Below are 144179 nucleotides of genomic sequence, written 5' to 3'. Positions count from 1 at the left end.
AAGAAAAGAAAAGAAAAGAAAAGAAAAGAAAAGAAAAGAAAAGAAAAGAAAAACCCACTTCTAATTATCTTAAAAACTTAAGGCTAAGGTTACAACACATTCATACTCACAAAACTTTGGGAATTAGATACAACTCATTTGTCAATGAAGACAGGAACATAGGAAACTGGCTCTTATCCTTGTCCTACATTTACATTTTCACCAGGATTGTGTTTCTAACCTATGGGGCAATTTGACATTATCTGCTCAATATGAAGGCTACAGAAGCAACCTCACCAATATGGAGGAGGCCTTTAAGATTACCTTTGCCATGATGTGCAATGTTATGGAGGTTGTGGACTAAAGTTCAGGTAAGGGATAGAGATGAGACCAAGAGACCACCTGGGCATCTCCAAAGCTCATCTGAGTGGATCAAATATCCAACATGTTCCCAATTCGTTTTATCAGACTGAGGTATTAGCAGTCAATGCGCCCTAAGCTCCTTAAGTAGAGTTTCCAATTCTAAAGAAGGTTTGAGCAATGGGAAGTATGCAGGTAATCAAGGAAGTTTTTCTTGGGATGCAGTTGTTATAATAAATTTGTCACACAAGGAGTTTCCTTTCATTTTGAGGATGTGGCTACTATTGTGAACTTCAATTTTGAGAATATTTAGTTCTTGGGTAAAGCTTCCAATAGGCCAGTGATTTGGGTCCCAGTTTTGGTAGGTGACCCACTTTATTTCCATAACATAATACAATCATGGTGTTATGCACCAAAAGCACATTGGCTATAAGCATACAGGGTGAAGATCCCAAAGCATGTTCCTCTTTTTTGTTTATAGAAGGGGAAAAGGACAATGAGTCCAAAACAGGGAATCCAAAAGTGGAAGGAGAAGACAGAGAGGATGTGAAGCTTTGAAATGCAGTTATGGAAGGAAAGTAACTAAAGGCTTTGGGAATGGTCTCCTTAGCCATGAACATAAGGGAAAAACTACAGTGGAAAAATTAGGGGTCCAGTTTCTGCAACAGTCAACTAATTCTGGAAACCCTTGGAGTCACCCTTTGGTCTTAGGGAGAAGGAAATTGAAAGTAGTATGCCCTAAAATAATGCACTTGAGGACTGCATTATTGCATTCTGTTTTTAGAGAGCTTACAGCCTTTTTGAGCAAAAGCTTGGAATAAATAATGGGTGGTGATAAGTGAGTTGTCAAAATCAGGTGAGCAGAAAAAAAAATGTCATCTACATACTGGATAAGGAAAGAACTGCACGGGAGGGTTAAATCTCTCAGGTCTGTATTTAGGGCCTTAGCTGAATAAGTAGGGACCTCAGTAACTCCTAAAACAGGATGGACCATGTGTATTGTTGACTTTTCTGTATGAAGTCAAAAGATATTATGCGTCAGGGTTGAAAAATATACTCGAAAAAGCAGAATATAAGCTGATAACTATGAAGCAAGTGGTGTTGGGTGGAGAGAGGCTAGAATGGCTGAGCTCTTTCAGAACAACAAGAAATCTGAGAGTGATTATTTTGCTGATTGGCCTCAAGCCTTGGACTAGATGGTATCCCATTTGGCTTCTTTGAAGGGAAGATGGAGGTATTACAGGAACTGGATGTAGGAACTACATCTTTCTTGTTAAGGAAGTCTGGAATTATAGGCTGGAGACCTTAAAGGATTCTTGTTTTGGAAGGTATTATGGTAGAGGGTATTATGCTGAGAGTGGTACAGAAAGTTCTTTTCTACTCGGAGAAACTTCCTAGATTTGGTCTATGTCAGTGGAGTGAGCAGCCCAAAGAAAGTCAAGTACCTGAGTTGGTACCTGAGGGTTTAAATGGGGTTCAGGATTTTGACAGAAGAAAGAAAAATCTGATGGTCAATGAGTCATGAAAAGGAAAAGGTATGAGCAGGGAGCTGGGGACCTCAACAGTGAGGTTGTCTCAGGAGCCCCGAATATTGATACTCCAGTTGGAAACCTTTGAAGAAGGTTTACTGAGTAGTGAGGCTAAGCAGAAAGCTGTGCTGGGTAGCAAGGAATCCTAGTGAGACAGGAAGAGGTTCAGAGAAAGGAAATCATGTGGATACTTATCAAGTCCCTCCACAGTATGGCTTTTGTAAAGGGAGGGTGGTGGGAAATACGAGGTGTTAATGGTAGGATGTGTTGTACTTGGACCCCTAGGAAGGGGGGTGGGGTGCCCATTCATAGGAATGACTGTCTCCTTTTGCATGTTAGTGTAGATACAAGGGGACGGTCTCTCAGAGAAAGTCTTCAGGGAGATGAAATTTGGATTCTTGTTCCCTTTTACATTTTAAAGCCAGGCAATCCCCAGTCCAATATCTTTCTTATTGGCGTTATCTACAAATATCTATGGGGAGTTTTGGAGGAAGCAGACTGCCCTGACTTGCTTCTCCTAATTAGTTAAGTTGTAAGGGCTTCGGTTTGCACTGTGTCAATCTGACCTTCTCCGCAATGGTCTCTCCATGGTGTTGTGTGAGTGTACATTTTCAGAGAGAGGAGTATTTTGTTTATTTACAGTGCGCTTTTGGATACTATCTCTAATTTCTGGTTGTAAGCCATTTACAAAATTAGTAACAGAGAGTGGTTAGTTGTCAAGAGCAAGAATGAAGTAGTTCTTCCCAGCATTTTCAAATCTATGTCTGTAGAGGTGGGTTCATCTCTTTGTCTTCTGCAGTCTTGGATTTTTGGCAGACTTTGAGAAAAAACAGTCAGAATGGATTCTAGAGTTCCTCCCCAGTGGGTTTGACCTATAAACCTGGAGGGTGTTCTGACTCTTTCTGAAAGTCCTCATGAAGACTATTTGGCTTTTACAAATCATATAATGGCATCTTTAGGACCACCAGCAGCTGCACAAGTTGTTATAAATCAGGAATCACACGTGAATATCCGCTGGGGACCAGTCTGAATTGATTGTAAACTCTTCCCTACTCTTGTTGTCTAGAAATTCTTTACCAGTAGCATGTAAATCTGAGTAAGTCCTTATTCAGTCTCGAGCTTTCCATCACAGGTAGGAAGCAACAATAGTACAAGTTATGATGGGGAGTTGGGAAGCAGGGAAGACTAGTGGGGCAAGGAGGGATGAAGGGGAGGACTATAGGCCAAAGGAGGAAAAGGGAATCTGCAGACTAAAGGGCAATAGTGGGTGCAGGGAGGCACAAGAGTGGGGCATGTGGAGGGTGCTGGGTGAGGAAAACATTGTGAGGTTTTATGAGGAAAAAGGAGGAGCAGAGAGAGACATTGAGCTGCTCATGAGAGAGACATTGAGAGAGACATTCTTAAGAACAGTATGAGATAGACTGGAGACATTGGCTCATTTGTCAGCCTCTTTGTAAAGCAAAATGAGCTGACCATGGTGGAGGAGAGATCTTGAAGCCTGAGGTTTGAGGATGCCTCTTAGACAGACAAGTTTTGGGGAGAGTCTAGGGGCCCCAAAGGGACCATTGCAGTTCTAAGTTGTTCTCAGTAAAACCCTGCCACTTTTTGAGATAGGAACGGGATTGTTGCCATAGTGGTAAAGCATATAATCAGAGGGGATTTTCAGAAATGGCTGAGAAGTAGATTCAGAGTTTCCATACTACTTCTGTTGAACAGAAGCCAGCAAATGGACAAAACCAAAAGAGTACTCCAACTGAGAATCAAACTTAAATCTTTACCATGCTACCACAGATGAATGCCTGGAGCAGAGGACCAGGAGCTGGGATCATGTGGGATCCCTGGAAGGCTAGGTGAGAGAGGAACATGACAGGCTGGAGGGACTTCAGCAACTGGGTGGAGAAGCCCAGGTCCAGATGGGCTTCCAGCCCCATCCAATCACAGTACCAAATTGTCAAAGACAAAACACAAGCAGGTAAGGGCACTGATTTTATTCAGGCTGTTTCAGTAGGGAAATCACCCCAGATCCAAAGACCAGAGTGTCTCACCAGTGGTTTTGTCTAGACATTCTAGGGAGGAGTAGATAAGCCACAGGTGGGTCATTTTACAGTGGGGTGATTTTGTAATCAGAGTCTGTCAGCTGAACGATATGTCTACCTCTGTGTCTAGCAAGTTGTGGGGGACAAACAAGTCAGCTAATCAGTTGTGAAATGAAGACAGGAATTTGGAGGGTCTGAGTCTGGCCTTGTCACAGGCAAACAAGGGAGTCATCCATGAGTCTTGTGGGGTCACAGGAAAGATTGGACAGCGGGTGTCTGCTAGGGCTGCCATGACAGATACCGCAGGCTAGGTGTCTCAAATGACAGAAATTAATGATCTCACAGTTCTGGAGGCTGAAAGTCTGAGATCAAGGTGTTGTCAAAGTTAGTTCCTTCTGAGGCCTCTCTCCTTGGCATGTAGATGACTACCTTCTCCCCGTTCCTCTCATGATTGCCACTCTGTTTATGTCTGTGTCCTGGCCTGTTCTTATAAGGACACCAGTCGTAGTAGATTAGGGCCCCATTCATATGACCTCATTTTAAATTAATCACCTCTTTGGGATGCCTGGGTGGCTCAGTGATTGAGCATCTGCCTTCAGTTCAAGGTGTGATCCCAGAGTCCCGGGATCGAGTCCCACATCAGTCTTCTTACAGGGAATCTGCTTCTCCTCCCTCTGCCTGTGTCTCTGCCTCTCTCTGTGTGTCTCTCATGGATAAATAAATAAAATCTTAAAAAAAAATTACTCACCTTTTTAAAACCCTATCTCCAAATGCAGTCACTCTCTAAGGGACTGAAGATTAGGAACTCAAGACTTCAACATATGAATTTCAAGGGGATACATTCAATTCACAACAGTGGGTCTTAACTAGATCGTTTCCCAGAACACAGAAGGGTGGGAGATTTCAGTCACAAAGTTTGGGGAGGTTAAGCTTCTCTGTTCTTCAAGGAGTGCAAGACTCAGGTGACATTCAACTCTATCAGGAAGGAGCCCCTTCCTTTGCTCTGCCCCCCTAAAGCATCCACGGGCTGGCAGAGGAAGTGGGTGTAGAAATGGGGAGAGGCAGCCAACAGAATTCAGAGAAGGGAAACTGCATCAGTGGGGCTGGTAGTGGGGGACAATGTGATACAAGGTTGACAAAGGCGGGAAATGAGACAGCCGAGCAGAGCAGCGGGAGGGTTGACTCTAAGAGAGAAGATTTTCAGTCATCATCATGAGATGTGGAACCTGGGAGAGCAAGGGGATTTTTTTCCCCCATAAGTCTTCACTGTGATGTTCTATGTAATACCCAATCCTTCACTGCTTCAGAGCCCCCTCAAGAATTTTTTAGTAAATGTATTTATTACTCTTCAACAGCAATAGAGCCCGATCTGTGTTCCTTTGTGTTTATCCCCTGCTGAGAAAGGTCTAGAAGGGGAAGGTAGCAGGAAGGCTCTTCTCATTGTGTGTGTGGGTGGGGATCTCTCACCTACTGGCTATGTGGGCAGGTGTCTCATCTCCTTTCTAGACTGCGAACATTTTATTTATTTTTTTAAATTTTTTAATTTTTATTTATTTATGATAGTCACAGAGAGAGAGAGAGAGAGAGGCAGAGGGAGAAGCAGGCTCCATGCACCGGGAGCCCGACGTGGGATTCGATCCCGGGTCTCCAGGATCGCGCCCTGGGCCAAAGGCAGGCGCTAAACTGCTGCGCCACCCAGGGATCCCGACTGCGAACATTTTAAACGCAAGGACATTTGCTTCATCCTTTTGTAAAAGCAGAGGTGATCGTTAGTTCCCTTTGAAAATTCTAGAAATTGGTCGCTTATGAGTCAATTTAAACCTTTTTCTGCAATTAATTATGATTTCAATCTGTACCACCCTTTGGGGGCATGGACGTTCTAATTTGTCCATTCTCCACAGTGTCCTATGCCTGACGATCTGAACTCTTCTGGATTTCTGACCAGTGGCACTGGGAAGGAGAAAGGCAAAGGCTTGCTTTCCCCTCTTCTGGAGATGGGGAAGTAATGGAGAGGGGAGAGGCGAGAAGGGGAGGCACTCTCTGGTGCATCTCAGGCCCTGGCCGGAGCAGGGAAGGGCGTCACCCTAGGAGATCAGCAGGATGAGGCTCCAGATCCTGGGCCCAACCTCCTTAGCATAGGCCTTCCCAAAGCAATGCTCTTGGATGATCTGAATGTAGCCCCATGTTTGGAAATATGTTCAGAAATAAGACGAGTACCAAGAAGAGAGACCTGGGGGGTGACAAAGCCATCTTCCCACACTGGCTTCCTCCCTCAGACGCCCACTGGTGATTAGCCCTCTGGGTACCCCACTTCCTGCTGCCTCCCCACACTCTAGGGGCCAATGGACATGACAGCAAAGCAGAGGCCTGGAAACCACAAGAGAGAAAGGCCAGACCCAGCATCTGAGTGTGTTTTCTTTTCGGGAGATGCTGCGAAAGTGAGCGGTAATGACTTGCAGTAACCTCTGCCAGCCCCAGGATTCAACAAACGCCCTTCCAAAGGGGGGCCGCTGGCGGCTGCGGCGTGAGGCAGAGCTGCTGGACTGCACAGAGCAGTTTTTATAGCTCTGTTTGGCCTGACAGTTCTCCAACATAGACAAGCTAGGGGACGGATGGTTTTAAGATCCATTTGTGTACCATTAAATCAAACTGCCTGTCTTTCTAAGGGTTTCTGAATTTCCAAACTTTTTAAGCCATAATAGAAAAAAAATCCCAGAAAAATAAATGCAGTTAGAACATAAGGTTTTTCTTGTGCCAATGTCCTCATATCCTCCCCCTGAAAATGACTCCCCTGGGTACTCACCCTCCACCAAAACATCGTGTTGTCTTATAAAATAAAAATGCAGCCAGCAGAGCAAGCAGATGGAGCAGAAAAAGTGAAATGCGGCATTTCTTTGACACTGGCCACTCCACGGCCACCGGAGGAAATATCGTGTCCCACTGAGAACCTAGGTCAACGGTGCTCCGAAATCACTCCAACGAAAGCACCTATGGCACTCGCTCCTGTCCAAAACTGTTTTCATTCAGAGTCAGCTAACGTGATGTGCTGGGTCAGCAAAGATGACCGTGAAACCAGGACCTGGTTGCAAAACACACTTTCTCCTGTTCGTTTCAGTGTTTGCAGCGTGGCGTTTACACCGGCCCTGGCATCGCTCTGCAGCGCAGAACCATGCTCCGTAAAGCGTGCAACGCAGTCCAGCTGCAGAAGTCGCCTGCATGGGGAGGTGGTTTGCAGGCAGCTACCCAGCATCAGGGAAGCATCCTGTCTGCCACTTCCTGCCCTAGCCCAGCTGCCCCAGAGATGCCGAGGCATCTCTGAATAGCCACCCCCGCCACAAGCAGGGCCCGCGCTCCCGCTGATGAGAGCCGGGGACACGGTCAAGACGGTCAAGACGTGGCCCAGTTCCTGAGAGTGGTGGGGTGAAATCCACCGTGCTTGCAACAGATCCCTGGATTCTGGGCTTCATCTCATTTAAGAAAGACATTGTGTATATTGTTCAAAGTAAATAAAATAATGAGATGAGAAAGAGGAAGAGTCATGGTTTAATTCTCTGAAGAGAGCGGCTCCCTGTGTCTGGAAAGGGCTTAGTTTGTACTTGCTCAGCAGACAGAAGAGTCCCTTCTCTGCCGATGGCCCAGCCACGTGAACCCGCTGGCAGCTGCACAGAACCAGAAGCCGGGCGGCGGCGGCGCCCTTGAAACCAGCCCACTCTGTGTGACCGGGGATTTGTCCCCGCAGACTGATCCATATCCAAGAAAAACCTCTCCCCCTGGTCAGAGACAAGCTTCTCGTTCTCAGCACGAGGCGTCACATTTTCCACGTCCCAGAGCTGGACCTGTTGTCCTAAGGACCCCACACCCAGCACACCCAGTGGAGTTAGGGACCTCTCCATCTCCTGCTGATGGCACGAGGGAAAAACGGACCATGGAGGGAGAAGGGCCGGGACACAACCTTGGGTCAGAAGGCCGGGGATTCCCCTGTGCTATTCTGCCCCTTGACGTCTACGCATCTGGGGGTCAGCCTGTGATGAAACAGCCCGGGCTGGGAGGGAGCCACATGTGACCGCCACACGTGTCTCTGGCGATCTCATTTTCAAACCACTGCGTGCTCCTTTCTAACCACGAAATGGCTGGAGCCAGTCTGGATGCTGTTTATTCATCCTCTACTAAGGTGATGAGCAGCAAAAGGCAGAAAGGTGGGCAAAACCCAACAAGAGTCTTGGAAGAAGATGTGAACCACTGGAACAGACGGCTGCCTAGGGCCTGTCAAGCAGCAGTCTATCCGCAGGCCCCAAGATGCTGTGCTGTAGGCTCAGGGGCTCCTGGGGGTTAGAATCCGGCAGTAAGAGTGCCTTCTCCCCGCCGAGTGTGCACAGGCTCCAGGAGGGCCCAGAGGCCCTGGTGCAGGAAGCAAGGTCTGACTGTCTCCAGGAGCATAGGGCATTGGGAAAGGGCACTTCTTACGGGCCCCCTAACCAGGCCCAGGGGCATCTCCCGTCCCACGTCACTTCCCAATGTGGAATTGGGCCAGCCACAAACAAACGTGGGAGCGCAGGGCATGGCTGGGCACACACAGAAGGCCAGGAGCCGCAACACTGGCCAAGGGCCGGGAGAGAAGCACCATAAAAGGTTAACATTACTTAACAGGTTACTTAACATTGACAAACAGGGAGAAAGGTTCGTTTAGATCCAAAGCTGTTCTCTGCAGCTCATTCACTCCCTCACCCATTCTCCTATGGGTTTCTACAAGTTTCATACCTGTGCACCTGCACACGGCTAGGGCCCCCAAAGAGACAAAAGGAAACACGCCCAGTCGTTTCCCTTCCAGGCTGTGGCTTCCAGTCACTGAAGAGTACTTTGTGTTGCCTGATGAGACTAAACATTCACATGGACGTTCAGAACACGGTCCTCTTGCAGAGAAGTAAGAAACCCGGTCTTATTGGAAGATGCTCCCCTCTGACACCCATGCTTCCAGGGCCTCATCCAGAGCTGGCCCCATGGCAGCTGCGGAATTCTTGCCGAGCTCGGTGTTTCCTTTGTCTCTTCTAGTCTTCAGGTTCTGACAAGTGTATACATTTTCCCCAAATTTTCATGGAAAACTTTGTGCTGTGGAACTTGGTGGGGGGTTTGGTTTCTTGCCTGTAGCTTGTGACCTGCCACTTTGTATTCATCTCCTGAGCTGCGCTGAGAAAAGGGTTCGGGACACCTACTGCCATCCCATGTCTAGAGGAGGCCACAGGGGATGTAGGGGAATGCCCCAGGGGTTGAACTCGAGAGACCTGAGTGTCAGCACCTGTCCCGCCACCCCCTGGCTCTTCGCGCCTCATTTTCACTGCTGTGGGAAAAAAGCCGGGAGTGGGGTTGGTTCAGACTAGGGTTTCTTGGCCTTGGCAGTATTGATTGATGTCTTGGGACAGATCATTCTTGGCTGTGGGGACTGTCCTGCGCATTGTAGGGTGTCTGGCAACATCCTTGGTCTCTACCCAGTAGGTACCAGTAGCACTCGCTCCAGCCGCAACAATCAAATGTATCCGCAGTCATCGATAAGTGGCCCCTGAGAAGGAGGATTATCCCCAGTTGAGAACCACTGGTATAGACCAACTCTGTCTAGGTCAGAAGCCGGACGTGATCACTGAGCGTGTGAAATGTGGTTAGTTCAACCTGAGATGCATTCTAAGTATAAAACGCATAGAATGGGATACAAACATTCTAATGAAGAACAACAACAACAACAAAAAAGTAAAATATTCCATAAACATTTTTATATTAATATATTTTTATATTTTTTATTCAGTCCATGTTGCAATGGGAATACTTTTAATACACTGAGTTACGTAAGATAAAAATCATAAGTGTGAATTTTACTTTTTTTTTTTTTTTTTTTTTTTTTTACTTTTTATACAGTGGCTACTAAAAAAAAACTGAAAATAATGGCTTGATCTGTGGGTCCTTGGATTTCCGTTGTTGAACACAAGCCTAGATGCTGCTGGCTAATCAGTAGCCCAAGTTCCCTGCAGATGACTTACTACCGCAGGAGCAAAGCAATCCTTTTCCAGCACTGTCTGCTGTCATGATGGACCAGATAGTTGAGGCATGACAGAGGATGGACACAAAAGCCCGTCAGCAAATCTCTGATGCTTGGCCTGAGATGCATTTGGGTCTCTCTCTCTCTTCCTTGATAAACTAAGCAAAATCTGCAACGTCAGCATTTAGAGGCAACGCCCTGCTTCATCCCACAAAGGAAGCAGCCCCAACTGTCAACATCCTGCTCTGGTCTGCTGATGGATGCAACAGACCCTGAACACCCACGCAGAAGCCCAGGGAAGCCTGCCTCCCCATGGTGATTTTCCACTTCCACCAACCCATAGAGCAGCCTGGGACCAGGAGAGCTGGATCCTAAAGGACCTGGTAGAGAGCTTAATTATTCTATAAGTCACCTCTCTTAGTTCCCACAATACTTAAGTTAGCTAGACTTTAGGATGTTTCCATTTTATGCATACCTGGCCAATAGGAATTTCTCTCCAGAAACGAAAAGTTGTAAGAAAAGTTAATCTCTTCGTTTCTATTATATCAAACAAATCCAACTTTAGCTTTTTCTTACTATCCCTTCTCATCCCCGTTCCTGCAGTGGTTCAAAAGGCAGAGAAGGGACATGCAGGGTGGCTCAGTGGTTGAGCGTCTGCCTTTGGCTCAGGTCTTGATCCCGGGATCCCGGGATCGAATCCTATATCAGGCTCCCTGTGGGAAGCCTGCTTCTCCCCCTGCCTGTGTCTCTGCCTCTCTCTGTGTCTCTCAAGGATAAATAAATAAAATCTTTTTTTTAAAGGAGGGGGCAGAGAAGTTTCCAGGGTCACAAGCAAAGGAGAACATTCAAGGTGGGGCCCCTCTAGTTTTCTGTCCCTGTCGTGACCCCACTGGCTGCCTTGGAGAGGTCTGCATGCTGCCTGTAGGGAGCCAAGCAGCCATTCCCTTCCCAGTTCTGGCCACCTTCCTGGGAGCAAGACTGGGACAGCTCAGGACTCAAATTCTTGGGGCTCCTTCTAGAATCCCCAACCCATCAACTCTTTCCTAGCTACTGGAAACCACTCTCTCTGCTCTGCAGTATTCTCCTCTCCCTGAAAAACAAACCAAAGAATGCCAGCCTCCATTCCCTCCACTGCCTGCCCCATGCCCTGCGCACACACCCCATCTTCTGGGCTCGAGCTAGCATTATCTGCTACGTGACTCCAAGCTTTCAAAATAAAACCTCAGAGGGGTGGGTTTGGATTCAGAAATACCCTACTTTCAGTACTATACCACAAAACTCCCAGCAGGATCAGGACCTCAAAGATCTGACCCTATGGGAATGGAGGCCTTAAGAAAAAGACAACAGACACAGTGCAATTAAAATCTATAAATTATGTCATTCCACAAGTGGAGAAAGCAAGGTTCGGCGAGGTCAAGGGACTTGCTCCATATCACGTTTCTGGTAGGTGTCAGAGGAGGGACTCAAACCCAGGACCCCTGACTCCACCTAAATATATCATATACCCTCCTCCCTCCTCCATGCTTTATCCCCAACATCCCAGGGAGCATGGAAGGAGATCTGCTAGCTCTTTGTAATCATATGTTGATGACCCTCTAGAAGAGCAGCTGGACCTCCAGGTCCCCATCTCTATTCCTAGAAGCACTGTCCTCTAAGGACATTCTTACAATTATGTGGTTACCACACTCCAGCTGACCAAATTAGCACACACACTTCCCTTACTCCCCTTATCATAGCTGGAATTCTCTGGAACACTTAAACCAGACTTTGTTAAGAGCTGATGGGGCGCCCAGCTGGCTCAGTCAGTGGAGCATGCAGCTCTTGATCTCGGGGTCGTGAGTTCAAGCCCCATGTTGGGTGTAGAGTTTATTTAAAATAAATAAATAAATAAAGGCAGATTTAACAAAAAAAGGTTGAGGTTAACACATAACTAATTAGATCATCTGATGTACAAGATTCTTCTCCCAGCTCTCTACAGAAATGATTTAAAAAAAAAAAAAAAAAGGAAAGTATTCCATGAAACCCTTAGGATCTTCACGAGTTCTACAAATATGTGATTCCAACTGCAGTTTGTTTGTTTGTTTGTTTTAATTGGGTCATTGTGGATGGAAAGGTTCATTAGAAAAGCCAGTTTAGAGGAAGTGTGGAAGTGCAGGGCTGTATTATCTCATGCAGTGGTTATCAGCCACAGTAATTGAATGGCCGATCAAAGTTCTCCACCATAAAATTACAGAATCAATCTTAAAATTGGAAAGGATGTTTGCCATGTGTGTACGCCCAACTCGCGGCTTGTGTAGGAATATTCACTTGGACATCTGCCTCTCCAGGCTGTGAAGTCTATTAAGGCAGCAAAAATAGAGAGTGGTGGTTCATGTCCCCACAAGGGACCAGACTCACAGAACCTAACACAACTTCTATAAGAGGGCTCAGCAAAGGTTTCTATTGAATTTTAAGGAAGAAATGTACTACTTCACTCAATTCTCTTACAAAATGCTGCATAAATAAAACAACTGAGAATCTACCTATTTAAAAAAAACATAGCTTAAAATATGAGAGAATCTGCGACACAAACAAATAAAAATCAAGTACACTGTCACTCCTTGCAACGCTGGGTGCCTGTTAAAAATTTTACCAGTAAAAAATTGACTTTCACAAACACAAGGTTGAATGAATAAAAAGCCAGACAAAAGAGTGCATATTGAATGATCCCATGTGTATAAAGTTAAAAACAGGCAAAACTAGCTGTGGAAAACAGTTGGGAGGTTCCCAACAAATTAGAAATGGAATCATCACATGACCCAGCAATCCCACTTTGGGATATGTATTCAAAAAATTGAAAGCAGGGTCCCGAGGAGGTACTTGTACACTCCTGCTTGGTGCAGCACTATTCACAATACTCAAAAGGTGGCAGCCACCTAAGTGTTCACCCATGTGGTCAATGCATACAGTTCAATATCGTTCAGCCTTAAAAAAGGAAGGAAGCGGGATGCCTGAGTGGCTCAGCGGTTGAGCATCTGCCTTTGGCTCAGGACATGATCCCAGGGTCCTGGGATCGAGTCCCACGTCGGGCTCCCTGCATGGATCCTGCTTCTCCCTCTGCCTGTGTCTCTGCCTCTCTCTCTCTGTGTGTGTCTCTCATGAATAAATAAATAAAACCTTTAAAAAAAAAAAATAAAAGGAAGGAAGCTCTGACCCAGGCCACAACATGGGTGCCCTTTGAGGAGATTATGCTGAGTGAAATAAGCCAGTCACAAAAGAACAAATACTGTATGATTCCACTCATATGAAGTTCCTAGAGTGGTCAAAATTATAGAGACCAAAAGTGGAAGGGCACTACCAGGGGCCAGGGGCAGGGAGGAGGGAAGGGGAATCAGAGTCTCATGGGTGCAGAGTTTCAATGTCACAAGATGAAGACAGTTCTGGAGATGGATGGTGGTAATGGTTGCACAACATGAATGGTCTTAATGCCACTGACCTGTACCCTTAGACAAGGTTAAGATGATAAATTTTATGTCTTGTGCCTTTTACCACAATTAACAATATTTTTTTAAGGGGGAAAAAAAAAAAAACACAGGCAAAACTAAACCGTGGTGTGGAGATGAGGGCTTGTGCTGGAAAAAGGACGCAGGGCAGGCCCCTGGATGCTGGTCCTGCTCTGTTTCCTTTTTTTTTTTTTTTTTTTTATAAATTTATTTTTTATTGGAGTTCAATTTGCCAACATATAGAATAACACCCAGTGCTCATCCTGTCAAGTGCCCACCTCAGTACCCATCACCCGGTCACCCCCACCCCCCGCCCACCTCCCCTCCTGCTCTGTTTCTTGATCTAAGTGCTGGTCATATGAGCGTTTTCAGTTTGTAAACTTTTAGCAAATGATACATTTAGGCTTTTTGGAATTTCTCTTAACCTTTCTTTGAACTTGTTACACGTAAGTTAAAAATTTAAAAAAATTATATTAACAAAATTATATTAATAAAAACCCAACTAGACAGGAAAGGCCACAAAATGCAAGGTAGTCCAACGTCTGTAATAATGTATGATGGGCTGACTATTAGCTTTTGCTCATGTTTTGTTCCATAGTAGCTTCTGGAGCTCCCAAGTTTATGAAGCAGCTTCTCTTTTTGTTCTCATTGCCACTTCTGTTAATGGCCAAGACCGTCCAATGAAAGTCAGATCTTTTTTTTTTTTTTTTTTTTTTTAACTTTCTTTCAGGAGTCCCTACCCTCAAAGGCTGCTGGGCAAAACCCAGGCTTAGTCAAGCAGTCAGAGTGAAAAATGACGAGGGTGTGTGGAGAGCTCATGGTGTGAGCTTTGTAGGGATTAGGTAAATCACAGGTGCACCCTTACCTGAACCAGCCAGCAGCTTACTCATTAATCAGCTGCTTACCAGGCGGGCGCTCCAAGTTCCCCTCTCAGCCTGGCAGGCTGGTGGCTTTGGATGGGTTCCCAGTTTGGGGCTCCCTTGCCACATCCCCTTTGCTACTTCAGCCAGAACTTCTCCCTGCAGGTAACCAGACCATAAACCCAGAGTACTGTCAGATTCTATTCACCACTAGATTCCCCAGACAGAGTTGACTTCTCAGGTTTCTCCTCCCTGGTTTGGTGGTGTTGGTTTTTTTTTTTTTTTTTTTGACACTTTCTCTACTCCACCCTCCCTTTCCCCCCCACACTGTTCTCACGGCTCAGGTTGTGATCCGAACTGGTTTCTCCATAAGAAGGCCCAGATCTCCTCTCTCTACTTCCTCGTCTTTCTCTCAAAGCTTTTATTCCTACTCTTATCCCAAATTCCTTCACTTAAACTAAACAGAAGTCCAGATAAGGCATAGAGGGCTCACAGAGAACCAGTTCTACATTTCATTTCCTTTTGGTCCTTTTAATCCTGTCTTTTAAAAAATAATAATGATGATGATGTTTTTCAATATGCTAAGCACCAAACTTGAAATAATGCTTGCGACATCTTCATTCATCCAGGAGGATGCTGGGGCTTGAAAAAGTCACTTGCCTCTGATCCTACAGAGCGACAAAGCCAAGAGGCAAGCTCTGCCTGGAGTTGGCTCTGCGACGCAATTACGTCGTGTGTCCTTGGAGCCTGGCCTACACTCTGATGAGTCGAGGCCCTCCTGTTGAGTGCTTGAGCCACCTTTCCCCAGGTGCCAAGACGTTTGGAGCGTGCCAGCTCTCCCCAAACACTGTTAGAGCATCAGCAGGGCACGGTGGGATGTCAGGGAGAGCTCTTAGAGGTCTTCCGGTCACACCCTTTTGTTTTAAACATCATCTATAAGCCTGGGGCCCTCTGTTGACCTTTGATTTTTACCCAAATAAAATCAGAAAGCAGATGTGTGCAGCTCAGCGGGAACCCAGCTTGGGGGAAACGCTTCTCCGGAGTTGGAACTGGCCTTGTAGAAGATGTTCTGAAAGCGGAAAGTGAGGAGCTGCTGAACAAGGCAGAGAAACATCTCCCCAGCCACACCAGGCCATCTTTGCAGGGGTGACGGTGGCAATTAAAAAAAATCAAATTTTGAGGTAGAAAAGCTTGAAGTTATCTCAGATGCAGCTCATTCCCCCAAGGAAGCCAGCAGCAAGAGCTAGCTTTACCCTTCACATTGCAGGCCCTACAGCTCTGGAGCAGGACCTGCTGTCTCTGTCCGGCTGGCATCGGATCACACGGGGGCTCTTCTACCTTTAGAAAGCTCCTGTCAACGTCTGGGGCCGAGTCAGCACCATCGGGCACCCGAAGACAGAAAAGGCCAGAATGTCAGGTCACTGCTTTCAAACGAGCGGAAACTTTATTTTCACGTTTCAGAATTTGCTCCAGATTTTCAGAAAGAAGAAGATATTCCATTCTTTAAAGTCGGGTGGGAGAAAGATTGGTTTCCGAATGACAGACATATCTTATTCTATTGTATTTTTTGCAATCAGAGTGCCAGATAAAATTAAAAAGGTTTTAAGTGCTTCTGTTCCATTTCTTCAAGGGGTGACCATGTTATACCTGCCTAATGCTTCCCATGAAAACCGTGTCCGGGAACTACCAACTCAATCCCGCATCCTCCACTCTCTGGTCTCCTGGCCCCAAGACCGGGCAGGAGAGAGCCAGGGCTGGCCGCCCACTAGCCAGCTGCGGTTGCCCAGGACCTGGTGCTTAATCTTTGTGACAACCGCCCCAGATTAAGAAAAGCCAAAGACCAGTGTTGCACTGTCTTTCACACTAAGTCTTTTTCCCCAAGAAGCTCCACGGAAGAAACCATTCTGAACTTGTGAACACCAGCTTTTGCACTGCTTCCTGCCCAGCAGCGGAGCTCATAGCATGATGCTTCACTCTGGCCAGATTTGGGCCTGTTGGAAGGAAATAACGAGTTCCTCTTTTAGCTGCTTTCCATCACTTCTGGAGACTAGCTTCCCAGCTACCAAAACAAAATGTTTCCCAGCTCTTTCCTCCCACATCTATGAACTTTGTTCCTTGATTAAGTCCCAGATTCCCCTTAAAACAGAACTGGATGAGGTCCAACCAAGTTCTTTAGGTTCTTCAAACATTAACTCCACAGATGTTATTTCAAGAGGCTTGTGTGTTCTCCCTCCCTCTATTTCTGGTTTTGAGTTGGTTCTTGAGGCTCCAGTTGGGAAGTCTGAGGAGCATATCAGCAGCATTTAGCCCGAACTCACCAGAAAAGCAGGAGAAGGAAGCTCCTTGGTGTATAAAGGCACTGGGCTCTCCTCTCTGGACACACTGGGGAGCGAGCTGCAAGGAAGCAGGTGGAAAGGACGGGCAATCCTCTCCAAAGCGAGTAGGTTAGGTCTGTCGGGGGAACACTCCTGGACTAGAAGAGTCCAGTTATTCCACATCTGACAGCGAAACGTTGGACCATTCACTCCCAGCCAGACACACTGAAGCTGCCTGACTTTTGACATTCCCACCATTCCCAACTCCAGCCAAGAGCAAAGGCTGGTTCTCTGAGTTGTCTGTGGGGAAGGAGCCAGCTTCCCTGGAGGGAGATTTGCTGGGGACCCTCCACGAAGGCCTGGGGCATCTGTTCCCCCATCCAGCCTGAAGACTTAAGAGGCTGGAGCCGTTAGGGGGCGGCATGAGCTAACTCATAACTCAGCGCAGCTCCTCTGCAATTACAGGGTGCCTCAAAGAGCACAAGCACTAGGGTTCTGGTGTCAGCAGAAAAACAAGTTAGAAAGACACGAGGGGAGGGGCAGGGTGGGGGACAGAGAAACATCCCTCTAAAGCCCAAAGCTGTGCCAGTGAAACATTGCTCTTGAAAGAGCCAGGCTGCATGTCCTGGCACATGCTGGGAATATAAAACCACAGAGATACAGGCTTCTGAGAGAAGCCGACGACTCCTGCCCCATTAGACCGCACTGGATGGGCTCCTGGGCCTGGGGCAGAGAAGCCAGGGGCAGTGCCCAGAGCTGAGGACAGAGCAGGGTGTGGGGGGACTCGGCGACATGCCCCCTGTGCCACTTCGCTCTTCAGCCTTCTGGAATGAGAGGACAAAGGAGCGCCTTGATGCTGGCAGGCACTGGGGGTGCGGCTGGGTTTTACAAGGAAGGATGAAATCCGATCTCCCCAATCGGGATATATCATCTCTGCCTGTCTATGAGGTGACCCAGTTCTGCGACCAGCGCTTGGCTCTCAGCGACGTGTATCACGCTCCCAGCTCACAAGCCGCCGGCCTTGCCAGAGAGGTGAAAACGTGGCATCCTTCCACGAGGCAAACTCGAGCTGGCACCTGGGCCGACGCCTCCTGTAAGAGCAGCTCTACATCTCAAAGGGCTCCGGGCAACAAGGATTGGCCTTTGTCCCTCCTCCCACTGCACACCTTTCTGATTCACCAACGGTCCCCACCCAAGGGGAGAGCTCAGGCATGCCGGAAAGGAAAAATCTAGAGCCGTGGAGTGGACCTTGCCTCAGTCTAGGTCGCCAGGGGCAGGGAGCCAAGGAGGGGTCTGGGGAGGTCTCCCCCATTTCTTCCCACTAGCTCCTCAGGACAGTCTTGATTCGTGATGGCTCTGAATGACTGTGCCCCCAAAGGAGGGCAGATTGGACTGTCAAGCTGAAGGGGACAGATGACCAACCCCCCAGCACTGAGCTCTCACTACATGCACAGGCCCCAGCGTCCTCACGCCCTTCTCCTCGCTACATCCCTCCACCCCACCCCCAGCATACTCCCTTTCATTTCCTCTCCCCACTGAGATCCATCCACCTTGGCCACAGAACACAACAGGTGTGTCCCCCATTAGTCTCTGCTCTGCTTGGCTCTGTAGTACCATCTGATGCTATGCTTGACATTTCCCTATAGAGTGATTACTGTTTACTGAGCATCACTCACAAATATTTTGTTCTCAAATCCTGCCCACCAAAAGCCAGGCTCAGGACCAGAGCAGGTAGGCTAGCAAGACTGACAGCACCAGGACCTCCGAGCTCCCCCAATTCTGCATGTTTGGCCACTGGGGTCTACCTCTGGGCCTCCCTCCTCCCTCCTCATTCCATCCAGTGGTTTCAAGTGAAAAGGACTAGGGCGCCTCTAAACTGGGGACATGCTAATTATAGAAGTAACACTCAGAATCTAGAATAGAATGCACTTGGAACTGAATGGGGAACTTCACGTTGCTGGGAGGGCTTCCAATTTCCAACAGTGTCAGGCTAGGCATTCAGACTAACTTCCCCACTAAAAACAACGTTAATAGCTGGACAAAGGAGAAAAGAACTCCAAGTCTCTCTGTTTTGTTTCTTCAATATTGAGAAGTAGAATATTGGCTGTTGGTGCAGGCAATGGTGACTGTCAACCATTCCTCTCTTATCATCTCAGAATCAGAAACAAACTTACCGGTGGTCTAATTCCAAAATTAAACAGGCACTTGTAGTTTCATGAAATTGCTTCTACAGTCTGTCAAAAAAAAAAAAAAAAAAAAAAAACCAGTAAGCCAGACAAAAATTATGTTGTTTGAATACTGGTGTTATTTGTTTGTTTGAGACTAATTGCACCTACCTAAAGAAGACAGCGCTGTCCTGTTCCTCCAGGGCTCCTCTTGTCCACCTCACCACTTACCGTTCCTGTACAGGGACTACTACAGAAACCACCTGCCCTTATTTGCAACCAATGGAGAAAACCATTCAACTCCACCCAATCCCCATCCCATGTCTGTATTAAACTAGTGTTAGATATTCTCTTGACCTTAAGTATTAGATTTTTAGTCCCACTTGCCAATGAAGCCTTATTCTAAACTGTCTAGATTTGGGACACATTCTTCACCTCCCTGAGCCTGTTTCCTTCTCTAAAATGGTAGTAATAATAGTACATCCCTCATACTGCTGTAAGGATTAAATAAGATAATGCAGATAGCTAATTGGGCACCATATACCCAGTCAATTAGAGTTAGTTATTACTATTGTTGTTAGTATTCGTATCAACCATAAAAGGTTATCACTGGCATGTTGTTCAACCAAACATCCAGTGTCTGAATCTCTCCTGAAACATTCCACCAAGCACTCAAACTATTCCAAGGAGAGGGACTTACCTCCCCATGAAGAGATCCAGTCCATCTTTGGACCTGATCCAAAGTTCCTTCCTCATATGTTGAAAATGAAGTCTGACTCCAGGGACTTAGTCCTCCTCCTTGGAACCAAAGTCTAATCTCTCTTCCTCAATATTTGAAAACAATTATCACATCTTTTATTTACCTCCCTATCCTTCTCTAGCTCTTTCAACTTTTCTGGCATAGTGTAGTCTCATGTCCCTCACCATCCCAGTTGCGCTTAGCAAATGTAGATGGTGGCTATTTCCCTCTGAAGTGTGATGCTTGACCAGCACGGTTCACTCCAGACCCTGATCTTCCCTGATGCAACCTGACACCCAATAAGCATTGGTGAGGGAGGGATCACACCTACCAGCAGCTCCTTCTTGGCTAAAACCCTTCTAATTCTTCTTCACTGCTCCAGCCACATCTTCCCATCCTGGTCTAAGACCATTCATCTTCTCACCCAAGTGAAAAAAGTGACATATCTTCTTCTTAGATTCAGCCCATCGCCTTCCAAGACATGTCTAGATCTTGTTGAGCAGCCAATGAATTTGGTAAAGTGATCTTCATGACATATGATGAAAGTGTTGGACAAGATGCAGCTGGGGAGCCCTCTCTTCTGGGCAGCTCTGATTTTGCAAACCTTCTCCCATTAGTTATCTTCCCCAGGCCATTGTCCCCTACCTTCTGTCTCTGAACCATCTTCTGCCCTTTCTAGGCCTTCTAAGTGAGTGGTAAGGAGGACATCAAAAGCCTTTGGGAGAAGGAGGAGGGAACCATTCACAAGAGGAAGGAAGGAAAAGGATAAAAACGAAGCATGAAAGTGTAGTAGAACAACAACAACAAAAGAGTGAGCAAAACAGGGACAATAAAGGAAGAAAAAGCAAAGTAAGACAAATAATTGGCTCAGTTAAAAAGAGAAGAGGGAGAAAATGTTGGGGGAAGTAGATTTAGACTAATAAAGAATTTTAAGTGCAGCCACTATGGAAAACAATATGAAGCTTCCTTAAAAAATTAAAAATAGAACTAACATATGACCCAGCAATCCCACTTCTGGGTATATACCCAAAGGAAATAAATCGGGTTCACGAAGAGTTATCTGCATTCTCATGGTTTATTCACAATAGACAAGACATGGAAACAACCTAAGTGTCCTTTGACAAATGAATGGATGAAAAAAGGGTGATATAGACAGGTGATGAAATATGACACGGCCTTTAAAAAGAAGGCGATCCTGCCATTTGTGACAACACAGATGGACCTGGAGGACCCTGTGCTATATGAAGTAAGCCAGACATAGAGACCATGTGATCTCACTTATATGTGAAATCTAAAATTGTCAAATTCATAGAAGCAGAGAGTAGAATAGTGGTTGTCAGGAGCAGAGGGAAAGCGGAAATGGGATGATGTTGGTCAAAGGGTTTCAGTGATGCAAGATGAGTAAGTTCTAGAGATCTAATGCACAGAATAGTGACTACAGTTAACAACACTGTATCATATACTTGAAACCTGTGAAGAAGATAGGTCTAAGATGAAATCTTCGCACTACATGCTTGCTCACACACATACACACACACAACGGTGATGATGAGAGGTGGTAAATATGCTAATTAGCTTGATTGTGGTGATCTTTTCACAATATATACATATATCAAAACATCAAGTTGTATACCTTAAATACACACAATTTTTATATGTCAAAGATACCTCCATAACGCTGTTTAAAAAAAATAATTTTAGAAGTGAAAAGCAGAAACCGTAGTGAAAGAAGAACAGCAAGATGGAGAGAAGGAAGGACAGCAGAAAAGACAGAACAATGATGCTAGTCATAGGGCCACTGAAGAGGGCTAGGCTGCCAGACTGAGAAGTCCTCTAGGCCGGCCCACCGGCCCATGGTGGAACCTGAACGTCAGATTTCCATACATGCTGCCAGCGTGGCTGATGGTGACCCTAGTCAGACAGAGGCAAGAGCTTCCCAACCACGACACACTTTGACCTAAACACACTGGTTTTGCAGAAGGAGGTTTGCACTTCCTGAAGGTCTTTAGGCATAGGAAGTATACACATCAGTCTTTGCTGAAAATAGGCTCCTGGAGAGGAGGGCCTGGACCGAAAACAAGCCCCGAAAACAAACTTCAATCATACTATATTGTGTAACTCAGCCCAAGCCCTGCACCTCGTCTTGTCTGAGGCCCTCCAAACATTTTCAGAATGCAGCTTTCTGCCAGTTGCTTACTGAATGGACAGGTTAGCTCTAGAAGCAGAGCTCCACACATTCTGTGAACCAGGCCTAACCATCTTAGCCACACTCCACATACAGTGTCCAAGAATTAGCTCAGGCCTATCTGCCTGCCGCCTTATGCGAGCATTACGTGTATTTCTGGATCAGTTTCTTCCTCTGGAAAACAGAAATGAATAGGATGATAATGGTAACACATTTATCCTCATGAGAGTTTGGTTGCTCTGTGGGAGAGCGAGGAGGTTTCCTTAGACATATACTTCATACGTATGCGTACACCACTTGTTATGTCCTATCTATACATACTACTCGTTAGGCTACACCATACCTACACCACTCATTATGTCATACCCACCGAAGTTTGATACACTTGCTACATCTGCCTCATAGATCTATAAAACCAACCCAAATAAGATAGTATTATAGAACACCAAATGTTCAGGAGGCATTTCTTTAAAGCAATACCTCTGAAATATTTTTGTGTGCAACATAGAGCAACAAACACATTTTACATCTTTATCCAGTTCAGAGGCACACACATGCATGTGTAGCTGAAACAAACATTTTGAGGAACAATATTCAATATGACTATATGTGGGACACAAGCTCTGGCATTTTCCATTCGGTTTCTTTTTTTAAGTACTAGACATAACTTACAGGTTACAATTCACAGCTTGAAAAAACATTGGCCAGGGGGGTTCCAAATAGAGAAGACAGGTTGAACATAAACATGGATCACCCCTCCCTTCAGAGATCCTGTTAAAATGGTAAAAAAGGGACAAAGGGGCATGAACCCACAAGAACAAAGAGCAGAGACAAGAATATTAGCAGGTAGGAGACTTAAGTAAGTTTTTAGAAGGTAGATCATTAGGTTTCCACCCCAGTGAATGTCAGAAAAACCCACACTGCTACAATGGACGTTTTGGTTGCCTACCAACAGCGCTTGCCTTAGTGTTTCTTATAATCGGATTCAGATTTTATTTAAAATCCCCACGTTCTACTGCAAAGCCTTATTGTCAGAGAAGACCAACCTCATCCTCAGTTCCAGGGAGCACATCTCAGTTAGTGTAGGGAAATTATATTAACTTTATTCTCTTTGTCTAGTGATTTGTTTCGGAAGGGACATAATACAGAATATGGGACATAGGGCCGTGAAGGCAAGTCTGCCAAGGAAGGGGCTAGTTCTGGGAAACATTCCACAATTTAAAACAGAGTCAGAGAAAGAAACAGTCCGAATTTCTGCCTCTATAAACACTTTTGCCATGTTTTTCCTACAAAGGGAGTTACCCAATGTTCTCTGGCAGAATATTGCGGGGGAGTGGGCTTAAATCCTGGGTCCCAATGAAGTAATTCATCCATTAAGTTAATCAACCCCAGAACCACCTTACTTCAGGACTTCTTATAATGCAAGATAATAAATTCACTTGTAGTGTGAGCCACTTTTAGTTGGGCTTTCTTTAGTATCAGCAAAGCATCCTAACTAACACTCCAAGGCACGTCATTGTAAAATGCCACAACACTAGGGACAAACTGAAGAGCTTCGAATTTCCAAGGAGGGGGAAGCCAGGTAATACACAAAGAAATTAGAATGACAATGGTTTTGAACAGCGAGTACAACATTGGATGCTAAAAGAATAATCAATGACTTCAAGATTATAAGAGAAAACAATTTTCTACCTTGAATTCTGTAACCGACCAAACTACTAGTCAAGAATGAAAGCAGGTAGGAGCAATTTTAGACATTCAAGGATTAAGAAAATTATCCCCCTTGCACCTTCCCTTAAGACTAAATAGTTGATAAGTTTCAAGGAAAGAAAAAGAAAAAGAGGAAGAGGAAGATAGGGTAGGGATCTAGGAAGCAGTGACCACAATCAATAGGGTGGGAAAGATGCCAAGTATGCTGTAGGTCTCAGAATAACCAGTCCAGTGGGAACAGAAAGACGGAGAGATCCAGGAGAAAAACAATTAGGATTGATAGAGTAGATAATGTGGCAGATCTAGTGACAAAGCAATAATCAGAAAGAAGTTAAAGATATAATATTAATGATTTATTGCTGCATGACAAATTACCCCAAGACTTACAGATAATAAACATTTATTATCTCACAGATTCTGAGGGTCAGGAATCTGGGAGCAGCTTAGCTAGAGATTCTGGCTCAGATTCTCTGCTGAGGTTGCAGGCAAGATGTCAACTGAGACTCCAGTCCCCCGCAAGCATGACTGGGACGATGGGCTTGGCTTTCAGCATGGCTCACCACACAGCTGTTGGAGGACGCCTCTGTTCTTGCTGGCTGTGGGCGATAGGCCATAGTCTCTTTCCACACAGACCTGTCAATAAGGTTGATCATGTGACCTCACAACAAGGCGGCTAGTTTTCCCCTAGAGAAGCAATCCATGAGAAAGACCAAGGGAGAGGTTGGAATGCCTTTTATGGCCAGAAGTCACAGGCTATCATTTCCACCATATTCTGTTTGTTAGAAGCAGTTCACTAAGTACAGCCCACACACAATCCATACTGAAGGGAAGAGGGTCAAAGGTATATGGACATATTTTTATACTGCCATAGATGTGTAAAAGACCATGTAAGTAATGAATGAGACAAATGGATAACTAAAAGGAAGACAAAAGGCCACAGAAAAATATAATCATAACACACTACTCAGATTTGCTATAAACAATATCAACAGCTTTGGTTGCATAAACAGTGATTACCCATTTAATTAAAAACAGTGATGTATGAGAAGAATGGGGAGCGATAAATCAGAGAGAGTAAGAGAGCTGACTTCTCATTAAGCCCAACAGAAGTCAATAGACCTTACCTATAATTGATAAATCAAAAATAGCACTGAAGTCAAGACAGTGTGGTATCAGAGAAAGAATGAACAAATACGTCAGTGGAACTGATGCCTTAGGATCTTGATCCCTCTTTGAATCCCCATACACCCTTCTTTCCTACACCCGAATGGCACTGATGGAGGCAACCCTGGACCATTGGTGCCAGAGACACCTCAGTCTGCCATTCACCCGGGCCCAGCAAGCAGTGCCAAGGAGGTGCCCTCCTGGACCCGGCTCATCTCCCTCTGTCCCAATAGCTGACTTCAGATGTTGTCATCAAGCCCACCCTTGTCATCCCCTACAACAGGTGGCCTTGCTGCCTATTCAACAGTGAAAGTAAGGCTCACCAGGCATGAATTCCCAGGATATTGGCTCACCCCTACTCTTATCTCCTCCCCAGGCTCAACAGTCGAGTCCTACCCCACCTGCCCTCCAGGTGGCTCACCTGCAGGCAGACCTCATCTGCCCTCCCTCCTAGAGAACCCCTCCCTGTTTTCTCATCCTCCACCTCCCTTTATCCCTCTTCATCCAGATTCTTCCCAATTAAAACTGAAATGGTAATCAACACAAACACCAAACCATTCCCCTGGCCATAGCAGGAATCACACAAACAGTCCCCCAAGTGGGGCCATGACGCCCAGCTGACTTTCACTGTGGGGCAGGGGTGAGTTGTGAAGCCAAAGGGGTGAGGCTAAATTTGAAGAGTCCACCCTCTCTTGGTGTGTTATTGCCTGGTCTTTTCCCGACACTCCTAACCTCCCTCCAGACACACCTCTAGAGAAACAAGTCATCTTCTTGAAGTGAATCCTGTGTCAATCCCTCACCCCAACCTCCGGTAAACCAAGCAAACTGAGGCAAGCTGAGCAAACTCCTCCTCCACCCCATGTCTGCCCTCTGTCTCTGTCTTTGCCAAACTCTCTCAGAGTAGCTTCACTTAGTGTCTTTGTTGTCTTCACTTCCTAGCCCCTGTAGGCTGGCTTCTCCCACTCCTACCCACCACCAACCCCACCTCAGCTCTTATTAAAGTCACCAGTTAGGGCTGGGTTTCCAAATCCAAAAGACACTTTTCTTCTCAACGTAATAACTGTCTGCACCGTGTTGACCCATCACTCTTCTTTTGTGGAATTTGCTTCTCCCTAACTTCCATAACCCCCTCACCCCTCATTCTTGCCCCCTACCCCTCAACAATGACCTTGCCTTCTCAGTGAGCTTCAAGAGCTTGTTTACTGCTTCCACCTGTTGCATTGTCCCCAGGGCTCCCTGCTGGTTGTCACCATGTCTCACTGAACACGCTCCTATGAACACTCTGACCTTCTACACGTTTTCATATTCCCCACACACCCTCATGGCCCCCCAGTTTGTATTTTGTCCCAGTTATCTGCAACAAGGCTCCCAAAAGGGGATGAAATCTGAGGCTCCCATCCAAGGAGTGATCTGGGTGCCAGCAAAGGCCAAATACTCAGGGGGGAACAAGAGGGTTTTGGATAGCACTGCTGAACACAGGGCCTGGAGCTGTGGGCTCCCTTTGTTTCCTTCAGGAGACTTCTGTGAGCTTCACAGATTCAGATTGGGCCTCACAGGTATAGACAGAGGAGAGTTCCATTCTGGGCTCAGTGGAGTTCTAGTTTCGGGCTCTCCTAGATGATATCAAATTGCCCGGGACCTTCCTTCCTTGGCCCATGGGCTCCACATTAGACCACAATAAACACCCTCAGCTGTTCCAAACATATGTTCTGGCTTCAGTCACCCAAGTGCAGTTTAAAAGTCTACAGTACAAGTGTGTGTCTGTTTTCAGCCTTATTTGCGAATGGGGAAGGGGGGCTATTTGAGGCATTTTATGAAGAATCCACTGAACTGCACATTGTTACTCTTTAATTAGAACAAGTAAAAACCACAGTTGCTGTGTGGAACAGAAACTGCGTGAAACACAATAAGCATGAACAAAATGGTCGACTGTAACCTGCATCCTTGTAAAAGGGCATCACTGAGTGACACCCTGAACGTCTGCTGGTTAGACACATACCTAGAAGCATCATTTAAAGTCAGCTCTCAGAACTTAGTCATTTAGAATGTACCAGAAACTAATGTAACACTTGAGGCAACATGGATCAAATAAAAAAACAAATCATTCCAGTTTAGTGACTAATAATAAGATAATAAGGTTATACCTACTGTAAAAATGTCAACAAGCTAGGAAAACGTTTGCTGAGAGCAGAAAATTTGAGCCAGATGAAAAAATACAGTAGAGAACTTGGGAAGAATGCTGCTGGTCTAGGGTCAAGATGGTGGGTTTTTGTACCACGTGTGAACTCCCATCAATCGCAGGCAACAACCAGGGGAGCCCTGCATGGAAACCGTGGAGCGGCTCTGGGCTCAGATGGAAAGATGACAGGCAGATGTCAACCACAAGGAGCAGACAAAAGAACAATGCATCCACGACCTGAGGCCTCCTGGCACTCGTGGGCATCTACTCGGAGGTTGGAGAGTGACAACATGTTAGTTAGTGTCAATAGCACCGGGTAGCCGTGGTCTGAGTACCAATTCCACTTCTATTTTTTCAATTATTGTCTATAATATGACTCCCAGGCTGATAGCCCAGCCCTGGCATCCCTTCATTATCTCCAGATCCATTTATCCAACTCTTTAAAACATCACTATAGATGCCTGTGTTTCCAGTGCAATGCATCAAAAACTGAGGTCTGAATCTCCTCACCAAACTTGACCCTCCTCCACCCTCCCTGATCCAGTGGTACCACCAGGGCCACTCAGCTGCTCACACCAAACTCTGGGAGGCATCCTTGATTCTTCCCTCTATGTCACCACCAGACCTCCAAGCCCATTTGCTGTCCTCCATGTTCACAGCTTCCACCACGTCCAAGCCACCATCGTCTCTTGCCTGGATTTCTATAAAAGCCTCCTAAGTTGTCTCCTTGCTTCCATTCTTGCCCCAAACTCATAATTTATTCTTCATACAGCAGATGGAATCACCATTTTAAAGCCAAAGTGGGATCGTCTCCTATGACACTCAGTAAATTCTGACTTCCAGAGGATGGCCTTCTCAGACAGGTGGGGTCAGGCCCCGCCTTCCTCTCCTCTCTCCCTCCAGCACTTCACCTAGCAATGAAAACTCTCTATTTCTGTGTGTTTCATTCCCACTGAGTTCTCTTGCGTGTGCAAATACGTTTCAAAGAGAAATCAAGCTCCCTTTCAGACTAAAATGCAAAATAGAGTTTGGCTTATCTCCTAAGAAGGCCAAACTCCAAGCCAATCTTGTAAAAATCTTTTGACTTCTTTAAAATTCTTGAAAAGCAATCCCTGGTCCCCAGCCAGGCTCCCTGGCCTGGTGCTCCCCACCCGTGTCCCTCCCACACCATTGGCTGCCTCTGGTCAACGCCACAGCTGGGCTCTGCCCCTTCGGAAGCTGATGCTCCGGCGAGGGCAGTGGATTTATGGTGCAAGGTTACACGGTGCGTAAATCTGGGCCTCAGGAATCAAGGACTGTGACATTTTTACAACCTCCTCCTCCTCCAAGGCCTTGCATGGATATGAAGCAACTGGAGGGAAAGAACATCTGGTTTCACTTTTTTTATTCACTACCACAGTTTCAATCTGACAAAACCCTGAATCTTGCCAGGGTTCTGGTCAGTGGCTGAATGAATGAGCAGTGAGGTGGCATTCTGCTAGACATCTTGCTTCTCCTATCTCAACATGGTATAAAGAATGAAAAGATCATCACCACTGCATTGAAAGACAGCATTTGCTGGAATCAAGGCCGGGTGGCAACCTGCCAACTTGCAGGAAGATGAAGAGGGACATTTCTGGGAGAGGCGAGAGAGCCTCCAGGGCCTCTCTATGAAAGGGAACCACATGTGGCCAGGACTCGTGTGCAATGAATGCTGGGACTTGTAGTCTCTGAGGGCAAGACAGCCGTCAGTGAGGGTGATGACAGGCCATGGTGCAAGTTCCAGGGCTACTTTTCACCACCTATCACTATAATCAGGGACAGGGCCTACCCAAGTAATGATTACCATGGTGGCTCAAAGGTCACATTGGGAGAATGCAAACCAAAGACAAGAAGCCACTCTGATTGGGTGCATCTTTCTGGGCATGATTTATCTCATATTCAACATGGCTTGAGCAGCCCCCCACCTCATGACAATGGACTTTCTTTTCATCTGATGGAGAATGCCATACTGGATCCAGTTAAAAAAAAAATGTGCCCCTCTTTGCCTATGCAGTCAGTAGCAGTCAAGGTAATATGCCAGCAGAGATGATCAGAGCAACCAAAAATAAGCCCCCTTGAAGAAAAGCCTCCTGGTGACCAGAGCCTTGGGTCTCCTAGTCTCTAATCAGTACATATGGCTCAGCTTGATCAGACCCAGTGATGGCAGCAGTAATCATCATCCACTCCCCAAAATACACTGGCCCAAGTGGGGCAGGGCAGACGTCTTAGCGGGACACCACACTGTGTGGAGCACCAAAGCAGCAACATCCGCCCACAGGGCTCCAAGCCACTCTCTCCAGGATTCCTGAGACAGATGACAGGTCATCCCAGCTCAAAACCCTTGTGAAGTCCGCATGGCCTATTAAACAAACAAGCTCTTCTCTATAAATTTGCTTTTTTAATAGCTCTTACTACTCTCCCACTCACATGCAAAATTCTAACCAAGAGTATTCTCGGCTAATGCTGATAGTGACCTTTTATGGAGCACTTACTAGGTGCTATGAGTTCTCATTATCTCCATTAATCCTACATCAATCCCAGAAAGTAGGTAAGTACTCTCATGCCCATTTCTCAGATGATGTAGCAGAGGTACAAAAGTTAAGGTCTCGCCTAGGGTCAGCAAACCTGAAATCAAGAAAGTAGCTGTGCTGGAGGTAACCACATAGCTGGGTGGACAGTCACCGTGGGGGATGCATGGTCTCCTACCTCAAAGGGGCCTCACTCACATTGCCTGGCAGGACTGATGAGTTGCCTTCTAAACCAGTTGCACAGGTGAATCTCATGACTGCTCACCACCACCCCCCACCCCCAGGTTCACCTTCAGCAGTGACCTTCCTCCCCGAAGGCTGAACTCTGTTCTCACATGGGCTTTAAAAACTACTAAAGCTGGTCTCCAACCCTGAGGTTCTCATATCATGGGTCTGAGAGGTGAGCCTGGGCACGAAGGAGACTTAGCAACTCCCCCAGGTTATGTTAATATAACCTAGTACCCCTAACCTAGACTTATATGTCATCAGAAAAAAAGCAAAACAAAACAAAACAAAAAAACAGCATTAATTGGATGTCTTACTCAAGGGAAACCCCAACCTTCTAAGTCCTGGTCGTGGAAACCCAATCCCATCTTCCTGTGAGGAAGAAGAAAGTGTCCCCTCAAAGTTCAAAGGCAGTTAACTTCTCAAGGACTTAACTCTCCCTCTTCTTCATCCCCTCTGGGTCCGGTGTAGCCCTCCCAGAGGTATTCATAAGCAGTTTGTGTAACAACCACATACCACCCTCTTATACTAAGCCAACCTTCTCGAAAGGTGTCAACATGATTGGTCTACTTTTTCTTCTTCCAAACATTCATTCCTCAACCCAATCCAGTCTGACTCCTCTTACTTCACTAAGGTATGTAGGCCAAGGTCACTGACCAACAGCTCCCATATCATGATTTCAGCAATCCACCTGACCTGTTAGCTGTATTCAATGCAGGAACGCACTATCTCCTCTTGGCTCCCTGAGGCCACAGTTTCTAGGTTTTTCTCCCCACTCTCTGGTCACACCATTCTCCATCCCCTTTGCCAGACTGTCCTCTATACAAACCCCACATGCAGGAATTTCCTAGAGCTTTGCCTGGGCCCCTTGGTCCTCTGATTTTATGCCCTTTGCCAAAGTGATCTCATCGATAGCCACGGTTTTTATGCTTACAACCACCAGATTAATGCCACAGACCCACATGTGCAACTGCCTGTTTGAAATGCCCATCTCACCATCCCAAAGGCATCTCACATTTAGCATATCCTGAGTCTGCTCTTCCTCCTCCACATCACACATGTCTTCATTGTACCAGCTCAGCCTAATTGCAATACATTTCCAAATCTGTTAGTTCTCCTAACTTATTGTCTCTCAATCTGTGCCCTACTCTCTCTGCTTTAGAGCTTGATTACGACCCACTTTTCTTTCTCATCTGGGTCACAAAATAACCTCTTATGTTAAAACCTTCATAAAGGGATATCAAGAGTACATCCACATGTTCTTTGACATGCCTTCCTTTAAAAGGTGGTGTCTAACTCCTTTACTCTTGAATGTAGGCTATACTTAGTGACTTTCTCCTAGAAAATGGAATGTGGCTGAAGTGATGGTTGAAGTCAGGTCATGGAAGGCATTGCACCATCTTCGCTGGCTCAGGATGCTATAACAAAATACCATACACTGGTGGCTTAAGTAATAAACCTTTATTTCTCACGGTTCCAGAGGCTACGAAGTCCAAGATCAAGGTACCAGTAGATTTGGCGTTTAGTGAGAGCTCTCTTCCTGGCTTATATAATGGCTGCCTTCTCCCCGTGTCCTCACATGGACTCTGGTCTCTTCTTATCAAAGAACCAGCCCTATCAGGTTAGGGCCTCACATTCATGATTTCACTTAACTTTAATGACCTTCCAATCCCATCTCCAAGTACCGTAACACCGGGAGTTGGGGTTTCAACACATAAACTTGAGGGGAACACAAATATGTAGTTCATAACCACCACTTTGGCCCCACTCCCCTGGATCACCCATTCTGGGGTAAGACCACAACCATGTCCCAAGGACACTCACACGGTCTGTGGCAAACTTGACATGAGGAGGAAATGACAATTTGCCAATGACAAGCACCCACTTGGCAGCCATGAAAGTTAGCCACCTCGACCTCCGGTACCTATACCCTCAGCCAGCACCACAACAGCTACCTCATGGAAGACCCTGAGCCAGAACGTCTCTGCTACGCGCTTCCAGAAATCCTGACCTAAAGGAAACGGGCTGTTGTCTTAAGCCACTGAAGTAATTCATAGTACAGCAATGATAACTAAACCCCTCATCCCATTTCCTCTTGATCACAACCAGAGCCATATTTTCAAAATGTGTGTTATGTCATTCTTTTACTTAAAATTCGTTTCTGGGTCTCAGAAACCTCCAGACTAACAGTGAAACTCCTGAAAACAGTGTCCAAGATTCTTCAGGACCTGGGCCTCTTGGCCTCAGTTCTCAAGAGCTCACATAAGGCCTCATTGCTCTGGCACACCAGAATGATTTCATATCGGATGCCCCGCTGTGAGAAACACTCCTTGAAGTGTTAGGTAACACTGCTGAGAGTTGTACAAGCCTTAATCAACATGCAAATAAACGTTTACCAGTCCATTGCCCGTTCTGGCCCAGGAAAGATTCTTTTGCATCTGTCTCCCCAGCACAGAACGGTACTGCGTCAGAGAGGCATTTGATAAGTAATTTTGATGGAAGAGAGGATAAAACGAATAGAAAAAATTATCTAAAATTACCGGACTTTAATAGCAACCACTGAGTGAATCAGAGAGTACAATTCCATCAGTTATTCTTAATCAACTCATCTAGAGAAAACCAACGTCTCGGAGGACACTCCCATTTCTGGGAGCTGGGACCCTTGGAAACAAACTGTGTTTTGCATCTCCCCTTTGGCCAGCTGGGGAGAACAGCCCAGCTTGACAGGGTGATGCTCCTTGCTCCTTGCCATGTCCCTTCAGGTAGACCTGACATCTGGACACCATATGAAACTGATGGTGAACTTGGAACACTAAGATTTCAGGTTCAGGGTCAGTTTCAGGGATGTGCCTTTGAGAGGCAAGGATGGGTGGGTCTGAGAGAGGCAGCCCTGCCACATTCACTTCAACCACAATGATTTGCTGGAATGTTACAATGTGCATGACTCTGAGATCATTTAGATGCATGAGCAGGTTGTAGGGGAGGGAAAAAAGCAGGTGGCATTTTGAACTGTTCATCCGAGAGATCCATTTTTCATACATGTTAGGAAATACCAGTTTTGGTTGCTCACATGAAGAAAAATACTTGTGAGTCAGGATGCCTAGAGGTCCTTAGATTGGTGGTTACCCATCAAGAGGAAGGACCTGAGGGTTTTTATACTCAGAAAAAGCCTAAACTGCTCACCCTGGCAGGCAAGGGTCCTCCAGGAGGGGAGGGGGGCCTAGATGTCTCTGGCCTCCTCTGACAGTCACCCATTGGCCCCCATCCCATCACCTGGGGCTGTCACCAGGGCTTCCTTCCATGCCTCCTGTGAACTGGGGAAACTTCTTCCCAGCCGTCAGTCCAAAGTCAATAACTTCCCCAAGAACTTACTCCCTGCATCACCTTTCCCGGGGAGCCCCTCATTTGATGCAAGTTGGGCAGAAGCACGGAATTCGAGTTGGGTAAAGGATTGCTGATAATAATAGCTAAGAAAGCCTGAAGAACTCTCACTTCCTCATACCAAGACTTGTCCTCTGGGCATTAGCAGCAGAGATGGGGAGATGCCTCTTCTTTGCTTTCAGCTCCTTTTCTGCAATGAGTGCTCTCTGGGTTCGCCCCAGTAAGAAACAGAAGGATAAACATCCAAAATGTCTGGTTTCACTATTAATGGTTTCTTTTATCCTCAAGTATTTTCCTGATTGTCTTTAATTGAGGAAAATCAAAAGAGGCTAATGTCTTCAGCACTGGCAGCTAATAGCTCTTATGCAGCTCCCTCACCTGGGGGTGAGGGGTGACTCTTGTGCCCTACATGGGAACCGGAGGAGAGGTGGCCAGGCAGGCCCACTTCAGTCAAGGGAAAATATCTGAAGAAGATCATAGGAGAAAGTTTTTAGCTCATAGCTCATAACAGCAGGGGATGGGTGCCCTTGGAGGGAGAATTTCAGCTGGGTGCCCCAAGACCATCTCCTGTAGTGCCTGGTAGCCATCTCCCATCATGAGGCTGATGCAGCTTTCACAGCTTATACCTTACTATGTACCTTACTATTCCTACATTCATTGTACGCCTCTCCTCTCCTTGTACTACAATTACTTGTGCCTTGATAAAATTCATAGCTAAAGAACAAAGAACTAAAAAAAGTGAGATGAAGCCATAACACTTGCCAGGATGCTCCATCCAGAGTCAGCTGGAGTGGGGTGCTAGTTAACTAGTTCTACAAGGGAAGGGAGAGAAAGCCCTGGTGTAGCATTTGCCCAATTCCTCTGGTAAAAATACTTCTGCCCCAGATGACCATCTAAAAACATTTCTGAATAATTAAAACTCCGCTCACAGGAATCCATGCGGCACACCACTGCCAAATGCCTCCCCATGGTGCCCATCTCAGGGATGTTACAATCTGAGCTCCTGCTACAGCCCCTGAGTAAAGAAAATAAACACTGGCAGACCCGTTTTCTAGAAGAAACCTGAAATAGTATACCAAAATCTGGATAAGGTGAATATTTGTGAAAAAGAGAGCCATGAAGAAACCAGTTCGTTATAGGAGAAGTACATTACACGGCCTGGCCTGCTTCTCAGCATGTTGCTGAGCTGGGGGGTTGGGGAAAGTTTCTCTCCTTTTTAATATTCTTTGTCCTCCCAGTGTTGTCAGAAGGAGCTCAATTCACAGGGAAGGTCAATCACTCTAATAGATGGATAGCTGCCTTTGGTAAGCAAATTAATCAGGTGAAGAACCACATCTTTACCAAAGAGTTAGGTCAAAGCCAGAGGTGACCCCCATAAGGCACCAGGACTGCATCCCATGCATCTGACAGATGCAAACAGCCTTCATCTAGACTGAGCTGGAAGGCAGAGGCCTGGGTAGCCTTATCTGGCACTGGCTCCGGCCTCAACTTGGACCTGCCCCAGATAAACTGGAAATTTCAAGGCTACGCCAGGCATGAGGTTATGCAGAAAGATAAGATATGTATTCCCTTCCTCACCCCACCACGACAAAGCTAACCATACCCCATCCCAGCCAAAGGGGCAGAAAAAAAGACAAAACCACCCCATCTAAGTGAGAATGTCAGCAAATGGTCCTTAAAACTAGATGCCCCACACATGCTGGGAGCGGCTCTCTGTAACATTCCTCCTTATCATGGGAAAAAGGGAAACGTGTGCAAGAAGTAGATGCTCTGTACCTACAGGTCATGTGTAGATAAAAACATTGAATCTTGTTGAAGTGGGTAAATATTTATTGAGCACTTACTATGCACCAGTACCTGTGCGGAGGTCTGAGACAGAAAAGTAAAAAGCACAGTCGGAGCACTCCTTCAGAACTCCTCCCCAGCTAGCAGCAGCCTCCATCCCTGCTCAACCAGGATCTGGGAGACCCATCTGGGTGCCCATGGGCATGAGTGTCTGCTGGGTGCAGAGCGTGGAGCCCAGAGCCAGCAGAGGACAGAGGATGAACATTCAGTTGGACAGACAGACCTCGCAGAGTTAAGTGGAAACCCAGGCAGGGAGCAGGCATCAGGAAGAGGAGAAGGACACAAGCCACAGCTGCCAAGACAGTCAAGTAAGTTCAGTGTAAAGTAGAAGCCAGCACTTGGAAGATTCCTAAAGTGAGAGCAGAGAAGCCTTTATTTTATTTTATTTTTTATAGGATGCCTGCAACCTCCACCTTTCTGAGATGAGAGTTATTAAAACTATTATAACTGATTCAGGATCTCTCAAGGCTCCCACATGCAATATTCCAACAAATCTAAAATACTGTCAGTAGTTCCATTAATTGGTATGCCAGGAAGGAAGGAAGAAGAGAAGGAAGGAAGGAAGGAAGGAAGGAAGGAAGGAAGGAAGGAAGGAAGGAAGGAAGGAAGGAAGAAAGGAAGGAAGGAAGGAAGAAGGAAGGAAGGAAGGAAGGAAGGAAGGAAGGAAGGAAGGAAGGAAGGAGGGGAGGGGAGGGGAGAGGGGGAGGGAGAGGGAAAAAAAGAAGGAATCGTAACAAGTTATGATACACCCCTGATTTTAAATGTATTCCAGTCTCAGAAATGTTAAAATAAGAAGCAAAACATATCATAGAATCAGTGGAATATAGTAGTTGGACATAGATATTTAAATAAAATAGATGAGGAGGGAAAGGACACTGACAGTGGATACAGTGAGAATCTCGAAAAGGAGTGTAAACAGGCAGAGTCCAGAAAAAAGGAAGGAATAATGGAGTGGCCCCTGGCTTAGCTATCTCTAAGATAATAACATCTATGGGGAGTCTTATTCAGCTGTTTAGTGACCTTTATAAACATGGTCTGTATTGTTCCATTCCTCTAAGCAGTATCTTTTCTCTTTTTTTTTTTTTTTCCAGCAGTATCTTTTCTCTCGTATCATATCCATCCATAGGGGAAGAAATTGCCATGAGCACCTGGAAACAACTGAGCAGTGTGTTATGTGAAGATAGATGAGAGACAGAGAGAGAGAGAGAGAGAGAGAGGGAGAGATGGGACAGATGTACTTACATGAAGGCTTAGAATCTGTGATCCTTTTCTTTCCATGCATATACGTTCTGTTTCCTATCCCTGGTAGGGTTGGCTACCACTGGGCAAAAAAGAAATTTTTTTACTGGTACAAAGGAGTAGTGATGTTATGCAATACCATAAACTTGGGCGTGGTGGATGAGTGACCCCAGGAGGGAGGCAGGCAGCAGAAAGTTAGCTCTTAATAAAAGCAAGGTGTAGGCAGGGCTCTAACACAAGTGGAAAACAGAAAGACCAAGTAAGACCACTTTGACGGCGAGCCTGGAAGACCAGAATGAAAGAGCCATGAGGAGGGGAAGGAAGGATGTCGTTGGCCCACAGCAGTGCGCTATGACAGGACAAAATACAAGAAGTCTAGCACAGAGAAGCTAATGGCTGGAAAGCTAATGAGAGCCCCTATCTGCCTCCTGGCTTCCCCTGGTACCAGCAACATCGGTGTAGACAAATTCTGCACATCTGCTCCCTTGGACTAGAGCAAGGAAGCGGTAGACAAGAAGCTGCTACAGAGGCTGTAGGTCCTCAAGGGCCAGGCCTGCCCTCCTGTTCCTCTGTGTTCCCACAGTGTGCCCTGTCTCCGGCAGGGGCTCAGGGAGCATTTCTGGTTTTTCCACGAAGGGCATTTCTTCATTACAATCCTCCTCAACACTTATAAACACTGGCCCTGAGAACTGAGGACATTCCAGCACAGATTATCTGGGCAGACAAGGCCTTTGTCCAGCTTGGACCACACAAGACCAACCCACGTGCTTGCCTGGGGCCTAGAAGGAAGGCCACCATGCTCTGCTGAACAATATAGGTCAGAGTTGGAGGCCCGGGGCTGCTCTAGTCCAAACCTTTGAGTCAGGGGAAGAAACTGTGACCCAGAGAGCTGAAGTGACCGTGAGTGGGGACCCAAGCCTCCAGGTCCCAGTTTCTGTCTATCACACATGTTCCCCATGATTGCTCCAATCCCACATGCCCTGCTTGAGCAGGCTCTGTGTATCAGCCTGGGAGTGATGATGGGAGCAAAGATCTGACCTCAGGGGGAAAAAAAAAAAATCTGACCTCAGCTCAAAACAAGATGCAGCCCCCAGTGTGCAGAATGGCGGGTCTCAGACACTGGCCAGTGTGGGAACAGGCTAACGCACACAAGTGTTTTGCCATACAAGATGCGAGTTCTCCTGGAAATGTCCAGAGGGAATCACAGAGAGCAGAGGAGAGAATATTTGTCAGGAGAAGTGGTGGTGGCGTGGAGGCTGGGGGTGGGCAGTGAGTACTGTGACCTAGCAGCTTTCCCATCCCCATCAGTCCTCCCCCGGAGACCCCCCTCTGCAGTTCTGCACAGTGTTGCCAGCAGATGAGGACGATGTGTCTGCATCCGTTTCTCCTCGCAGCTCTCTTCGGGGGGTCACTAGGCACCCGAAACGGAAACATAAATAACAGTTGGTGTAATGAAAGCAGGTGGCTGGCTCTGACCTGGAGGGGGAAGTGGCTTGAACAATTACTTATGTGGCCCAAGAAACGCGGAGTCCAAATCAGCGTGTAAGTGGAATGTGCGTGTGTGCCTGTGTGTCACCTCGTGAGCAGCAAAAGCTCTGAGGGTCTTTCTTTCTCACACACGCACACGCACACCGCGTTGGCAGTGTTCACAGGGCCCTCCCAAGAGTGGGCCACCAATAATTTTTTGTTGAATGACAATTTAATTCATTTAACGAAGGATTGAGTGACTGGATCAGTCAGTGGAGCAGACGCGTCGGCTTTTGAGAACGAGGTGTAAGACTCGACCAGTGGCACGGCGGAAATTTCACCAGCGGTGTTCAGGGAGATGATGGTTGAAAACATTGGGGAGGTCAATGCAGATGATGAAAGCACTTCAAGGAAGGAATTAGAATGCCCAGGAACAACATTCCAGCTCTCTTTATCTGTGAATGACTGATCCCAACAGGAATTAAAGAGTTATTAGAAAATAGAGTTAGAGTTAATAGAATTAACTCTGTTAACTCTAAAATAGAAAATAGGCTTAATTTAGAAAATAAAAGGAAGCCACCCTGTGCACTTATTATTATTAAACACTCTTGGTTACCTAGAGAGAGAGAGAAATCCAGCTCACCCCACATAGATACACCCCATGTACTATATATATATATACTGCATATATTCTTATGCACACACACCCCGTAAACCTTATACAGACCATGTATCCGTACAGTGTATGTCAACTTACACAATGAGAACGCAAACACTACTTCCAGGGTCCTGACTTAAAGTGATTTCAAACCCTGATGCCGCATTCAGTATCCCAATTTATAATCACTTAGATTCTGGAAAAAGTTCCCAGGAATGTGAAGAAAAACACTGAAAATCCCAGTGTCTGATAGTCCCTTCATGTCAGTTTAACCTTAATTGCCTACAGTAAGTCCAATTAGTGGCAAATCAGATTTCCCCTTCATTTCATCCGATGAAGTAAGCTTTGGCAGGAGCATCTGCCAGCACAGAGCAGGGTGAAGAGGGAGAGAAGGATGAGGCTCGGCGGCACAGTGGGCAGAGGGCGAGGGACCCAGCCAACCCCATGCTGCGGGCAGCTGGGGTCCCCAGCACTCCCCCTCCACGCTGTGCTTCCTTCCCATGCTTCCTGCGCTCTGGGGTCCCAGCCTTCCTCCCGCGGCCCAGTGTTCTTCTTAGAGCTTCCATGTCTTCACTGAAGAATAAACTGTCTCACATAGAGTGTAGGGTTTTTATAACTGATTCTTATAAGCATCGAATCCAACAGGGAAAATCCTAGAAGAAAAAAAAAAATAAACCTTGAAATCAACTTTTAAAGTAATTTTTTTAAAGATTCTATTTATTTATTTGAGAAAGAGAGAGAGAGAGAGAGTACAAGAAGGGGGAGGATCAGAGGGAGAAGCAGAGTCCCTGCTTGAGCGGGGAACCCAACGCAGGACTTGATCCCAGGACTGGATCCCCGGGCTCTGGGATCATGAATTGAGCCCAAGGCAGACACTTAACCAACTGAGCCACTCAGGGACTCCTGAAAGTAGATTTTTTTTTTTTTTTAATCCCTGTCTTAGTCCTGTCTCTGTCTTGTCTCTGTGTCTCTCTGTGCCTTCCTCTAAAACACATACTCACACGCCCTTCTCCCATGCTCTTTGCTGACCCAGCCCCACAAGAACACAGTTCTTCTCAGGGAACCTGACAGGAGTCCTTTCAGGCTCCAGGGTCCTGCAGCCCCTGACTTGGGTGCCAGGATGCAGGAGGACAGGCACAGCCATGTCCTCTGGGGAGCATGGGGCAGCCACAGCCACAGGCATGTGGGACCAGGGCACGGATGCCAACAGTGCTGCCTCCACGTGAAGCGCACCCTGCCAAAGCCTCCTCGCTGCATCTCAAGGTCACAATAATAGATTATGAAAGAGTGGAAAAGCACTGCACAGAAAATGGGCCATGGGGACTTTCCTCTGGGTAAGGAAGCAGAGAACAACGCAATGAGGCAGAGGATCATTTGAGCTCTGCAAGGCAAGAGAAGTGGACTGTGGGGTCGGTCCCTCCAAGCCTGCAACATCTCCCCTCTGTGGGCTTTGGAAAGACCCGATACAGAGACAACACGGAAGACGGGACGATTGGAAAAAGATTTCTAAGGTGTTTTTAGGTAGGAGAAATTCTATCACAAACATTAATGGGTTTCACAAGAACCAAATAGTTTCCTATTATGTTTCATGGCAGTGACTTTTTTTTTTAATCCCTTGCAAATTAAGGTGAGACAAATGTTCTCATAAAATAAACATTTCCCTGTCTTTGAAAACCACTGATAAATAGTCCAGGCTAATAAAGCTTTGCCTCTCCTAAAAAATATGGGAGGGCTGTTATTCTGGACTAGCAAACAGAACTAACTCCTCAAATGCCCTGATAGAACGGAAGACCCAACTGTTCAAGTTGTGACGCCCTAAATGATGACAATGGTTTCCAAGGGGCTGAAACAACTATGCTCGAAGAAGACGTCTTATGTAAGATGCTATAGTAACTATAATGCAAGTGTGGACTTAAAAAATAAATAACTCGACAGCAAAAGTCAAATTCCTCTATAAAAGGAACCTTTTTGTTTGTTTGTTTGTTTGTTTTGTTTTTGGAACCTTTTTTTTTTTAAGTGAGCTCCATGCCCGATGTGGGGCTTGAACTCATGACCCCGAGATCAAGAGTCGCAAGCTCCACCGACTGAGCCAGCCCCGGCACTATAAAAGGAACACTTTTAATTCAAACCACACTCACCGTTTAAAAATACTTCGCGGTCTTAACTTTTTCGGAGACGAAAGCAAGTGGTTTGGAGTAAAATCAGACCCCTGGTAATTCTCTAAGGAGATGTCGGATAAATTCCTACACAATTTATTCCCAGATGGTTTAACAAAGAGGTCACCGTCTTACAGGATCATATCCTAGGGGTTGAATGTCCAGGGGAGGTGGCCAGTAGACTGCGTTGTAGATTCCAGAAGCTTTTCTAGTCTCCTTTAAATTGGTAGCAGCAGCTCTGCCTTCTGCCCACCCGGAGCCAGCACTGGAAACCAGTCTTACCAGTTCCTGAGCTGCCAGCCACCTGGGCAAAGTGTCTGGGCTGTGGGCCCCTCTCCTAGGAGCTGGCCTGCAAGGGAACTACTGGCAGGGATTTGTGCCTAAGGGCAAGTCTGCAGGCCTGGCCAGAGGGAGACCACAGGGCCTGGAGAAGCTCCTGGATGCTCAGGGCTCCACTGAGTACCATGGTCACGTCACACAGGCCCTTCGCTGGGAGAGCCGAGCCCTTCCCAGAACAGCTCACGAGCCTCAGGCCTTCAACCTCAGTTTTTTCCTCCCAGTTATTCCTCTTCCTTCTGTGGCTTCAGGCAGGTCACCCTGCGGTGTTGCCAGTCCCCCCTCTTTGCGAAACAGAGGAGATGACTACTGACTTCCCGGTGAATCATCATCAGAGATGTTCCCAGCCAGCCCCAGAGGCCAACAAAGCCTCATGGTGCCTCCCTCCGCTGCATGCCTTGGGATCCGCTGAACTGTAAGGATGTGGTGATGCCAGGCCCAGGATCTCCCGGTGTGCCACCCGCAGGATGGAGCTGCTGCCCTGCTGGGGTGCTGTTGCGGGGGCGGGAGGTCTGGGGGAGGAGGGTGCCAAAGAGTCCAGCATTCCCGGCCCTGCCTAGAATCCTTAACAAAAGAGGTAAGAAAGGAGAGGCCATCACATCCCAGAACACTTTCTTCTCTATAAAATAAAGAATGCTCAGTTCTTTCATTTAAAATATATTTTTTCTTGGTTACAAAATAATTAAAATATATAGAAAGATATGAAGATAATACAGCTTGGGCCCCAGGTATCTACCAAGTAATTAGCTTTCACATTTTGCCATATTTGCTTCAGACTTTTTCTTTAAAAAAAAAGAAAAAAAAAAAAAAACTGGAGTCATTCAACCTAGCACAAGGCAGCTCCCCGAAGGGATTTTAAGGGCTGCAAGTGCTAGAGCAAATGCAACCCGAAATGAGCCCAGCGCGTTCCCGCAGGACAGCTCAGTTAATGAGCACTGTTTATCTGTCCTGGTCCCTGTGCTGTGAGCTGCTAGTAACCTAGTCCGGGCTCAGCTCTTGTGACGGACGGACGTGGGGGCATGAGTTCCCTGCTTGGTCTCACGTCCTGCCTGCCTGCCTGGCCAGGCTGACTTGCCACTTTGCAAATGCAGCCACTTCCAAATCCTTGAGCCCGCAGGCAGGCCCCTGGTGTCCGCCCCTTCTGAGCCCCTCGCAGTCCCCCACGTCCCCCCATCCCAGGCTGTCCACAGGCACCGTTTGGCTCCAGTTCTACGTTCTAAGTGTTTCTATGAATATAGGCTTTGTGGACTGTGTATTCATGTGACATTAATCCCAAGGGGAATCAAAGCAGCGTAGATGCCATTATCCTTATTTGCCTTGGATTGTCTGCTGTCAACACTCACTGCAGCCTGGGTGTTGAAAACCTGCCTGAATGAGGCCTGGGACTGGAGGGCAGAGCAGAGTCATCCCCGGCCGTCAGAGGGGGAGGAAGGCCTGGAAGCACGTTACCTCTGATTCCAAACCTCCGCCCAGCGTCAGGACGCCGCACAAAGCCTGGTCCCCAGAGCTGGGCCTGGGAGGGCGCACTGTGATCTGCACAGAGCTGGAGCCACCGCGCTCCTTCAGCTATTTTTCCGAATCACCAGGTCACTGATTTTCCTGAATTCTGGCGTCAAAACATCCCAGGGTTCCCTTTGGAGCCCGTGCAGCCGAACAAACCTGTGTTGTGGAAAATGAGAATAACACCGGCCAGCATCTCTCCTCCTGCCAGGGGGTGAGTGCAGACGGACCAAGGAGCCCAAGGCCTTACCAACAATGATGCCTTTTGCAATTCCAGGGAGGAGGGTAGAGGGGTGGCCCTCGTGCACCCCGCCACACCCCTTCCCCTCCTAGCAATTGGTTCCTTCTCAAGCTTGAGAAATCCAAGCCTTGCATCTGTGCTTACTGAGTGGCCTTCACCAGCCACCACTCAGGGGCGGCAGGGCGTGCATGGCTGGTGACAGCTGTTCCCTTGACTTTCCGGAGGAGGAAATTAACTCTGAGGTTATAAAACCATGATAGGAACTGAAACTGGCCCATCTCTGCCTGTGCCTCACACCCTGCTCGTTTACAAGCGTGCACAGATACACACTCCGCGGGGTCACTGGCCCAGGAGAGGATGGTCGGACAAAGGCCCGCTCATCCTCTTCGTTCGGCACGCATGGTGCTCCTCTGCAGTCTGGCTGGCTGGTGGGCAAGGGTATGTTTGAGAAAACCCACTTTTAATCCAAAGTGGTGCTTAACATCCCAAGAATTGGCAGGCACGCCTAACAGGAGCCTCCCTTCCTGGGCCACGTGGCAATGCTCCATTTTGTCCTCCCTGGGCAGCTGGCAAGTTGGAGTCTCTCGCAGGTGAGGGAGTGGTTTCTGGAAGCACAGGAATTACAGTAATGGATTAGGCCGCTGTGCAGACCGTCTGCATCCCCAGCAGAGAAGCCAGAAGGTCTGGGAGGAGGCTTAGCATTCTCAATGAGCACTCTTCCAGAAACCCGCCAGCTTCCGCACAGCCACCCTGCTGCTGTGAGGAGGACCGGGGCCCTCTGCTTTGGTTTGCTGCAGTGACGTGCCATGTTCTCTGCCTACCCAGCCTGAGAAACAAAAGGGAAGGGGCTGGGGGAAGGCAAGGGGGGCAGCTCTTCTCAGACTTCCAGAGAAACAGACACCTGTCAGGCCCAGACAAGAACACTCAGAAGCAAAGGAGGGAAGGAAGGACGGAGAGAGGGAAAGAGGGATGGAAGGGGGAAAAAAAAAAGAAAGAAACTGACTCATTAAACTATCCAAGAAGTATCCTATTAGAACTTCTTTTAACAGTGATAAGGATACCAGATTGCACGAGACTTTTCCCATCAAGCCTTAATTATCCCCAAATCAAAACTTTTGCTTTCTATATTGCCAATTCTTAAGGAATTTATTTATATGTTTGTTTGTTTCTGCTCAGCTGTCCGTAACCTCCAGTCACTAAACCATATCTGAGGGCGACTGCTCAGGAGCCAGCTCAGTCCCAGCTGAGCACCTGGCTATCGCCAACTCGGGGTTACGATGTTTCTCTCAGCCTCCTTCTTTTTTGGAGGAGAAAGACACCTAGTATGTGACTGTCATCAAGGTCCCAGCCCATTAGTTTCAGGGACCCTGGGGGTTTGGGAGCAATGAGGAGGGGTCCTTCCGGCCATATTCCCATCAAATACTGTCTAAGGCAATACATCCAGAGTGATAGCCGTTAGTCACACGTGGCTATTGAGCATTTGACATGTGGCCATTGTGATATGCTACAAGTGTCAAATATAAAATCATTTTCAAAGACTTCATAAAAAAAGATAGGGGTGCCTGGGTGGCTCAGCAGTTGAACATCTGCCTTCCGCTCAGGTCTTGATCCCAGGGTCCTGGGATCGAGTCCCACATCGGGCTCCCTGCAGGAAGCCTGCCTCTCCCTCTGCCTGTGTCTCTGCCTCTCTCTCTGTGCCTCTCATGAATAAATAAATAAAAATCTTTTTAAAAAAAAAAAGAATAAAAACTACCTTAATAATTGTTTAATATTGACTACATGTGAACTCATAATATTCTGGTTCTGTTGGGTAAAATATATTATTAGAATTAGTCTCAGCTGTTCTTATTGTTATAAGACACATATAACAGAAAATTTACCATCTCAACCCTTTTTAAGTGCAGGTCAGTGGCATTAAGTTCAGTCACACTGTTGTGCAACCACCACCATCGTCCATCTCCAGAATTTTTCAACATCCCAAGCTGAAACTCTATCCCCATTCAACACGAACTCTCCATTCCTCCCTCCCTCCCGGCCACTCCGGCAGCCATCCTCCTACTTTCTATCTCTATGAACTTGCCTACTCTAGGGACCTCATAGAAGCGGAATCATCCAGTAGTTGTCCTTTTGTGACCAGCTTATGTCACAGAGCACAATGTCCTCAACGTTCATCCACGCTGTAGCCTGTGTCAGAAGCTCCTTCCTTTCTAAGGCTGAGTCATATTCCATTGTATGTATAGACTATGTTTTGTTTGCTCATTCATCTGTCGTTGGGCACTTGGGTTTCTTCCAATTTTTGACTATTGTGAATAATGGCACTATGAACATGGGTGAACAAATATCTCTTCAAGATCCTGCTTTCGATTCCCACAAGTTTTCTTCTAGACAGCTTTAGTCCAGAATGAATAGAGGCACAACTACTATCACACAGGAATGTTTCGACAATGAAAGGAACCCTGACATTTAAAATGCGGAAAACCTAGTTCCAATTAAAGATCTCTTAAGTTTTTCCCAGCCATAGCACTTTATGCTTTTTCACTCTGCTTTAAGAACTTAAACTAGAGCTTTGTTGTCAAGGGAGGTACCAGGATTACACCCCTCACCCCAGGGTGAGGAAGGCCCCTACATGTGACCTGGAAGACCCAAAATTTCAGGGAATCCTTTTTGTCTGTAGAATGAGCTGGTTCCTGTGACTGGGGGGGCCTTGGCTCCAGAGCTTACTGATGTTTTGAACGTAGGGGAGGAGACATCCATGTCTGAAAATTCTGCTGGTAATACTTTGCACCATCAGAGGGAATAATGCCTAGAGCTGGGGATAGCAAATGTGGTCTCCTTGGAAACCTCGAAGCTACTGATACCTTCCAATGACAAAGGCACTAATCTTGTTCCAAGGGAGGGACAGGATGCCATCAGAATCTAGTCCCCGGGTCTTAAAGGAATGAATGTACTCTTTGATTCTCTAGCCATCCCACCCACAGAGGCTGCCCCTGACTTGTCTCTGGGAATCATAGATTATATCTAGTAGAAGACAGTCATTTCTTTCCACCATCGAACAGTAATAAGGAAAGGGTGGTCTCCACATACCACTACTTTTCATAAATTCCCCTTTTTTCCCTGAGGAAACAGCATGGCCAGCCCAGAGGTCCTTCCCTTTATCTCCCCTCAGATTTCACAAAAGCATGGCCCACCCACCAGGGAAGAGTATTCCCACGAACACTGTGGCTTATGACTCAAAAGGAGAAAAAGAAGAAGAAATTCTGTGGAAAAAGCAAGAATGGTGGGGAGGCCTGTTATTTGTTTCCTTCTAACTAAGAGGAATAAGCGTAACACCTCGCAGCCTTGGACAGTAGATGTTGTTAATATGGTTTGAAAGGAAAATGATGGTGGGCACCTGGATGACTCAGTGGTTGAGCATCTGCCTTTGGCTCAGGTTTTAATCCTGGGGTTCTGGGATCGAGTCCTGCATCAGGCTCCCTGCAGCAGGGAACATGGAGCCTGCTTCTCCCTCTGCCTATGTCTCTGCCTCTCTCTGTGTCTCTCACGAATAAATAAATAAAATATTAAAAATAAATACATAAAATAAAGGAAAATGATGGCAAAACTTTAATGGCAGTTGACAAAATGAAAACCAGGAAAGAATGAAGAACCAAATTAAAACAGGAGGAGCTGGTCACCCATTATAAGAAGATAATGTAAAGAATAATGTTAGGTAGAGTTATTTGAATGTATTGGAGGAAAATGCTGTATGAATCTAAGGTCTTATAGTTTATGTACAATATGAGGCTTGCATAAATTTTCTTTAATATCTAGACTCATAAATATAGGGAGATTTGATACCTTGGTCATAATAGCAACGCATACCTTGATAACTCCTTTTATGCCTAGTTTTAAGCCCCAATATCATCTTCAATATCACATGATCTCTCTTATGCTCATGCCCTCATCTGAAGCATTCATTAGAGATATAATCACCCCTATGTGATTCTGGGGGTCGGTGTAAGGATCTAATGAAATAATAGACATGGGAATACTCTAAAACATCAAGAGCACCATAAAAAGGATTATTGTAAAAGTAAATACAGTTCCTTATACCAGACTTCTTATCAGGGGGACTGAGAAAACATGGATTTTCATAGAAAGAAGAAAACCTATACTGACCACGTTAAAGACACAAAGTACAGTATTTCTTACCCAAGTCCACCAATGTGCATCATCTTTTTAGGAAGCTTATAGGGACATCGTGGTGTCATATGCTTCATAAAATTCACATTTAATGTAGAAAACCTTTCCTTTGCAGCTAGCTGGATGAGGGTGGGAGAGAGTTAACCAAGAGAACCGAAAATAATGCCGTGACCTCTGCTATTATATGCACAAAGTTTCCTGCAAGTAGCAGCCAAGTTCCTGGAGAAGAAAGAAGTGTGTGTGTGTGTGTGTGTGTGTGTGTGTGTGTGTGGGTGTGTGTTTAGCGTCATAATCATAAAACTCTTAGGTACTGTGTGCCTTCATCCTTCCCTCCTTCCAAAAAAGGCAAAGCATCAACATAAGCAGCGCGGGGCTCAGAAATCTTCCAGCTTCTGTCTCCAGTTCTGCTCAAGTTACTAAACCAAAGGGTCGCTGCTGCATATAGAACCCACTCCTCCTGCACAGTGGCAGCTTGGCCTGAAGCAGGTGTGGCAGTGACACAGGTGGCTTGTTTTTCAGGGTCAGGTTGGCACATTTCTAGCCCAGGGCTCTGGGTAAATGTTTAGATTTCATTTTTCAGTCGCATGGTGTTGGACTCCACAGCATCAAAGGCAGGCCCCTGCATGCTACCCTCCTACATCCTTTGTCTCCTCTCCTGGCCTGGTGGGAAGTCAAGAGGTGAGAGGAGAGGAGAGGAGGGGAGGGGAGGATGGGGTGGGGCGGAGCGGGGAGGTTTTGCAGTGCCTCCAACTCTCCCCGAGAACCACTTTTCAGGCTCATCAAATTCCTTCCCCTTCTCTCTCCTGTGGGCCTGCCCTGCCCCAGCACTGGGAAGCCGGCTTGTTTACACAGCTCATTATGCGCGCTTTGCAGTTGCTATAGCAACCACCAGGGGTCAGTTTATAGAAGGAGAGGAAGTTCACTTTTGGGGAGTTAGCTTTCCAGCTCCTGTGCAAAGCACAGCTGAAAACAAAAGACCCAGACACCCATGGAGGAAACACATTGAAAAGTTTCCTATGAGCAGCAGCATCATTCAGAGCGTAAAACTTCACTAGGCAATGCTTTCTTGCTGAACGAGCTGTTCTAGAACAGCGGATAGGAGAGGGAAGGTATCACTGCATCTCCAGATTTTCCTCTCCGCCTTCCTCTCACCCCTTCGCCTTGCCTTCATAGCCCGTAGGCAAGTCCTAGTGGTGGTTAGGATAGGCAAGGGCGACCGACTACCAGGGTTCATTTAAAGCAGTAAGTTTCATTACTATACTGCGTTGACTGGGAATCAGAAAGATCTTTAGAAACTGTTATTACTCCCCTCTTTCCCATGGGGAGGGAGGCAGCACACTGGAACAGAACACCTATCTCAAGGTCCAAGCCAAACAAAATGGAGCCCTTCCACCCATAGGGAGCGGGCTGGGAAAACTTTCCAGCTCACACCTGACTAGTTAAACCGATTTAGCAAATAAGAAATGCAGGATGCCCAATTAAATTTGATTTTCAAATAAAGAATGAATAGATTTTTGTATAAGTCTATTCCACACAATATTTGGGACATATATATAGTAAATCTAACTTAACCCAACCCTATCCTTACCCTCCTCCTCACTACCACTGGCCTCCAACAAAAGCACAATAGAGGAGTTCTCTCAAAAGCAAATCAAGTGCCAGGTTGCCATTTAGGTTGATCCCACCCTTGGATTATCTTGCTGATCATTGAAAGAAAAGTAAGAGGAAGAAAGAAAAGAAAAAAAAAAAGAAAGGAAGGAAGAAAGAAATTATTTACATATATGCAAATAGTAAACCAGAGGCAAGTCCATCTACCAACAGCAAGTAGATGAATTTACTATCATCCCTCAGAGCCACACACCAGCATAAATGACCTAACGGCTAAGTAGAAAAGAATTCAGTACTGGGGATCTACTTTTACTTTTTTTACTAATAGTCAAAGTCAGCTTTCTAAAGAATAATGATTTTTGTTTCCTGGACAGGAAAGACATGCTTTTTTTTTTTTTTTCCAGGAGTAAATAACATTTGTTTCTGAGTATTCTATTGGAAAGTTTGAGTGGATAAAAGCCCAATAGAGATGATATATTGTTACCCTCCGTTTGGCTATTCGTGGTCTTGATTGGTCTTGGTGCCCTATATATACGTCCACGGGGGAGAGAATGACATTTGCATTTATCAAACTCACACTCTTCCCAGCATGGCTTTTGCTGAGAAGGTTGTGTCGCTACATCACCGAGGGAAGGCTGGCTCAATGAAAGTTGTGCTGAGTTTTATAGAACTTCTGGAAAACCTAGACCACTAGTTATAAAGCTGTAACCTGTGGTACCTTTACATCTGTTTTGACCCGAAATTCACAAACCTAAAATTTAAGGCAAATAAATCATGAAACATAAGCTTGCGTGGAAACAAAGCAAATCAAAGCAATTAATATGTTCCATAAGGCCCCAGCCAACTCAGATTACAAGGGTTCCCACAACTCTAATCCAAAACAGGTAATTAAAGGAAAACTGTCAAGATAAGCATCGTGTACAATAAAAATGTTCTCACCTGTTGCTAACTCTAAAATTCTCAATACGGTTTTCACTAAGGGAAAAAAAAGTGTTATTTTAGAAGCTGATGCTTCAAGTCTGGAGCTTGAGTTCTAATCTTGTCTCTTCTACTTCTGAACATGACCCTGTGAAAGTCTGTGGGCCGTCTATGACTCAGTTTCCCCACAGGCAAAATGCAGATACTGGATCATTATTAAGTGCTCCTTGCCTAACTGAAGGGGTATTGTGAGAATATCTATAAATCACTCTGAGCTATTCAGACGGAAGGCAGGAAGTTATGAAATGTGATTATTTGCACTATTCATTTTTAAACAAGGAACTTGATTTAGGAGTTGGAATCAATCGAGTTTAGTTTTGTTTAAAGCACTGTGAAAGGACTTAATTTTTGAAATCCTATTTTCATTTATTTAAAAAAAAACAATAGTTCTTTACTTTTTTTTTCCTTAATCATTGTTAATAAATCCTACATTTGCAGCTCAAGCTGTCAGACAGTGTCTCTTTAACACCATTCAACAGCTGTTAAATGGGATAATCACCTGTTTATCCTCAGGTCATTAATTCAAATGCTAATTGCACTCTAGACCCTGGCTTATTCTTCCAGTCAAGCCAGACCAGGCACCCAGCCCTCTGAAAGGGTGCTACATACGGTAATCAAGGACCTCCATCAATTTACCTCCAAAGGCACAGATGAAACAGAGCAGTACAGACGCACGCATGCATGTGCATGCACGCACACACACGCACGTGCACATGAATGAGTATGTTGAAAACAGTGAAACATTAAAATCAACCAAAGTAGGGACACCTGGGTGACTCAATTGTCCCTTCAGCTCAGGTCATGATCTCAGGGTCCTGGGATGGAGGAACCCCCCCCCCTTAGGGCTCCCTGCTCAGCAGAGAGTCTGTTCTCCCTCTCCCTCTGCCCCTCCCCCTGCTCCTGCTCTGACTCTCTCTTTCTCCCTCAAATAATTTTAAAAATCTCTTAAAAATTTCAAAAATTTAAAAAATAAACCAAAGTAAACAACCATGGAATACAGTATTACACAATTATTAAAAGGATGCTTATGAACATAATCAAATAACATGTTAAAAATGCCTACTTATTTATGTCAACTGAAAAGAGGAGTAGGCAAAGCTGTTATATAATTACAAATATGGGGGGGAGGGAATTTTGCACATAAAAAGACAAAGAATATGTGATAGTCTTGGAACTAAAATCAATCGTTCTCTAGAGGACTAAGAACAAGGACAACTCTAGGGCTTAAGATACATAAGTTCCTATTTTCACTGAACTTCCAGAAAGATAAAATATCAGTTAAAAACAAACAATACCCAAAATGTATTTATAGAGTGATGTCCTAAGAAGATCTACAAAGAGTTATGGGGTTGAGGGATCAGACGGTCTGCTTTAATTTGAGCTGTGGAGGAGAAGACACCAGAGACAGTGAGAAGTCCCAGTGAAAGTGCCAGGACTGGCGTGAGGTTGGCAGCGTCAAGGAACAGGCGGCAGGTCAGAGGGTAGTAGGCAAAGAACAAGGTGATAGAAGGTGAGTTTCTAGAGACAGGCAGGAGCAGGGGCCTGCTGCGCAGAAGGCGCATGGGTGGGAACTGAGAGAGACCAGTAAGCAGTTACTGTGGGGGCCAAGAGATAAGAAGTGAAGACGTGGATTAGGGGGTGACAACTGTGGAGCTAGATTGGGTCAGGAAATATTTTGAAGGTAGACCTGGCATGTATTGCTGATAAAACAGTTTGGGAATGGGGGTCCAGGGATACTGAATAAAAAGAAGAATCTGAGAATTTTGGCGTTCACAGCTGAATCAATAGTAGGACCATTGTCTAAGTTGAGAAAAGCTAGTGAGGAACAGGCTCGTGGTATAACATGGAGAGTTGGGTTTTGGTCATTTTACGGTTGAAATGCCTATTAGCTCTCCCAAAGTGATGTCAGGTGAGTAGTCAGCTAGCTCTCAGGGAGGAGTCAGGGCAGGGATAGCCGTGTAGGAGTTACCGGAATGTTGATGGTATTTAAAGCAATAGTCAGGATGGAGTAAGGTAGAGAGATCATGTAGAGAGGGAAGACGTGCAAAGGCTGAGAGCTAAAGATTGGGCTCAAGAGAAAGAGCCAGAAAAGGGATGACTAGTGAGTGGGGAGGAAAGCTAGGGGAGTATGGTGTACCAAAACCAAGGGAAAAGAAAACTGTTTTAGGAAACAGGGAATCATCAGCTACATCCAATGTTGCTGAAAGCTTGGAATTAGTAGAGCAAAGTCAGCTCTGTTTCGGCAACAAGGTGACCCTGCCAAGATCAAGTGCAGTGGAGTGGTGAGAATGGGGTGAGGCAGTGGGTACAGTGGGACCACACATGTGAGTTTTCTTAGGAAGGGGGCAGAGCAATGGGGCAGAGCCCAAGTCGCGCTGCCAAGTCAAGAGAAGGCCATTTGGGGAGAAAGTTTTAGAGCTTAAATTCCTTCAGGTTGCAAAGTCCATTCCAGTCCATTCCAGTCACCATATTGAAATTTCAAGATAGGTATTTTATAACTATTTGGGGTTAAGTAACATTATGGGTCTATATGTTTTCTTTAAGTGAAAATGGTGAAGCAATAATAATTTTTGAATATTCTAATTTACCCTTAAATTAAGAAATAACAACTTAAATTATTTTTAAGTCCTGTGTGAGAGAGGATATGAACTTGGATTTTTTAAAAAGCTGTAGAAAGAAAGAAAAAAAAAAGCTGTAGAAAGTATCACTTGAAAAATAAGTAAATGAATATAGGTACACACTTGTAATAAGAGAACTAATAAAAGAGTTTCTTCTTAAAGAAAAAAAAGAAAGAAAATGGATTTAAACAAGTAGATGGAACTTAGAACTAGGAAAAAGTTCAGAAAGAGTAATCATGGAGAATGTAATTTACTTTATAAATAAAGGAGCAGGGGTGTCTGGATGGCTCAGTGGGTTAAGCATTTGCCTTTGGCTCAGGTCATGATCTCGGGGTCCTGGGATGGAGCCCACATTAGGCTCCCTGCTCAGAGGGGAGTCTGCTTCTTCCTCTCCCTCTGCCTGCCACTCCCTGCTTGTGCTCTCTCTCGCTGTGTCAAATAAGTAAGTAAAATCTTAAAAAAAGAAAAAAAAGAAAGAAAGAAAGAAAGAAAGAAAGAAAGAAAGAAAGAAAGAAAGAAAGAAAGAAAGAAAAAGAAAACAAAGAAAAGAGAAAAGGAACTGATGGGGCATCTAGGTGGCTGAGTCAGTTAAGTGGCTCACTCTTGGTTTTAGCTCAGGTGATGATCTCTAGTCCTGGGTGGAGCTGGAGGCAGGCTCCTCACTCAGCCAGGAGTCTGCTTGAGAGTCTCTCTCTCCCCCTCTCCCTGTGTCCCTCCTGCTCATGCTCTTGCTCTCTCTCTCTCTCAAATATATAAATAAAATCTTAAAAAAAAAATTAAAAGAATAAAGGAGCTAGTAATGATGATATATTTAATTATAAAACCAAAAGAAATTAACCATAATGTCCATCTATGGCCAGTTTGAAGAATTTTAAAAGAATGTTTAAAATAAATGATTTGATTTTTAAAACCATTGTAAATGCTAGTTTTTTCTGGAAATAGAATATGGTTTGTGTGGTTTTTTTCCAGGTTCATTTCCATGCTGTATTTTTTTTTCTAGCCACTAATGAGTCATAAATAAAATTGGATGTTTCAAAGATGTCTTAATAATTAGAATGGTACAGTATTTTTTAATTCATTTTATTTTTTATTTTTTATTTTAAAGATTTTATTTATTTATTCATGAGAAACTCACACAGAGAGAGAGGCAGAGACATAGGCAGAGGGAGAGGAGAAGCAGGCTCCATGTAGGAAGCACAATGTGAGACTCGATCCTGCTACTCTGGGATCATGCCCTGAGCCAAAGGCAGACGCTCAACCGCTGAACCATCCAGGCATCCCTTTAATTCATTTTAAAATTACACTTCTTTCTGGGAGTTAGAGATCTACCTACAAAGAATGTGTATCTCAATCAAGTATTCCTTGCATGCCTACCTGTATTCCTGGCTTTGCCAAGAACTGTGGAGTCCTGATTGGTGTAGAAATTAAGACCAGAAGAAATTTATGCTTCTATATGAAACAGTTTAAAGTAATGCTAAAAGCACAAACTTTGAAAAAGACCATGTGAGATGTCATTCTCGGTCACTCCACTTACTACTTGGATGATTTGGCCCAATTATTTACCTTCTTGAGCCTTGGTTTCATCCCTACATCAGGGAAATTATAATCCCTAATACTTCAGGTTGCATGGGGATTAAATGAGATAATATATGAAAAGTTCCTGGACAGTGTCCAGGAGATTAGAAAATTCTTCCCAAATGTTGGGACTCTTGCCTTATCCTTAAGCTAAATGTAGCCCAGACTCTCAGACCCTCTGTATATTGAGTGAAGAGACAAAACAGAGTGCTTGGCACATAGACAGCATTCAGTAAATATCTGAAGGGTGATGAGTCAATGAACTGGCTAATTAATTAACATAACCAATGACTTTCTGTAAAAGAAGAGCAAAATCACAACGGTTGACTTCGGTAGAGATTTTACAGTCTCTCCAATGAATGAGTCATGTCTAGAGGACCACATATTGCACAATGAGGGATGGAAGGTAAACAGGGCAAGGGTGATGAGCTGTGGGGAAAGATGTCTCTCTTCATTTCCAACCTATTTGTTCTTTCATCCAATTTCCTTTCAATCAGTGCTCTAGACCTGTTCTATTGGCTGTCTACTATGGCGTCTAAAAAGAGTAGCCTTAGAAACATAATATTTCCACCACCAGCATCCCCACCTTTCCTAGCTTATCCCCCATCACCACCCAGGGTACTGGACACCATGGATTAGGCAGTGACTCAAAAGCTTGTCAAACAGAGTCTTCCTCAAAATTCTCAATTGAGAGATGCAGAAACAATGAACAGATAATGATGAACTCTATGGCTTAGAGAGGTGATGCTAGAAAGTCAAAGTTGGTGAAATTATTGCACCACATCCACAAAGAGCAAACAAAGGAAGCAGGTGGAAAGAGAAATGAGAGCAGATGTGTCAAGGAAAAGATGAGGAGCCATGTAGCTCCTAACCCGGCCCAGGGTCAGAGTTAGTTCAGGTCCTGGAATTGGTTCCTGAGCTCTCTAGAGCCCTAAGCATTCACAATCTCTAAATGTCCTCTCCTTTTTGGCCAGGGACATTCATCTTTGACACTGCTGGTTTGGTCAATGAGACTGTCTGAGCTGTGAAATGGTGTATTCTCTGACACATCATCTGGCCCATATGAAGCCTTGCCATGAACCATCTGAGATATATTATTGTGCAATAAGATGGATGTGCACGGCCAAAGTTAACCCTTCAGATACTTATCCTCAGTTAATTCATATTGTCTTATCAGGAATTAAGAGTCTCAGCCCCAATAAAAGACAATCACTTCAATAAATGCTGTTGGGAAAACTGGACAACAACATGTAAAAGAATGAATGAAATTGAACAACTTTCTTGCACTGTATTCAAAAATAAACTCAGCATGTAGTACAGGCTTAACGCTAAGGCCAGAAACCATGAAATTCCTAGAAGAAAACATAGACAATGAACTCTTAGACATTGGTCTTAGGAATATTTTTTGGGATCTGTCTCCTCAGGCAAGGACAACAAAAGAAGAAATAAACATATGGGATTATGTCAAACTAAAACATTCTGCACAGCAAAGGAAACCATCAAGGAACAAAAACAGAACCTATTGAATAGGAGATGTTTGCAAATGATATAACCGAGGGGTTAATATCCAAAATATATAAAGAAGTCACAGAATTCAGTATCAAATAAACAAATAATGCAACTAAAAAATGGGCAGAGGATCTGAACAGGAATTTCTCCAAAGAAGACAACCAAACGGCCACCAGACACATAAAAAAGGTGCCCAACCTCACTCATCATCAGGGGAATGCAAATCAAGACCACAGGGAGATACCACTTCACACTTGTCAGAATGGCTATTATCAAAAAGACAAGAAATTACAAGTGTTGGTGAGGATGTGGATAAAAGGAAACCCTCATGTACCGTTGGTAGGAATGCAAAGTGGTGCAGCTGCTATGGAAAACAGCATGGAGTCTCCTCAAAAAATTAAAAATAGAACTGCCATACAATCCAGCAATCCCACTTCTGGATATTTGTACGAAGAGAGTGAAAACACTAATTTGAAAGGATATCTGCACCTCTATGTTTACTGCAGCATTATTTACAAGAGCCAAGATACGGAAGCAACCTAAATGTCCCTCAATAGACAGTGAACTATTATTCAGCCATGAAATTTTGCCACTTGCAACAACATACCTAGAGGGTATTTTGCTAAGTGAGATAAATCAAACGGACAAAGACAAATATACAAATACCATATGATTTCGCTTATATGTAGAATCTAAAAAACAAACAAAACACAACAGAAACAGACTCCTAGATACAGAGAATAACCTAGTAGTTGCCAGAGGGGATGGATAAAATAGAGCAAGAGGATTTAAAAGTACAAACTTCCAATTATAAAATAAATAAGACACAGGATGCAACACACAGCATAGGAAATACGGTTAATGACGTTGAGCCAACTTTGTCCAGTGGCAATAATAGCTAGATTTATGGCGGGTATTACTATGTAACATATATAGATGATGCATCACTATGCTGTACACTGGAAACTAACGTGATATTGTACGCCAATTACACTTCAATTAAAAATAAATAAAAAGTCTGAGCCCTGAGGTAGTCGAGAAAATGCAGCTGGAATTTTGGTCTTTTCTGACTTTCAGATAGTTCCTTACTTGGGTTTGCTTTTGCAATACTAGCTTATCTTTATTTGATTTCTTGTTTTCAGTACATGACAGCCCAAACATGTGTCACCATGGCCATGCCATCCTCTTCTCATGACTTATCCTCTCAGTACCTATTCATTTCTCACATCCATGAAAAGTCTCAAAGACGTAGAGCTATTTATTCGGAGAAGTAATGTAGCGTGCGCCAGAAACAAAATTGCTTTGTATGATATTTAGCCAAAGAAAAGGCCAAGTTTATTTGTTGCATATACATGTGTATATATAAACTTAAATCTATCTAGTCTAAAGAAGGAAAGTAAGCCCATGCACAAATTCTATCAATTTGCAATTTGCAGTTTATCAATTTGCAATTTCCCAGGTTTGCCTGGGAAAGTAAAAGCAAAACCACACTAGGGACTCGCACACCCACGTTCATAGCATAGTGTTCACAATTGCCCCAAGGTGGAAGCCACCCAACTGTCCACCGACAGATGAATGGATAAACCAAATGCGGCGTACACATACAATGGAATATCATTCGACCTTAAACAGGAGGGAAATTCTGGCACAAAAGGAGAAATGTTGTATGATTTTACTTACACGAGGTACCCAGAATAGTCAAATCCATAGAGACTGAATGTCAAATGGTGGTTGTCTGGGGCTGGGGGGAGGTGGAATGGGGAGTTAGAGCTTAATGGTTTCTGTTTGGGATGATTACAAATTTCTGTGGGGGCACCTGGCTGGCTCAGTCAGTTAAGTCTGACCCTTGATCCCAGCTCAGGTCTTGATCTCAGGGTTGTGAGTTCAAGCCCCACACCCAGAATAGAGCCTACTAAAAAATTTCTGTGGATGGATGGTGGTGAAAGTTCACACAACAATATGAAGGTAACTAATGCCCCAGTGTTGGACACTTAAAATGGTTAAGAAGGTAAATTTTATGTTGTGTATATTTTAACCCAATTTCTTTAAAAAGCTGCCCTGGTGTGGAAGCATTAGGGAGGTTGCCCTGCAAAACCTTTTCCATCTACCCATCTATATTTGTATGATATGAAATTTTCTTTTACGTTTACTTTTAAAAATAGAGCTCACATAGGAAGAGATCATTCAGGAAGGCACAGGACCTCTTGCTTTCTTCTCTGGGCATAGAATACCAGCCAAGTAAAACCATGGTTGACTTAGAATCTGAAGAGGATCAGTTCATTTCGTTCCTTAAACTCAATATTTCTCTTCCTCAAACTCCTCTCCATTTCATTACAGGCACAGGGTGATCAGATCTCCACCCCAGACCTGTGCTGATGTCTTTGGCAGGACTCAGGCTGGAGCTTCCTCCTCCCCCGTGGAGGATATTGCCCAACTGGCAGGTGTAATGAAAGGAGTTTTGTTTGAGATATATAGAGTAAAATCCGACTCACATGCACTAAAATTGTCATTAATAAAGAGCTTTCATCAGAATGAGTTTGAATGTTGAAATGAAAAGTTGAAAGTTTTCACGGTATTTCTCCACGTACCATTTAAATTCCACTTAAAGGTCTTATTCGTTGTCATTACTTTGAAAATATTTTTCTTTTACTCTCTATAATTACTAGAAATGTATCATCTCTCTCAATATATGACACTCCTAAATTCATCTGCTTCTTTTGTAGCCCAAATAAATATTCCCAGGCTTTCAGCCTGTGGTGTTTCTCTTTCAAATAAATACACTCAAGCCAGCATCTTGTGCAAACTGCATAGACAGCACCCTCCCAATTTAGGATCCTGGGAGGATTTGTGCTTCATGCGTGAGCACACAAGAAGAAACCTGACAGTGGATATCAGACCGCTTTGTCCTATTAATCATTGCCAATTTCCTGTTCCAAGGTCCTGGACTCCTTCAGGCTGCTGGAGTCTTCTCCGTCAGGTACCATTGTCCTATGCCTTCTCTCCCTGGGGGCCTCAAGCCCGTATCCCTAGGGCTGCCAGGGGCAAAACACAGAATTCTTATTCTACTGTTGTATTTCCATTCATCGGAAAATGCTCTTGTGACTTGAAGTTTTGCTCATCTGGCACCTTCCCAATGAGGTTTGGCTGTGCCGCTCATCACTACAGCCCATTGTTCTCCCAGTCCTGATCTTCTTACCCTACTATCTTAGACTGAGTTTCCTGGAGCAAGTCTCTGAGACTGGGTTCTTGGAGAGTGCTCATGGAACACAGAGCTATAAGGAAATGGGATGGCAGGGTCGGGCCGAGATGGATGCTGGCGTCCAACACGGACGCCACGGAGGCCTCAGCCAGCCCTCTAGGGAGCTCCCAAGTTGGGATGGCCCTCAGAGCATCCCAAAGTGAGGAAGGGGATGGGCCTTCGTAGCCTGCCCCGGGTCAGCCAGACTTTTCTCCTGAGCTGCACCCTGGGAGAAGCATAATCTTGAGTGAGGAAATCCCCAGAGGCTGAGAACAGTTCTGGGGAAGAGAATCAACTCTGACCCTTGGCAGCTGATACTCCCAGTGGCTGGGGGATGGGTGTACCTTGGCTCTGAGGAGGAATGGGGCTGAGCACCCACCATGCCTGTTCTACTTTTTCTTTTTCCCCTGGCACCCATCACCTCCTCTTATGCTCTATGATGTGCTGCAACATACTTATTACCACATCTGTTGATTACTGATTGACCTAGCTCCCTCTGCCACCACCCCTGCTAGACCCAAGCTACATAAGAGCAGGATTCTTCATCTGCTTTGCCGGGAAGGTAGCACACACCCCAGGAACAGTGTGTGGCACAGAGTAGGCACTCCATAAGTATTTGTTAGTAAATGAAAGGATTCACATGTCTCAAGTTAAATGCTCAGATAAGTCTCAGGGTCTTTCTTCTTACCAGCCATCACTATAGGGAAGGGAATGGGAGATTTTTGTCTCTCCCCTTCCAGGGTAAACCTGAGGGCTTTTTTTCTACTTCTTATTACATACCAGTGGTTTCTGTCCATTCCCAGCATGACCTTCAACTAGTCACCTGGTTTCCCGGGGGCTCCCCCTCCTTACTTGGAAATGAAGTGAATTCCAATTCCTCTTCCTGTTTACTTATTCTAAGAATTTGTTGAGCACCTGCTGTTTGCCTGGCACTTTCCCTATTATAATTCTTAAAATTCCAATTCTAGAATTCTGTGAAGAACATATAGCACCACATATCACATTCTTCTAATCCTTTGTGAATAGAGAACTGTAGATCCTTTCTGTGGAAGAACTTTAGGAAGCAAGTTCTGACAATGTCCAGGAGCACATTCTAGAACTTATAGAAACACACTGCTGAAAAATCTTCTTCTTTTTAAAACTCTCCCTCCCACAATTTAGCTGTGTGTTTCTTTATAAAGAATCATTTTTCATTAAGCTGTGAGTTCCCTTGAAAAAAAACAAAAGTTATCTTACTGGAGCCCATCAAAGCATCTGAAATACAGCAGGTTCTCAGTAAATGTTTGTGGAAAATAACTAGAGTCCATGTACTTCTAGTTTTGAAATCTCATCCTTCATCATTTTATTTTCCCCAATAAATTAATAATTAAAACAATGAGACTACAAGGGTACCTGAATAGCTAAGTTTGTTAAGTGTCCCAGTCTTGATTTTGGCTCAGGACACGATCTCGGGGTCCAGGGATCAAATCCGCATGGGGTCCTGTCCTGGGCAAGGAGCCTGCTGAAGATTCTCTCCCTCTCCCTCTCCATCTGCCCCTCCCCCACTTCACTCTTAATCTCTCTTTAAAAAATTAAATAAATAAAACAATTAGACTATACCTAATCACAGCCTTGGGCAGCAATATGCCAAAGACAGATGATTAGAATCTTACTTTGTTTCATGCAGGTGAAAAGAAATGGAAATATCTATTATCTGCTTATAGATATTCTATTAAACATAAAACTGCTTTAAGGATTATCGCTTTTAATAATGTAGCGGGCATTCAGTTTCACATGAACTATCATGTTTAACTTCTGTAAGAATCCTATAATCCATTTTGCTACCCAGGAGACTGACATACAGAGAAGAGGCTTGCCCAAGGTCACAGAACTTGATAGAATCTGGATTTGTAGCTGGTTCTTTCTCAGTGCGCAGATTGCCACTTTGCCATATTGTCTCTAGTTGATTGTGTAACATCCATCTTAAGAAAGAATAGAACACTAATGGAGACCCTAATACCTCAAACTCTCAACCAATTAAAACTCTGCATACTTTCAGACTATCAGGTATTATATTAACCTCCTCTTGAACTCTTCTGGAGGCTTCTGATAACAGGTCAAGACTGCTGGCATTCTATGCCTAGGGCGCAGCTATCTTCTCATGACCTCTTTCACATTATCATGAAAACTCCATCTTTTTCATGCACTTGTTCCTCCTTTTCCAGCAATCTAGGTCTTCTTCATTTTTGTTTTACTTCCTTGTTCTGGAGACACAAATCCTCCAGTAGCTTCTTCAGTAGCATAAGAGGTCAATGTTTTAAGTCTTACATGTCTAGAAAATATCTTTATTATTCTCCCACACATTTAATTAAGACTTTGAGCATAGAATTTTAGACTGGAATTCGTTTTCTTTCAGATATTTAAAGACATTGCTTCATTGTCCTCTATCTTCTAACAGAACTATCGAAAAGTCTTTTCTAACTATTTTTTTTTGTTTTATTTCACCTCTTTTCTCTCTCTCTCTCTCTCTCTCTCTCTCTCTCTTTCTCTCTGGTTCTCATAGAACAATGTTTTATTTTCATCTAGTAAATGTGGGGAATATATTATAAATGTGTGGGTTCACTCTGCCATTTTAACCTTGAAGTTCCAGTCATGCATTCCCCCCTCCCCCCCCCACCCCCGCTCCCGGAACACAGCAAGTTGGAAGCTGCACACGTTAAGCATGACAAAGGCCTCTGGACCAAAAACAGAAGAGCAGGACACACTCAAATGAGGTGAATACCACACTATCACAACAAAGAATGGGGGCGGTGGAATGAGCCAGTCACCAAAGTCTCACGACACGATGCTTTGGACTGACTTTCCCCTTGCTCTTTCATGCTCCTTCAGAGAAGACAGAGGCAGCCCCTTGACCTGTTTCACAAGATTCCTTAGTATCTGCCCAACTGCCTGCAGGTCATCCTCACTGGTGTGGGTAGACAATCAGGTATGCTGGAGGGACTCTGTCTCTTACCTGCTGAAGTTGCCAGTTTTGTGTTTGTTACATCAGGGAACTGAAGGATAATGCTGCCTCCCTAGTTGACATACAATGGATTACTGGATCAGACTACATTACCTTGATCCCAAGATCTGAACAAACTTGATCTTAATCTTAAATTACAGTCCTGCTGTGCAATAGTACGAGGCATCCAGGCTTACACACATGGTGTATGAACCCTGACTGCAAGATGGAGCAGTCAATACCTAACACTTACCAGAGATTCATTTCCTCAACAAACATTGACTTTAGATACAAAGACCCTTTGATACAAAGTGCACAAGGTGATAAATGGATGCCCTCCATCACTGTCACCATCATCCCCAAACACATATATCCACAATTGTTCATAACCCACTTAGCACCTCTTCTCTTGAAGACAGAAAATCCCCTCAGGTAGGGTTAATCAAAAAGCACATTCCCCTGAAAGTACTTCCAGGATGAGTAAGAAGGGGTTCCTGAGAAGAAAGAGAAGCGTGCATGAAGGACTGTGGCTCACAAGTCAAATGAAGAAAATGGTTTAGGTTGGGCCAAAAATGAAAAGAATCTTGGGAGGATGTGATGTTTTAAGGTTACAAGGGACCAAGTTAACCTAGCTAAAAAAAAGAGTATGGAGGAAGTTGACTAGTCAAACGCCTCATGGCTAGTTCAGGAAGATGTTCTGAGTGAGGAGAAAGGAATGGAAAATGCCAGCAAGCATCAGATAAGGAAAACAACAACTAACTTGGGAAGCAGAAAGTAGACAATGAGGAAAATCCCTTCCCACTCCTCCCCAAACCCTGGTTCTAAAAGTAATTGACCCAATTCTTTCTTCAGTGTTGGCTTCAATTTACACAGATTAGAAAAACATCTCCTCCCTCAGCCTCACCAAGCAGCCTATGGTTTCATTTTTATTTTTCCCCGACTTTCAAAAAAAAATTAAGGAGAGAAGTTAGAAGAATAGTTCCAAAAATATTCCCACTAGCTACCAAGACTCAACAATGGTTGCTACTCTATCACGTCCTCAGTCTCTTGAAGAACCCTTTGAATGGAAGGTAGGGGTCAGGCATTGTGATGCTTCATCCCTAAATGCTTCTGTGTCTTTCTAAAAATAGAAGTGTCCTTCCAAAGAGCCATGATGGAAACACTGCATCTAAGAAAATTCACAGTAATTACCTCCTATCATCCAATACCCAGGCCATATTCAAATTTCTCCAGTTGTTCCCAAAATGCCTCTTAGAATAGCCATGCCTTTTCTGCTCTTCATCATCAGGTTCTTTTTTTTGTTTTGTTTTGTTTTGGGTATCGTTTTGAGCTAGGATCTGATCAGGGTAAACACACCACATTTGATTGTTAAGTCTCTTTAGAGTCTTTTAATCCTTTACTTTAGGGCAGTTCTCCCACTTTTTACCCATAATATTGGTGTTTTGTTGTTTTGTTTCTGTTTTTGTTTTTGTTTTCTTCAAGAGTCCCGGACAGTTTTGTGACATTTCCTATTTTCTGGTCTGGCTGCTTGTTTAACCTATATCAAGTCAAGCCCCTCTATTTCCTGTGAGTTGAAGCATAGGTCTAGAAGCTTGATTAGGTTTGGGTCAAACATTTTTGGCAAGAACACCTCATTGATGATTTTGTGTAGTTCATGGCCCATCCTTTCAGGAGATCGCCTCACCAGGAGGGTGAGGTCTCCTGAGTAAAGTGGTGACCATCAGATCTCTTTGTTGTAAAAGGCAGCTTTCCTCCGTGCAATTAGCAGGTGACTCTGGAAAGCTCTGTTGGTATGTGTGACTATCTTGTCTCCCAACAGCCCTCCACCCAATGCTTTAGCATCTATCAATGATCCTTGCTGATAACAATTATTTCTTTAACAACCCATCAATTATTAAATGTCTAATGGATGAATGGGAAGGAGAAAAATGAGTATTGAGGGAAGAAACAGAGAACAAGACAAATGTAGCGAACGAGTGCAAAGTCTTTGCCAAGACCCACTTCAATATACATATAACTGTTTTCAGAGTCATGGGTCCTTTAAGGAAATGCTGGCCTGAAGCAATGAGCAAGGAAAGCCAGAAGCTCGACTCTGTCACTTTAGGAAGAAGTGAATGCATTTCAGCGAGTCTAGGCATCGACATTTTGTTCTGACCTTCATCCCCAGCTGTAGCCCAGAAAGAGCTAACAAGTCAGGGGGAGGTGTGACACCATGCCACAAACCGGGTATTTGGACTGTGGATTTCCTATATGACCAGGAGGAGGTAGCGCCAGGCCAGGCAATCTGGATCTCTTCCTACAGGGCTGGTCTACAGAACACACTCAACAATAGCCATTTATCCAGAACTCTCAGTTCCAAATCTTTACTTCTTTCCAAATAGTACTAGCCACACTGTCCAAAAACAGGTTTCTTTGAAAGAAACAAGTGGTCACTTTGTTGACAATGAATACATGCATTGTCTTAGGTAAATTGCTCTCTTTCAGAGTTTAGGAAATTAAGTCTGTCCCCATAAAGGGTTTACTGAATGCCCACATCAAAGAATATTTCACATCGACTCATATCTTTAAATCACTTCACGCGATCTCAAAGCACACGTCTTTTTAAAGACACCCAATACTGAAAACTTTGTTCCCGTTCTGAGGCCCTCAGATTCTAGTTATGACAAGCAAGAACCAAACCCCCCAAAAGGAACTTAAAGTTTACTTCAATAAACATAAGGAGCAAGCGTAGACCCTCTGGCAAAGAGCATAAAATCCCATAAGAGAGGTAAGTCCTACAGAAATTCTACAGCCCACAAGAGAGCGTGAGATGCAGTCAGAAATGGGTAAAAGGCTGTGAGGAAGACAGCCGTGCACATCACTTCTCTGAGTTGAGGAATCAGAGAAGGTGTCTCCCTGGGGGCTCCCCCAGGAATGGAAAATTATTCCCCACAGTAGGAACAGACTCCCGGGACGTCAGCCAGTGCTGACTCACCAGGTAATTATGAAAGTCTGAACGTATGCTGCTCTAGACAAGTTATGGTTTCATGACTCCCTGGAGAGCACTATAATTATTTCAAGGAGAAATTTTTTTTTAGGCCTTATAGTTTGTTTTGTTTTGTTTTGTTTTAATGTATTTGAAAAGGACAAAAATTCAGATTCACTTTAGTTTAATTTAATGTATGCATGATTTTTAAAAAGAGGGAGAGGAAGGAATTATGTTTTCAAGCAAACAGCAACAGGGTGCTCCAGCTCCTAATGGGTCGGGAATTTGGAATCACTGCTCCAGACAGCAGATGCTAGATAAATGATGAATAGACAAATTCTTCAGATGCTTTTTTTTTTTTTTTTTTTTTTAATAAAGGACTTTAGTGTCTCTTGTCAGTGATTTCACCCCACCCCTGCCTTCCAGCTTCCCGGGTCCCTAACCATCTTTTGTGTCATGTTCTGTACACTACCCATCACCAGCAAACTAATTTCACACAAGCCTTACATCTCTCTCCTTCAGAAGTAACTGCAAATTTGTCAGACTCTGACTTTACCGGGCTCAGAAAAACTCCACTAAACAAAACATTCCAACTACTCCAAAAGGAGCTGACAAGAAACTCATAATGTGAGAAATTTACTGCCAATTATACAATCTCATTATCCATATCAGCAGTGGAGACTTTAGATATTGGAAGCAAATTCTGACTTTAAAAATAAAATGCAGGGAGAAAGATGTCACCCCCATGATCCTGAAACATGGTAAAATTGTGTGTGCGATTTTTTTTTTCTAGCACATACCTAATAATACTGTTTCTGCTATTGAAAGAAGACAACATCATTCTCTTGTTTAAAAAGTTTAGGCCTAGAAAAACTTCCTTTATCTTAGGGATGGAAAATTCTGCTTGAAGGTCTATACCTGGGACGCCTGGGTGGCTCAGTGTTTGAGCGTCTGCCTTTAGCTCAGGTTGTGATCTCGGGGTCTGGGGATGGAGTCCCACTTCGGGCTCCCTGCAGGGAGCCTGCTTCTCCCTCTGCCTATGTCTCTGTGTCTCTCATGAATAAATAAGTAAAATGTTTTTAAAAAAGCAATTAGGAAGAGAATGGCCCAAGAGAGGGGCCAGATTGAAGACAACCAAACAGCAAGGCAGCGATGTTGGCCTTCATCTGATGGCTCTCTGTTAGTTCTACCCTAGTCCCATCCTTGTCATTAGAAGAAGCATGGACAGGTGTGATGTTGTGCAGGTTGGCCTTGTAAGATATTCTGACAAAAGAGAGGGCAAGTGCAACCAGACACCGTGCAACCACTATAAGAATTATAAATATTAGGGAAACTTGGGTGGCTCAGTTGTTGAGCATCTGCCTTCGGCTCAGGTCTTGATCCCGGGGTCCTGGGATCAAGTCCGACATCAAGCTCCCCACAAGGAGCCTGCTTCTCCCTCTGCCTGTGTCTCTGCCTCTCTCTCTCTCTCTCTCTGTGTGTGTGTGTGTACGTGTCTCTCATGAATAAACAAATAAATAAATAAGATCTTTTTAAAAATTATAAATATTAGCATAAATGATGTGAATGCTTAAAGTCTAATTACTAGAGGAGAGAATTTACAAGTCTTTTAAAGGAAGATAGAAAGAAATACAAAAACATACAATCTAATATCTTTCTAAACTTGAGTTATTGAATAATTACTGCTTGATCTAAATCTTTTTTTTTTTTTTACTTCTGCTTCTGCCTCTAACTTGCCTACTTTTTTTTGAAGGTTAAGAGAAAAAGGACTATCTGCATGTTCTTTTGTTTATACCTTTGCCACAAAGAAACCCCAAAGATCTTACAACTGATCAGTAAGAACTTTCAGGAGGAGGCAACATCACAAAGTTGGAGAGAACCAAGACCGCAGCTGGAGCCGCCAAGATTCGATGCTGGTGTTGACCCTGACAAGTGGTGTAATGTCACTCTACCTCAGTTTGCTCATCTATAAAATGGAGACAACTAAAACATCTATCTCAAGGTTGTTGTGTAGATGAAGTGAAACAATCCGGGTCAAGTGTTTGGCACAGTGCCTGAGAGCAAATCAACAGTGTGTCATTACTGCTGCTATTATGATCATCACCACATCCCTCCCCAGCGATCCCAGCTAATCTGTGAGCACTGAGATCTTTCTCTGCTTCTCCTGGAGAGCTCTGTAGGAAAGGCATTTCCTCTTCCAGGGAACTTTGGCTGCAAAACAAATACTGGATAATAAATAATTAAATAACAATTAAAAAAGGAATGTAGACATTTACACAATGGGCAACCACAGAGCAAGACTGGCTTCTTCTAATGGATGAATGTTTCCCCTGGCAGCTAGATTTTTAAGAGTTTTTCCCACCATTTTAACCAAACAGAAGAATGCAAAAATAAAGTTATCACATGGTTTCCTTAGTATCCAAATTTAACTCCGTTGAAGGAAGGGAACGAAGGAAAGAACGAAGGGACTTGATGGCTACTCAGAAAGCAGGGAGCATTCATATATTAAAAATAAATGCACTGAGCCAATTCTTACTTCAATTTGCCTGTTCCATGTACTAGATTGTTTGTATTTATTTGTTTTTTCAGGTGTTTGTTTTCTTAGGTAGTGTTCCAAGTTATAGTGGTGGGCTTGATATGCTTTTTCTCCATAGATGAAGCAAGTCGACTTCAAGATTTGATCCTTTTTCAAAGATTATTTATTTATTTATTCTGAGAGAGAGAGAGAGAGAGAGAATGTGTGTGAGCAGGGGGAGGGGCAAAGGGAGAGGGAGAGACAACCCTCAGGCAGTCTCCCGTCTGAGCATGGAGGAGGATGCTGTCCTCCCAGCACAAGGCTCCATCCCAGGACCATGAGATCATGACCTGAACCTTAATCAAGAGTCAGACGCTCAATCAACGCAGCCACCCAGGCAGCCCTGAATCTTTTTATCTCTATAAGTTCACCAAAAGACTAGTTGGCATCAAACAAAAGGATGAGGTTAATACAAATCCCCCCAAATAACTCCTATTCAGTAGCAAAATCGACTACTTTTAACTCTTGGTAGAGAGCCAAGCTAATTGTGAATCCTCATTTCTTCACCAGTCATAAAGCTTTGTCTCAGGGTTCCCAAAATTTCCCTAAGAGCTGCTAACTTTCCAGATAGGGCTCACCTGAACTTTGGGTGACCTACTTGTCATGTTTATGTCCTCCCACAGCTCTAGGTATCCTGTAGTTGCAGTCTCTCCCTACACAACAAAACTAAAGGGTCTGGGGTGTGGACGAGTTCAAGTCCCAACTACCAAAGGCACAGCAGAAATGAGCAGAAATGCTAGCCACAGAGCCTCCAGTGGTCTATCACTCTCCTGTAGGATCACCTGTAGAATTGGTTTTACTTATATTGTGATTCTAAGCATTAAATCTTGCCACTAATCCCTTACTGCACAATTCCTACCACCCACCAAGAGGTAACAGAAAGTTGAATCAGATACTCCTTCCTTAGGTTCCCAAGAGCTGATAATTGAAAATACAGATTATTCACAAAGGCTTAGTTTTACTCCAAACAGAAATGTGAGGGTCAGTTTGGGTGTTGCTTTTAATCTGTTTGATACTGATTCGGTGTGCTTTTCTGGCCATCTACTCATCACTTTCAGAGGGAAGTTCTTCTTATGTATCCTGGCTTCCTTAAGCAAAACAAAGTTAAGACAATGCTTTCACCAAAAGAGAATGCTAAAAAAAAGTTACAGTAAAAGACCAAGAAGTCAATACAGTAGCACTCGGTGGCTGAGAATTTACCTTACCAACTCCATCCCTACTAAGATAGAGGTGATAGTTAGTGTAGGTCTGACTGGCAGTGCTGTTCTTAGAAAAACAAAGCAAACAGCTCAAATCCAGTTCCTAGAACCAATGGCTTGCAGAGTTTACCAGTTTCTACAGTAAGAAATATATTTCCACCTTGACCCAGTACCCAGGCACGCGAACTGAAACAAAGGTTTCATGAGTCAACACCTCCCCCAACTGCAGGCAGCACTCAGTGGTGTTGGCCAACTCTGCTTGATTTCATTTTTGAAATGTTGGTGGTGACTTAGTAACTGATTTCACTATGCTAATGGGTTGCAGTTCACAGTTTGAAAAACCAAGCCCTAGAAAATCACCTCCTGTGCCACACAGGTCAAGAAAAGTGCTCATGAGACAAAGACCAATGTTTCAGTTCCCATTTCAGTCCCTGATTGAACACTGCTTCTCCATCGCCAGGGTTCGAGAAAAAACTTCTTATGGCATTTGTCAAAATGGTAAGGAAGACTTTATTGAAGACTGTTGAGTAGAGCAGAGAGATGGAACTCAACCCCAAGTACAAAAGAATGAGTGGGGATTTATAGCCAAGGAACGGAGTGAGGGGATCAGTGGATGGAAAACCAGCATGAGGAGCATGAAGAGGAGGGGATTCCTCTAACCTGACCTAACAGAATTCTTGCTCAGAGCTGGCCACGGAAGCTAAGGACAGCATGGGATCCAAGGTCAAAGCCCTGAAGAGAGCTCAGAGGAACCTGACTAAGGAGAGAGTCCTTTTCATCTGTTGACTATCGGTAGTCAACAGAAAGATGGACATTTTTTTTTATTACTAATGGAAAAGAAACCCTCAAAACAGACACTGAGATGATCTCCCAGCAGGCAGAACTACCAACAGCTCAAAGCATGGCCCGTGGGACTTTTACCCAAACCTCCGACATCCAGAGGCTTCCCTAAAATGACAGGAAAGGAATTAAGGATCAGAAGAGGAGACTTCAGCAAATAAAAGACTTTCTGGGAAACAGAAAAATGGTAAAGATTTAGTAATTAGCTGCAAGCCAGGGTACAAGGGCACGAGAGGTGGCCAGTCCTCTTGCAGAACCCGCAGTGCGGGGATCCCTGGGTGGCCCAGGGGTTTAGCGCCTGCCTTCAGCCCAGGGCATGTTCCTGGAGTCCCGGGATCGAGTCCCACGTTGGGCTCCCTGCAGGGAGCCTGCTTCTCCCTCTGCCTCCCTCTCTCTCTCTCGAATAAATAAATAAAATCTTGAAAAAAAAAAAAAAAAGAACCCACAGTGCTGTAAGCCTTTGAGGCACTGGACACCCAGAAAGACAGGTGTGAGTCCCAGGTCTGGACAGGAGAGCAGGTCAAAACCCTGAAGACGGGCTCCTTGTGGGCTCCATGTGCCCTTTCCTGCCCCTTTCTGCCAACAACTGCCCCTACCCCATACACACTACTGCATTCTCACCCACGCTTCAGTCAAGAATGGGAGATGGTGCTCTGGAGAAAATTAACCTGGGATTCTCCAGAATTTGGGGACATGAGGTATGGATAAATGAAAATGAGAGATTGGGGTCTTACCCAAATCTTTAATCCATTTGGAGTTAATTTGTGTGTATGGTGTAAGAAAGTGGTCCAGTGTCATTCGTTTCCATGTGTCTGTGGCTTTCCAGTCTTCCCAACACCATTTGCTGAAGACTGCCTCCTTTACCCATTGTATATTCCTGCCTCCTTTGCCATGAATTGACCATACATATGTAGGTTTATTTCTGGGCTCTCTATTCCACTGACCTTTGTGTCTGTTTTTGTGCCAATACCATATTGTTTTGATTACTATAGCTTTGTAAAATAGTTTGAAATCTGGCAGCGTGATACTTCCAGCTTTGTTCTTCTTTCTCAAGATTGCTTTCACTGTTGTAGATCTTTCGTGGTTCCAAAAAAATTTTAGAATTTCTTTTCTTTTTTTTAGAATTTCTTTTCTATTTTTGTGAAGAAAAGATCATTGAAATTATGCCTGGGATTGCATTGAATCTGTAAGTGCTTTGGGGAGTATGGATATTTTTCCTATTAAGGCTTCCAGTCCATGACCATGGAATATCTTTCTACTTTTTGTGTCATCTTCAATTTCTTTCATCTTATAGTTTTCAGTGTACAAGTCTTTCACTTCTTTGATTAAATTTATTCCTAGGTGGGGTGCCTGGGTGGCTCAGCCATTCAAGCATCTGCCTCTGGCTCAGGTCATGATCTCAGGGTCCTGGGATTGAGACCCTCATAGGGCTTTCTGTTCAGCAGGGAGCCTGCCTCTCCCTCTCCCTCTGCCTGCTTGTGGGCTCTATCTCTGTCTCTCTGCCAAACAAATAAGTAAGATCTTTATTTTTATTTTTTATGTATCTATTTTTTAAAAGATTTTATTTATTCATGAGAGACACAGAGAGAGAGGCAGAGACACAGGCAGAGGGAGAAGCAGGCTCCCTGAAGGGAGCCTGATATAGGACTCAACGCCAGGAACCCAGGATCACTATCTGAGCCAAAGGCAGGTGCTCAACCACTGAGCCACCCAGGAATCCCAATAAATAAAATATTCTTTAAAAAAATTTTTATTCCTAGATATTTTATTCTTTTTAATGTAATTTTAAATGGGATTGTTTTCTTAATTTCTCTTCTGATAATTCATTATTAGTGCATAAAAATGCAACAGATTTTTGTATACTGATTTTGCACCCCACAGCTTTACCAAATTTGTTTACTGGTTCTAAACACTTTCTGGTGGGGCCTTCAGGATTTTTTATATATAAAATCACGTTGCCTGCAAATAGTGATGGTTTTGCCTTTTACTTTCCAATTCGGATACCTTTTATTTCTTTTTGCTGTCTAATTGCTCTGAGTAGGACTTCCAATGCTATGTTGAATAAACATGGTGAGAGTAGGCACTCCCTTGTTTTGTTCTTGATCTTAGAAGAAAAGCTCTTCACCATTGAGCTTGATGTTAACTATAGGCTTGTCATAAAGGGACCTTACTATCCTGAGGTATGTTCTGTTTATACCCACTTTTTTGAGAGTTATCATAGGTGGATGTTAAATATTGTCAAATGCTTTTTCTGCATCTATTGAGGTGATCATATGATTTTTTTTTTCCTTTCTTTTGTTAATATGATCTATCACATCTCTGGAATAAATCCTTAACATCTAAAGTGAGTGCCTTGCGGGCAGTGTATACATTCACTGAGACCATCTCCATAAGCCCTAGATGTGTGACAAATCTGAAGCCTGCTGCTCAGGCTGGAGTCTAGGACAAGAAAATAGGCCTTTTCCACATGAAGCCTCAGGGTGTGTCTCATTCTACTATGTGTGGTGCTCTGGGTGTGGTAGTCTGCCAAGAACTGTCTCTCTGATTATTTCACACACATGGGGCCCAGAAACACAATCCCGCCTGGCCACCATAGGACACCATGGCATCCCCTGTGTGGGCTGCACATGCTCACTAGCTTCGACAGTATTACGGGAGTGGTGCAGAGGCAAGATGCTTGCCTGGTGGCTTTGGCAGGGCTGTGGGAGTAGCACAGGAGGGGGCACTCACCCAGTGGCTTTGGTGGGATCAAAGAAGCAGTACAGGGGGTGTGCATGTCCACCAGCACAAGCATATTAGAGGGAGAGTACAAAAATGGCACCCATCAATACCAGCACTAGGAAGGTAGAGGGATAGTGCATAAATGGTGCTTGTCAACACCTCTGTCCTCAGAAAAAGTCCCAACAGGCTCCTGCCCCTCTATATACTTTAAGACTAGCAAATAAATCTCCTTCACATATGGTGTAGGCATTTTTCAAACTGTTGTTATGAGCTGTGTCCTAGAGCAAGTGAGTTTGTGCATAAGCCCTTTATGAATGGAACCCATGTTTTCTATGAATCTCCTGAACATAAGCTTTGTTGGTTTTCAAAGCCAGACATTTTAGGGCCTTGTGGGATCTCCAGTGCAGATTCCAAAGGTTGAGGTGGCCGACATGGAGTGCAAACTGATAACTAATGAAGGAGAAGCTTCTTATTTGTGAGATCCATTTCAGTCGTGGGTTGTGGCACTAGAAGTAGGGTTTTTGCAGGATCACGTCTCTGCCTCTCCCACCCATAGTCATTTTATCTATTGTTGTGGAAGAGCTCTTCAGCTGGTTTTAATGTCTTTTCTGGAGGGAATTTTTCCATATGTAGCTGCAGATTTGTCATGTCCATGGAAGGAAGTAGATCCAGGATCTTCCCATGACACCATCTTAAACCTGAGGGAAAATCATTTTTAGCCTAAAATCTTATGCTTGTCTAACTAGAAATCAAGTAAAGAGTAGGACTCATTTTTAGACATGTAAGAACACAAGAAAATTTACCTTCCATGTATTCTTTCTTATGAAGCTACTAAAGGATGTGTTCCAGCAAAACAAGGGAGTAGGTCAAGAAATAGGAAAGTAGACACTCCAGGAAACAGGAAATCCAGCACAGGAGGGCAAAAGGGAAATACCAGATGATGTTAAATTCCCAGCATGTTGGCCAGCTAACAGAGGGCTCCAGGGAAGGGTCTCTATGAAAAGGTTGTGACAAATAAAATCATGGTTTCAGAATTTTAAATAGAGATCTTAAGTTTAAAAGAATTATAAGAAGATTTTCATCAGCCAGCAGCTGGAGCCTGTTGCACAACAATTCTTGAACAGATAAAATCTCCTAACTTTCGTTTATGGAAAAGTACATTTGAAAATCGCTTTGTGCTCAGCTAGGTCTTGAGATGATTGGGCAGCAGAGATGAAACCCAATGGTCCTCAGCAGATGAGGAGAGGACACATAACTAAAGGTTAGCAAACTTGAAATGCACTATTCAAAAAGGGTGATGATAAGACACACCTGAAAGAGGTCTCAGTTATTTGTTCAGTAAAATATTTACTACCTGTAAGTGATCACAATACTTGACAAGGAGAGTAAAACTTTTAAGATCAATGAAACAATCCTGAATTGCATTCATCACTTTGTCAGTAGGTTAGTAGCAATCTTGATTTCAGAATGCATGGATCAAGTTCTGTTTATTATGAAGGCCGGTTTACTCGATATACCCTTCCCCCCAAGAAAAACATTAAAAACTGATCATGTTTGAGCCTTTGGAAAACAACACTTAAGGACATTTAACAGACCCAATGAAGATGTGGAAAGAATTAAAGCCAGATATACAAAAGCTAAGGCATTTTTTAAGAGTATGCTTAAGTACAGTAAAAACAAAAATTTGTTCAGTAAAGAAATGTAATCCTAATTTATAACTCACTACTTGGCTGTGTAGAAAGCAATATTTACATAGTTTAAAAATGTAAACATTGTACTAATGAAGTAAACAACATACCATGGGAGGGTGGGGTAGGGGTACATGGCATCAACCTGTAATACAGAAACTATTTTCAAAGTGTGGACAGGTCTTAGGAAAACAAAGATAGGGAAGTACCCTGAGCTAACAATAGCAGGAGGTCATTGCCATTTCTAGGCCTGAATGTTCAAGCGCAAGGGGAGGGACAGTTATCAGAACCTCAGAGAGCAACTGTATAGATAAGGCTGGCTGCCAGAAGAGGAGAAGGAGTCTTATCCTTCATGCCCCCTCCAATCCAATCTCCTGCTGATGCCTCCATTAACCAGATGCAACCCAAAGCCTAAGGATTCGGGAGCCTGTGCACTTTATCCACAAAGGGCAGCCTCCCTGGGGATAGGCTGGATAAACGAATACACCTGGAAGAGGTAGACAATGACCAGCAGAGAGCTAAAACTTCACGACCACAAAAGAATAATGTCAAAAATTAACACGTCAAAAAATAATACCACTAACCTGTTATTTAGAATTGAACTGGCCAACCCTCAAAAGTAGTTGCCTCTGGAAAGTAGAAAGAGTTGAGAGAAGGTATGCAAGAAAACACTGTTTTTCATGGTAAAGCTTAGAACTATTAGAGTTTTTAAATATTTGCTTAAATCACTTGATTCGAAATAAAAATTAATAAAATGTTTAATTTTTTTTAAATGTTTAATTTTTAAAATTTTAAAATGTTTAATTTTTTTCACCATTTGGTGAAAAATGGTGAAAAAAAAAACAGAGAGAGAGAGAGAAGAGAAGAGGGGAGAGGAGAGGAGAGGAGGGGAGAGAAAGAGAGGAGAGGAGAAAGTAGACATAAGGGGAAGAAAATTGTACCAATTTTGTCTTTTGAATCTAGCTCTGGTAATCCTGTCACCTCCCTGGGCCTCAATTTTCTCACTTATAATGCAAAAATAATAGCCCCTATCTCAGAGAGTGGTGGAGAAATTTGAATGACATCATATATATAAAACATTTGACACAGGATAAGCCCTTAGCTAATGAGAAAGGGCTTCACAGAGCTCTAAAGAAAGGGAGCAAAAATCTTAAAGTCACTAAAAGACAATGCCTTTATAATTGATTGACTTCTTTTACAGCTTCTCTTGAAACCTCAGTATCTAAAAGAGTCTGGCTAATGTCAAATGTTCAGTAAAAATTTGTTGGTTGAAAGAGTGGAAGTGTTCCATCACAGCACTGCCAGTGCACTTTCTGCCTCTCTCCTTGATTTGATGTAATGGGACAAATTCAAGGGCCTTGTGATCTGATTCTGTAGGTTTCGCCTTGACTTTGACCTTGCAGTCAGTCTCATTTCTCTGATCTTTCCAGACTACTTCTCTGCAGCCCCCAGCCACCCCCTGTAGGCCCCCAGCCTAGCCCCCTGCAGCCCGCACCTACACTCCTGCAGCCCCCACCCATCTCCCTACAACCTCTCTGCAACCCCCACATCTCCTTACAGCCCTTATCTAACCCTCTACAGCTAGGCTCCTCTGCCATCTTAATCCTATTTTGTATGTGAAGCTTCTCAAACCCATACTCCATCCCTGAAGCCTCTCTCCAGCCTAAACACCAAGTTCTCTGCACTCTGTACTCTGGAGTCTCTTCTGTGAAGATTGTGAAGCAACTAACCCTTGAGTGCAGGAAGGTCCATTAGACTGACATCGCGGAGGATGCTCTATCAGTGGCTTCACAGCAGGGAACTGAGGCCCAGGGGTGCTCTCTAACACAGTTATGGAAGGATTGAAGCTCCACAAATGATGTGGAAAAGAGGCTCTTGTGGCTCTCTCAGTGTCAGGCAGTCCTGGCTTCATCTGTTCACACTTGGGGAAATGCTCCAAAGAAAGGTTCTAATTCCACCTTCGTCCTGTTCTCTGGCTTCTCCGTAAGATGCAACGTTCTGGTTAGAGAAAACTAAATCCTTTGAAATTAGTATGTGTTAATATTTGTTTAGGGAAACCTGGGTCAGTCAGTTAAGTGTCCGGTTCTTGATTTCAGCTTAGGTCATACTTCTGGGGTCATGCCAGTTCAGGCTAAGTGGGCAGTCTGCTTGAGATTCCCTCTCTCTGCCTCTGCCCCTCCACCCTCCTCTTTCACTCTCTCTCTCTCCAATAAATAAATAAATCTTAAAAAATTTTTGTTCACCATGTAGGACACATTTTTTTATGGCCTTTCAGTGAGCAGCCCTTTTTCACTGCTAACAAAGCCCTTAATATGGAAGCGACTGCTCCTTGTCAATAGCCGTCTCCTCTTTATAGTCATGGGCCCAGGGACGTACATGTGTCCAGGGCCTGCCTCCAAAAAAGATCTCTTTCCCTCATGAGAGGTGCAGGAGGAGGCCCTTTGTCAAGGCCCTCCTTGCTTCCTGCCTGGATTCCAAGGTGTGTGGGACAATCGATCCTCCAGCTGATACAGTCATCTCTGATTAGAAAGTGAGGTGTTGCTGACCCACTGACGATGTAAAGGAGCAAGAGCAAAAGGGTCAGACCCTCAGACATCACTGAGTCACATAACCATTCCTCGGCCCACCTTAATGGTCTAAGTAAGGTATTATTGGATTTTCTGCAGCTTGGAGTCAAAACAATCCTAAACGATGCAATGTGAATGCCATTAATAGCAATATGAGAGTCAGTTTTGTCTGTTTCATATTGTCTAAGAGGACATGGGTGTCCTTTTGTTCGAAACTCAACTCCAGGGGCACCTGGGTGGCTCAGTGGTTCAGCGTCTGCCTTCAACTCAGGTCATGATCCTGGGGTCCTGGAATCGAGTTCCCCATCAGCCTCCCTGCAGGGAGCCTGCTTCTCCCTCTGCCTGTGTCTCTGCCTCTCTCTGTGTCTCTCATGAATAAATAAAATCTTTAAAAAAAAAAAAACAACTCTACACTGGTACTTGGGACTTTCTTGCAATGACAACTATGATGTCTATGAGTGGTATCAAAATCTTTTACCATCAAGAAAGAACTGACATGGTCATACTTCTCATTCACAGTCCAGATACTGCCAATTTTGATAGACCACAGGATCAGTGCCACTTACCTTCCTTCTAGGGCCAACGGACGCAATACTACACAAAGTTGTACAATTGTGAGTCACATTGCTTCTTATGACACTGGGAAAAGTCTTCTAGAGAGGCTTTCTGAAGCTGTCTGGAAAAAGAGAGATAGGTCTCTTACCTGCCACAATGCCAACACAGCACACACACCGCAGATCCTACTGATGGGCCTCTTTTGGAGAAAAGCAGAAACCCTCCCAGATGCCATCTTGGCCCGTGTTTATAGAGAGATACTGTCTGGATTCCATCTTTGTAAGGAAGCATGAGTGGTGCCCTGGGAGGCTCTAGAAGATTTGCAGCATGCTTTGGAATTGTTGCTTTTCTTCATAATAGGTGGGTAATAGAACACACCTATGTCTTCCAGAAGAGGAGATAATGTGAAACAACACAGCCTATCCTCTAACGATAATGGAGACAAGTTCTCAAATGTCAATGGGCACAAAAGTGACTCAGAGAGTGTGTTCAAAATGCTGATTCTGAACCCCCACACACCACTTTTCTCCCTCACAATGAAGAAAATAAGGTTGATCACATTATTAACATTCAAAATGTAAATGTGCTAAAAAGAAAAAGAAAGACAATTAAAAACCTGAAATGCCCCTACTCTGAGAGAATTCACCATTATAATGTTGGTGCTTGTCCCTCCATCTGTTTTCCATGCATTTATACGCACCCAATGTTAGTTTACAAAAAGTTGGCAGAAGTGGCTATTATCCAAGATGCCTTTTTAAAAAATTTTTTCTGTGTTCATTTTGCCTTTCCTTCCCCAGAAAATCAATGTTAATATTCTGGTATATGACCTTCCATTCTTTTCACTTATTGATAGAATCCCACATGAAAACACTGGAAGATATACAAAATTATTTTTGCCATTATTTTTACATAAAAATGTGACCATGGGCACCTGGATGGCCTCCTTGGTTAAGTGGTGGACTCTTAGTTTCAGTTCAGGTTGTGATCTCAGGGTCATGAGATCGAGCCCTGTGTCAAGCTCCACGCTCAGTGGGGAGTCTGCTTCTCTCCCTCACTGTTTCCTTATGCCCTTCCCACCACTCATATGCTCAAATAAATAAATCTTTTTAAGAAATTAAAAATAAAAAGATGTGACCATGTTATTTATATATATATATACATATATATATATATATCTTGCTTATTGAACTTAACTTTTTTCACAACAATTAGTACAGCATTAATTCACCCTTTTCAATAGCTGTATATTTCACAGCATGAATGCTGAATGAATATTTATTTATTTATTTATTTATTCATTGCTCTAGTATAAAGCATTCTATCATACACACACACACAAAAAAAAAACTCAAATAAATTAAAGATCTAAATGTGAGACATGAAACCATAAAAATCCTAGAAGAGAGAGCACTGGCAGTAATTTCTCTGGCATCAGCTGCAGCAACATCTTTCTAGATATGTCTCTCAAGGAAAGGGAAACAAAAGCAAAAATAAACTACTGGGACTACATCAAAATAAAAAACTTCTGTGCAGCAAAGGAAACAACCAACAAAATTAAAAGTCTGTGGAATGGGAGAAAATATTTGCAAATGACATATCTGAAAAAAAATTAGTGTCCAAAATATAAAAAGAACTTATACAAATTGACACCCCAAAAACAAATAAACCAAGTTAAAAATGGACAGAAGACGTGAACAGACATTTCTCCAAAAAAGACATCCAGATGGCCAACAGATACATGAAAAGATGCTCAACATCGTCACTCATCATCAGGGAAATGCAAATCAAAACCACAAAGAGATATCACCTCACACCTGTCAGAATGACTAAATCAGCAACACAAGAAACAAGTGTCAGTGAGGATGTGGAACAAATGGAACCCACAAGCACTATAGGTGCAAATGCAAATTGGTGCAGCCACCATGGCAAACAGTATGGAAATTCCTCAAAAAGTTAAAAATAGAACTACCCTACAATCCAGTAATCACACTACTAGATATTTGCCCAAAGAATACAAAAACACTAATTCAAAGGGACACACGCACCCCTGTGTTTATAGCAACATTGCCTACAATAGCCAGGACATGGAAGCAGCCTCAGTGTCCACTGACAGATGAATGGATAAAGAAGATGCGGTGTGTATATACCAAAAGAACAAAATCTTGCCTTTTGCAATGACATGGATGGAGTTAGAGAGTATTATGCCAAATGAAATAAGTCAGTCAGAGAAAGACAAATGCATATGATTTTACTCATATATGGAATTTAAGAAACGAAACGTACAAACAAAGGGGGGAAAAGAGAGAGAGAGAAACCAAGAAACAGAGTCTTAATGATAGAGAACAAACTGATGGTTCCCAGCAGGGTGGGGTAGGGGGGGTGGGTGAAACAGGTGATGGGGATTAAGGTGTGCACATGTTGTGATAAGCGCTGGGTGATGTTCAGAAGTGTTGAACCACTGGGGTGCCTGAGTGGCTCAGTCAGTTAAGCATCCAACTCTTGGTTTCCACTCAGGTCATGATCTTGGAGTCCTGGAATCCAGTGCTGCATCTCACCCCTTGTTTAGAGCAGAGTCTGCTTGAGGTTATCTCCCCCTCCCTCCTCTCCTCCCTCCCCCTCTGTTCCTCCTCTCATTTGCTCACACGCACTCTCTCTCTCTCTCTCCCCCAAATAAATAAATAAATAAATAAATAAATAAAATCTCTACATTGTACACCTGAAACTAATATAACACTGTATGTTAACTATACTGGAATTAAAATTAAAAACTTAATAAAAGTATAAAATAAAATTTTTTTAATTTAATTTAATTTAAAAATTAAAAAATTTTAAAAATAAAATACTGATTCTAGTAGCCCTCCACTCTAGAGTTTTGATTCTGGAAGTCTGGGCCTGGGCCCTAGAATCTCCTTTCAAAATATACCCACGTGGCACTCAGTAGGAGATCATCAGACCCTTTGAAAAATTAATTACAAATAATTGAAATCCACAGATTATCCAAAAAGTTCCATTTTTGGCAATGATCTTTGCCTCATCCCTTCTCCTTCTTTCATTTTGTTTTTCATTTTTTTAAAAGATTGCATTTATTTATTCATGAGAGACATAGAGAGAGAGAGGGGCAGAGACACAGGCAGAGGGCGCAGCAGGCTCCATGCAGGGAGCCCAACATGACCCCAGAATCACGCCCTGGGCCGAAGGCAGGTGCCAAACCACTGAACCACCCAGAGGTCCACCTTCTCCTTCCTTCATGTCCTAATTTCGTCCATCAACCCTCGCCTTCCTCCCTCTCTCATATTCCTGCACCACTTCCATCTCCAAATGTGACCTCGCTCTGAGAGTCACTTTAGCATACCAGAATGTAGGCCTCCAAAAGTCTCTACGAAGTACACGTGCTCTTCCTCAGATAAGCTCGCAACATCTACTGAGCATTTTTCAGGGGCAAGGAAACCAGTGGTGGCTCAATCCTTTCTGTTCTCCCAGCCCCTCATCTGCTTCTCTTGACTCCATTCACCTTCACCATCTCATGCCCCACCTCAGGAGCATCCTACACCCTCATAGGCTTCTCATCAGGTATCCAACCCAAACCCAAGCCCCATGCTCATCTTTCTCCACTCCCTCTCCCTTCTTGTCCACATGCTTTACCTCTGTGGCCAATCTGATCCCACAGTTCCAGATATCTCCTTGCTGTGGCAGACTCCTAAGTCTCTCTGCTAGTCTGCTGGTCTGCCTCTACGCCAACCATCTGCTCACCGGTACTTCCAAACCCCACACACCAAAACTCAAGTCACCCCTCACCTATGTTCCTGTTTCCTGTTTCTAATACACTGACCTTCCCTGGTTCAAGACCTTGCATGATCTTTGACATTCCCTCTTGGCCCCGTATTCAATCCTTTACCATTTTTTTACTCACTTCTCCTTTCCTGTTTCTCTCTGTATGTCCCTTTCATTTACAATACAGGCTTTGTTTATGTCTTGACCTCAAACCTAGTCAAGGTTCCTTGGTTTCCAGAAAGAAATGACTGGTCAACCCAAGGAGATTATTAAAAGGCACAAGGGCATCTCAGGACACAGAATTGGAAATGTAGCTGGACCTCATGGGAAACAGGTTGGATCTGGAAGGCTTTGGGGATAAGGTTGCTGCTGCTTCCAGCTCCTTTTCCCCACTTGGCCCATCTGGTTCTTCTGCCTGGATCCCTTTCTGTAGATTTGTCTCATTGTCCTGCTTTTCTCCACCTAGACTGTTTATGTCCCCAAGTGATTGTCCCAATCTCTCATGTGCTCTTAGACTAAACTGTCTCTTTCATTTAGTCCAAATTTTGGAAAGAGAGGTTTGATGGACCACTGGCCAGCCTGCAGACAGCCAGATTTGCCATGAAGCCAGCTTTGATTCCAGCATCTGGATTAGTCCAGGTAGAATTATGGGTGTTAAGACAGATCAGCAGCATCTACTGATGAGGATTATTTCCTAGACAAAGAGGATGTTTAAAATGTACCCCACAAGGGCAGCCCAGGTGGCTCAGTGGTTTAGCGCCACCTTCAGCCCAGGGCATGATTCTGGAGTCCCGGGATCGAGTCCCATGTCAGGCTTCCTGCATGGATCCTGTTTCTCTCTCTCTCTCTCTCTCTCTCTCTCTCTCTCTATCGGATAGATAAATTAAAAAATCTTAAAAAAAAATAAAATGTACCCCACAAAATTCTACTATAGTGGCTCCGGGAAGCTGAGTTACAAACTAGTGGCATGTCCAGAACCAAGATTTTACCTTTCTGTTATGAAATGAGAAAAATAACAATTGTGTATGTGTGCATGTGCATGTGTTTATGTACGTGTGTGTGTATGCGTGTGTGTTAAAAAGAGGGACCATATGTTATATAAGATTTCAGATGTCCTTTTTGAGAAAGACTGTCCTTTATTCAGAGATAATGTCCTTTCTGCTTATGGAGGTCGACATGTCTTTGCACTTATGAAATGGTAGTGGCTTACATGGCTGTTTGTGCCTTTATTTAGCAAAATAAAATGTTGGGATGCCTCGGTCATTTACTTAAATTTGGGGGGAAACTTGGCTGGTCCATGAATGTCTTGGAGTGTCTTAGAAACATTATACTGGGATCCCTGGGTGGCACAGCGGTTTAGCGCCTGCCTTTGGCCCAGGGCCCGATCCTGGAGACCCGGGATTGAATCCCACGTCGGGCTCCCGGTGCATGGAGCCGGCTTCTCCCTCTGCCTGTGTGTGTGTATCTCTCTCTCTCTCTGTGACTATCATAAATAAATAAAAATTTAAAAAAAAAGAAAGAAACATTATACTATGCCTTGATTATTTGAATAGCTTTCTACACGGTCGCTCTGCTTTCAAGATCTCTTTCCCATCTACCTGAGACATCACTAGCAAGTTAATCTCTCTAAAAATTTTGTAAGTCTATTTCCTTGTTGAAGTCTTCAAGGGCTTTGCAATTATTATGAAATAAAATAGAAAGTCCTTGACCTCTAGAAACTAACTGCAACCCAAATCCCCAGCCCTTTCCCACTGCTCCCATCCACACCTGCCATGTGTTCCAGACAAGGCTCCTTCTTATCCTTCCTACCCCTGCCCTTTCCCACCACCCTGCTTTCCAAACTACCTCCAAGAAATCCTCTGATCCTCTCAGCTAAACTGAATCTTTCCTGACTCTGCATTCCTTTATTAAAATACTTCTACATTCTTAGAACACTTATTACAGTCTGTGTCATCGTGTGGTATTTGTGCATTTCCTATACATCCTCACTAATTGTAAACCCTTGGGGGCAGCTACCATGCCTATGGACCAAGTGTGGTGAAGGTGGTGAAGGTGGAGGCATAGAACACAGGATTCAGAGTATGGCTCTGTTCTGTGTGATTTTAAAAATGTCACTCAACTAGTATGAACCTCCACTCACTCATCTTAAACTGGAGAGGATAACTGCTCAGAGTCATCGTGTGGTGAGTGAGGTCACCCATAAAAAGGTGGTGGGTTGTAATCACAGATTTTTTTTAAAAAAGTGATTTTTTTTCTTGCTTGCATACAGTGGACAGTCATAAAATATTTGTCCAACTTAAGAACCTCATGAATGAATGAATACTGCAAAAAAGGAGGCTTACCTGGGGTCCAATAGGCGATCTCACTATAAAATTAATATTAATCTTTGTAGGTGATTACTGGGGAAGATTCCAGTAAAAGAGTTCAAAAACATTTGAGCAACACAACACATTGGAAGAAGTACCTCACTTCCCAAAGGGACCACCTCAAAGGATGATGCTCAGGTGCAAACACACATGTTGGCCTGTTTCTTTCTCTTTCTTCCTTCCTTCCTTCCTTCCTTCCTTCCTTCCTTCCTTCCTTCCTTCCTTCCTTCCTTCCTTCCTTTCTTTCTTTCTTTCTTTCTTTCTTTCTTTCTTTCTTTCTTTCTTTCTTTCTTTCTTTCTTTCTTTTCTTAAATGTGACTGCTCTCCTTGGTGACTGGCCATACCCCATAAATGGACCTATTTGCTTTTGATCATCTCTCTGTTCTCTGCTCAACCTTGGTAAACTGGCTAATGACCACCTAAATGACTCAAAATCAGACAAAAGATTGGGACATATGGAAACATCTGGATGGACCATCTACTGCTGAACTTCCTGTTAAGTAAAAATAAACATCTTTGTGAGAGAAGTCACTTTTTGTTCCTTGCTGCTAAAGACATCCTAGCAAACACAAAGTCGAGAAACCATCTTACCCTGTTCTTTCATATCCAGAAATCAGGCTGAGAGCCCAGAGGTGTTTCGGGATGTCTGTGGGCAGAAAGATTAGGGAGAGGAACCTCAGCGGACCTCACTGTTGTGTGTTGAGCCCTACGGTGCTGCATTAGGCATGACTCTAAATTCTGTAAGTGCCTACCTTCCCATGCACCTCACAGCATCCCTAGGAGAGAGGTGGCCTTACTTAGCCATTTATAAGCAAGAAAAGTGCTGAGAGGTTAAATCATTTGCTAATGTTACACAGCCATCAAATGGACTGGTGAGATTTTCTCCCAGGCAGGCAGGCTCTAGAGTCCACCTACTTTACCACCGGTAACAGAAGGAAGGTCCCTCCAGGTGCCATTATTTGGGGACCAATCTGGCCTGGAAAGGTCCACACAATCTTCCCTTTTGGGCTCACTTTTGGGAGGAGGCGGGTGATGAAGGCTAGCCTGAAACTCAAGGGTGTCTGGTCCATGACTCAAGTCCTCCCCACAGTATCCAGGCCACACCCCTCTGTGAACCCTGGCTTCCTCCCTGCTCAGGCCCCAGCTCCACCAGGCCCACGGCCTCCCCACTTCTGCTCCTTTGGAACCCAAGGCTTCACACATTCCTTCTCACCACCGTACATGGGCCTGAAGCCTCCTCCTCCCTCAAGCACACTCTTGTAGATGCTTGCTTCACTTGATGCATTCCACCCCTGGACATCCTCTGGAGATGACACAGAGAGGGAGAGAAGAAAGATCAAAATAACTGACAAGAGTTCGGGGGAAAAGTGCAAAACCCCATATCCCTCCTCAATAAACAGCCACTAAAATTGTAGTGACTGTGCCCAATTTCAAAAGATGTGTTCATGGTCCATACATTTAAGCCTCATAAACATTCTGGTGAAGAGGTCTCGAACACATCTTCATTTATTAGGGAAATAAAATCTCACAAACACAGTAGCAATAGATTTAGAGTATTCCATTCTAATTATTGTCAAGGTAACAGAATGTGTACTGTCCTACCTGATAAAATATAGCTGTGGGACCTGTGCCCCAGGATTCCATCTCTCTGCTTCCATGACAATAAACAGTGATTAGATTTCTAATGTGCTCTGGGTGCTGGGCTGAGGCTCCAGGGAAATGAGCTGACATGATGTTTGGTTGGATGCTGAGAGATTTCTCATGCAGAACTCTTTCTCCCCCAAAATGCTCACACAGCACTTCAAAAACAATCATCACTGCTGACTGGAAGCACCAGCAGTTGGGGTGACCCTTCGTGTTAGCAACACCCTGAGACTTGGGGCTTCTACTACTTGGCTATTTCGGACATTCTTCTCATCTGTGTCTAGGGGTAAACCACTTGTCCTCCACACCAAGCACAAAGAGAGCCTGTTCCACTCCCCAAGACACAGCCACTTCTCAAGGCATCTTGTAGTCGCCTCGTTCGTAGTCTAATTGTTCATTAGCAACTTTATAGGGAAGAGAATTTGCTTTATTCATCCTTGGAATCCTCACCCTTTCCCCATCCACTCCTTCAAAACTCAACCCTGCAGGTGGCTGGAGAACTTCCATCATTCCTGGAAGTTGAATGAACCCATGAGGGATGGAGGGATGGAGGGAGGGTGGAGGGTTCACCATTGGTGAAACGGTTTGTCCTCTCCAGGCTGAGGCTTCCCTCACAGACATCCTGTGTTCTTGTCTTCACCTCTTTCTCCCCATTTTGACTGTACAGGGACGGAGAGATGGAAGGAGTCTCGTCAATGATACACCAGCCTTCCTTGGGCAATCCTTTTCTGCTGTGTAAACCCTTTCAAAAACTGGCTTCTTGGTCTTTATGTGACCGGAAAATTTTGCAAGAATCAACTGTGGTTCTAAGAAAAGATTTTGCTAAGCGAAGTGAAAGCCCTCCCATGGCTGCCTGCAGACTGCTGGCAACTTCCCCTGTGCCACCTCGGGACAGACGAGGAAGCCCAGCTGAGCACCAGGATGCTGACTTGCCATGCCTCCTGCCCTTCGCAGGGGAGAAATGGGTGTGAAGATGGTCCGGGCCAGGAGCCCCAAGGCTTAGCGAGAGAGAGCTGCTAGCGGGCCTACCTCCACAGCTCTGGTTCCTCTGTTCAGATGCCCCCCAATAGTTTCTTCACCCCCCAGACATTCAGTTCACCCTTTTAAAAAAGGAAAATTCTGTGCAGATACCACTTCCTCCAGAAAGTCTTCCATGGGTCCTTCCAGCCAGAGCCAACCACCCTTTCCATCGCTTTGCCTAGGACCCTTTGTGTATAGCCCCATATGCTGTGTATGTTGTTGTATTTGCTGCTGTGTTAGGTCCTCCTGTTGACAGCAAACCCTTCAGGTCATTGACTGTAGCTTAATCATTTCATTCCCTCCACATACCTTCTTCCCCAATCTCTCTCTCTGTGCCCCTCTCTCTGCCTCTCCATCTCTGTTACTCTGTCTCCCTGTCTCTGTCTCTCTCACTCTCTCTCTCTCTCTCACACACACACACACACACACACACAGAGCAGTGCTCAAGACTTTTTGAAAGAGCCTTTTGAGCAGCGCAGAGAATCGCTCCTCCACTTCCACCGGGAAATCTGACTAATTCCCTCCACTGCTTAAATGGGAGAAGCGGGTTTCCAATTCTATCTGAAATACAAATACTGAGTTTCAGCCACACCAGTTCTGACCCCTTTTATGGCACAGGAAAATATTCCTCCTCTTTGGGACAGCTGCATTTTCCAAGTTACCTTTGAAAACAACACACATTAAAAAAATCCGAGTTGTTGGGCACCTGGGTGCCTCAGCGGTTGAGCATCTGCCTTCTGCTCAGGGCATGATCCTGGGGTCCTGGGATTGAGCCCTGCATCGGGGGCTCCCTGCATGGAGCCTGCTTCTCCCTCTGCCTATGTCTCTGCCTCTCTCTCACTGTGTCTCTCATGAATAAATAAATAAAATATTTAAAATATGCATCAATAAATTTTTTAAAATAATAAAGTAATAAAAAATCAGAGCTATACTTTTTCTTTTTGTAACTTTCTTTATGACCATATATTATTTGCTCACAGTAACGATCTGAGGACTCAGCTCCATAATATATTATATACCAAAAAAAAAAAAAAAAATATATATATATATATATATTATATACCAGAGAAGCCTTGGAGAACTATCAACCACCCTTGCCAATTTACCAGTGTGGAAACCGAGTCCATAAGGGATGACATGACCTGCCTGTGATCACTCAGCAAGCTGGTGGCCCGGCCAGACCTTGGGCCAGGCCCCTGGCTCCACGGAGTGCTCTGCTCTCTGATTGGTAGTTCATTGCATGGTTCTTGTTTGGGTTTCCATTTTCTTTTTCTTTTTTTTTTTTTAATTTAAATTCAATTTGCCAACATATAGCGTAACACCCAGTGCTCGTCACATCAGGTGGCCTCCCCAAAAGCAGAATTGAAGATGTCAAATTTGAGGGCATTGTCAGGCCTCAAGATGCAACTAATGAAATAGAGAAAAGAGGTTGGAAGGGAGGCACTGCTCTCCTTGCTAAGCCTGAGAGCCAGGGCCTGCTGCAGCCTGCTTGGGCGGCCTCTCCCCCACCCCGGGGCCTGCGGGGCGCCCGCTGCCAGCAGTCCTATCCTGCCGGGTGGGTGCTCGGCTGGACGTGAGAGTGAAAGCAGCAAGCCTGACGCACATCCGGCTGCATTGTGGGCGCCACGCTCACCTTCTGTGCAAGGTGCTCCCTGTGCTTCAGCTCCCACGGGGAGCCCGGTGCTGGGGATGCCATGGGAGGCAGGCCACTGTGCCCAGGCCGGCCTGCTGGCTGTCTCTAAGCAGGCCCTCCCGCACCGCCCTCTCCGAATGACACCTTAGTTAAAAGCTGCCCCCACGGCCTCATTCATTTCCACCTCCCTTCCCTCCCCACTCCGCCAGCATCCCTGGGCATCCCTCACACCTTTTCCCTTTAAACATTATATTGAAGGATGCTATCTTTTGATTTTTCTTCCACCCAACAGAGAACAGGTCATAGCTAAGTATTAAAAGGGCATCTTGAGCACCCAGGCTGTGACAAGCTCCAGGTGACCCCGAGGAACCCGAGGAGAAGTCCCTCCCCACCCCCAACCGTGCAGGTTCTGCATTGATCGCAGGAGCTGCCAGGAGGGTGGCATGTTCTGCAGGACAGGTGGCCTCCTGAGGGGCCCAGCACCCACACGGATGAAGGGATGACTCCTGGTGGAGAAGAAGGTGAAAGGTGGTGGGTTCCTGGGTTTTCCCCTGCGCGCACAGGCGGAGCTGAGCCACAGCAGGCCCACGCCGGGGGCTGGTCTGAGCACAGACGTGGTTACAGAAGGCAGTGATTTTGGTGAAGAGAGGTAGTGAGGTCATCGCCCTCCCAGGTATGTCTTGGGAGAAGCATGTCAGGTGGGAGTTGGAGGATTAGGCTGCAGTGAGTCAGTCTGCACGAGAAGAGCCGGCCGGCTGGGAGAAGGAGGGGCAGAGGGCTGACGTGGCCAGGAGGCCTTTGCCAGGCGGGCCTGGGCTCCGCAGCAGCAGCTCTGTCGGTGCAAGTGAGGCTGCCCACCTGAGAGGGTCCCCTCCCTCAGCTTCCTCAGCCTTCCCACCCTCTGGGCTGCAGCCTTGGCAGTTTTCACATGGAGAAACTGAGGCTGGAGCCCCTCCGAGTGGAAAGGAGAGGAAGGAAGCCAGGGCGCTGTAAGCACCTGCTTGGTCCTTCGTTCACACCCAGATCCAACTCTCCCTTGCCCTGTGGGTCCCTGATTCCTGGTGGCGCTTCTTTCTAGTTCTTTCTCGAGCCCTCTTCTCTTTCCTCCCTGGAGCTGGGGCCTTTGGTGCCCCCCTCCCCAGCACATCTTCTCCACACTGCCGGATGTTACCACTGGCAAACACTGGCAGGAAGAAAGGAAACTGCAGGCTGCCCCTCCCGCTGCCACCACCTCGGGCCTGCCGGGATGCACAAGCACGGCGCTGGACTGGAGCTCACGGAGGAAGCAAGCACTGGGCCTTGCAGGTGTTAAATAACGATGCAGGTGCCCACAGGTGCCAGTCTTCATACAGGAGGCGAGGTGAGCTGCTCTCTGTGCCCCCCAGGAGCTGGGGCCGAGGGGAGTGGGAAGAACCAAACACTGACTCAGGACATGCCAAGGCCTTTCACTGGTCCCCAGGCAGGTCTGTGTCATACCCTCATTTTACAGATGAGAAAGCTGAGGCTCTGAGCAGCTGTCACAGGCCAACTTTGCACAGTAGCCCGGGGGAGCTGGGATTTGAACCTCGTCTCTTGGCATTGCCCGTGCCGCCCTCCAGGGAGCTCAGCAGGCAGCCCTGCCATAATTATGGGAAGAAGGTGGGAAGGAAGGCCGAAGCCACCTTCCACGTAGAGCCCCTGCTGTGGTCTCACCCTGCCTTGGGCGAGGGAAACCCAGAGAGCACAGAATCCTGCCCTGGTGCTGCACACACCCAGGACACACCCAGGACACATCCCGGGGCCGAGTGGATGCTTCTGTTGTGACAGCACCGAGGCTAAGGCGAGACCCGAGTGTCTCACGGTGCCAAGACACACGGTGGAGCCAGGCTCCTCCTTCGGGGCAGAAGGCAGATGCAGCAAGATGACGCACATGGCTGGGCTGTCTGAGGAAACCTGGTGGTTTCAGTTCACACAGGTTTGGGGAGGCACCGACTAGTTTCAGTTCAGGACTAGTGAGGTGGGGAGGGAGCCTCTCTCCATGGTTTGGCTCAGCTATGAGGCACGTGGAGGAGGCCAGACCAGCCCATCCTGACCACATGTCTCTAAAGGGTCTGTCCCTGTGGGAGAGACCAAAATGCCCCAGGGGGAGGGCAGATTCTTGGTTTGTTTGGCCTTTAATATCCTGCAGACTGGATCCTATTTTTATTTCCCCAGAAGCATCTCAGACACAAGAGGGGCCATTTCAGGCTGGAGGGGAGCCACAGAAGGTCCCGAGTTCGATGCCAGAGTGATGGGGTGAATCTGGAGCGGGCAATCCTAGAAGGAATTCTTAATCTAACAATTGACTTATCTAAGAATGTGTGAGAGGAAGGAAGCAGAATGGGGCGGGGGTATCTAGCTGGCCAGGTTTTTAGGGCCAAGAGCAAGGGATGATGAGCTACAGGTCAAGGTCAGCATGAGGTCTGCGTGGCCCTGGCTGGATAGAAGGGCTGATGCCAAAAAGAACCCCTCCCCCTTCTTGCTCATCTTCATCTGCTGCCATTGAAGAGCCTGTGGCATCCATAGAAACTAAAAGAGCCCGGTCTGAAGGTTGGGGATCCTCTTGCCCCTCTTTCTCTTTCTGCATTCGTCCCCTCATCTCTCTCATCTCCCTGCTCCCTCCTTCCTTTCCTCCACATCTCTGTCTTCCGCTGGAACACCCACCTTTGCCTGCCCTCCCTGCTCATGCCTACTTAAAATGAGGACACGTGTCGGGGACACTCTGCTATGCTAACTCAGGGCCCTGCAACTTTGCCTGCTGTTGCACAAACTGCCAGTATTCTGTTCTTTCAGCCAATTTTTAACTGGGCATAAGACCACCAAGAATAAAGACCACATTTTATATCTAAGTGTGACGCTAGGACTAACTTCTGGCCAAAGTGAGGTCAGCAGCAAGTCTGCCATGTGCTAACTTTCCTTTCCATCTTCCTTGTTGGGAGGTATATGGACAGGATGGCTGGAGCTCATGCAGCCATTTGCCCTATGGAATATACCACAGGCAGTTTATACACCTCCCAGGATTTGTTCAAACAGCTTTCTCTGTCAAGGCCACTAATAATCTCCTCTCTGAGAGGACCACCTGACACCAACCTTAGTCTCGTCAGCCAGCGGAGGGTTTGGATTTTCTAAAGGGAGGCTGACTGAGTTCCATGCCATCTTGTTAGGGTGCCATGACATTTCACCTGGTTGGCCAGGCTGGGCCCATTGTGGTAGGTGTTCCTGATTGCTCACGTTGCTTGCAGGTCCAACCCAATAGCACATTGCTTCATGCCTCCCATCACATCCCTTTCACCTCCTGCCCTAGGGCTTCCCCAGGGATGCCGAGGAGCAAGACACTGGGGGACCTGCTCACCCGAACAGGTACACTGTCCTCCAGGCCAGGCCCGTGGGGCTGTGGATGAGCTGGGAGGTGGAGAGCCGCGCTGACTCACACACTCACCAGGCGGCTCCGTGTGCCCTGGTTCTGCTGCTCTTTGAGACCTGACTCTCCTTGCAGGAGAGGCCGGACAGCGCCGCCTGGAAGCGCAGGGATCCTGATGTCCTGTGAAGTCAACTTTGACCAATGGGAGATGTAACTGACTGACGGGCAAATCCTTCCCACAAGGCCCACAGGCCTTTCTGGAAACATCCCACGAGACTGAACACTGGCTGCATTTGCTAAAAGCTGTGAGCAGCTTCATGACACAACCCTTTGCATTACACCCTCTCTCCTTTGCCTGGCTTGCTTTCCTCCCGCCCCCCCCCCCCCTTGTTTTCTGGGGTTGTGCTCTCCAATAAAGATGCATTTGCTTTTGCATCACGCTCTGGTTTCTGGGGCTCCTGGGCTGAAATAGGGAGACACTTGGGGGAGGGCACAGAAGCCGTGCAGAGGGAGCCCAAGCCCAGGGGACTTCCTCACCCCCTTCCTGGCTGCATGCTCTTTGTTTGTTTTTTTTTAATCTGAGAAACAAATGTCTATCACATTTAAGCTACAACTATTTTGGCTTTTTTTTTTTTTTTTTTTTTTGTCACTTGCAACCTTGCCCTAATACATGCAGCTGCTCAGGAGAACCACTTCTGCGCTGCCCAGCCCATCATTAAAATATTTGTATCCCTTTCTCTTCATATTTCAGTGTCACTGGCATTGACTTATTCTGAGCCATACAACACTCCTATAAGGCAGGCCGAACAGGTGTAATTATTCCTCTCTATTCACCACGGTTCCCACCCAACTCCCTCCTAAAATGAAAAGGAAGTGAGATCTCTTGGAAATATATGGTTTGCCTGAGGGCAAGAACCAGTAAGAGAAAATCCCTGGCCTCTGGCTTCCAGGCCATTAAACCAGACTGCACCATCATTTCATCCCCACCCTTCAGAGGTCACACAGTTAGGGAGTCAGCAGATTTCCGGTTCTCCTTGCAGGCACACCATGGACCACCTTTCCTGCCTCCCTTGAAGTTAGAAGTGGCCTCGTGTCTGCCTGAGGCCAAAGCAATTCATACAGAGGTGGCGCGCTGCAGACAGAAGCTCTAGGAAGCAGTGGGGACCACTGGGCATTTTCTTACAACTGGCCTGGGGACCAGTAGAGCCGGGGATGGCCCTTGCCCTGACCACCCCCAGGTACGGAGAAGGGCCCCAGCCTCCTCCTAATGGCCATGTAATGAGAAAGAGAAGCAAACCTTTTGAGTTTTAAGCCACTGAGATTTGAGGGTGCTTGTTTACTGCACCGTAACCCAGCCCGACCTAATACATGCACGAAAGGGGCAGGTCCCGTCCAGAGATTCGAGCTTATTTTGATTTGTTTTTAGAGGGGACAAATCAAAGCCAGTACTATTAAAATATCAAAGATCTTCTCAAATTCCAACAACCCTGAGATCCTCAGGAAGGGTGTGTCTGTTAGTTGAAGCATTCACAGCAAGAGTTCTGGAAAACCCTGGAGATGAAAGCCAAGGATGTGCTTCCATTTCAGCACAGGCCCGGGCCAAACAGAGTGGTTTCCAGGCTCCTGCCATCAAACGCAACTGCTCCCCTGACATAACTGACAGTCAGATGAAACCTTCTGACCCACCCAAATTGGTTTTTTAACAAATATTTTTGTATCATGCAAGGACTTTATAGTTTTATTCTTGAGAAGAGACAAGAACAGCAAGGGCAATAAGCACGGCTCCATAATTCTCCTCCAACTCTGTAAAGAAACCCCTCTCCACTGAACCCCATCAGCTCCCTGGCCATTCTGCCCCTTGGTGGAGAGAGATGGTAAAGAGGGAAATAACTCTGTTCCTCCTGTCTGGAACCAGCACAGCTCCCAGGAAAAAGATCCACTGATTCCCTTTCCAGTGCCCATGGACGTATCTCAGGATGAGAAGAAGGAATTTGCCTCCATGGGGGGAGAGGGGCAAGACAACCCCAACAAAGCCTGCCCCTTCTTGGTGAAGCCTTGACAAGACCATGATTGCATTTTCTGTCCAAACCTTTGGCCCAGGAGAATTAAAACACAGTGAAAGGACATGGACTCATCATCATCCAAACAAGAAGATGGTTGCTTCTTTTGAGTTTGTGATCTTTGTGAAAGCTTTGTGACCACAGCTCTATTTGGAGCTAACCCCAGACCAGCCTAGAGTCCCCAGGTGGACGTCCTCATGTCCAGCCTCTGTGTGCCACTTTCTCATGGTCTGCACACCCCCTCCTATCTATCTCTGCAGCCCCTCAGGACTGCGCAAGCCCACCTCTTGCACGCAGCTCCCAGTCACTTAGCTCTCTCCTGGCCACAAAATCTCTTAACACTCAATTATATAACTAGTAGTCCCACATGTGTCATGCCATTGTCCAACCTCATTGTTAATCATGCAGGGCAGGAATCAAGCCTCGTTTTCTCTTATTTCCATGCTCTCTTCCCCACAAAGATTTTGCTGGAGGCATAATAGTCATTCAACAGGTACTCGTTCTGCTTCGTTTCCCACGGAGGCTGAACCCAAGGCTGCTTTCTATTCATAACCTTTTAGAATAAATGTTAAAGGGTCAAAGCACTGACAACCTACTCTTTGCAGAATTTTTTTTTTCGGGGTATTTTTCTCTGCCAAACATCAGTTCTCAAAAAAAAAAAAAAATTTTTTTTTTTTAAATCCTAAACCCATTTCTTTTGGGGAAATGACCCATATGCATCTGAGCCTTTGACAATGAGGCTGTTTTTTGCAAGCTCATCTGAATGTCTGATTAAAAATGGAAAGATCTTTCCAAGGCTAAAAGCATCAAAGCTGACCAAAATTTAGAAAATCTCTGAAAGAAAATCCCACACAGAGTTCCACTGCTTCTGTCCTGAGCCACTATTGTCTGTCATCTCTCAACTGGGTTATTGTGAGAGATCCTTGGTTTGTGACCTGCCTGACAGGGCTACCCCTGTTTCCTACTGAGGAGAGCTAGCTGCTGCAGTATCTGTTCTATAATACAAATATCAGTGACTAAGGCCCTTCCTTAAAATCTTTCAATGCTATCAAACTCCTTAGTGTGGTCTATGAGACCCTCATCACCTGCTCCAACCCCATCTCCCACCTTCCCCTCTCCGTAGGCCAAGACTTATTACAGCACTTTGGAAGATGCCCTGGGCTCTCTGACCTGGAGTCCTTATACTTCCTACTTTCCTCAGCCTGGAATGCAATTCTCAGGCTCTCTTCTCTTCCACTCTGTCTCCATTTAGAAATCAGCTGCCTCCCTTGAGCCTCCAAGACAGACCCCTCCTCACAGGTTAGCACGCTGCACCAGGGCGGCCTGCTTCCTCACCTACATTCCTCCCTACACAGCTCATAGCCCACATTCACCCGGCGTACACATCCAGTTGCCTGCGCCCTGCCCCACTTTCATCCTTGCCTCCTTCTTTGAGGAAAAGGAATATTGGAGGGATGAAGAGCCGAAGGCTCACAAGTAAAGTTAATTTTCAGCAAGTTAAAAACATGTGTCATGAGACACCACAATACAAAAAACAGGAAAAAGGGAAAAAGAATTATCATCAAATATATTCCGTGGATTTATGTCAATGCACAGTTGAGTTGTCTAACTGGGTTTGGCCATAAAAAGAGATGGACGTGACTTACACAGTGCCAGGAATTCTGGGCACTAGAGGAAAACGGGACATGCAAACTTCCTGTCCCCTCAGTTTGGGGGCAGGAGGGTGGGCACCCTGGTCTACAGACCATCATGGCTGCTGAAAGGCCGCCAAGAGCTCTTCCACTCTTGGGTTGCCTGTTAGTCTCAGACCTTCATACCCTGTTTGGAAAACTACTGCATCCAGATTTTATTTATTTTTATTTTAACTATATTAATCTTTTTTTTTTAATTATGTTCTGTGTCAAGCCAAATCGGTGGTTCTTTGTGGGTGAGGTACAGTGGATCATGGAAACTCACGTGCATTTAGTGGGGGAATATCAAGCACATGCCTTTCAAGGAAAAGATAGATGAAGACTTAGTGTGCCCCCTCTAAAGGACCCCTCACACCACCTACTAATTGCCTGTCTACTGGCCAGTGAAACACATCCAAAAGTAGGCTCATGAGGATGGCAAGTGTGTCCAGACAGCTCCCTGTGTTTCCGGATTCATACTGGGTATAGTAGATGCTCATGGTAGCGTCTGTTTATAGTAATAACTTTTTTTTTTAATGAGATGGTTAAATATGTAAGGATGAGTACAGTGGATGAACAAAGTTAAAATGAAATAAAGGATTGAAACTCAAATTATAAACCAAAAGGAGCCTTTTTTTTTTTTTTTTTTGAGAGAGAGCTCATGTGTGCCAACCGTTGCAGAGAGGCAGAGGGAAAGAATCTTAAGCAGGCCCCACGATCAGCATGGAGACCAATTCCGGGCTCGATCTCACAACCCTGAGCCAAAATCAAGAGTCAGATGTGCAACTGACTGGGCCACTCAGGTGCCACCGAAAGGAGGCTTTGAAGTGTGATGGAGGCTCTGCTCACATATAAGAAGGTAGAAAATGCTGCTGTGAGACCGGCTGGAAATAGGTACTTGGGTAACAATGGAAATAAAAAGCGCTTAATTGCATCAGCTGTCACAATGACAAGCAAAAACCAGAGATAAATACTGCAGACCTTCTCTCCAACCCCATTAAATCCTAACTGTCAGAAATAAGCACAAAAACAGGACAGTCCTCAACCAAGCCATCTTGCTCCATAGCTACAAACCATTTGGTGGCAAGACAAGAATTTTCCATCTATTCCTCAAAACCGGCAGGATCAGAAATGACCCCAGAAGTTTCAAACAGAAGGAATTTAGTATAGGGAATAGATTACAAAATACTGGAAGGGCTGGGACCATGCGGGGGAAAGATAAAGTTATCCAGAGATAAATAACATGAGGAATCTGCTACGAAGTCTAAGGCTGAAGTCAAAGAACAAAAAATAGAATCACCTTGAGCCCACAAGGGCATCCTCTAGGGCTGCTAGAGCACCTGCCCCTCACTGCCGCCACCCTGCAGCAGGCCAGGACCCCACATTCAGCTGATGCAGGGGGAGCCGGGACCCCATGCTCTCTTCCTGAGGCTGCACATTATTGAAAGAGCACTGTCAGTACAAGGACCACCCCCCGCCCTCCAAATTTGCAGCCACTGCCACCTTCAAAGGAAATATGACAAAAAGACATGCCTCCCTCCAATCGCCAGACAATGCCTGCCATTGGAAGACACCAACAGACACTGAAAAGAAAAGGGAGTCTGGACCATGTAGTTGGCACACTTCTAGTTCCTTCCACTACAGAAGAGAGCACGAAAGTGTGGGGACAGAGAGAGGTGGGATAGGTCCAGGGCACACCTGCAGTGTGGGGATATCCAGGTTCTATACAACCGATGTAAATGTGTGTGTGAAATGTGTATGCAGGTATAGGTAAAGGTGAGCACACACACCTGTGTCTGAGAAGCAAGGGATTATTATTAAATTAACACGCTCCCTGTTCAGTCTAGACATGTCTCAAAACAACTGCTTCAGTTATGTCGTTGGGCTAAATAATAGCATCCTAACCACCCAGGGAGAGATGTGTTGCCTCAGTCTAGTGATCACCACTCATTAGCACAACTCCCATGGGCAGGCTGGTCCCTCCGAGGCCTTTCGACAGCTCGTGGTGGAGCAAGCATGAGGCCTCCCTACGCTCACATGGAGTAAATACGCAATTCATCACTCCCAGTTCTCAGAGGATTTTCAATATTAAAAACAAACTGAATTATGGTGTGCTCAAGGGAATAAAATTCCCAAAACACTTTTGATCCTGGCATTATTCAAGAGAAATTTCTTCTCCGGAGACTTTACATTAAGATACATTTTTTAAAAGATTTTATTTATTTATTTGAGAGAGAGAGAAGGCACGAGCAGGGGGAGGGGCAGAGGGAGAGGGAGAAGCAGGCTCCCCACTGAGCAGGGAGCCCAATGCGGGACTCGATCCCAGGACCCCGAGACCACGACCAGAGCTGAAGACAGACAACTCAATCAACTGAGCCACCTAGGTGCCCCATGATACATTTTTAAATACTGAGAACTTTTAAGTAATATGAATAAGAAATATACTTTGAAAATAAGAAATAATAAGAACTTTGCACCTGAGAGGCTCAGCTGGTTCAGCATTTCGACTCCTGATTTCAGCTCAGGTCATGATCTCAGGGCTGTGACACTGATCCCCACGACCACCGATGGGCTCTGAGCTCTGCAGGGAGTCTGCTTGCGATTCTCTCCCCCCTCCTCCTCACCCCTACCCCTACTTGCACGCATGCTCTCTCTCAAATAAATAAATAAATCTTTAAAAACAAAAAAGGAAATAAAAAGAACTTTTAAAAAATCTCTCTGGAAAATTTTCTAAATGACTTCCTGAGAATTTCTTTTTCTTTTCTTTTCTTTTCTTTTTTTTCTTTTCTTTTCTTGGCTTGGTTTGGATTAGGGTATTGGGAGGGGACTCTGGTTTTTTTTTTTTTAATTTTGAAATAATTCCACATTTACAGAAAAGTTGCGAGAATAGTACAAAGAACTACTCTATGCCCTTCACCCAGATTTCTCCATTTGCTCCCTCTTTCTCTATCTTCCTCCCTCTCTCCTCCCCCATCTCCATTAGTTCCCCTTCTGAACTATTTGGAAGCAAGCTGTAAACCCGATGCCCCATCACACTCCTACATACTGCTGTGTATTTCCCAAAAACAAAGACAGTCTCCTATATAACCACAGTACGATCATCTCCAGCCAGAAATGGACTCTGGTACAGCACCACCACCCAGACGAGAAACCCCATCCCAATTTCACCATGGGCTCCAACCATGTCACCTTTTCCTTTCTGGTTCAAAGCCCAATCTAGGATCATGCCTTATATTTAGTCGTCATCAGTACGGAAGCCCCACAGCCTTTCCTTGCCTCCTCTGTCCTCAACAATCTTAAGAGCATGACCTTTCCTTCTGTGGTTGATTCCCAGTGGAGCCAGACCAATCTTTCTTCTTGGCCAACCTCAGGAGTGATGCCGGCTGTCCTGGAGCAGCACCTCTGGGGCACCCTGGGCCTCTACATCCTACTTGGGGTATTGTCCCTCTTGGTCCTCTGGTAGGGTGAGCCACCAGGTTTCTCCCACCCAAAATCTGCCCCCACTTTCAGTCTGTAGCTGATAGAGCTTTGTACAGAGATCCTCCCAGAGAATGCTTTGCTGTCCAATCACAAGATACTCGTACCTTTTCACCATGCTCAGTCCACACCTCCTGCAGATTCCCTTTGAATATTTCCAGCCCCATTTGACCTGCTGTGCACTTTAATTGATGCTGCAAGAACGTGAAGCCCAGGATTTCCAGGGACTTGCATGCCAGTCCTGCCTTAAGGACTGAGCCTCAGTTCCCAGATCCATAAACTGGCCCTAAATGGGCACTAAGGAGTTCTAAGTTTCCTTCCAGCTTTCACATTGCACAATTTAAGTTCTAATTCTGCCTGGAGGCCCCTGTGTCTGCACTATAATCAGCTTTCTGGCACCAGCCCTTCACATTATTAATGGAGTGGGGGTGGGTTGTTTGGGGAAAAGGTAGCTCCCAGATCCTTCAGTACAATGGGCAGAGGAAGGGAGCAGGAGATTTAGCCGTGGGTGGAGAATGGCCACATGAGCTCTGACCTCCTGTCTTGTCGAGTCCAATCTTTGGGGAGCGATTCTGACTCTTATACTATTGGCAGTTCACGATCGCATGAAAATGATCATACTTTTAACTGCAAGAGAGGAGGCCTTCAATTAGCTCCTCTCCTTGTCTGCTTGGTAAATTAAAACAGAATGAAAAAGAGAAAGTAAAAAAAAAAAAAAAAAAAAGAAAAAGAGAAAGTAGATTAGCAGTTGCCCATTGATGCCCAGGGACAGGAAGGGGACAGCTAAAGAGAATAATAATTGAATGATTTTCTTCTTAAATCATAAAAATGTTCTAAAATGGATTGTAATAATGGTTGAACAACTCCAAATATACTAAAAACTATTGATTTGTAGACTTTAAATAGGTGAATTCTGTGGCATGTTAATCATCTCAGTAAAGCTATTTCACACACATACACACACATACACTCTACACTCTGACAAACTCTCAGACACACACACACGCACGCGCGCGCGCGTGCAGGTTGACAAGGAGGTACCATCAGAGAACTCTGCTCTCTGTGCTGATGGAAGACCTTGGGAGAGATCATCCAGATGTGGCCCCAGGTGAGGTCAGGTGAGACCAGAGAAGGGTTGGGGACAGGGAGAGCACTCAGGTGGTGGTGGTGGGATGCAGGGAGAGCTGGTGTAAAGACTAGAGGATGGGGGGAGGCCCATGAGCAAAGTATGTCAGGTGCCCCGCTGGGTAGATATGACTGTATTGGTAGGACTTAGGGTCCTTAAGACTTAGGGTCTTAACTGGTAGATCAGGAAAGAGATAACCTCACCCCAGATTAAGTTATGTAGGGATTTCTGGCAAGAAGAGGACCCAGGCTGCCCACAACCCCTCTGCCCTACTGGCTCTGGAAGTAACCCCTGTATCTTCAGTCCCAGGTGACCTCAAGGCTTCAAAGAAGTAGAAAGTGGATCCTTCTCCAAAAAAAAAAAAAAAAAAGATAGATAGATGATAGATAGATAGATAGATAGATAGATAGATAGATAGATAGATAGACAGACCTTAGGTCAATTCTAAGGATAGAATAGTGAGGTTATTACAGAGAATCCAAAAACAATTTTATGTTTTGGGTGCAGCTGGATAGCTGAGTCAGTTGGTTGTCTACCATCGGCTCAGTTCATGATCTTGAGATCCTGGGATTGAGCCCCTCATCCGGCTCCTTGCTCAACGGGGAGTCTGCTTTTCCTTCTGCCTCTGACCCTCTACCTACTTGTGTTTCTCTCTCTCTCTCTCTCTCTCTCTCTCTCTTTCAAATAAATAATTTTTAAATGATGTTTTGGGTCTTAATCTGATAAATTCTCAGTTGTGTGAGGGTGACAAAGAACTTATGGCTATGCCTGACTTCTTCATCCATAATGGGCATAGAAGCTGTGCTTTCTTAGTGGGATTGTCATGGAGTTGAAAGAAGAAAATGAACATAAAACATTCAATCGAATGCCTGATGCATAGCAAGTGCTCGGTAAATGTTCACTGTTGTCAGTCTTCATCTGTCTATTAGGATTATGAACTCCCCATGCACATAAGGAAACCAAGAGCCTAAAAGTGGGGGCTGTGATCCGGGTCCGGACCCCGTTAGGTTGTGTTGTACAGGCTGTGCACTGGGAAAGCAAAATATTCACCCTGAGGCTAAGTCAGAATAAGCTCTTCCAAACTCAATGACCGAGATGCGGATGGGGGTTTGCTGGAATCCCGACACAACCTGGCGTGAGGGGAGTAAATCAGAGATATGAGGTCTCAAAGATTTTTCCAGGATTCTGCAAAAGAGGCACTTGGATGGTGGCTGAACGGGACCCTGGGGGCGGGGGTCCTTAATTAGGAACACGTGGGTGCCAGGCACAGAAGCCTTTCTTTGGATTTCCATCCTCTACCCAGAAGCTGCTGCTGACTGATGGGGAATCAATGAGAACCATGTCATTGCAATCTGGAGCCCTCGCCGGATACAGAAAGGCAGCGAATAGAAGAAACCAAGATGCTTTGGCTTAGAAACAGCAAGCGAAAGCACTCCCTACAGAAATTACCTGGGGCCAGGCAGGGGGACGAGGAAGGAGCTTGAGGGTGACTCGGGGGCTGGGCCGAGGAGCAGGGTGCGTTGATTTCAGTGGGCCCTTCGCAGGTAGAGGGACAGGTGAGGCCAGACTCTGACTCTGAAATCTTTTCTGGAAATGAGGCACCTCCCTCCCTCTGAACTCATTTCCTTTCAGGCCATATTCCAGCTAGTATTCCTGTTGGAATAGGAGCCACCCCAGCACCCAAGGTGCCTCTGGGGACTAAGTAGGACCAGTCCCTGGCTGGCAAGCTGCCAGGACCACTGAGGAGGTGGGTTCCCAGCCTCCAGGGAAACCTCTGTGCTGCCCTATCTCTAGGTGAGCCCAGGAATCCTGCGGAGGAGGAAAGAGGGGTGCGGGGGTTGGGGACAGGAAAGTAGCTCAGCTCTGGTTGCACCGGGCACGCCCTCATCACCCATCACCGGCGTCATATCTTCTCTGGAGCCAGAAATCCGCCCTCAGAGGTGCACACAAAGCTGGCATTTAGAGGAGCTGCGCACACACACCTCAGAAAGCAAAATCCAACCCTGTGGTCTCAAAAGAACCAGCCTTTCCTTTCAAAACAGCACAGCTCTGAACAGCTGTCTGGTACGTCTGTCTCTTTCAGCTCCGCCTTTCGCTGCTGCAAATGATGAGGCCTTTATGGGCAGCCCTGGGACCCCAGCAGAATGGTTCACAGGTGAGGGTTTAGAAAATCAACATCTCTGTCTTTCTGCAATCCCAGCCATTCTGATGCTCAGAAGTCAAAGGAGAAACACCCCAGACAGAAGACAAAAAGCTGCCTTTTCACACCAATATATATTTGGGGACTTTTGTAGCTTACTGACAAAGACCAGGCAAGGGACAGGCACCTCCCATCATGACGCCTGGGGCAGCTCTGCTGAATCAAGTAAACGCAGAAAACAACAGGGGAGGTTACCTGAGACCTGTGTTCATCGTTTCCACATCCTAAAAGCTGGGCTTGGGGGAGAGCAGCGGTTTGGAGTCCTTAGCCTGGGGGCAAATCCGCCCCAGAAGTCACTTACTGAAGGGAGACCCTGCAGTCAGTACTCCAAGCAGCACAGAGCCTGGCTGTGAATGGGTCAGAGCCTCAGTTTCTTATTTCATAAAATGGGCATTGCAAATTGTAGCTGCGTACAGTTATCACACAGGAAGTATTAAAGACAGTGCTTAGGTGGGGAAGGCCTCTGCGTCAAAGAGGACTACGTGGTCCATCTTTTGGAGTTTACAGATGGGGAAAGTGAAATGCAGAGAACTGGAGCTGACATCGTTCAGAGTCTAGCCCAGAACTTAGAACAGCAGGCTTAGAGTTATTACTATTATTAATTATGATTACTAATCAATCAAAAGAATCCTAGGTAGTGATTTTTTTTTCTCAATTAATGCAGGGGTTGTGGCCAACTATGTGGGTCCTCGCCAGCTCGGGGACACATCCTCAGCCCCAGCAGGTGGGGAGCTGCTGGAGGAGACTGGAGGACTCTGTGGCCACACTATAGATCTAGCCCTGCTTGTCCCTGTCCTGGGCTTCCCAGGGCATTCTATCAGGGAAAAGCAAAGCAAGCCACACCGAGCTCACTGCATTCCAGGACAGCCCTGTGGGTAATGGAAGCCTAGAAAAGCAGAGAGATTTTCCCAAGACTCCATGATGTTTGAATGAGTAGCTGGGTTGGGACCCAACCTCTTGTTTCCTGGCTCCAGGCCCAGAGTTCTTTCTCTTGGACCACGAATCCTTGACTTACATGCCACTGCCCCTAAAAGAGAAGGAAATGTGGGGGCAGGGTGAGCAGAAAGGTCCAGGAACAAAGTGGACTTGCCTGTCCTACAATTCAAGGAGAAAAATGTGTATTGGGCTGAGGGTCACTTGGGTGTACAAAGACTATTCTGAAAGGATTAAGTGATTTAAATATTAGAAGCATCCAGATTTAGCTAGCCGACACACAGTTGTGGGCTTACCCCACTACTAAGAGGCACAGGTTTGCTGGGACATAAAGAATAAAAATGGGAAATGTATATTCTTCTAGAATGTAGTGAACCATGCTTGTTCATCAGAAGTCCTGATCAATGAAATGATTCGCTCACCCACATAAGAGAAGGAATAGAAAACATTTAAGGAAATTTGGAATACTGAAAAATATTTATGTATTTGGAGAGAACTTTTTGAAGAAAAAGTTCTACACATCCCCTGAATTCCATGACAAGAACAAAAGTGACACTCTGTCACCTTTTAGCTCAGTAGATGGTTTCTGCTTTTGCTCCTTCCTTCCTCCCCTTTTTCCCTCCTTCCCTCCTTCCTCCCTTCCAAGGGTCATTAGTTAATCACTTATGGGCTCAACAAGTATTACAAATCTCCACTGACCACTGGGGGATTCAGTCGATGAGAAAGCAGAAGAGGTTGGCCCTCCTGGATCAGCCTTCTTACATTCTTGCCCCATTTTTGTTGAGTGCGCACAACACAGCAATCACTGGGAAGAAAAAAAAAAAAGTCATTTCATAATACCTACAATTTTCCCCTCCAGGAGTATTCCCAGTTTCACAGACCTTTCTTCATCAATACTCACAAATTCTGATTTCCCTCTGGGGGAAACTAAGGCACAACAAAATCAAATAGAAATTAAGTGATCGAAGTCCCATCAGAGAGCAAGTCGGTGGCAGAAGTAATTACAACAGCTACAACCGCAAACATGGTAAAAAGAACCCAAGTTCAATTCAGAAACGGAACTCAAATCACTATTTAAGAAAGGAAACACTAAAGAATCCAGTCTATTCCCATCCTACGAGACTAACCCTTATCTCCAGCAAAATGTTGTCTCACATATTAGTCATAAACTTTTGTGGAAACCCCATCAGTAAAACGAACATTCTAACTCCGGGGAAATGTTTTAAGACACTACAAGGATGTGTGTTTGTTGGTTTTCCTAGGTTAGATTCTAACTTAACTTGAAGACCAGTCATGAAAATGGGACTCCTCCCATCCTCCATGTAGTCTTGGATCATGAGAAACCTTGGTTCTTAAAACACTAACGGGTCAGAGGGCAATCATGTTTTTTGCACCATGTAGTATAGTACTGTGGAAGGCAAGCTGTCTAGGGAATAAGAAAAGTTCAAAGGGATTCAGTTGGAAGTTGCTCCCCAGGGACTATTACTTTCAAGATCATACCACCCTAGAAGGGCATTCGTTTGTGACACTAGCCCAGATCCCCACCTGCATTTTTGCTTCAGAGTAGTTGAGAGAGCCACAGCGGCCTACCTCCCCTGCAAACACAGAGACCGAGCGTAGTGGAAATTTTTCTCATTGCTTTATGGAGTCATTCGGCTGTCACCTACAGCCCTAATGGAATGCAAAAATAATGTGAGCGTGGAAAGACATAGAGGCCCATGGGCAAGCATTCCCCGGTCAGTACTAACATCCCTTTTGAGTTGTTTACCGTGCACGTTGCTTTATGGAAACCTGTTTAACTCTGCTTGATTCATCGCTTTCTAGACTTATTTGGTCATGGAAATCTTTTTCCTCTAAAATCACATTAACGTCTCTTGGACTCAGTGAAGCACTGTCTAGGAAAATCCTGACTGAGTCCAAGCTTCACACTCTCGCTCTCCCTCCCTCACTCTGTGCCAGGATCTCAAGAAAATATGCCTAGCTCCCCACACGTGCACGATGTTAACTGAGTGAACGAATGCATTGACAAATCATGAGCAAGTGGCTCCGTGGGTTTAACCGTATGGTCTCACACACTCCAGGGAACACCTTGGCAGCAGCCCACCTATTCTCTCTGCGTCCCTGCAGAGAAGCTGTATGAGGGGTCAGGAAAGGGCCCCCGGAAACAGGCCCACAGTGCCGCAGCCACCTCTGCACTAAGCCAGCCTAAAGGCAGAGCTGCCTGTACCTGAACTCTGGGCAGGGCGGAGGAAGTGCTGGGGCCCGGGCTTTAGACTTTGACAGCGACAGGGAGCTAAAGCCCTGACAAGCTTGACCGTCTGGTTGGGTCCCATCACCTATCCAAAAAATGGATCTGATGTTTGTTTAGCATGAAAAAAAAAAAATGGTTGTGCTCCATATCCACAATCCGTATTCAAAACCTCTGGGGCAGCTGTGTTACAGAATTAAGAATTTTTCAGATTTTTAGAAAAATAATAGGATACAGATACCATATTTCATATTAACACCACTCACGAGGACATAGAGCACTGTCCCATAGGCAATGTTACTATGTCTCCAATGAAACATGGAGATTCATAATAGGCAAGATAAATATAACTTATTAATAGTTTCAAGTCCGTTCAAGGTCAGATTTTGCTGGCAGATGGTATCAGGGATAACAAAATGCTTTGGGTTCTCATAGCCTTCTGGATTTTAGGATAGTAGATAAGAGATGGGAGCCTTTAACATGCTTCTTACCAGAAGGACACTTGCCACAAAGTGCAAAGGGTGGACAGTGAGTCTGTGCAATGAATCCAAGGACTTCCCTTTGTGGAAAAATCAGACCTCTAGTGCATCACAAAATACTCCCCAGCATTCCATTTCTGATCAACATGCTTTGGACTTTGCTTTAATGTTGCTTGCTTTGATTTGGAATCTACTCTAGAGGGAATCTATCTATGTTTGCCCTTAAAGGATTCACAAGGACTTTAGGCTATGTCAACTATAATAAGCAGGGGCCTGAGAAAGAGGGAGTTTCCAAGGCAAAGGATTGAAGACCAATAGTTTAATGAATCATCAGTAAATGTCTAAAGTCACCACAGCACCCACCATTTGGCGTGAAAGTAATCACGTGGCTTTTAATGTGCCTGGTGGCAGTAACTCAGTGATGGGTTTTTCTCCTCCTGTGAGTGGCGAATTCAGAGATCAGTCTTTGTGACTTCTGGCTTTATGGCCCCAGATTCTGACCTAGAACTAATGGTTAAATGCAGACTATCTCTTGTTGTGATTTTTAAAGGGCTTCCAATTTTCCTAAGGGTTCCAACAAAATCATCACAACACAATCGATTATTATTTGCCTTAATAAATAAAAGATGCATGCTAGCCAACATGAGGTCCTTATCCATGTTCCTAATCAGTGACAAGTGTCCCAGCTTCAAAATGGTTGTAAATATCCAATATAGTGTTCCAATCTCCTTTGGAATATAATACCAGAGGAGCCTGCCTATAGGGTGGCTATAATATATTCACTGCTGTTCAGGCAACGCACAAGGAGGCTATAATATAGTTCAGGCAAAGTTGAAACACCAAGATTGTATTTTCTCTGCCTCAGGCTATAGGTCCACGTACAAAGAGAAGAGATTTTGCAAAGTCGAAGTGCAATAAAGGCTCTCAAATAATATTTACTTTATGCCTTGACTTCAGACAAGATGACACCCAACCGCTCAGACCTATCACGTTTAGTTCTGTTTTGTTTTCAGAGATCTCCTAACAGAAGAACTCACCCTGGCCAATAATCCATCCTGGGTTTAAAGTTTGTGCCAATTCAGCCCAAAGTTCCCAGACAATAGGCTAATTATGGTATGTCACCCGAGGCCTAGCCTCACTGAGCCTCTGAGCCTTAATAACCTCAAGAAGGGACTTTCCTAAATCTCATATCCAGTGGGGGATTTAGGACATTGAGTTCCTCTTGATTAATCTAATTCCTGGAAACGCTGAGGGTGTCAATAATGGTTGTGCGTGTTTCTCTACAGGTCTTCAGAGGTGAGAACCTTTGAGGCAGCCAAGTGGCTACAGGACTTGATGCCAATAGTGAAGGCCACCTGCCTCCAGCTGTCCTAGCAGCAGAGAGGTGGCAGCAAGGGCTATCCAAGGACGATAAGCAGACAAATGACATGCCGCCCCCTGGGCAGCCAGAGCTTGCTCAGAACCCAAGGAGAAGGGAAATTAAAGCGGAACAACTTAATGGCCAGAGACCCTATGGTTGATGCCTAGCTCTCTGAGTAGGGAGAGACATCCCTACTCTGGTGGGGGGGGGCGGGGGGGGGCGGTGACACAATGGGAAGTGCATAGCAAAGGACATAGGAATGTATGTTGCATGAGCCTGGGGCAAGAGCCCCAAAGAGAAGGCAACCCTTCCGGTCATTCTATAGGCAGCCTACACAAAACCTTAGAATACTGCCTGGCACACAGTTACGTGCCCAATAATAAAAGTGCTCTCTTGGTTTCCAGGCCTGTACCTTCCCTGTCTTGACTTCTCTCTCAGTTCATCCCCTTAGTTCATCTACTTTTCCTTAGGAATCCTTAAGTCAGGATTTTGTTGCAAAAGAATTAGTTTTAAAATAATTGACAATTAAAAAAAATATCAAATCCCTATTTATTTATTTATTATTTATTTATTTATTTTTAAAGATTTTATTTATTTATTCATGAGAGACACAGAGAGAGGGGCAGAGACACGGCAGAGGGAGAAGCAGGCTCCATCCAGGGAGCCCGATGTGGGACTCGATCGTGGGACTCCAGGACCAACACCCTGGGCCAAAGGCAGATGCTCAACCACTGAGCCACCCAGGGATCCCCGAATCCCCATTTAAATACCATTCTCAAAATAACAAAATTAGAGAGCCAGAGAACAGATTAGTGGTTGCCAGGGGCTAGGGATGATGGGAACATCCTTGTGGATGGGTCAGTTCTGTATCTTAATTGTGGTGGTGGTTATGGAATCTGCCACTGGTTTAAAGTGATAAGACTACATTCAGGTACACACACACATACACACACACATACCCATGACTGTATGTAAAACTGGGGAGATCTGAGGAGCTGGGTGGGTTGCACCAATGTCAGTGTCCTGGTTTTGTACCATATCTAGTTCTGCAAGATATTACCATTGGGCAAAACTGGAGGTACATGGGACCTCCTTGTACGTTGTTTTTGCAACTTTCTGTAAATCCACAATTATTTCATAATCAAGAAATTTTTAGGGGATCCCTGGGTGGCGCAGCGGTTTGGCACCTGCCTTTGGCCCAGGGCGCAATCCTGGAGTCCCGGGATGGAGTTCCACGTCGGGCTCCCTGCATGGAGCCTGCCTCTCCCTCTGCCTGTGTCTCTGCCTCTCTCTCTCTCTCTCTCTCTCTCTCTCTATGTCTATCATGAATAAATAAATAAATAAATAAATAAATAAATAAATAAATAATCAATTCTTAATAAAAAAAGAAATTTTTATAAATAACTGAATCCACATGAATGAATTATATGCAATCTGCTAAAGTGTTAGGGCAAGCATAAGTAGATAGATGATGTATAGACAAACTCCAAATAACGTGCGCTGTCTTGTTCTGATATTAGCTTTCTAAATATCTCTCGCTAAGAGATTGGGAAAACCCTTATCCAGAGCCATCCCTTTGCTAAACACTCTGCATATTGCAGTCCCCGTGAACTGCATTGAACCACATTCTGAAGTTGCGCAGCGTACAACCTGCGCGGTAATACGCAGCACCTACTTTTAGCCAACTACTGCCACGGGATGTCTCTCAGTGGCTGATTCTTTTCTTTCATCATCCTGGTTCCACAATCTCTTTTTTTTATTTATTTATTTATTTATTTATTTATGATAGTCACAGAGAGAGAGAGAGGCAGGGACCCAGGCAGAGGGAGAAGCAGGCTCCATGCACCGGGAGCCCGATGTGGGATTCGATCCCGGGTCTCCAGGATCGTGCCCTGGGCCAAAGGCAGGCGCCAAACCGCTGCGTCACCCAGGGATCCCCACAATCTCTTTCTGTATCTTAAACTGCTCCACCTTCCAAGCCTGTCTAGATCGGGAAAATCACATTTCTGTATCAGCATTGATATTCCGATTACTCAGGCCTCTCAGTTTCTCAGTCTGCTTGCTCAAACTTCAGGCGTGAAAGCAGAGTTTTTACTCATTTGTTCAGAGCTCTCTGTTGGGTACTTGCTATGAACCATAAAGATTAATTTCTGTGTCGTTATTCCAACCGTGGCGGAGCATAAGCACTAGATACCCATGCGATGCTCTAGTTTTAGGCACTTCATGCTCTTTTACTGGTCGCTCTGCAAAGTGCTTTCTACCTAGAAATGGCTCCTCTCTGTAGCGCTGGCATAGATCTAATTACCTAACTTGTTGGCAGAAAGCGAGCTTCCAGTGTGAAAGCTCCTTGAAACAAGACTCCCCATTATGTAGAAGGGGATTTTGTATTTCTTTACGAGGTGGCCGATCAACTGTGGCTGGTCCTGGGCTTTTATTGTTCATCCATTTCAACCTATCGATGTGTGATTCATTCGTGATTACGCTGTTCACAGCCAGGCCGGTTCCAGGACCAGCCCGGTGCTCAGGGAGGGGGAACAGGTGGAGACAGGGAGTAATGCGCCAGGGTGAAGGGGCGGTTGCAGGGGTGAGGTGGGGCTCCCCTTTGTCCAGAGGGGTGGGGCAGAGAGAGAGCTCCCCCTCCCAGGGCATGGAACCCACACCCAGCACAGGCCCTTTCCTGATGTGCTCCTCCCACCCTGCTTCCCATCAGGCACAGGTGCAAGGGATCCACAAAGGCTGCTGCTTCCTGAGCAGCGAGTTGGGACAAAGCCAACAGGTGATCTCAGGGGTTGGCACCTTCCCTGTGGCTCCTGAAAGGAGACTAGCCACGAAGGCTTGATAAAGGCTCAGAGATGAGCTAAGAAGGAGCCAGGTGGGGCTGACCGTCCAGCTCCAGGATCCCAAACATTTGCCTGGAGCAACTTTCATCTAAATGCACACCCATTCACTCATGCACGCACGCAGCACACTCACAGCCACACACTTGGGATTACCGATCACCACCTCCCGCCCCCACACACCAGCCCTAATCCATGGGGGGCCTGAGCCAGGAAAGAGGCAGCATCGCAGAGGAGCTAAAATAATCACCTTTTCTAGGCCTTTAGGGAAGAACCTAAAAGGGGAAGGGAGAACTGAAAAATATTTTGCCTAGGGGCGCTTGGGTGGCTCAGTCGGTTAAGGCTCAGCCTTCAGCTCCGGTCAGGATCCCGGGGTCCTGGGGTGGAGCTCCCCAGCGGGCTCCCTGCTCAGGGGGAAGCCTGCTTCTCCCTCTCCCTCTGCTGCTCCCCTGGCTTGTGCTCTTTCTGTCAAATAAATAAATAAATACATTCTTAAAAAAAAAAAAAAAAGATTTTGCCTAAACTCCACTGACCTTGCCAGTAAGTAAAAAGTTGCATCATCTTTAAAGAAGAAGGCGAGGAGGAGGAGGAGAACTCTGATCCTTCACCATCAGACAAGTTTGAATCCCAGCTACGTCACTTCCTAGCTGTGTGACCGTGGGCAAGTGTCTTCACTCTTCTGCGCCTCACCCTACTGGTTTGTAACTGGAGGTGATGATGATGATGATGATGATGATGATGATACAACCTCATAGGAACTGGGGAGGCTTGAACGGAGTCACATGTGGGAAATCACAGAGCAATGCCTGGGCTCCCACAGAGATTCCGTTTTCTCTGCTTGTGCCTGCCCCCCGCCCTTGTGTTTCTTCAAGGTTCCTCTCCGGGCACCTTCCTCTGCATCCTTTTCTTTCCCTTAAGAGGCAGCCCCATCCCATGACCTAGAGCACGGCTCTGGATTTAACTCCTCGCTCCCGAGATCCTTGCTTGGCCAATCGCTGGTCTTCCCAAACCTGGGTTTCCTGTGACCATGAGTCCTACCGCCTGCCTCCCAGACCTCCAGGACTCCGGGATGGAGGGACTGCCCCGCATTTCCTGAGGACGGACCCGCCAACGGAGGCGGCCCACTCAGCGCCCTCTTGCCCTGCAGCAGAGTCCCCAGTTTTGCTGCCACTCTTCTGCTGTCCACCCCACATTAGGCTAATGACAGAAGAGGCCACGCGAGGGGCACTCGCTGCCTGCCTGGCAGTGTCACCTTCAAGACCCCGCAGCCTTGCCCCTGCCCTCCCCCTCCAGAGTCCCCTCTGCCTTTCCCAAGAAAACAGGTGTCGCCGCGAAGAGCAAAAACAAGAGATGCACCGTGGGGAAGAACGAGGAAGAGACAAGAGCTCTCAGTGGGGCGACCACCTGGTCCAGCTGCCCGACGCTATGGGGTTTCCCAGGACAGAGCACTTTCCCCCGCTGAGACTGGGGAGTGTTCTGGGCACACCGACAGCCGAGCCATCCACAGTGCCCAGGATTCCCAGAAAATGATCCTCACACCTGTCACAGTGGCTCAGAAGCCGAAGTGACAATGTGAGGAAGGTACTTAACTTCTCCGAGCCTCAGTTTACCCATCTGTGAAATGGGAGCTAGCGACGGCCACCTCTTCTGATGCTGTTATTGGGAAGGAAAGGGAGTGAGCGAGTCCAGCTCCTTGGGCACTGCGTGTGGCAGGATGAGCCCCCACACAGCCTTGTCCCCCCGCCAGCTGCTGCCCCAGGCTGCTGACTTACTCTCCCCAAACCTCAACGGCCTCGCCCGTCAAGTGGATGGAGTTCAGTGGCATCAGTTCACATAAACTACGTAAACCAGCCTTCCAGTTCCAGGCCTTCGGGAGACTCAGATCCCTCCCTCTGTGACAGTCACCTTTTCCCAGTCTTTAGGGAAGAAGAAAAAGAGGAAGGGAGAGAGGCTGGCTGAAAAAGAAGACCTTGCCTGGACTCCGTTGCCCAGGCCTTGCGGGTAAAGAAAAGGCTGCCTAATTCTTTTAAAAAAGGAAGAAATTAAAACTTGACTCAGACTAGCTGGAAAACCCCAGTCCCTCCTGTCCTTTACCACCAGACGAGGAAGTCTCGGCCAAACAATGGGGGAAAGGATTTTTGGAGGGAGGGGCAGGCGAAGGAGAGGGGGCAACAGAGGTGCCCCAGCTCCCCGGCACTCGTGACACCCCCTGGCCTGGAGGAACAGAAGGGTCTGGGGCGGTAGGACGACCAGGAGGCAGCCAGGCCCTGCCTGGATCTGCAAAGGGCACGCGGCCCAGGCACTCTGTTAGAGTGTCTGGCCCCGGTCCACATGTTGCAACCTCTGAGCGCCAGCTGCGAACTCCACAGCAGGCCTGGATCCGGGGGTTCGGGGGTTCGGGGCCCGCGGCCGAGGGCGGCGCTCTCTTTGCCCCTTCAGGCCTGCGATGTCTGGCCCCGCGAAGGAGGGACCGCTCTGGCAATGGTCTCTAAGGTGAAGGTCAGCAGCTCCAATGTTGCTATTTTTTAACATTTATTAAATGCCAATGGCATGCGGAGCTCAGGAGAAAGCAGAGGTAGCCGGGCTGGGCGGGCACACACCCGGGGCGAGATAAACCCACGCACTGCATTCCAGAGCCCTGAGGAAAGATGCCCCTCGAGGCCCAAAGCCGGGGGCGGCTTGGCCGCACTGTCACCGTCCGGGGCCTCAGAGCCCAGGGACTTACCGGCTGCCACTGTAAGGCTCTTCGGCCACTTCCCAGTGCCCCCCACCCCCCACTCCAGGCGCTGAATCAGGGAAACACAGCTGGAGGCCAGGAGTTACCCTAACCTGGAGCTCGCCCTGGGCCAGGGCCAAGGGGGTGAGGATGCAGTTCGACCCAGAAGGAAGAACCCATCACTTCTGGAAGGGGTCAGCAGAGCTGGGGGTGCAGCAGAGCTGGGGGTGCAGGGACCGGGCCTGAGGCATGAAATCCATGGCCTCCATTGCCTTTAACCCTCCAGCTCACCCCTGCCCCCCACCCCCCGTTCCAGCGGCACTGGCCCTCCGGGGGCGGTAGGGAAGCACACAGGTGGGGGGCTGCGGCGGGCTGAGCCGGGCCCCTGAGCTCCCTGGTGTGCGCAGTAACAGCTCCCGGAGGCGGCTGGTTCAAACCCCAGCTCAACCCTGACTTGGGACAAGTCATTTCTCCCCTGGGCTTTAGTTCTTCTTCTGAAAAAGGAAGGGCGGGTGTGTGCTGGGTTTAGAGGGTCGGCGAGCTCTAGAATTCACTGGGTGCTGGTGGGGGGGGGGGGTCTTGGCACGCGTGGACACTCAAGGAGCGGTCGCCCCCTTTCTGGCAGGAGAGGCAGGTGGAAGATAAGGGTGTTGGGAGGACCGCCTAGAAGATTCCGCAGTGAGAAATGCTCTTCCAGGTCTCCCCGTCGCATCATTCCCTTGGGTGGCCTTGACGGATTCCCTGGGTCTGGCCCCCAAGATACCCAAGGAAGGTCCTTGCTCACCTTCCAGGGCATTGGGGCAGCCAGGGGCCGCGGTGCCCCCCGGTGCCTTCAAGGCAGCGCCCGGCGCCCCTTCCCCGGGTGGCACGGCCGCCAGCAGGCCGGCTCGCAGCTGCTCCTAAGCCCGGGAGCTCCTTGAGTTACAGCACGGAGGGGACATGGAAATTGAAACTGGAGAAGCCGCAAGCAGGGGCCAGAGGGCTCCCGGGACAGCTATGGAAAGACAACCCCGCCGGAGCGACCACATTATTTATTGGTTCTCTGGGGGAGACATATATGGTTAGGAAAAGAACGTCTTCACATCACAAGACACGGTCCCGCTGCTCCGAGGCCGCCAGGGCGCCCCCAACCTCCCTCCAGGACAACCCAGGACAAGCCCAGGCGCGGGAAGCGGAGACCCGGGGCGCGTGGGCATCGAAGTGATCCCCACCCAGCCACCCCCCAACTGGTGCCTCCCAGGGTGTGGGCTTCGGAGAAACCACCTTCCGTCTCCCGGCCACGGAGGGAGGTGCCCCATCACTGACGGGGAGGGTCTTCTGGGGGCCACCCAGCCCGCCTCCCCCACCCCAGTCACCCCCCAGCTGAGCCGGAGCCCAGGGGCAGCTAGGCCGCAGCGAGCATCCCCAGCATCCCGGGGGAGCCCCGAGCCGCTCCACGTCTGCCCAGGGAAGGGATTAGGGATATTTTGAGAAACAAAGGGAATCAGCCCCCCAAAAAAGCCCAAAGCATTCCCACTAGTCCGCAAAATAGCACCCTGGGCTGTGGGGAGGAGAAGGGCTGGGCGGGGTGGGGGGAGCCGTACCAGGCGGGGAGGAGGAGGCCGGCCAGTTGGAAATGATGTCATGTGGCCGCAGCTAAAAAAACCCCGGCTGTTGAGTGCTGGGGCGAGCGTGCCATGCCAGTAGCTGGGCTGGGGAGTGGGTTTCACCAGGTTGGATCAAGTGGCTGCTTTCCTGGAAACCGGGCTTCTGGTTGCTAGGGCTGATAAGGCGGGCGAAATGCTACCCCCGGCGTTCATGGGAAAACATTTTGACATTGAAGAAGAGCTGGGACATGTTCACCGTTGAGAAAAAACAGCAGCCCTGGCTTAGCGGCTGCAGCTTCCAGGCCCGCAGGGACTCGGATTACCGACTGGGGGGGGCAGCGGGCCGGGGAATCAGATGGTGGCGTCCCGGGCTGCGGGGGAACATCCCCAAAGGACAGGCTGCCTATCGCGGCTCTGCTGCACCCTGTCTCCTCCCAGCGTCCCCAGGGGGATCCGGCCTCCCCCCTGGGTGGCCATGGGCCCTTGCATCACACATGTGCAGCCAGCTACCCCGGGACGTGGCCAGGCCCTAGGCCGGGCATTTGCTGACGCAGCAGCACCTCAAGGCTGCTGCTGACGGGGGGAAGGACAGCGCAGGGCCATCGGGGGCGATCCACAGTGGGGGCACGGGAAGCCCCTAACCGGGGCACAGTCTGCTCCCGCAGGTATGGCCAGAAGGCCAGGGGCCCTGGGGCCTTGCTGTTGGCAGTGCCGTGCTGAGGGTAGGGGCCGTGCCCGCAAAGGAAAACAGCTTTGGTGATTCTGGAAATAAAATCCTTTGGCGAAGAGCCAGGGCCAGCCTGACTTACCCTGATTTCTGCCCTGTAACAGTGTTGTAACTAGGTGCCTTGAGGTTTCCATTTTAATCCACGTGGAGTACAACCCCTCTCACATGCAAAGCTCGGGCCCCTTGCTGGAAGATCCGGATGCCCACCATGTCTCTGCCTGCCCCCAAAACAGCTCTGAATCCCCCCGCACACAACTGATGATTTTAGTTTTTCTCTGATGCCACCTGTTGTGATCCGTGAGCTCCCAGCAGAGGATGAGAGAGAGCACGAACCAAGGTAGAACACCCAGAGGCCCCAGGTGTGGAGTGCCCACCCTTTCCTTCTACCTGGCACCCCAGGTCCCCACCATCCGGCCTTTCCTTATCCCAGGAAGCCCTGACGCCCAGCTCCTTCGCCCTCCGCACATACTTCTAACGTTGGAAGTGGAAGCTGGTGGGCCCCTACCACTTACTTCTCTGTGATTCTCTATCGCTGCCATACCGCCTCGTGTACTGAGTGGGTTCCAGAGAGGCATGGAATGATGGAGGGAGAAGAAAGGTGGCAAAAGGTGAGAGAGTCTGAAACCAGAAACCCAGGGTGAGACCAGACAGGAAAATGGGGACATGGAGGTGAGGCCAGAAGGAGCACACTATGCAAAATGCAAAGTCAGATCAATCCAGATCATAAAAAAGGATTTAAAAGAAAGCAAAAAAGGATTGGAAAAATGGAGGGGGGATCCCTGGGTGGCTCAGTGGTTTAGCGCCTGCCTTCGTCCCAGGGCCCGATCCTGAAGTCCTGGGATTGAGTCCTGTATCAGGCTTCCTGCAAGGAGCCTGCTTCTCCCTCTGCCTGTGTCTCTGCCTCTCTCTCTCTCTCTCTCCCTCTCTCATGAATAAATAAAATCTTTTAAAAAAGGGAGAGAAAAAAATTTGACCAGTTAGAAACAGGGCTATAGATTTATAATACACACAGATGACATACATACACATAGACACTGTATATATATAAGTACTGATGTATATAAAAATGAGCAAAGGAAGTAAAAAACAAGAACGAAACTTTTAGTTATAGCAGTAATTTTTATTACAGAAAACTGATATGAATAGACAACTTTATAAATTTAAAGTATTCTAAATGGCAGACAACAATCATAAACATGGTTGTGTTAACAGTATTGAGCAATAATCACACTTTTTGTCAAAATATTTTCTATAGCACTAAAATATTGATATTATTGTATTTATGAGTTTTGTACACTTGGCTCCGTATTAATTTGTTAGAAACATTACAATACTTAAAAACAGAACATTTTAAAGAAATTATTTTAATATTTCTCCTCTTTAATATTCATCTACCATAAAAAGTTTTGTAATTGATATAGCCCTTATGAGAGCAATGTGATTGAATAATCTTAATTATTTTTGAAACCGTGGTTTAACATTTTATGATATAATGATTTGAAGGTCTTTTTTTTAAGATTTATTTATTTATTTTAGCAAAGGGAGGGGCAGAGGGAGAGAGACACTCTAAAGCAGACTCCCCACTGAGCAAGAGCCTGACTGGGCTGGATCTCACAACACTGAGATCATGACCTGAGCCGAAATCAAGAGTCGGATGCTTAACCTACTGAGCCACCCACATGCCCCAAAGGTCTTATTTTGATACTTGATTTTAATGATTTTATGATTTCAATGTCATATACACACAAAAAAATATGCCTTACAAGGTATGTACATCCAAACGGGGTCCTGGTATTCATTTTTAAATCCTATCTATCACCTAGCAAAGCTTCTATTGAAATCTGGCTGGCCAGGATCAGTCTTCCCTAATGTTGATTGGCTGTTATTAGAAATTAGTCGGAAGTTGTTATACTTTTGTACTCTCATGAAATGGCTTCAAAGGCTATTGAAATTTCTCATTTGAAACAGGGACAGAATAGAAAGTCTTTCTCTGTATTTTTAAAAAATGCAGGTATGAGGTTTTTTATCTTAACACCTGCCATTTTCAGCTGATAGGAGGGAGGGCAGGAGGGAGAAAAAAAGAAAGAAGAAGAAAGAAAGAGAAAGAAAGAAGAAAGAAGAAAGAAAGAAAGAAAGAAAGAAAGAAAGAAAGAAAGAAAGAAAGAAAGGAAAAGAAAAGAAGAAAGAAGAAGAAGAAGAAGAAGAAGAAGAAGAAGAAGAAGAAGAAGAAGAAGAAGAAGAAGAAGAAGAAAGAAGAAGAAAGAAGAAGAAAAAGAAGAAAAAGGAAGGAAGGAAGGAAGGAAGGAAGGAAGGAAGGAAGGAAGGAAGGAAGGAAGGAAAGAAGAGAAGATAAAATTACAAGCACTGGAAATATTCCCAAAGATCTGTTTTTAACATGTTTTCTCCACAACATGGTTTTCTTGTGAAAATCAATGATTCTTTCACTCATTGTTAAAATATCCATTTTACTTCCAAGGTACCTATTAGGATGTTCTTAATGTCTCAAGATTATTTTCTAAGATTTATTTATTTATTGGAGGGGAAGGGGCAGAAAGAGAGAGACAAGCAGACTCCCCGCTGAGCATGGAGCCCAACTGGGGGCTCGATCTCATGACCTTGATATCAAGACATTACCCCAGACCAAGAGTCAGATGTTTCACTGACTGCACCATCCAGCAATCCCTCTCCTAATTATTTTCTAATAGCTTATAACTAATAACCACTTACCAGATGAGAAATGTCAGAAGTTTTGGAACACTCATGATTAGGTTTGACAATTCTTTGCCCTGAGTAAGCCTCTATTTGGGATGAATATTTCAGGTGCTCTTCTCATTTCATTGAAACTACCATAATAATGTACTTTTTAGGAGTCGGTTTTGTAAGCATGCGCCTGCATCAGTGACACCCTAATAGCATGTGAGCTACACGTAACAAGTCAATGGCAGCAAATCTGCTTGAAAATGTCACTGTCAACCTCTCAAATCATCAACTCCCCTCTTCCCTTAGAGGTTCTTTGGGTACTACGTGCAGCAAGGACCATCAGACAGGCGACGTGAGATTACCAATGTTAATCCATATATTTTATATTAATCAATCTTAAAGGATTTCATAATTTTAGTTTAAAATAAATCTAAGTAGAAGTTCTAACGTTTTTCACCCATGACTCTCCAGGGACTCCGTGCCTCTTTTGGAGACCACCTGCATAGGGGAGAATATTTGGTGAAATGCATGGCCAGAGTGTCTTTGTTCAAATCCTGCCTGGGCCATTAGGGCTGTATAACTCTGGGCAAGTCCCCTAAGTACTCAGTGCTTCATTTTCCTATTTACAAAAGTACCTCTTCATGTGGTAGATGTGATAATTAAATGAACTAACTAATTCATGTAAAGCTCTTTAAACACTTCCCAGCTAATAGTAGTATCTCAAAAATGTTAGGTATTCCTACTATCATCCTAGAGCATTATATGTCTTCATTTAACCTAAAAGCACCTGGAGGCTAAGAAACTAGTTAGAGAACTCCTTCAATCATCCAAGCAAGGGTTGACGGTGGCCCAAACCGAGACAGTGGTAGCAAGATTGCAGATAAGAAGGGTTTAAGAGCCATTTGAGAAGGTGACTCAATAGACTTTGGACTGGTATAATAAGGACATTCAAGAGAAAGGGGAAAAAAAAAGGAAGAGAAAGGGAAAAGCAGTCATGTGTGATCTAGAAGTTTCTAGCCTGTATCATTAAGGAGTATTAATTGAAAAAAGAAAATAAGGGGACGTCTAGTGTACTGGACAATAATAACTAGTTGAGGGATTTACTATGTATGTGGCAATATTCTAAAGTGTTTTTCATGTATTGAGTCATTTAATCATCTTTGAAATCCTATGAGATAGGTGTTATCCCCATTTTACAGATGACAAGACCAAGCCACAAAGAGGTCTGTAATTTTCCCAAGGTTACATAACTAAGCTGTGGCCGAACTGGGATTTTAGCCCAGGCTTCCAGCTCCAGGGCCCACAACCTTAGCCAGCCCAAATACAGCCTTTCTAAAAGATGGTGTTAGGTTGAGTTTGAGGGACACTTAAGAGACTATGTGGAGTAGTCAATGGAAAGTAATAGTCAAACTCAGAAGAGAAATAGCCACAAAGCTAGAAGTTTCAGGGGGCATAGAGATAGAACTGCAGTCACAGAAGTGGACAGCTTAAGGAAGAAGAGAGGGACGTGGAGGTGGCCACCCCACTCATAAGGACCCAAGCAATGGGTGCTTTTCGTTGTGGAAATGTACATATCACGGTGACTTTATGGGGGAGGGTTCCACTGCCATATTTGGAGAAGCTGTCATTATCTTGATAGGATTCACACCTTCCCCTAGATCCAGAAAGCCAGATCCTTGCTGTCCCTGAGCCCCAGGGGCCGGACCTGGGCAAACAACATGTGCCTGGCCAACCTGAGGCTCCCCCAGGACCCTGAGCAAGTGATGCAAAAGCACGAGACAGCATAAGATGGACTCCACCCGTGGCAAAGCCGTCAGTGCCCTGTGGTGGCCAGTGTCTGGCAGCAGTGTCACTCTACCCTGAGGTGTGATCTTGGCTAGGTTCTGGTTCTCCGTATTCCCTTGATTCCCTCCCATTTTCTTAGACTCATTCTCTGGTCTTTCTGTCTGTTCAGTGACTTCCTGATATATACTCTCCCAAATCTCCTTTTCTAGAGTCAGTTTCTCTCATTTAACCTGGCTCTCTGAGAGGTCCAGCATCAATCTACCACTCCTCAGATAATTCTATTTTCCTTAGACTCCTTTCTAGCCTTTATGGTAGATTAAGCCATCCTCTAAAAGCATCAGCAAGAAACAGTCACCTCTGAAATTTTCTTGTGAGGCAAAATACACTTAAAAAGAATGGTTATCTTTTATCATATAACTTAGCCAAATGTACAAATGTAGCAGCTATGAAATCTTCCACCACACCTGGGGTATTATAAAAAATGTCTTATTCAAATTAAATCCAGTGCCAGCCTCCAGGCTGTGGACTGCATGTGCCCCTCCTCAAAAGCTCATGTTGAACCCCAAAACCCCCAGTGTGATGGTATTTGGAGGTGGGATCTTTATGAGGTAATTAGGTCATGGAGGTGGAGCCCTCACGATGGAATTAGTGTCCCTAAGAGAAGAAACAGGAGAGGTCTCTCGGGTGTGTGGGCTCTCTCTCTCTCTCTCTTTCTCCCTCCCTCTTCCTACCCTCCTCACCCATGTGAAGATACATCAAAAAGGTGGCGGTCTACAAGCCAGGAAGAGGATGGTCACCAGACATTGGATCTGCTGGGGCCTCCGGAACTGTGAGGAATCGATGTTCCTTGTTTGAGCACCAGTCCATGGTCATTTTTGTTATGGCAGTCTGAATCGACCAAGACACCCCACTTGCCAAGACTGGTTAGAATGGCCAATATTAGGCAATATTCATGCGCACCGTCCTGTAGTGCATCATAATCCCAGGGCTCAAATGCTTCAGAGAAATGGGAAGAACCTTTTCTTCAGTCCTGAAAGGTCACTATTTCTTCTTTGCTCCTCAGTGCCACTGCTAGGGGCTGGTCCTCCCACCCAGCATGCCCTGCCACCCTGGCAGGCTGCAAAGACGTCCCCTCACAGCTTCCCTCTCCTTTACCAACAGCCCCAAGGCCACAAGACCTGGTGGCTAACTTCACTGTACCTGACACTGAAGGTCCTCTGAAATGCTGTCAAGGCCTGCAAGGGTCCAGCAGCCTGGGAGTCCTGCAGTCCTCTTCTCAGGCTTGTTTCTACCCAACCCTTGGTGCCCACACAGCCCCCATACACACAGCCTACACCTTTTCAGAAAATCCACCTTCTGGCAAGATCTCAGGACGTAAGAAGGGATTGTCTTCAGGTACACAGAACTCCACAAAAAGAGGCCCCTGGGTTTTCCTTGAAGGGGGAAAGGAAATTACCTCTTTCTTTTGCTAACATTTCTCCAGAGGGAAGGGGATAAGCAAATATAAAATAAAATATCTTAATTCCAGGGCTGAGATGGCAACAGTCATAAAAACACTATTTTTCATAGGAATGACTTATAATATAAAATGTGCACTCGATGGCCTGGCCTCAAGCAAAAGAAGCCAACTCATCCTAGCTGAAACAAAAAGGGAGCATTTTTTCTTAAAAAAAATAAAAATAAAAAAAAATAGGTACCTTGTCATAGCAGAAATGGAGCCATGCGTCTGAAAAGATTGAAACCAGAAATGGGAAGGTTGCCAAAACCACAGCAGTACTTTTTTGTGTCCCTCACCTATGCTTTTCCTTGCACACCTGCTTCATTTTGCTCTCCGCAGGTCAGTTGAGCTGTCACAGATCCCCAGAACAGATATATGCAGGATGTGTTCATAGCTCCCAAGTGTCCCTGCTTCAGTCCCCACCTGGGAAAGATTCGCTCAATCAATCTCTCTGTCTCCTTCTCTGTGTGTCTCCCCCGACTCCACCCCCTGCCACCCCCTCTCCACTCCCCCTCCACTCCCACCATCCCTACCAATCTCCAAAACTCTTAGGGCAGGGACTCTGATCAGCTCAGCAGCTCTCCCTCCCTGGTCCAATCAGCCGGAGGCTGGAAGACAGGCTCATATTGTACACGCAGGGCTACCACAAGCCCAAACTTAAGAGTTTGAAAGAGTGATGAGCGGAAGAAGTTATATAAAGAGGGAAGTGAAGCTAAACATGACGTCTTATTTGGATTCCTGCTCCCCACCCCCCTGTCGCCCGCTCCAGAAGCTGCCCCTGAGACAAGGATTACAAGAGCAAGCCAGTTGCTTGGAGAGTGAAAGCTACACCAACTGGGGAACAGGCAAGTGATGCAGGGACAGGAGAGGCGCCATGAATATGCCTCACGAGGCAGCTACCACCATGGATGATTCTAGAAGGGGACGCTGGAAACAGCGTGAACTACAGACCACAGAATCATCCCACCAGAGGGTCCAGGGAGCTAGGGTTCATGTCAACTCTCGGGAGTCCTTGGTTGAAGGCCGTTCCTAAGTGGTATTAATTCCATGGCACTTCCAACTTGCCTTGGGTATGAGGGCCGAGTGACCTTCTCCCGTGCCAGAAAAAGCCACAGGCAGGGGATGTGGACACTGAAAGCTGGAAGTCACTGGAGCATAATGAAACGGTCCAGACACTGGGCCCTCGCAGCTCTGGCTAAGGCTTTTATGGAGCAAGGCAGAAACGTCATGAGGACCCAACTCCACCTTCCCCAACAACCACCCCTTGGCTTTTGCCTAACACATTTGTCTTTGTAATCCAGAATGATGAAAATGAAGGATATCCCAGGGCTACATCACATGGGAACACGAGGTGCTTTCAAAACAGGAAAGGGATTGAAAAGACCTTCAAACAACTGCTGGACAGTATTAAACAAAGGGGAAAAAAGTCTTCCCTTGGCTAACTCTATCAAACGCCAGCAATTCAATAGGACAAAACATTAGCACTGCACCATCATGCTTTGTCAGGCTCATGTGTGTCTGTGTAAGTGTACGCATGCACATGTGCATATCTTACAGTGACTACAGCTTTTTTGTTTTTAATTGACTGCCTTATGCTATAATGGTTTTCAGTTGCGTTCCAAAATTCTGATTATCCGGGGCACCTAGCTGGCTCAGAAGAGCGTGCGACTCTTGATCTTGGGGTAGTGAGTTCAAGCCCCATGCTGGGTGTAGAGATTGCTTAAATAAAAACCTAAACACACACACACACACACACACACACACACACAATTCTGGTTATCCATGGATGTATATAAATAACTCCACAAAAATAAATAGTTTTCTGACAATCAATGCTGATTTAACCTGCCTGAGTGTGTTCACTGCATTGCTTTCATCCATTTTACATGTTTGCATTCTGTGTAGACTTTCCACTGGAACAAGAGTGGTTCAGTTACAGCTGCCATGTTTTAAGGGGAGCAAAGGGAGAAATCACGTGGTCCCAGGAAAGCTCAAGGCTCAAAGCTCTTTTTATTTTCCTGGGAAAGTTATATCAAAAAAATATTACATGTAACATTTTTGGGGCAGTAAGAAAACCAATATTATTGGTTTTCTTCAAAACCAATAGTATTGATATTTTGAAGATGACAGCAGAAAAAAAAAGCACTTCTTTTTATTTTTAAGTATTTTTTTATTTTATGTTTGCATAACAGATACATGAAATGTAACCAATATAGTAATGATTAAATATTCTATATTGTGTCATGACTAAGGACTCTAAATATGTGGTCTAATATAAAAATCGTTTAGCACAGTGAGACTAAGTAACTTGCCCAGGGTGACACAGATAATATACTGAGGGAGCCTTGACTTAAATACTCAGAATGTCTGACTCCAAAGCCTGTGGACTTTAACCGCTGCTTTGTGTATGCTAGCAATCGCCGCACTTCCTGAGTTTTCTTCAGCTTCATCTTTGGTAGATATCATGCTTAGAACACTTGATAGTTCGAAATCAGAAACCTTAAAAGCAAAGTTTTCCCGAATCGTTGTAAAATGTCAGAGTCCAAGGGAATTCTAGACTGAGCTCACTTAGTTTAACTGCCACTGTGAGAAACTGGTGTTTGGGCATCTGGACCAGCTTCTCCTAAACTGGAGCAAGGTCAGAGCAAAGATCACCCACTAAACAAGGCTTCTAGGGGGTGGGTTGGGCTACTGGCACTGGATTAATGCTAAGCATCAACTATACAGAGTGCTTGTACTGTCTCAAAACAAGATTTGCCCTCAGTGGGATGGCAGTATAAGCACAGTGGGTGGTCACGTGAGCAAAATCATTGGTTTGAGGCTCTCCTAATTAGCTGGACCAACTTTCTGCAACTTTTCCCCCATAAGAGGGAAAGGTCTAGATTGTGGGAACATCATGGCATTACCTACTTTCCCCTCCTCCAGCAATTTCACTGGCTTTCTCTACCTGTCAACCAATCAAGATGGCCTGCCCTGGCTGAGGGGTGGCACATGGCCTAGGCCAGGCCAGTAAGGCGTCTCCCTGTGAATCCTGAACAGAGCAGCACAAGCCCAGAAAATGGACAGAAGCTGGAAACAGGGCTCAGTAATAAGGCTGCCGCCTTCCAGGAGCTCGGCCCTGGAGATACTCCAGGGAACTTGAAAGACCTGAGAAACTGATCTACTCCCCAGGCCTGAGTGAGAGGAGAGAGAGATGGGTACACAGCATGACAACGAAGCAATCGAGGGCTGGGTACACGGGTTGCGGAAAGGCAAAATGTTGCCTTTATGCTGCCCTCCATCCCTCACAGGCCCCAGGTCTGTCACTGCCCACACTGCCTCTGCTCCTGGGGACAAAAAAATCAGCTAACCCAGGCCTGGCTGCAGACAACAGACACATCAGGACACTGTTGGAACCTCTGATGGTTCCAAAATTGTATCACAAATGCCTTCCCTTGCCACCCCCGTAACACATCTCAAGCATTAGGTGGTTATCTCTGAAAAAGACCTCCTAAGTGGAGGTAAAAAGGATAAACTTAAATTAACTAGGGCTCTCTCTCGCTCTCTCTCTGAGGCTTTCTCCCTGGCTCCCCCCTACCCACCACCACTCCCTCAAGTCACACACACACACACACACATACACACACACACACACACACTCTCTCTCTCGCTTTCTCTAAGATCCAGAAGTGGCACAAGACTTTCCCCGGAGGCTCACATCACCATCCAAAGCACCTGATATTCTGCAGGAGCATGAATTCAAAGGGAGGGACAACCAGAGAGCATGTCTGAGATCAAAGAAAACAACGGTCCGTGCCCGATGGCTTCACAGTAATGACCAGGGGAAACAGAACTTAGAAATAAGAATAATACTTTCAATCAAATAGATAAAGGAGAATTTAGTCACGTAAAGAGCAAGTAGTCATAAATGAGAACCCATCAGAGATGAAACCAAGAGTCAGTAGATGGTGAAGACCAAATGGGCCAGTCTTTCAAGAGAAGAGCGAAATTGAGAACATGTGTGCCCTTGGCCCAGGGACCCCATTCAGGGCCTATAGTGTAGATCAGCTTCCCCCAAATGTACCTGAGAGTAAGAACCACCTGGAACACTTGTTAAACCTGAGGATTCCAGGGCCCTTTCAGGCCTCCTGAATGAGAACCTCCAGAGGGAAAGCCCAAGAATGTGCATCTGAATAAGTGACACCTCCCGCCTCCATCTCCACACAACCAGGTAAGACTTGTGTCCAGGTCAATCAACAGGGGACATCCATGAGACTGCTCCTCACCCTGAGCTCGTGTCATGGGGGAACTGGAGGCAGAAAAAGGTGACCATGTCCAGGAAAGTGGATTTTGAACCCCAGTGGAAAATTCTATGAAGCACAACGTGCAGCTTAGAACCACTATGGACACCAGCTCGGAGGGGCCGTTTGTTGAGCAGAAGGGTAAACTTCATGACAGCACCTACAGTACTAACCCAATTCTGCAAAGTTTACACATGAACACACATATGCAACACACACACTATGCATTTTATACGCCTGTATAGGCACACACAACCATGGCATACATTGGGCACACTTGCCATAACTGTGTGTGGGGAAGAGAGTGAGCCCCAGAGACCAAATAAAGACAATATATAAAATGAAACAAGATGGGGCCCTGCCCCTGAGGCCAGGGGCTACACACTGAGAGGAGGCTTGACTCTCATCTCGCATCCATCCCAGTTTGCCAAAATAAATAAATAATTTTTTTTTTTAAGCTGACGTTGGTTCATTCCTAGAGCACAATTGGGACGGGATCACGACTTTGGTCCCAAAGTCCCATGACTTTGCCAAAATGAATAAATAAAGCTGATGTTGGTTCATGCTTAGAGCAACATTGGGATAGGACCACGACCTTCTTCTCCCGAGGCTGCCTAAACCTGCTTGGGTGTCTGTTCCTCACAAGGCCTGCTTATCCCGTATTTCCCTTAGTTCTGTTCCCCATCCTTTCCAATAAATCCTGTTTCTCATTAAGGTAGTACAGTCACCCTCTGTTGCCTGCCCCCAGAGAGGCCAGGAAGCCCTCAGTGTGTGGATCTCCGGGCCAAGATGAAGAGCCTCCTCAGGGAACAAACTCTGGTCAAGAGACTCCGTGGCCATTTATTTGCCACGTGTAGTATCTAAGCAGCTCTGGGTCTCCCGGGCCATCGCTACTGTTTGGGAGAGGCAAATATACACCGGTCATGCTTCAAGTGAAGCCTTCACATCCCCAGCACCTAGCATGCTGCCTGGCACACCACGAGGACTCAATAGATGCCTTTCAAATGAATAAAAGAACAAGTGAGTTTATGATAGCTGCTGTGGTTGACTTGCTTTTTCATAGAATCTCCCTTCCAACCCCACCAGATGTGTGCGTGTTAGTAACCTCGGCATAACACATGAAGGAGGCAGGCTTTCGGTGACTATCTTCTTGAATCCCATTCCGTGGGTGAATTGCAGAGTCAGCTTCACGGGCGGACGTCTTGTGCAACCACACACTCAGAACTCTCTGCACGCACGGCATACTCTACCTTCACCATCTTGAAATCTTTAATAAATGTTTCACAAGGGGCCTTGCCTTCTCATTTTACCCTGGGCCCTGCAAATCATATGGTCGGCCCTGATGAGTCCCAGCCCGAATCATACAGCGTACACTCAAAAGAAACTAAGACACCACCACTGGGCCACAGGACTGCCTGGCATTTGCAAGGATAACTCCCAGTGGCCAAGGAGTTTCTATTCCAAGGATGGTGACCTTCAGATCACACCCGCTCCTCCTAGCTTCTGTAGGGCCGCAACCCCACAAAATCCTCTCCTCAGAACATACGGCCCGCCACGGAGAGAGCACGCTTCATGGAAATTTTGGGCACAGACCGCATACACGAAGATAACATAAGAACAGTCTCACTGTGTAATATAGCTTGGAACAGTGATCGGGTTTCCACAGACATTTTCCATTCCATTTTCTGGAAGAGAGGGACTGTAGCAATGTTTTGGAAAGAATGTGGGTTTGGGAGTTAGGGGAAGCTCAATTCGAATCTTCCTTTTTCATTTAGTTGTATAAACTTGGGCAAGCTACTTAATTTCTTGGAACCTCACAATTTCATCTTTAAAGTGGGAACAGCCATAAGACTGTTGGGAGAGATGATTTTTTAAGAAAGGAAGGAGGGGAGGGGCTACCTGGGTGGCTCAGTCCGTTAAAGTAGCAGACTCTTGGTTTCGGCTCAGGTGGTGATCTCAGGGTCCTGGGATCAGGTCCCATGCAGGTGTCGGGCTCCATGCTCAGTGGGGAGTCTGCTTGAGACACTCTCTCCCTCTCCCTCTGCTCCTACCCCAATTCAGGTGCTCTCTCTCTCTCTCAAATAAATAAATACATCTTTAAAAAAAAAAAAAAAGGAAGGAGGGGAGGGGAGGCAGAGAGAAGGGGGAAATGGAGAAGGAAAGGCTAAGCATCTAGCACAGACTCTGAAATTTTATCAGCAAAAAGGAACTTTACTCCTTGATCCCATTTACTCTCATTTCAAAAGACGGCTCTTTGTGTCACTCGGAATTTAACATCATTTTTCTCTAAGTCTCCCAAAGCCCTAAATCCACTCTCAGACGACCCCTACAACTACTCAGGGCACAGGATATTCTGATCAAACCTATCTGATCAGAATCTCTCTCTCCTGGCTTATATTCTAATCCTGCACAAATATTCAGGAGAAGTTTTGGGGGCTTCTTTACTTACTCTTCATGCTTCCTGAACGCATTTTTCATTTCACCTGTAAACTGTATCACTTTTACTGATATTGTAATTTTCAAATGTATAATATGTTTACAGATGTGCCCTGCATTTAGTCTGCCTTGTTCCTATTTTGATTTTTGTTGAGTCTCCTGCCTGCTTGCCAAAAGCTAGGATGCTTCAGGCCCATGTACAATTGAAAGCAGAGGCATCCTTGAGCTTTAAAGCATTGAACAAACTGGAAAATGCAACATACCACATACTGAAGTGAAAGAAGTCTGTGTTTTTGTGTTTTTTTTTTAATAAAAATTTTCAAAAAGTTTAAAAAAAAATGTTCCCCATTATTCTTACACAGTCTCAGGCCCTCCCCTGAATAATCCCCATCCCACCACCCACGGTCCCCCAGTCCTGCATCCCCTGTCCTGATTCTCCAGCCCTCCTGGGTGGCAAAGAGAGCTCCAGCTCATTTCCTGGCCTCCCTGCCGCCCGGGGACAAACACAGCCCAGAAACACACAGGTACACTTAGATAAGCATAGCCCTGGGCTGATAGCAGCTCTCTGTTCACCTGAGCTTGGGGGGGCGGGGGGAGGCAGAAAATACTGTTCTCTATGGAGCAAATACGTCTGGGTTTTGAGTTCCTACTTGGCACTGACCTGGATCCTATCACCTTGTCATACATCCTTTGCTATAAAGAGAAGAGGAACAACATTCACCCACCTCCCAGGGGGCTCAGAGAACAACCAGTAAATTGTTAGGAGTAAAATGGTGCTCTTTTTATTATGTATTTGCTATTCCAGGAAAAACCAGTTACCCTATCGTGGGCTGCCTCTTACAAGCAATTAAAAAAGGAGGGAGTTTCAGGGAAGGAGAGATAAAGAGGGATTTCTAAACCAGAAAAAAAATTAAATGATTCAGTTTGTACCCAGTTTAAAATTTCATTTACCCTTGAGCAAAACGAAATTCGACCCATTCCCAAAGATATGAGACTCCTTGAAATAATGTGGGCTATGAGGAAAGAGCCGACAATGGTTTTTCAGTTAATAAAATTTCAAAGCCTGCTTTTGCTGAGGTATGAACCTGACTGACTCTGGAGTATTATTATTTTCATTTCCAGATGTTGGTAATGGGGGTATCCAAGGAGGCTGCTGTCTGAATGCGGATAGCATTCAGTCTGCAGAAAGGCTCTGTGATGATGAGTACGGTGTTCAGGGTACATTTTAAAAGCTATTTCAGATGCTCAGCGGTTGAGCATCTGCCTTTGGCTCAGGGCGTGATCCAGGGGTCCCGGGATCGAGTCCCACATCGAGCTTCCCGCAGGGAGCCCGCTTCTCCCTCTGTCTGTGTCTCTGCCTCTCTCTCTGTGTCTCTCATGAATAAATAGGTAAAAATCTTTAAAAAAAAAAAAAGGCACAAAAATCATTTCGTGTCACTGATTCTTTATTCTGTGGCTTTCAGACCTCTTTGACCCTTACACATCATGACCCAGTGTGTCAGGCACACACACACTTGCACACACACCGGTGCGCATGCTCGCATATTACCCTGTGCAATGCACAATGTTATTTTCTATTTAATCCATTTGAGTTTGTTTTTTTTTTAAAGGGCTGGTCACAACCCTCTAACCTGGTTTTACAACCCACAAATGGGCTGTAACGTAAGCTCTCAATTATCCTTTGAGTCAGTAGGCTGGGGACTTTCTGCTGGCAATAGGTCTCCTCCCGACCCCGATTCTGAGCTCTTCCCTGCATTCTGGGGACGAGAAGCCTGAGGCCTGCACTTGCTCAATGACCTCGCCAACTGGATTCCAGTGTAGTTTCTGCCAATATGATGCCCTTGTGCAAGATTTGGAAGGCAGAAGAGAGATGGAAAGCATTCTTCCCCTAGCAGCAGCCAACTCCCAGGCGTTGCTGTAAGCGCGAGCTTTGGCTGGGGTCAGGGGTCTCTGCGTGGCCTGGCCAGTGGGCAGCACCAGCCCGTCCCTGGCCTCCGCGTGGAAACAGCAGCTCCCTGACTCAGCTGTGAGCCACTGGCTGTCCTTCTCGAAGCTTCGATTCTTCCAGTCTGTCCTACGGTTTTGAAGCACCAAATTCCCAGCTTGAATGCCCTTTGGCTTCAAATATTTGCTTGTTTTCCTAGCTGAGGCTCAGCTGGTACAGATAGATACTAGAAATTTCCGTTTTTTTAGTTTTGCAGAAACCAAGACTTAAAGAGGTCAAATGACAGCTGGAGGGTCACACAATGGTAAGTGGCAAATCTGTTAACTCAGCCTGAGTTTTCCAAAGATAAAGTCAGCTCCCTTCCCTACAGTACCACAGCCATCCGTGTGTCCAGGGAAGTCATTGGGTGCTTTGTTTATATAAAGTTATGCTAACTTTTAGATCCAAAACTCTTGAAAATTGTCTCAGTTTCCCATTTGTCTTTATCTCTTTAATTTTGTCAATTTGAATTTCATTCTTTTGTGCCCGCATCAACCTATACTGACCTTCCCTTTCCATGAATTTCTAAATTTAGAATTGTTGACCTCTGTTAAAGGACACACTTCATCTCCTGCTGTGTAGATGTACATCTTTTTCTCCAAGCTAGGTTGTAAATGCCTTAAAGATAGGAATCCTATTTCAGCTTTCTTGTGGGCCTCCCTATTATAGTTCTTAGCTTTCTTTTCTGTGGAAACTAAGTAATAGGTATCCAAAAAATACAGTCGCTCAACTATTCCACATTGCACACTTGCCATTTTGCCAAATATCAGGTTATAAAAAAAAAAAAGATAAACATCAGTTCGTAACTGCTAAATTGTGTGAGTGAGAAGATGACCTTCTCCACAAGGCAGTTTGCGAAAAGGAGAATTTTATTCAAAGGGCAAAATATTCAAATGGCTCTTCCCACCACGAAAACAGGATGCCACCAACCAGGAAAATGAGGAAAGTGCATACAGCTCTGCCAACAAAGAGGGAAAGTTATCCTTATTGGATTCCAGCCACCTATATTAGACTCCTGCCTCCATTTGTCCTTGGTTTAATTTCTTCAACTCTTATCAGTTTTATACTGTGAATGTTTTGTTTTGTTTTTTTTTTTTCTGTGAATGTTTTTATAAGGCATATCAAGCCCTTTGGGAAATAAGACAGTGTTAAACTAACTAAATACTTCCATCTGCACCCACCTTGCACTCACATCAGGATCTCGAAAATATTTCCTGACACCTGGAATTGAGCTCTGACCCACCACCCGACTGTAAAGCCAAAGCCTTTCAGACCGGTGGCTCTCCAGGTGTGGTCACCAGGCCAGGAGCTTCAGCATCACCTGGGAACTCATTAGAAAGGCACATTCTCAGGCTCCATCCCTGGATCCGAATTGGAAACTCAGGTGGGGCCCAGCAGGTGACTCTAGTATGCCAACACTGGGGCTGGTTGCTTCAGACATTTGAACGGGAGCCACCCACACATCCCTCCCCCAGCATTCATGGCCACATCAGCCACTACCTTCACGGCTGTGTAAAGCAAGGGGAACTTCAGAATTAGGCCAGAATTGGGTTCAACGCCACACTCTGACATGACCTTGTGCAAGCCTAGGTCTCCCGATCAGTAAGACAGAGGCCATCATGCTGCTCATCCAGGCAGTCAGAACACGTAAAAGCAGTACTCAATCAATCAATGGTAGCAGACGTGCCTTCTATATTATAAAACGCCACAGCCTCTCCCTAGCATCCTGCAGGCAGGCACCAGTTTTCCATGACACGGCTCACGTTTTCTCTCCATGAGATTCGCACTCCGTTTTGGCCAAGGGAGGGGTCAAACACAAAGTTGTGATAAACACCAAGAAGCATGAAGCTCATGGTGAAGAAAGTAGAAAATACGAAGGAGAAAAAGAAGAGATAAGAGAAGAACAAAAGAGCAAAGGGAAGCAGACGGGGCTGGGGGGGTGGGTGGATGAGAAGAAGAAAGGAGGCAGAGGAAGGGCAGGAGAGTAAGCGCTGGGGTTGAGCTGGGACTCTATCTCATTACCCCGTGTCCTCCAAGCTGCTTCCCACGCTGGAAAGTGGCCTTGTGTCTGGAAAAAGCCAGAAGCATCTTACATGCACACACTCCTCCTAACTCCTAGCAGCCTGGTGACAGACACCCCAAGAGCCAGAGGGGTGGGACCCCGGCCACTGCAGGAGAGCAGCTTCCTCCTCTGCGGGTTCAGGGCTGGGAGGCCAAGCGTGTCCGGATCCTTGCTATTTCCAGTCTCCTCACATTGCTTCCTCCCTGAGCTTTTCCTCCCTAAGCCAGCTTTGTCTGGACGGGCAAACATCCAATTCTTGTAATGAAAAGAGGAGAGAGGGAGAGACGGAGGGAGGGAGGCGAGGAGAAGGAGGAAAACCCTGTCCTCGTCTGCTCTCTAAGTCTCTGGCTTCAAACATCACAGCGCACGTGGAAACAGCATTTCCGCAGATAAGCATCATCCCCACGCACAGATGTCTTTCCACCGGTTTCTTTTTTCCTCTTTTTCTCTTTTGCTTCTTATTCCCTGCTTAAAGGGAATTGACTCCCAAGACTCATGGGGTGGAGGGAAGAGAACTCAGCCTGCCAGGAGAAGGACAGGTCATGTCTGGAAATCTTACAGGGAATTAGGAGAAACTACAACGTCGCCTCCCTCACAGTGTAGCGTAAAACACGTTCGCACTTGGGAAGAGACAGGTGGGAGAGAAAGAAAAGCCTCTGGAACTCACTCCTCCATTCCTTGTCACCCCCCCCCCCCCAGGGGCTGCCTCCCTCCCCTAGCCTGCCGTCTAGTCCCCGTGGGCCCAAGGTCTCTAACGCGCCTCCTGTCCAGACCCCAGCCCACACCCTGCCCACCTCTGCTCCCCCACACAGCTCCACGAAATGATAGGTCTGACTCACTCACCACCTACTGGAGCTTAGAAATTTGTTAGAGAACCAGGAAGAGAAAGAAAAACACACCTCGAATAGCACACGTCCAGTGTAGACAAAGCAGATTAACGGCAAACCTTTAATGAGAGGTAAGAAAGCAAAAGAAGGCTGCAGAACGTCATGCGAGGCGTTTATGGTGATGGCTTTGGAACATTTTCTCACGTTTCCTTCTGGCAGTGAGAAAAGGCTCTAGAGGCGCTGAGGTTTAAAAGTGGCCCACGAGTTACGGGATGGGATGACGGGGAATGTGTTGAGGTTAAGGGAGGGGGCTGCACAGAGGTGGGGGGCTCCCACCCTCCCCCGGAGAGAACTCCCTTTGTATTTCACCACGGTTAAGTGGGGCCCCTCCTCCATGGCCAACGTGGTTGGGTTTGGGGTCCCACCTCGAATGAAACTGGAAATCAGTGTGTCCTTTGCTCTTCCCCAGAAGCAGAATTCAACCTCCAGCGCAATGTGTTGGGGAAACAGGCTTTCCAGGCTTCCTGTTTAAATCTGTCCAAGGAATGATATTTACAAATACACCAGACTGGTATGAGTCACCCAAAATGCTCAGAGCATTTCCAGTTCCTTTTCAAGAGGCAAACAAGCATCATCCCTTCAGGAACTGCCATTGGGAAGGGGTGAAGGACCCGCCTCTCGGCTGTCAGGGGATCCCCTCTTCACTTTACCTGGCCATCTACCCAAGGATGGATTCCCTGAGAGGAGGGAGAGATCCAGCACCTCTGGACCCCAGGCCAGCTCTCCCACACACTCCGGTCTCTAACCTCCTTCCTACCTAATCCTCAAGAAGTTGCCCTCCTGAGCCCGGCCAGGGCCAGCTTCTGGCACCTCTACTACCCCCAACCAAGAGGAGGAGTGGTTTTTTTTTTCCCCCTTTTAAAAAACAAAGAGCTACTTTTCTATTCCCCTCCCTTAGAGCAGAAAATCCAGAGTTATTAGATAACCCAATGCTGTGCAATGTCAATTATTGACAGTGTCCCCTGGGAGATAGAAAATAAAATGATCCAAAGTCACTGGAATTCTTCAGTGTTCAAAGGCCAGCTCTGAAATAACAAACTTGAGATAGAACTTTACACATTCCCAGGTAGCTCTACCCAAATACGAGGTGGCCTGTCCCTTACTAGAAAATACCCACTTCCAGAAGACACGGGTGAGCCCTTCCTTGTCAGGCAAATCGCAGTTTCTTGCAAGCAGAGAACCCTGTTATGGAAGGTTGAGAGGTACCCAGGGGTTTGTTTCGAGGCCACTCATGTTCTGGGAGCCCCATCGTGTTCTGTAGCCTTCCAAAGCCACAGAATGACTTGCAAAAGGATCCAGGCACCAGTTTTCAAATGCTAACAATGTCCTTCCGGAGCCCATGCGTACAAAAGCCCATAGCTACATTTCCCTTGGACAAAACCGGGGTTTAAAAGTCACGATTGTAATTTCACAAGAGTTTAAAAATATCTGTGATAGACGGGCACCTGGGTGGCACAGTCTGTTGAGCATCCGACTCTTGGTTTTGGCTCATGTCATGATTTCAGGGTCATGAGACTGAGCCCCACATTGGGCTCCTCACTCAGCATGGACTCTGCTTGAGATTCTCTCTCCCTCTCCCTCTGCCCCTCCTGCTTGAGCTCTCTCTCTAAATTAAAGAAATAGGGATCCCTGGGTGGCTCAGTGGTTTAGCGCCTGCCTTTGGCCCAGGGTGCGATCCTGGAGTCCCAGCATCGAGTCCCACATCAGGCTCCCTGCATGGGGAGCAGGCTCCTCCCTCTGTCTGTGTCTGTGCCTCTCTCTCTCTCTGTGTCTCTCATGAATAAATAAATAAGACCTTTTTTAAAAATTAATTAATTAAAAAAAGAAATCTTTAAATATATATATATAATAGCCTTTCATTTTTAGAACAGTTTTAGATTTACAGAAAATCAGAGAAGATAATACAGAGTCCCCGTACACCTGACACCCCAATTCTCCCATTATCAACATCTTACATCAGTATGTACATTTGTTACAATTAATTATCATTAATAATATTGCATACATAATAATACTGACACATTATTCTGGAGGAAAATCCGCACTTTGTTCAGATTCCTAAGTCTCCCTCCATTTGTATCCTGTCCCCATCCATCCCCCCAGATCCCATATTACATCTCCTGATGCCATCTCCTCAGAGTCCTCTTGGCTGTGATGGGTTCTCAGACTTCCCGTTTTTTGATGACCTTGATGGCTTTGAGGAGTACCGATTCAGTATCCTGTAGATTGTCCCTCAGTTGGGTTTGCCTGATGTTTTTCTCATGATTAGATTGGGATTCTGGTTCTGGGGGAGGAAGAGCACAGAGGGTAAGCATCATTCTCATCACATACCATCAACATAACTTACTTCGGTTGATGCTGACTTTGACCACCTGGCTGAGGCCATCCCTGTCAGCTGTCTCCACTGTCAATAGATGCTTCCCCCCTCTTTTCCCATACCCTACTCTCTGGAAGGAGGTAGGTCTTGGACATGTCCTAGAAGGGAGAGCCAGCCTGAGAATGCCAGCTGCCACGGGATCCTGCAGTGCTTCTGTCCCCAGCCACTGTTTTCTCCTCCCACCTCAGGCCAGAGTAAGATTCCTTCCAAACCCTACCAGCACCTCTGGCCACAAAAACCAAATTCCCTGTCACCTTCACTTGCCTAGGGCCTCAAATCACACCTCAGCCCTGCCACAACCAGGCCACACGTGTATTAAAGATCTATAGACCTGAGTTTGGCAGGACTCCACCATCTGCACCAAGGAAACAGTTCCCTAAATTCTAGGAGTGTCTTTGCAACCCACGCCCCAGAGCCCCCAACAATTCACCATCATGTCATCTTCCCAAACTCTAGATACTCTTTGGAAGGAGGTCAGTCCTTACCTGGGCAGTTCTTTCCACATCCTTGAGGGTAAAGTGTACAAGTATTTGAAATTCCTATGCACCAAGATTTGTCTATCCTCCCTATTTACTTATTCATCTATTTATTTATATTAATATGGACTCGTGAATATTTATATTATACTTTGGGCTGTAATCCAGTTCTACTTTTATATTGCTCAAATTGTTTCTGCTTTAGCCAAGGAGAGTTCTTTTGGTTGTCTCCTGTACCCTCACCCTCATTTTGGTGGGGTTTGGGGAAGGGGACAGACTTCCTGAATTTTTGGCATTAGAAGGTGCCAGAAAGTAACCCCAGTCCTTACTCTCCAAGAAGCCCTGGTTCCTTTTATTAGAAAATGGCATTTGAAATCAAGAATGCAACCAAGGTATATTCACTAATACTTTTTTTTCCTCTTCTGTTTTTAGGCCCTGTCAGAGAATAGTGAAAAGAAATATTTGTGGTTATACCAACTCATATTATACATGTATATAGATATATATATGTATATATACACATATATATACACATTCATATATATACTTCCATATGTAACTATCTATATCAATGTTAAGTAAAATATGATTTTTTACTGACATCTCCAACTCTAACCTATTAAGAGATGGGCCATTTTGGCCTCTTCCCCTTATACATCTGTAAATACCCATTCCCACATTAAGAAACCTGGCTCCTAAAAAAAAAATAAAAAATAAAAAATAAAAAAATAAAAAATAAAAAATAAAGAAACCTGGTTCCTATCATCCACCAACCATTTATTTAATGTTCCATTCTGGTATACATGTATATCATCAGAATGGGGTACCTGGGTGGCTTAGCCAATTAAGAGTCCAACTCCTGATTTCAGCTCAGGTCATGATCTCAAGGTTAAAGCCCCACATCGGGTTCCTCACTGGGCATGGAGACTACTTGGGATTCTCTCTCTCCATCTGCCTTCCCTCCATTGTTTTTACTCTGTCTCTCTCTCCCTCTCTAAAAAAAAAAAAAAAAAAATTATTAAAAGAAAGAAAGAGGGATCCCTGGGTCGCGCAGCGGTTTGGCGCCTGCCTTTGGCCCAGGACGCGATCCTGGAGACCCGAGATCGAATCCCACGTCGGGCTCCTGGTGCATGGAGCCTGCTTCTTCCTCTGCCTATGTCTCTGCCTCTCTCTCTCTCTCTCTCTCTCTCTCTGTGACTATCATAAATAAATAAAAATTTTAAAAAAAATTAAAAAAAAAAAGAAAGAGAACTGTGATCTGCAGCACTGTGGGAAACAATGTTATCAGTTAGTGTCCAGTAGTTAGTGCAGTTCTTCTTGCCTTTAGTCTTACAGATTCTGCTCATCCCCAGTATTACTTAGGTTAGCATCTTTCCCCTAATGAGGCTGTTTCATACATTTTTATTATAGTTAGAATCCTTGTTCCTCCCTGGGATCCTCTGACATTCTAAAAAAAAATTGTTGCTACTTTCCGTACATTGAGGTTCAATCTTTGTGCTATAAAGTTCTCTAGGTTTTGGCAAATGTGTAATGTCATGCATCCACCATTATAGAATCATACAGAATAACTGTACCACCCTAGAAAGTCCCCTGTGCTCAACCTATCCCCCCTACCTCTCTCCCCTCCAACCACTGATCTTTTTGTGTCTCTAGGTTTCCCTTCTACAGAATGTCACATAACTAAAGTTGCACAGTATGTAGTCTTTCAGACTGGCTTCTCCCATCTTGCAATATGCATGTGAGTTTCCTCCAGGTCTCTTCATGTCTGGTTTGACGTTTAATCAATTCCACGGGGGAGAAAGTGAGCTGCACAAGTCTGTCACTTTACCTAATTTCCCTTCTCAACCTGGTTCCCTCATTTCCTACAGATTGAGATTTACATCTTATCCCAGGAAAAGACCTTCCTGGTCACACTATGTAAAACTAGAGTCCCCTATCCCTTATTCTGTCCTGACTTCATTTTTAGCACTTTCTAACACACTTCTATTTTTATTTATTCATTTTGTTCGATGTCTATCTCCATGAGGGCAGGCATTTTTGCTATTTTATTCTTTGCTATTTTCTTAGCACCTGAAATGCTGCCTGACACATGAGGGGCCCTTGGTAAATATTCGATGGGTGGATAAGTCTCCTCAAAAAAATGCTTATATATAAAAAAATGTTTATGTATGTATATGTGCTTGACCTCGTGACATATATGCCCCTTGACTTTACAGCAAAGCAACAATGGCAAGACGGAGTGACGAGGTATGAAGAAGTGGTAGACATTCTCAACTCTTTCTCCTACTCACACTTACAATGGTGTCTGACATTTCTCCATTAGAGATGAATTTAGCTGAGTATATTTTTCCCTCTTAGGGTCTTGGTTTTCACTTTAAAATGTTTAAGGGGGAACTCTCAGTGGTTGAGCGTCTGCCTTCAGCTCAGGGCGTGATCTGGGGGTCCCAGGATCAAGTCCTACACTGGACTTCCTACAGGGAGCCCGCTTCTCCCTCTGCCTGTGTCTCTGCCCCTCTCTGTGTGTCTCTCATGAATAAGTAAAGAAAATCTTTTTTAAAAATTAAAAAATTATAAAATGTTTAAGGGGATACTTTTTAAATTTTTTAAAATTCCTGAAATTTATTGTAAAGAGTCAATAATTTAGAGATCCATAAAGAAGAGTATTTAGTCATCTCCCCCTCTTCCCTGTACCCACCCTCTTAGACGTGGGCCACTAGGACCCCTGTTCTAGCTCTCTGCTTTAGACTCCTAAGCCTCACCAATGCAATAGGAGTTTACAGAGCCAAGGATGCAGTAACTTGGAGTCTGTGACTCCATTAGACCATATTCCAAGTATTGAGGATGCTAGAATTCCCTGCCCAAAAGACCTCAAGCCCTCACCTAGGATGAGTGAGCACCCCCGCCCTCCACCCTGGGACACGTTCATGGGCAGCCTGGCCCAGGATGAGTGCACTCAGAGACTCCAGGAGCAGCTGTGGGGAGCAGGCAGGCTGTGATGCCAGCACACATGTGCACAAAGTCTCTTCAGGTGCACAGGGCACTAGAGCGAAAAGCTGAGGAGCAGACAAAGCCAAGCTTCCATCTGTCTTCTCTCCTCGGGCCCACCACCTCTGGGTGTTAAGGGCAGGCCTGCCTCCCGCACTGTAATCCCATCCCCTAAGGGAACAGTGTTAACTGTTTGGTACCTAACCCTCACACCTTTGTCTAGGAGTTCATAAACATATAGAAATATGAACACATATGGAAAGGGTTTTCTTTCTCTATCACTTTTTAATAAAAGTGGTATTCCAATATACAATCTAATCTATATCATGGCCGCCCCCACCCCCAATTTATAGATCTCATTTATTCTTTTTATTAGCTTCATGATATGCCATAGTTTGAATGCATATTCCTTTATGATGAGATATACAGTGTTTCTTTCCCTACCCCACCTCAAATAAAGCTGAAATAATCTTTATACCTGTGATCCTACATCCTGGTGCTTTCATTTTTCTAAGCTTTAGTTCAGATTCCTAGAAATAGGATTAGTGTTTCAGTCAAAGACTATAAACATCATTTATTTTATAGATGTTTCCAAAAAACTCTGGTAAACATTTACAGCAATGCATACCCCCACTGGCAATGGATAAGTTGCCCATTGCACCAAACCTCCCAGCTCTGGATGCTATGGATTGTTTCAAATTTTGCAAAATGGATGGCTAAAAACTGACATCTGCTTAATTTCGCTTTTATTTCCCTAACTGAAGTAAGGGCTAACATGTTCTCACACACAGTGGTCATTTGTATTTCCTCTTTTATAGGTCACCTATTTACAGGCAATATCCTTTGCCCATTTTTCTATTGGGATGTTAGCTTTCTCATATCAAATTGGAAGCACTTATCAAATAGTAAACTTCTGTGGTGGTAAACATTATCATTTTTTCTCCTGTCATCTGTCAATGTTGTTTAAAGCATATTTTTCCATACAGATATTTCTAATTTTTTGTAGTCAAATTTCTCTATTTTTTTTTTCTTAATGACTTCTGAGTTTCCTGTCTTATTTAAAAAGGAACCCATACCTGTCCTCCTAAATTTTGTTCTACTATTTTTATGGTCATGTGTCTCTGCCCTCATTTTGTAACAGAGAAATTAAAGAAAAGATTCAAATGTTTCTAATTCAGAAAATAAAGGAGCTCTCAGAAGGGGAGAGTCCCCAAATTCTGTCCTCCAGGTCCTTCTTTCTGCTTCCATTTACCATTATGGCTTTAAAATGTCCTGTCTTCCAACAACCTCTCCTTATAACCTAAGCAACCCTGCAGAAATAACATCTCAAGGCGTTGTCAGCAAATCAAGCTGGAGTTTGTTAGAGCTTCCCAAGGACAGACATCTTGGGGAAAAGAAAAGGCCAAAAACAAAGAGAAAGGAAAAAAAGGGGGAAGCATAAGGGTTCCATTCACTCATATTTTGATCCAAACAACAGAAATAGAGCGCCACCTCTGCATAAGGCACTGTAGGAGGGCCTGTGAAGGTTTAGGATTCAAGGAACAGCATGATCCCCACACTCCAAGGGTTCGTTATTTTGAAAGGGGAAGCCCATAGAGAAGCACCACAGTACAAGCAGAATATACAGGTATAGACAGAGGGCAGAGAAGGACCGAGATCACTTCTGGTTGGAGCTGGTCCTGCCAAGAACAGGGGTGCACAGACAAGCTCCCAAGTCCATTTAATTTTCCAAATCATCTGGGATCGTCTTAAAACAGATTGAATTTAAGAGATTTATTACACTCAGTGGGTGCCATCCCAAACCTATGGAATCTAAATCCCCCGGTAATTTTGATATGCCAGTAAGGAAACTTTTACTTCTGGCTAAATCTTCACCAAAAGAAAGTATGAGGATATCTTAGAAATTATATATGCACCACCTCTTCCCTAGTCTGTCTCTTCCATAACCATGCAGACAGTACTTAGCAGAGATCTGGCCAGAGACCCCCTGCAGGTCATCCAGTCCTCTAATCTCATTGGCTTTAAGTGAAGTTAATTGGCTCTGGGGTACTCATGTGACCTGAATCTAAGCCAATCAGCATATCAATGCCCCAGAACTATGATTGGGTGGAGAGGGGGGTGGGACAGGCTCCTGGTTGGTAATCAGAGATGGTGAGATGCAGCAAGACTGCCTGGGAATACCAAAGCAAAGGTCTTCACTTATTTCTGCCATATATGAACCCGGGAGCTCTCACCTTGAGAGCTTTGGGCAGTCACCTTGAAAGGGGAGAGCCCATGTGTGGGAGACACACTGGAGAGAAAAGGAAAGACAACTAGGCCTGGGTTGTATCCCTTGAGGCTTGAATAAAGTCACACCTGAAGCCACACCCGATCTACCCTGGACCACATAGTGACCCCAGCCAGCATAATTTCCTGTTTCGCTGAAGTCTGTTCAGATCAGGTTTCTTATCACTTGCAAGAGTTATCACTGACAGGAGGTACAAAGTCCTCCTGAAAAGTAAGCTCCTTCCTGTGCAAGGAAATCAGGGACTCTTCCTTTTCTTCTAAGGAAGATGTCCTCCTAAGACAGATGCAGACCACTGGCAACTTGAGTTAATTTGGAAAATTCTTTCAAAAGCCTCTAGAAATGGCAAAAAAAAAAAAAAAAAAAAAAATGTTTTTGTTGTTGTTGTTGTTGTTAGGACAAAGAAACACTCCCCTGATGATGTAAGGGTTCCATCTCCTCGCTTCCTTGGGTGTGTTGTGACTTGACAGTGTGTTAAGATGGTACATTATAAAAATCTTCCTTACGTGACCGAAGCATCAAGAGTTCTACAAAAACCAAGAATTGTGCTGGGCTGGAAACTGGGAAGTCCGGTCCCGAGTGGCCCCTCCTAAGGAAACATCCTGCAGGTCTCTCTGTGTCTGTGATTGTTTAAGTGAACATCTGTCACACAGAATCTGCTAATAGGGTAGAAGTTTGTTTACTTTTCCCTTTGAGACTTCGAAGCACCAAGCTGAGGAGGAACTTTTTGCATTTCCACATCACAAGTGAGGAAAAGAGGAAGGAGAATGAGAAAAATAAGAGGGAGAAAAAAAAACCCTCCAACATAAATGCCTTGGGAATCATTTCCTTTGTTCTAGTTTCCAACAGAGAGACCCTTCCTCTCAGTGAAGACCACCCTCAAACACAGTTCACGTAACATGTAGGTGCAGATAAGCATTTTAATCTATGAAAAAGTCTTCTATCAAGACGACTTTCATATCTGTGTTTCAATTTCAGGATTAAGAAGGTTGATGCTTTATAATTCTGGAAAATCCACCTGCCCAGACTTGGTACTTTCTGACAAATAACCTAAGACAAGCCCACAATGTGTTACTGTCTTGACTCTAAATCTTGACACTAAAATCAATCAATCAATCAATCAATCAATCAATCTTGGCACTAAAGAATATTTTGAAAGCGCTTAAAGTAGTATCTATACACTAAGAAAATTATCAGGGAATGTTTATAATTCTCAGACTAATAGTCAATGGCAAATTTCCCTTAAGGCTATTTGTAACAACGACTGTTATCTCCTGACATCCTGTGAGGGACTCCTACAAGGACCAGCAAGGATCCCTGGAAGTCAGTCACTGACACCTTAAGGAACCTTGGGGATGGACAATCCTATTTCCAACCTGCTGAACTTTCAAAACCCTCTACCTCCTCCAAGGGAGCAGGGGAGAAAGGAGTTGACATCAGGACCAGAATCTGAGAAGTTCTATAAATGTGATCTTTTGTCCATAGGTTCATTCATTCACAAAACGTTCAGTTTCCTCCTGGGTACCCACCACACTCTAGGCACTAGAGAACAGCTAACAGGCCAATTAAGTTTCTGCCTCCAGGGAGCTTCTAGATTCTAGAAGAAACTGATGGAAACAAGTGAGGAAAGCATATGTAATGTGATAGTATAGAATATAACTTTAGGCAATGATAAATGCTACCAAGAAACTAAAGCCGAATAGTTGGTCATGATGATCAAGAACCGTGTGGTTGTACTTGATGGAGGAAGGAGAGGAGGAGAAGGAAGGAGCGAACGTTGGGGGTTTGGGGAAGAGCATCCCAAGGGGAGGAAGGGGCCAAAGCCTGTGGCAGGAACAGGTTCGGAGGCTGATGGGACCTCTGTTTGCAGGGAGGTGAAAGCAGGAAGCATACAGAGCCCTGTAGGCCACAGAAAGGAGTACGGGTTCTATTCTAAACATGTCTGGAAGCCATTAAAGGATGTGAGGCAGGGAAGTAAAGTAATCTGGGGAGGCTGTTGGGTTAGCCCCAGTGGGGTGGTGTCACCTGGACTGAGGGTACTGGCTGTGTCCTTGTTCTCAGCTGTCTCACCAGCCCCGAGGAAAAGCCTGGGCACAGTAGACCCTTAGTAAATAGTGGTTGAGGGGATAAATAAAGCCCTGGCCCGAGAGAGCTTACAATTTCCCAGGTGAGTCAAATACGTGACTATGATAGCCATGACACGAACTGGGTGGCACCGAGGGCAAACATTTGCTGGAGATGGGAGGTGGAGGTCGCAGAGGTAGAGCCACGAAGAAAGGCCCAGCAGCCGGACAGTGCGGCCCTCTCCCCCAGAGCCCACGGGAGGGGCCGCCACGAGCCATGCCAGGCAGGGAGAGCTGCAGATCCGGGGGGAGGAGCACCCAGTGGCACTCGGGCTGGCAGGTTGGCATCCCCTTTATTAAAGAGTCGGGCACTCTGCCCTGCAGGGCCCGCCTAATTCTCCCCAGCTTCCTGCAGGGATACTCAGAAATTCCTTCTAGCTCCCCTCTCTGCTGCCTGCTTAAGGCAGGGCTGGGCCCATACCCTCCACACCCTTTGTCTCTCCATCCGGAAGTACTGAGTCAACAGCCCTTTCCCAGAACCCACCTCCGTTTCTTCCCACACCTGCAGCTTCTACTGTTCCCAGGAATGAGGTGGGGCCAGTCAAAGAGCAAGGCGAGTGTCAGGGTGAGGAAGCGCACAGTAGGATCTCCAGATGGGTGCCTCTCGGCTGAGCATGCTTGCAAACCTCTCTGAGAGCCTGTCTACACAGACTGCTGCATCCTGACCCTAGACATTCTGATGGCAAAGGTCGGAGGGTGGATGGAGAATCTGCGTTTCTCCCGGGCCCCCAGGGATGCAGGTGCGGAGGCTCTCGGCTCACCCTTGGAGGTGTGCTGCTCCATAGGAAGCCGGGATGAGGTTGGCAGGGGAGGGATAGTAAATATAGCCACGATGTACTGAGTGCCAGACTCTGGGCTGAGGGTGTATGTGAATAATCTCTTTTAATCCTCACCCAGCCCTGTAAGCTGGCACCATTATTATGCCTATTTAACAGATGTGGCTTGGAAAGAGTAGAGAACTTGCCCAAGGTCTCATAAGCTTACAAGTGAGACTTGCACTCAACTGTCCAGCTCCAGTGCCCAAACTATTAAGAGAAATCTCACGGGAATAGACGTTGATAGGCTGAGTAGGACCTGTTATAAATTGACATCTGGAGAAAAGGCCAAGAAGTAAAAAAAAAAATACACCCATACACTCAAGTGTTTCTCCGCAAAGGGAAGGGTGTAGAGGCGGCTATAATTGGACCTAGTAGAGTCTCAGGAATGCCACAGTCTTCTGGAACAATCAAGATTAAAAATAGCTGTGACAAAAGGAAAAAGAAAGTGTGACACGCATTTCCCTCTCTCCTTTGTATTTATCTAAAATGTCTCCATTTAAGATTAAAATTGCACCAGATTAAAAATTTTCTTTTACTTCTGTTCTCCCACTTCACCACACCCAAGGCTCTCAGTGGTATTCTGTGCGAAATACGTAGTGAATAATTGGTCTAGACCCTAAGTCTTTGTTTTTTATTTATGAAGTATAACAGGCAGGCACCTATTCTGAGTTCGTTGGAATTACTACACAACCACACAAGCTAACCGGGAGATATGTTGAAATACGACTGAAGAAGTTATGAAATGATTCGGTATGAACAGTCTTTCAGTGCTGGACAAGGGAAAAAATGGGGGCTGGCATGCTCCTCGCTGGATACCCTGGGTACTGAAAATGAAATTATTTCATGCAGTGAAATGAAAATGAAAATACTGTGCTTAATAATCAATGCCACTCAAGTAAAAGCAACAACCCGGCTAAATCCTTCATAGAAGGTAACTCGATGTTGCGGGAGATGCTAACTTAAAACTCTTCTTTCCCAAAGAGCAAGTCCCTTGAATGTGACTCAGGGTTAAAGCCCTAGCTCGCATCCTCATCCCTAGGGCTGGCTTCCTTGTTTTTTGTAGATTCTAAATCAGACCCAAAAGATCATCTCATGCGGTTAAGTAATCCAGTGTCTGGATTCCTGACTCCGAAATGAGACCCGAGAGAGGCTTTATTTCTCCCCCTAGGTTGCCTGAACTCTCAGCTTGAGGATCCTCCAGACACCCATAAGCATAATCCTGTGCGCTTCTGCTAATCATACCTCGCATCGGTGCTCCGATGGCGTATTTTACGCACAGGCTTCCAGTGGGGAGACAGCTGGGAACCCATAGGCCGTAATTTATATCCCAATTCAGTCCTTGCAGGAGAAGAGGGGTCCTGGACTACAATAACCAGGCTTCCCATATAGTGGTCTTCGTGTTACTTTTTAACATCTTCCCTACACCTGTGACCTCCCTGCTCAAAGGAGTTCAGAGATGATTATATTCAGAGAATTCTATTTCTCTGATAGAATCTGAATGAAAAGACACTCATCAGCGCTTGTTCTCCCAAGGCTGGACAATTCATGGGGTCCCCAGGCCCCCCGACCCTGTGCACGGACACTGCACTTTTGTAAGTGGTGATTTTTCTCAGCTCTTTCTCTGAGGGGCAGAAGGAATGCTGGAAGTCAGACGGCCCACGCGGGTGCAGGGTCCTTCCCCACACGCCCACTGTCTTGTCCTTTCACCCCAGGTTTTTTTGACTGAACCCCATACAGTGGACAACACTGCCCCACACCTCTGTCTGAACTACCTTACACGTTCACCCATTGTTACGTCAAGTTTTACCTTTTGGGGGGAAAAATTTCCAATTTTCCAACAAAAAGCCCAGATTGATAAACTCTTCAAGGCCCCCTTGTATATAGTATTTTGGTGTTTTGGTTTTTTAAAAAAAGATTTTACCTATATATTTATTTATTTGAGAGAGAAGCTCATGCAAGTGCACAAGCACAAGGGGGTGGTAAGGAGCAGAGGGTGAGGGAGTGAGTGGGGGAAAGAATCCCATGAGGGGACCCTGAGATCATGACCTGAGCTGAAACCAAGAATCGGACACTTAACTGGCTGAGCCACCCAGGCGCCCCATCTTGTTTATAGTATTTTGAATCTAAAT

The 144179-nt window shown here is 45.6% G+C and overlaps 2 long non-coding RNA genes across 3 annotated transcripts in view; both read right to left on the bottom strand.

Moving 5' to 3' along the window:
- LOC140626030 (uncharacterized) overlaps positions 1-8329 on the bottom strand; it is a 13436-nt gene extending 5107 nt beyond the window's left edge. The window contains exon 1 of the long non-coding RNA XR_012025279.1: positions 6708-8329. This is a non-coding gene — a long non-coding RNA (uncharacterized lncRNA). The remainder of the gene's footprint in view (positions 1-6707) is intronic.
- A 27066-nt stretch (positions 8330-35395) lies between these two features.
- On the bottom strand, positions 35396-83822 carry LOC140626025 (uncharacterized). Of its 2 annotated transcripts, XR_012025267.1 has the most exons (6): positions 83717-83822; positions 83482-83563; positions 82852-82906; positions 76135-76244; positions 38192-38745; positions 35396-37899 (listed from the first exon to the last, which is right to left on the bottom strand). It is a non-coding gene; the product is annotated as an uncharacterized lncRNA (long non-coding RNA). The 2 variants fall into 2 exon arrangements; XR_012025266.1 differs by lacking the exon at positions 35396-37899 and having other exon boundaries at positions 38110-38745.
- Between the last annotated feature and the right edge of the window lie 60357 nt (positions 83823-144179).

This window comes from Canis lupus, chromosome 37 (genome assembly GCF_048164855.1).
Source record: "Canis lupus baileyi chromosome 37, mCanLup2.hap1, whole genome shotgun sequence".
Lineage (NCBI taxonomy): Eukaryota > Metazoa > Chordata > Mammalia > Carnivora > Canidae > Canis > Canis lupus.
The sequence above is the reverse complement of the archived record's forward strand: the minus strand, read 5'-3'. Positions and strand labels throughout refer to the sequence as shown.